This window comes from Lineus longissimus, chromosome 12 (assembly GCF_910592395.1).
Source record: "Lineus longissimus chromosome 12, tnLinLong1.2, whole genome shotgun sequence".
Classification (NCBI taxonomy): domain Eukaryota; kingdom Metazoa; phylum Nemertea; class Pilidiophora; order Heteronemertea; family Lineidae; genus Lineus; species Lineus longissimus.
Genome location: NC_088319.1, coordinates 6464745 through 6572327, shown reverse-complemented (window position 1 = coordinate 6572327; position 107583 = coordinate 6464745). Strand labels below are relative to the sequence as shown.

The following is a 107583-nucleotide window of genomic DNA, read 5'->3' as shown; positions in this document are numbered from 1 at the left end:
TTACATGCTGTGTTTTTGTCTCCCTTGACTAACATAACCTGCAATATGAAGGACATCCAGATTTGATGTTCTAGTATATCTAGCGGATGGTTTATCAGGTAAAATGCGGGGCTTGGTTAAAAAATGATTTTATAGCGATATCTTGGAATAAATTTGAACTTTGGCTTTCAGTAAACAATTGTAAATGCCAAGATAGATTTTTAATGTCAGTATACTGAGTAGCGCTAATGTCAGTTTTGAACAACCAAGCCTGCTACTGGAAAGTGGGACTCTCTCCTGATACTATCCTGCACTTGGGCCTGACATGTAGTACCGTAAATGAGGTGTTACTAGTATTGGTCCCTCCCTAGTAGTGGTTAGTAGTGGTTTGGCTATTGTCTGCAAAATAGCCTTTTTGCTATGTATCATTATATTAGCCTGTAAATAAATCACCCATTTGTAAAAAAAAAGTGTCCCTGCTTCTCAGGTGGCAGCACTGGGTACAAGTGTAGCATGTGGAAAGTTGTGATCTCTCCTAAGGGACTGGACAGTACCGTAACTCAGTTCATGAAAAACTTCTCCATTCCAGTACATGTATATGTACAATTTAGCCAATGCTAGAGCAACTCCAGGAGAACATTTCACCGCCAACCAAGGAGCTAAAAACTTCCAATAGCAGTACTCTGACGGTGCAGCCAACTGCAGGGTTGTCCTCATCAAACAGTAATTACAGTAGGAACTGCACCTTTGGTCAATTGGCTCCTTAGCAATGGAAGGTGTTACTAGTATGTGAAATGAGCACTTCTGCAAGGTTCTCAGGAACAGGATGATCCCTGCATGGGTTGATAAAGATGTATTAGTAGGTCATACCACATGCCCTTCAGGTGCCTTAGCCATGGGGGGGGGGTCCAACCCTTATAACATGCTCTGGCAGCATGACACAGGCTAATGAATGGGTCAACATTAGCATCCTCACCAACAGGGGGGTTTCTTTAGGTTTTCGGACTGTAAGAAGGCCTACATGTAGCTTATTCAATTACGTTGCCATCAGGTAGGCCAAGGCCGAAATGTTATTTGAAATTCAAATCAGCATTTCAGGACCTATGGGGCCCAATTCCCCAAAGGGCTTTCATCAAGGGCAAATTTGTAGTGACGAGCTTGTTCTTTTTTTGGGGGAAAAATGCAAGTGGAGTAATTTACCGGTAGGCCTACTTAAAATAGGTTAGTAGGCCTAGGCATGGGGGGGGGGGGGTGATCATGGTGGTTGACAGTAACTACTAATCCTCATGGCCAGCACCAAGCATAAATTATGTGTTCATTATGCATTCATTTTTAGCTCACCTCTTAGCAGAGGTGAGCTTATCCCATACCGTGGCGTCCGTCGTCCGTCGTCGTCGTCGTCGTCGTCGTCGTCGTCGTCGTCGTCGTCGTCGTCGTCGTCCGTCGTCCGTTAGCAGGGCACGTTTCGTAACTGTTAGAGCTATTGAGTTGAAACTTGGTACACATGTACCCTTATGTAATGACACCTGGGAGACCAAGTTTCGGTCCGATTCGTTTCATGGTTTGGCCACCAGGGGGCCAAACGTTAAAAGTGAAAATATGCAATATCTCCCTTAATAGTAGTCGGGAAATTTTGAAAAAAATATGGTAGGTTCTTCTAGCAAAGGTGCATCATATATCCTCCGGGTTTTTGATTTGACCTCCTTTTCAAGGTCACGGAGGTCAAATGGTGTAAATTGGCCGTTAGGATGTAACGATGGCACGTTTCTAAACTGCAATGACTATTGATACCAAATTTGGTACACATTTACCCCTTAGTCAGGTGATCTCAGGGACCGAAGTTTGGTCCAATATGATTCACCACTTGACCACCAGGGGGCAAAATCCAAAAACCTTAAAAATGTGATTATTCCTTAACTTCTTGCCCGATTGCCACCAATTTGATATCATGGGTACATCTAACCACCATACAGTATATGTCACACAGGTTTTTAATTTGACCTTCTTGTCAAGGTCACAGAGGTCAAATGGCGTAAATTCGCCGTCAGGCCGTAACTATGGCACGTTTCTTAACTGCAATGACTATTGATCACAAATTAAGTACACATGTACCCCTTGGTCAGGTGATCTCAGGTACCGAAGTTTTGTGCGATCTGATTTGCCGTTTGGCCTCCAGGGAGGGGGCCAAATCCTAAATTCTTCAAAATGCCATTATTCCTAGTAATGACTTGCCCGATTGGCACCAATTTTATATCATAGGTACATCTAATTTTAACAACCATTCAATGTGTCACCCGGGTTTTCTTTGATTTGACCTACTTTTCAAGGTCACAGAGGTCGAATGTACTGTAAATTGGCCATTTTGGGGAAATTGTAATTGCTTGGACCTACATCAAACCTAACACTACATGACACAAGACCATGCTCTTTATCCATCTTTCCTCCACATGAGGTGAGCACAATGGCCCTGGCCATTTCATATAATTCATCAAGTGTACACAAGGTGGCAGCACTAACCAATGAGTGTCATTTTGGTGGAAAATAGCACTTTTTCCTTGGTTTATCCTGGGAAAACAGTAAAAGCGGCCGGAAATTTTATTTCTGATTTTGAAAGTAGGTATCATTACCTTTATCATGTGCAAGCCACAGCATTCAAAGACCTGCAGTGTTGGGAGATATGAGCGTCGATAGAGAGCTCTTCCTAAGCACTGCCCCTAGGTATGCATAATTACTAGGCCTAGCGCGACCAAAGTATGAAGTGTTACTCAATGACCTGTTGCAGAATGGAAGATCTCATCAAATACTTCCATCATACAAAGGGGGAAAATCCAGCTATTTTTTTTAGTCTCTGCAGGAGTGCCCAACATTGACCCAAAAATACACAAAAAATAGGGGGAAAAAAGCTAAAACAAGCCCCCTAACTAGGCCTGCCCCTAACTCGGTTGCTAGTGATTTTTGAGAGTCATCAATTGCTGTGTAATGATGTCTTAGTGGAAGGATCTTGCATACCTAATCTCGTTAAAAACGGTTGACCCCCACCTTGCCACCCTCTGCATGGTGGTATCATGGACTGACACTTAACTCATTGACACGTTTCTATTATGACTGGATTTTATTCACCAAAAAATATGATTATTCAATTTCATTTTGTCCTGAAGTCCTCAATGAAAAATCAACACAATTCTTTTTATACTCATGCATCAGAATCTGAATATTGTACAAGTGGTTGGCCTTGGTCTTCTTGTCTGCCCGAGCAAGACGGCGTCGGTTTGGCATCAGCGGAGGCAGGCGGCAATGTTGGTTTAGAGTCGGGCCTACAAATAATGATCGAAATGCAGTTATGCGATCATGATAGCATTTACAACACCGCTTTCAATGAAGCACATGTTTATAGATATCGCCCAATGTCGCCACGTGTAACCTGAATTTAAATCAAGGTGATTCATTTACGTTTCTTAATAAAAAATTATATACTCATAGTTTGAAGCACCAACGATTGAATTTATTTCACCCACCTGTTGAACTTCTTGAGTTTTATACCATTCACCATGGTCTTCAGTTCCTTGCTGGTGGTACAATTCTGCAAACGATAAACGGCTCTTTCAGGCTTGGCTTCTATAATCTTGTATGGCCCTGTCCATGGGTGGTCCATTTTTCCTCCCTTTCTGTCATCCTTCTTGTCATTTTTCTTCCAGACTAAGTCGCCTACTTCGAATGGCTGAAACAAAGAAAATGATATGTGTACATGAATGTTTATGTACTAGACGATGTTCACATTTAGCACAATATTATATCTACGTGTCTGAAAAGATTTATTTAGGAAGATTCTGATGAAAACGGATTTTGCTCTACATCCGTGTGATAAACAATGACGTCAGTAATATTTCCAGGTTTCAAACCATACCACTGCTCAAAGATGCGAAGTGTAAACACAGTAAATCGAAAAGAAGCACAAATTCTTTTGGTCGCAGGGATAAGTGATGTCCATTTTGCTTACCTTTCCGACATTGTGGCGCTTGTCAAAATGAAGCTTTTGTTTGGTCTGTGCGTTTTTTATGTTCTTGAGTGCGTCGGGTCCACATGCACTTCTGAACTGTATCAGATTTCGGGATCTGGCCTGGATGTCCTCAGTCGTAGGATCGGATTGTGTCACAGGAGTATGCGTCTGATATTCCTCAATGAGTCTTGCTTCCCTAAAAAGTAGAAAGGTAATCAAACATCGATCTCGGCAACTGACAACGCCTAAGGGTTCCATGAATGATGCAGCGGACGTCGGGGTCCGACATTCATTCAGGATGTTACGTTAGTAAAGTAGTACGAAGTACGAAATACAATGTATATGAGGACTGCCAGCAATTCTGGAAATAACACTAGTACACAAGTCATGTTTAATCCCATACTCTCCGTTGCTGCAATGAATTTCTGGAAGGTTTGACATGTCTCGTTGCTAAATCTGTAACATTTCCAGTATAGCAGGATGAAATAATCGTAAAGTGCCGAAAAAAATTTCAAAAGAATGTTTGTTCCTTACCTTCCATGCAATAGATAAAATGGCGTATATTTCGTCGTGGTATGTATGGTCGTTCGGTAGGCGAACACGCAGCTTTGCAAGTACGTATCCCAGTCATTCTGATTTTCGGTGCAGAATTTGATGAGTTGGTTACAAAGAGTTTGGTTGTACGTCTCTGTCTGCCCGTTCGTTTGTGGATGGTAGGGCGAAGTCACCCGATGAGTGGCATGCATCGCTTTAATGAGTTCATCCAATACCTTGTTGCAGAATTCTCTGCCTTGGTCAGAAATAATGACCTGTGGACATCCGTGTCTGGAAAGTGACGTTAACAGATTAGAAATGAGAGTAGGGTTCACCGCCAGTCGTGGTAACTTTTCCGCTTAGGACATGCATGTTGGCGAAAATTGCAACATACAGAGAAGGTGCTACCACGTAGAGTTGGCAGCTGACATAATGAATCTCAGTAACGGCTACTACTGAAGTTCCCATCACCAAATACGACTTGGAATATAGGATATTTTAAATTAACTTTATTAAAATCATCCTACATCAGGTTTTTTTTCACCAGCAAAACATACATTACTCACCTACACATTACCAACAAGTACATTACTTTTGCAACCTCTTCAGCGGTCTTGCTCTTTAGTGGCGCCGCCTCAGGCCACTTTGTGAAATAATCTGTGATAGTACAGATATACTTGCTTCCCTCGGTTGTAGGTGGCATCGGCCCAACCAGATCGATCCCAATCTGAAAATAAATTAGTTAAAAATCCAGGCTAGACTTTATGTTTCGATGGATCTAGAGTATAAATGTGACCTCTAGGACTGTAAAAACGGAGGCAAGAGAAATCCTTTAAGTAATGGGTGTGACCGAGGCTGACTCACCCTGATTTCGATTTGGTCACCGTCCCCCTGAGGTCTGTCTCATGATAGAACGTTAGGGACAGACGGGAACCTAAGAAGTACCTAATTCAACGTACCATGCTTGTTAACTTTGATGCTATTGGTTACACGAGCATTACCACCAGGGCTGCGCTGCTGTGATGAATACATACGTAAGGTCGTTCTTCTGATTGGTGGTCACCAAAGCACATTAGGAACGCCCACCTATACAATAGCTTTTTGACAACGTGCATTGGTTAACTGTCATTGAAGGGAAATCGATGTTACCGACGTTACCGAATAGGCCTTGTTATAGACAAGCGGTCAATTATTGCTAAAAGCCTGGTTGGCTCGTATTAACCAAATTGAGTGTCTTTTTATTATCTGAGCAGTTACTATGCAAAAGAAACCGGTCCATTGTTGGACTGTGGCTGAGTAACAGTAACAAGTTATGACTATGATATGGGTCTAGTTTTAGCGCGGTTTTTAGTACAGTGTTGTCGAAGTGAACGAACAGTCATGTGTGATAGAGTGCTTGTTGGCATGGAGGAGATGGCCCTACTCCGGGAAGGGTACCAGCGACATAGAAATAATTATGTTCGCATTCTAGGCCACATCCGACAAAATGTCAACCGTTTGCCGGAACGCACAAGGGCATTATCCGCTAGGCGAACTGCAAAACAACTCAGACGAAGGATAAGAGAAGTTATTGCAAGAGAAATTGCTGAGTTAGTACATGTATCGTATAACTCCCTCCACAAACGCACCCACACCCCACACAACAGTAGCACAGTAACAAAGGGGCCACTTCCATATACCGATTATTCAAGGGGAGCACAACTCATTCCACGATTGTCGATAATGACCTGAGTGCTGATACAATATTTGTGGACATGGCCACTGTAGAACAGGTGCGGGGGATCCTCAGTCTCTGGGATCTCGATTGCGTGTACCGTTTCATCTATCGCCCCAACAGCATCTGGAATAGTATCCCAGTTGCCCCGCAGTTGTTCCCACTCTTCATCGGTCGGCCATGTTATACCGTCTTGAAAATAAGTCCACAAAACATCTGTCATAAAATAAAGTTCCCTGCAAACAGATTGCTTGCTGATTTCAAACATTGCACTCATCGCAACAATGTCCGGATATTTCTTGATCCAATAGGAAAAAAGTAGTAAACGGTTCTCCACCGACAGCAAATGATCTCGGTACCGTCCTGGCCTGTTTTCCAGAAGGGGCGTAATGTCCTCTACGAGGTGCTGGAAAGAGGCCACTGTCTCACCTGATAGATACCAAAAGTCCATCTGGTGGTTTCTAATCCTGGTAAACCGTCGTTACCACCGTATGGACCATTTGGTTGATTAGTGAGAACTTCATCAAGTCTTGGAGGCAACGGAGGCGGACGCACTTCTAAATTATGAAATGCTGGTGTAAGCAAAACTGGTGGCGGTGGTATGGGCGGCGGAGCAGCGAACAAAAACATCCTAATTCTCTCCATGGTTAAAGTAGCGTGAGGCCAAGCGACTGCTGGCCAACACAAACCATGGAAATTAAATGTTATCAATAATCAATTCAATTTCGGACAAAGGAATGATATTTTATTGACCATTTTCAATGCGTGTCTAATCATGTCACCACTGGGATAAGGCTAGACGCATAATAAAGGAAAATCACATGAACCTTCCCAAATGGGCGGTCTATTGCCATTGAATCAATTATCCAGTGCAAAGTGCCGGCCTCCATTCAGAACTTGGAACGCAAACGTACTCCACGTGACATGTGAAGGTCTATTAGATTAATCCTACTACGCGTCCATGGACGTTGATTTTGGTTCCCGTCCGTCCCTAACGTTCTGTTATGAGACAGATCTCCTAGGCCGCACAACCCCCCCGTCAGAAAAGTTATTTGTATTTATTTTTTAAAGGACACGCTTGTCTGAAACAATGACTTATTGGGTAAGGGTTAATTAAGGAACCTTTCCTATTGGAAAAAAAACACGACCTGATGGTTTTTCATTTCGGAACAGCGGGCCTTCGGACTAGCGGCGTGTAGCCCTAGTCGATTTTTTTCATTTTAGAACGTAGTCGGTCTAACCTCTTTTTACTTGACGACGTGAAGGCGACAGTACTGCAATACAAACACACACACACCTGGTACCATGGTTCTGCAACGACGACAGGAACAGGATTGAGTGGTGAGTACCAGATCAGATCGAAATTCGGTGTCCGAGGTCACATGACGTAGGGAGTCATGTGTACCAAATTTCAAGTTCATAGCTTTATCGGTTAAGAAACGTGCCATAGTTACACTCAAACGGTCAATTTACGCCATTTGACCTCTGTGACCTTGAAAAGCAGGTCAAATCAAAACTCATATGATATGTGATGTATCCTTGCTAGGAGAACCTACCATAGAAATGTTATTTGAAAACGAATCACTAATAAGCGAGATATCACACTTTCTAGGTTTTCCCTTTTGGCCCCCTGGTGGCCAAGTCAAGAATCAGACCGGACTGAAATTCAGGGTAAGAGGTCAGCTGACCTAGGGGGTCTTTTGTACAAAGTCTCAAGTTCATAGCCTTAGGGGTTAACAAACGTGCCACAGTTACGCTCAAGTGGCCAAATTTTTGGTTTTGGCCCCCTGGTGGCTCCGGGGCTCCATACGCCTTAGATCTACTTGGGGGCCGGGAAAGGATGAGAATTTGGCCCCAACTTGAAGGGAAGCGGGGAGTTCTTCCACCGCCACGCCATCGCCATTTTTCTCCAGCTGACGTCATTGACGACACGGTTATGTTAATTCGCCTCTGCTGTGCATGCAACCAACTTGTTCCTGGGTACACAGCAGTCTGTGTACATGGCCACTTCGTAAAAGTTAACACAGGACCCTACATGTATAACATGACACACTGCTTGTTGCTGTGGTGGAAGTTTCGGGGCAGATTTCAAAGGTCAATAGAAATAGTATCTATTGCATGTTGATATTTTGCAGAAAAAGCATGATAGCTCAAAACCAAGATAAGATATCAACATGAAAACACCCCAGAAAGTCTTAGTTGTTGCTGTACTACAACACTCGTGATTTTTTGGTTGAATGGTGGATTACATAATGAAGACAATAACTCATTTCATTGTGATTAGAATGTTCACAAGATTTGTGAAAACCTTGTCCAAACCACATCGAAATCGGTCTGGTATTTCGAGAGATATCACAAGTCATATGTGTTGATATTAATATGAGCCAGACTGTACCATATTCTCTGTGTAAACAGGGCAATTAACCCCTCACACCAAGCTAATTGGCTGTAAATAAAATTGATTGCCCATGGCCAATGTGATCATTGAGGTGTGGTAATTAAATGATACTAGAACAGATTTAGCAGTGTCCTTATATGGTAATGTGTATTGGTAGTGTTGTCTGGTGGAATTTAGCAAAACTAACAACAATGGGAGACACCCATGAACTACAGAATGTGGCAAAATCTCTGAATTTGGGGGGGGGGGCGATGTTCATTTTTAGGCTCGCTTATATATTTTTGGTGGCAGCTCCTGAACCTCTACTGGGCATTTCTCCGCTAGGAGGCTGCGGATGGGGCTTTGAGGGGTGTGTGTGTGCTGGAAATGAGGTTAATTTGGTAATTTTTTCCCCTTTTGATTTGGTATCCTTTGGTCTGGAGAAGTTATTGCAAAATACCTACCTCTGTCGAATAATTTTCTCTGTTTGTCTGGAGAGTTCGGGAGGGGGGGGGGGGGGGCCTGTTCGTCTGGCAGTGGAAGTGTAATGAAACATGGACATTCTAAAAGCTCTCTATTCCTTTTGTGCGGTCTTCAAGCATTGATTCTAAAAGCCCTTGGTCACAGGAGATCATTATGTTTAATGGAAAACACGTTAAACCTTGTTTTGGCTGCAGCGGTCCTTGATATCACAACCGAGGACCGCTTGGGAGGTATAAAATTCTGAATAAGTAGACAAATCTTTTTCACTGTCAAGCCAATATTTTAATGCCAAATAACCCCTCAAAACCCATGCCAAGTACAATATCATTTGTAATGTTCCAAGATATTGGAATCGGTGAAGTTTGAGCTAGAGGACCCATTTGAGGACTCAGGAAGGGTAAATGCTGATACAAAAATCAGAAGAGGAAGGCATCGCTGACATATATCGTAGTGTATTGTCACGTACAAAATGTCACTAGGCTGGCCGGGCGAAATTTGTGTTTGATCCCATTTATCACCTAAATAATTACCACAACCATTCATTACAAGCCTGCATGAGACAATTATCCCCTAGCTTGTCGGAATTATCCAAATAAAAAAGTGCTCAGACTGAGAATCGGCCCTTGCTGGCGTCATCTCCACAGGTCACCCATCCTGAGGAAAGCAGGTGTTAATGTACGCTTCTCCGGCCCTGCAAACAACCCCCCCCCCCCCCCGAGACATTTGCCCTCATTTGGTGAAGTAGCCAGTGCAGAAGTAAATGTGCCGAATCAGAGCGTCGCTTGCATTTGAGTCTTGGAATTTCAAAAACAATATCCAAATTTGCCTTCATTCTCCGGCGCAGTGGATAGTAGTGATAGTAGTCCTACACTATGCTTGAATGTTATCGCTGCTTTGGAGAATGACTCGCATTTGATCAAGCTGACAACTAGAGAGCAGTGTCTCCTTCGAGGTGCGCACTGCAACCTCGATTCTAAGAGATCTCAGTGCGGTTTTCATTCATACAAATCCTAGAAGTACAGTACTAGAACCGAGGTTGATAGTTTAATCTCGGTGCTGACTTGAAGGTGATGTACGCCTGTACTTCACCAAATGAGGGCGAATGTCTCAGGGGTTTGTGTGCAGGGCCGGAGAAGCGAACATTAACCCCTGATTTCCTCAGGATGCAGGTAACCTGGCGCCGGAGTTCTGCACACCAGACTGTAGTATTCTTTGACAAAAGCGGGACAAATGCATGTTCTAATTAAAACGTTCTGTTCCTTTAATTTTGAAAGCTTTTATCATAGAAATTCATACCTTGCTGGAGGTCCTTGGTTATATCATCAAGACCGCTTGGGTAGACTTCTGATTACATCCAAAACCCTCAGCTCTGCTTCGATTTTGCTCTGCATTTTTGGTCTCCCCAAGCAGTCCTGATTATACCACCAAGGACATCCAGCTCAGTAATCATTCCTTCAATGAAGTCAACTAGAATATGACCTATACAGTTGAAATAATGTACATCTACAATCGTAATTGTCTTTACAGCATAAGACAGCCGTGACCAGGCACGGCAAAACCAAGCGCATGTCACTTAGAAGATGAGCCAAAATGACACCAGGAGACAATTGAAGAAATTGATGTACTCAGGTTTCACTAAAGACAGACAACAGTGAAATGAACAACCAGTCCGTTTCAACCCACCCAGCGCAGAGCAAAATTTGCCCGGTTTCGCTGCGACAGGTATTACTTGGATTAGATAGCATCAACACTTTAATGTACCCTCTTCTCACATTTATGCGGTCAGTGGAAACGGAGCACATTTTTGCCTAAATGCAGTGGTCCATAGAATACCTTTATTTTTTTCACAGATGAGGGCCATCAGTAGATATTGCAAGTAAATGCTCTCATATATGGGTCAGTCCCCCATCATTTCAGCAGGGCTTTCATAGGCTGCAATTGACAGCTTTAGCACTCTCATACACGTCAAGAAATCATCCAGTTGCCCGATGTCGCATTCACCACAACATCCTTGCTTGAATCAGGAAAATATCTTTTCCGGTAAAATTTTTTCCAGTAAAAATAAGTGATTTTACAGAATCTCTCATTTTGGATCTCTTTAGAATAAAATCGTATGCATTCATACTTAAACAATACACCAAGCTATAATTACAAACAAATGCTGCTTGATAAACATTCAAAGGAATACCAAGGAGGATACCGCGGTGACGTCACGGCTTTTCCAAGATGGCGCTGCATATTGTAAACAAACTCGATCCACGGCCAAGGGAAAATCAAGTCATCAAAAAAGTTAGATTTTTCGCATCAAATCAGAGTTATTAGTACTTTTCTGCTATGAAATAAGTCTTCAGACAATAAGCTATCATTTGAATAATGAAAAGTGCTGTTTTGATGGGGGAAAATAGGGTTTTTTAAACCAAATAGCCGGCACCGATCTTCCAAAATTAGCGATGGTTTCAAAACAGTCTCCCAGATATGGGGCAATCTCTTCATTATCATAATGGGATTTGGAGGCATGTTTACAGATTTTACAAGTTCGAGACCTGTATTACCTAAAACTCGCATAGATCCCCATAGATCCCCTCTATTTGTCGAGTTAGCGCCCCTGTAAGATCATGCATTTTCGGACACTAGAACAAAATCTTCCTGCGGATATCGCGGTTTCGGTGATGATTTAAGGAGAAATTGACTGTTCTTAGAGTTGTATGGGACAAAAATGAGTTCATACTTCATGAATACATGAATTTATTATGATATGGGCGGGCTTTTAAGTCAAAACAATAACAAACTCAACTGCATCTCTACTGTATATTGCGTAGTGCATTGCCTAGTGTATTTCGTAGTGTATTTTAGCGGAGACATTATTTCCGCACTTTGGCCACGCCAAACGTCTTTTTTATTCGTGGAAGTTAATCTGCTCTGTAAATTTTATTTTACACAGGAAGAATCCATACTAGGTATTGCAATATTTCATGTCTATTGGTGTTTTTGTGTACAGGAGCGCACCAGACAGGGAGACGTGGAGATGTGTTCAGTGCTGGTGCTGTCAGTAGACTGAATCTGATTGGCCATAGCGATCACTAATATGGGTCGGGATCACGTGATGTGACGTCACCGCGGTATCCTCCTTGGGAATACAATGTTATGCTGCCGGAGCGGATGATTATAATGTCTGTTGCATTTGCCAGAAAAAAGTAATATAAGTCCATGTGTATCCTGACCAAAACCCATGCCAAGTGTGGCATACAGGAAACTTAACAACAATTGTAAAAAAGAGCATTGATTAGACAACCAGCCAGCTCTATATTTAAAATTCCTTAAATAAGTTCTTACTAGTCCAGCCTGAGGATGGGAATTCTTCACCTTACCAGGTTTGGTTGTGCTTGAAAACCCAAGTTAAACATAAAGGCATCCAGATTTCCTACTTGATACTCTGTCACTGTGTTGTGATTAACAATCGGTATCAGATATGTCAGATGGTGTCATGTGTAACCAGGTTTACCTAGCACCAATACAAGTGTAATTTATGCTGCATTGGCCTAGTCCAGTGATTGTGTATCTGCTGGTGTTTTAGGGTTCAGCCAGATCTGCTTACATACATGTAGTATTAGTTGCGTTTTTGTATTAAAGTTGGCAGTGGTGATGTCCCTTGGTGTCGACTTGGTCACAACAAGGCAAAATGTGTGCCTGTTGCTGCAATTGCCAACCCTTGTATGGGGTCAGTCTTGCAAAAGCCCAGGAGCTCTATAGATAATGTTTGATCAATGAAGTAAAAAATAACGAATTCAAATTTAGGTCAACGTGACCAGAACATGGCAAAGGGAGACGTAGCTGTTACATCTTGGCTGTCTAAAAGGATGAGTTGTCTTTTAAAATCAGTCCATATTCTGGCAAAAAATCTGCAACAACAGAATTTCACTCACTATAATATTTTGACCTTGAAGTAGGCTACTGTAAACTGGGAAATATATGCAGCCAATACATTTTGAGGTTGGTGAAATGGCCACTTTGGTTTACCTTTAATTTAGCATTTTGACAACCCTGTAACAGTAATCTCAAATCGATGTTCTTTTCGCAATGACATATTGCCAAGTTTACAGTTCCGGTATACCCTTCCAGGCAAATTCATTCAGTAAACATTCCAATTCATTGCAATACACTTTTTAAAATCAGAAGCCCATATTGGCATTAAAAGAATCATTGTCCCATTTTTCCAAAATTGGCTGCTAATCTTGATTTTGCTTTTTTCTTTTTCGGGTGGGCTTCATGTGATTGGCTGGATTTATGATGAGCATCTTGTCTCGCTGTTCCTGACTGGCTTGCATTTTCTCTGCTTGTTTGTTTCACAGTCTCTGGTTGGCCAGCATTGTTACTTTTATTTTCTTTCATGTGATTTCCACCTGACCGTTGAGGACTAGACTTGGGTTTTGTAGTTTCCTCTGTATTATTTGCTCTCTTTGATTTTTGTGGTGTCTGCTTTCTCGTGACCTGAAAAGAATGAAAAGGTTATTAATAGGATATTGATAAAGTAAACTAGATTTGTAACAAACTAAGAAACAAACCTTGAAGTAAACCAAAGCTTTTCTAGGCACTCTACTGCTAGGGCAAGTGTCCTTGCATGCTTTGTAAGCCATGATGATCAACAGGGATGCATCAATGAAGTTCTTATAATCCATTCACTCAGTCATGTGTAAAACAATGATTTTCTGATATCACGTTTACATCATGGTGCATGACCACTGACATCTATCGGAGGCATCCAGTATATTGCTACCTGTAGGCAAAAAAAAACCGGTGTTCTGTTTCTGGTTTCATGGTCCACTGAAAATTGATGAGGTCATGCATTCTAGTTTTTTTCTGGGATATTTTTTATCACTTCTGTAGGTGTATGTGGAGATTTCCATGGGCCATCACTGTCACCAACCTTGCCACTACATACTGCTGCATAGAGCTCGAGAAGGCTCACACTGTCCTCTATCACAACAATACCAAACTGGATCCATGAGATATCACAACGGAAATGAGTCGAGTCATTGTTATTAAGCAGATTTTACACAAAAGATTCAATAGTAGGAATCAAGCCGCCATGATCAATGTCCACAGGGAAATTCTATAGGTGATTCAGTACGTAAAGTTCCAGATAATGCCACGCGGCGCTCAGGTGCGCGATATCGTCTCCTTGAAAGTATTGACGAAAAAAAAAGACTCACGGGGTTGGAACTGACGCGCGCGGAAACCAGAAACAGAACGCTTTTTTTGCCTTACCTGTAAAGGTACAAAGGGATTAGCTTTGTCAGGCGACTTTGCCAAATCTATATTTGCTGGTGGATGCAAACTAGCTTCTTGGTGTCGTTGCTGGTACGAGAGATCTCCCTGTGGTCGAGGCTGCATCATGGTTCCAGCTTGCCGCACTGGGCCAGCAGGACGCTGGAACAAAACAAAAGACATGATATCCAATTTTCCCTCCAACAAATTATTTCATAATTGCACTTTACCAACCCCATCATGTATCATTTAGAAAAGTATTTTGTGTGTGCATGAATCGTAAGACCTGTTGTGATTAATTTGCATGTAATTTCAGACTAGGGGTCAAAAAATAGTTCAGAAACATGTTAATACTGTCTCAAGATAATGACACACAAGCACGAATGAAGTTGCCGCGTTCATGTATAGAGGAGTTCCGAGATGTATCAGAAAATATTCACAGACGCTGTCTTGACAGAGGACTTACCTAAGTTGCATTTTTGAATGAATCTTAACAGACATTACTACCTGGCATGTTACGGTATAAATAGCATCACTATCAGTGCCATTAAAATAATGGCTGGTTTAATATGAAAACAGAAATTCAGTCACAAACTTTCTTTCCTGAGTAGTCATACATACCTGTCCTGGTTGGAAACCTGCCTGGTTTGCCATAAAGGCTGGCACCATATGTGGGGGATATCCTCCCTGGAAGAATGGTGGCATGCCATAAGCACCAGTGGCTGGATTGCCTTGGAAGAATGGGGGCATTCCATACTGTGGACCTAAAGAAAACAAGCCAGCGTCAGATATTGAAGGAACAAAGCAGTAATTCATCAACTTTTAAACACAAGACTCACACAGCATTGCCTTATCTGAAGACTTACAGAGTGACTACAATAAAACAGTCCTTGGATGCTATTGCTGCAATCCAAATGAACACCCAGACAACATGCTGTATGCTTTTGGATAAATATGTATAAACAACACATCAGGATCTTGGGGTCATCCCAAACAGCGTCCACCAGCGTCCACCAGGTTTTAAAGCAAGTTTAAAGCCATCAAAATAAAATCTAATGGCCATAAACGAAATAAGCTTTGGAATACTTTGGCATTACCCCATGCACAAGCACAGTTTCAGTTTCAGCACACTTTGGAACAGAGCAAAAATTCTTTCATTTTGAAAACTAAGATTTGTGCGAATATTTTTCTGAGGATTATTGCCATGATGACTTTGAGAGGCTCTGACACTCGTCTTTGTGGCGAAAATTGGTGTTTTTATGGTGTATTATGCTTAATGATTGCCGTGCTAGTGCATGTAGCGGTAAAGATGAACTATGGTAATGAACAGGGATGCCAATGAGCTAAGGCAAAAAGTCTGAATTCTTTTGGGTGAAAATCTTCAAAAATGCTTATTTTTGGTTCAATTTTGTAAATTAAAAGACCCACAGAAAGCTGAGAAAGAGATCTTCCCATACCAGGTATCAATTTTCGCATTAAGTAAGAAATCCATTACAAATCGGAAATTTGACATCCCTGAATAAAGTGGTTACCATGGCAACTTGAGCTGGCAGTTATGGATTTACAGGTGGGCGACAGCTAATGTAACGAGGATTACAGGATAGACTAATGAACAAGCTTTTTTATGAATACTTTCGTTCTAAAATAGAGATGGAATGCTCAAAATCAGTTTTCCCTGTGATTTTTGAAAAATCTTGGGACCTATAGTACAGTAGAACCTCTCTATAAAGGACACCCTCGGGACTTACAAGTGCTGTCCCTAATAGAGAGGTGTCCTGATTAGAGAGGTCAAATTGAATGGAAACATTCACTTTGGGACCAAAACTAGTGCCCTTAATAGAGAGGGTGTCCTCTATAGAGAGGTGTATATAGATTCATGCACTTGATTGGGAACAATGTTTACGAAGATGTTGCGTCAAGTCACGTTACAGAAATGTAAAACTGTCAGAGCGGCATCGTGACGTGACGCTGGCCAACAGTATGTAAACATTGTTCCCAATCAAGTGCATGAATCTATAGAAGAACATAATAGAGGTGATGGAAATATATATAATCAGACACCACAGATTTGCTCAACGCCTAAGAAAAATGACAATGATAATAGTTTTTTCTTCCCATTTAATCAGAGGTCACAATGAGCTTATCTGGGCCTATCATTCAAGAAACAGGAAAGTCAATGTATCTTTTCACAGTCATCGAAAATGGACTCTTCAACAATGAAATGGCCAGGGCCATTGTGCTCACCTCATGTGGAGGAAAGATGGACAAAGAGCATGGTCTTGTGTCATGTAGTGTTAGGTTTGATGTAGGTCTAAGCAATTACAATTTCCCCAAAATTGTCAATTTACAGTACATTCGACCTCTGTGACCTTGAAAAGTAGGTCAAATCAAAGAAGACCCGGGTGACACATTGAATGGTTGTTAGAATTAGATGTACCTATGATATAAAATTGGTGCCAATTGGTACCAAATTTGGTATCAATAGTCATTGCAGTTTAGAAACGTGCCATCGTTACATCCTAACGGCTAATTTACACCATTTGACCTCTGTGACCTTGAAAAGGAGGTCAAATCAAAAACCCGGAGGATATATGATGCACCTTTGCTAGAAGTACCTACCATATTTTTTTCAAAATTTCCCGACTACTATTAAGGGAGATATTGCATATTTTCACTTTTAACGTTTGTCCCCCTGGTGGCCAAACCATGAAACGAATCGGACCGAAACTTGGTCTCCCAGGTGTCATTACATAAGGGTACATGTGTACCAAGTTTCAACTCAATAGCTCTAACAGTTACGAAACGTGCCCTGCTAACGGACGACGGACGACGACGACGACGACGACGACGGACGCCACGGTATGGGATAAGCTCACCTCTGCTAAGAGGTGAGCTAAAAACTTGCATGACGGGATACAAAAATGGTAAGGATTAAGGAATTGATACCGAACTGGCGGTGTTGGTTGTCTCACCCAAACTGCGAGGGTGGAACTAAAGAGTAGACCAAAACTGAGGTGTAGACGAGGTTTTGGCCAACATTTTAGCTTCACCCGAACGGTTTGGGTGAGACAATCAATACCAACAGTGAGGTATCAATTTCTATTCTAAAATATCTCAAATTAAATATCGAATAATGTGGTTTTAAATGATTTTGAAATGCTTCCACATTTTGCACCAACAAAAGCGGTTTAGGTTGTCTCATCCAAACCTCTGTGGTGAAAACGAGGCTATTTACACTATCCATTATGAAAATGAAATATTCCCAATCAAGTGTTTTAGAATATGCAACTTGCGCTTGCATAGTACAAGGAGATAATGCTGATTTAACATAAATTACTGCCAGAAACATGATAATTCTAATTGTTTATCTGAGGTGACATTTATAAGAAAAATAAAATGTATCATGGTAAGATGTGGGTTTTATAAGTCATATTGAAAACCCGAGCACATTTTGAAAAATTGGTCATTTCAGGGCACCGAGTTATCAACGATATCCTTGGTGACCGCACTGTGATTTTCAAATCACAGTAGCGCTAATCTTAACAGCGCTAAAAAAGTGCTAATGATTTTCAAATCATAATGCAGTAAATTATTGGACTCAGTTTGGGAGCAACAGACTTAAGAGTTCAAACACTCACAACAGGGGAGTCTGCCATTGTCAAAAACAAGGTACAAAACACCTATGATCAGATTTGAAAGTCCTTGAAGTGTGCTGATGTCATCTGAATTACTCTGTTGGTCAGTGTCCTTAGAAAGTAAGGATAATGGGATAGAATACAGGTTAATACTTTCCGCTTGTGATAAAAGAACTTTTATCAATCAAGGTAGAGCAAGTCCACAACAACACGTAACAAATACAAATAGCAACACTTAAATCAAAATGTTTACCTCCATTTATCCAACTGGTGAAGCAGACTGTTGAAGGTGACAGAACAAAGGCAATGAACACATCAAAGAGTGAGTCAAATTATACAAGATGGTCACCACCAATTCACCATGCAACACCTAACACACACAGGAAACAGGTGGTAATCAGTGCACACACAGTGCAAGCTCCGATAGACTGAAATTGACCCAGTGATATTGGAAATAGGAAATAACTTCTAAATTGAGTGTGAAACAAAATGACGAGACACCACTTCCCCTCTTTCCCAAGATTCAAAATGGACTTTTTACGATTTCAAATCAAAGTGCGTAGTGCGGAATCATTTCTTATATTAACGTTAATGTACATGTACAAGGCCCAAAATGAGTGAATAATGATGAACACCATATCAGGTCAGGAGAAAATGTGCTCACCTTTTTGTGGCTGCCCTGGGTGAACTGGACGGAATGCTGAGTTAGCTGATCCTATTCCTCCAGGCACTGGGCCACAGGCCTGTCCATACATGGGGGCTCCCATGTTATAAGGGACAGGAGCTTGATGCATTCCACGCTGAAACAAGAAGCACATTGAGAGTCATTTTACAACAGACAACAGAGTGAACTATCTTTAGTAGAAGACCAAATCTAAAGGAGATTTACGCAGAAATGTGGCCAAGCAATATACAATGCTATCAGTGCACTTGATAACAAATGAAGGAAGTCTTTGATGTGGCTACAAGTATCACGCCCATCAGCATTTCATAAAACTCATTTAGCTCAATGTAAATCACTATCTGCTATTATAAATCCTAAATGTATGACACTCCACTGACCACTGTACATTACATTGAGTGCGCGTACAATCTAGCTCTTATCAATATGATATCTAATCAATTTTATATCAAATGCACCAGATTCAATGTGGTTTCAAGCATATTGTCTGAAAATCTGAAAATGATTTCGCAAGAATGATAATATAATTCTAATTCTAAGAAATATAACATTTTGTTCATCAAAATCGAGTAAGTACATGTAGAACTGCATATGTGGCTTTTTAAGGGAGGCCTACTAATAGCAAAGCAGTAGGAGTTAAAGGGTATGTGCGTCCCATTAAATTGCATTTACAGTAGAACCTCTCTATTAAGGACACCCTCGGGACTGACAAGTGCTGTCCTTTATAGAGAAGTGTCCTGATTAGAGAGGTCAAATTGAATGGAACACCCAATTTGGGACCAAAACTATTGTCCTTAATAGAGAGGGTGTCCTTAATAGAGAGGTGTCCGCTAAGGGAGGTTCTACTGTATATTCATATTTCTAATTTGTTGTTTTTTATTCCTATGAAATAGATATTGAAGTTTTTTTTTCAATTTAGGGTTCTGTCGCGTTATGGAGAACTTCTTTATTAAGTTTGAAATTAATGAAACGGCCAGGGGCCATTGTGCTCACCGTATACATCTTTTAGTAGGCAGGATCATGCTTAGTTTAGAGGTGAATCAGGTGAACACAATCAGGCATGAAGACTTTTTTTAGATGTGTATTGATGTCAAGTAATAAGACAGGGCAGTATATATAAGTTTATGATCCAACCAATAATTGTCTATGACATCAACAAGATCAATATCGTGTGATTGCTAAGAGTCCTTGCAATAAAAAATTCATCGAAAAAAAGTCATTAATAAGCAAGATATTGCACGTCCTACTTTTTCAGTTTTGACCCCCTGGTGGCCAAATCAAGAATCAGATGAGGCCAAAATTCGATGTCAGAGATTATCTGATGTAGGGGGTTACATGTACCAACTTTCAAGTCCATAGCTTCAGCAGTTAAGAAACGTGCCATAGTTACACTCTAATGGCCAATTTACGCCATTTGACCTCTGTGACCTAGAAAAGGAGGTCAAATCCAAAAATCGTAGGACATGTGGTGTATCCTTGCTAGAAGTCCCTGCCATAAAAATTTTATCGAAAACAATTCACTCAAATAAGCAAGATATTGCACTTCTTCCTTTTTCCATTATGGCCCCCTGGTGGCCGAATAAAGAATCAGATCAGGCCAAAATTCGGCATCAAAGGTTATCTGATGTAGGGGGTTATATGCACCAAGTTTCAAGTTCATAGCTTTACTGGTTAAGAAACGTGCCATAGTTTACACTCCAACGGCCAATTTACGCCATATGACCTCTGCGACCTTGAAAAGTAGGTCAAATTGAAAACCCGTAAGACATGTGATGTATTCTTCCTAAGAGTACCTACCATAAAAATTTTATCGAAAACAAGTCACTTAATATAAGCGAGATATCACACTTTTTAGATATCCACTTTTGGCCCCCTGGTGGCAAAGTTGAGAATCAGATCAAACTGAAATTCAGCACCAGAGGCTGTGTGATATAGGGGGTTATATGTACCAAGTTTCAAGTTCATAGCTTTAGTGGTTAAGAAACGTGCCATAGTTTACACTCTAACGGCCAATTTAAGCCATATGACCTCTGTGAACTTGAAAAGTAGGTCAAATTAAAAACCCGTATAATATAAGATGAATAGTTGCTATGAGTACCTACAACACAAGTTTCATCGAAAACAAGTCACTAATAAGCGAGATATCACACTTTTTAGATATCAACATTTGGCCCCCTGGTGGCCAAGTTGAGAATCAGATTGGACCGAAATTCAGTGTCAGAGGTCACCTGACCTAGGGGGTGCTGTGTACAAAGTTTTAAGTTCATAGCCCTAGCGGTTAAGAAACGTGCCACTGTTTTTTAAATAGGATACGACGACGGACGACGGACGAGGACGACGGACGATGGACACTGCGGTATTACATAAGACTCCCCTACGGTGAGCCAAAAATCAAGAAAATGTAAGATACAAGTCAGAAAAGACAAAAGGGAAAAGATAAAAAATAATAAAATAAAAAAATATTTTTGGCCGTCCCTGACCGGGGTTTGAACTCACAACCTTTGGATTGCCACAACACGAAAAACACAAAACATGCAATTTCGGCCATATCTGTGTCTGCGTTGTGACCTCTGTGACCTCGACAAGTAGGTCAAATTAAAAACCCATATGATATATGATGTATCCTTGCTATGAGTACCTACCACAAAAGTTTTATCGAAAACAAGTCATCAATCAGCGAATAATCACACTTTTTAGATATCCACATTCGGCCCCCTGGTGGCCAAGTTGAGAATCAGATCAGACCGAAATTCAGCACCAGAGGTTATCTGGTATAGGGGGTTATATGTACTAAGTTTCAAGTTCATAGCTGTGGAGGTTGAAAAACGTGCCATAGTTACACTGAAACAGCCAATTTACGCCATTTGACCTCTGTGACCTTGAAAAGTAGATCAAATTAAAAACCCGTATGATATATGATGTATCCTTGCTATGAGTACCTACCACAAAAATTTCATTCCAAACAAGTCATTAATAAGCGAGATATCACACTTTTTAGATATCTACATTCAGCCCCCTGGTGGCCAAATTAAGAATCAGATCGGACCGAAATTTAGTGTCACAGGTCATCTGACCAAGGGAGTCCTGTGTACAAAGTTACAAGTTCATAGGCTTAGCGGTTAAGAAACGTGCCACTGTTTTTGAAACAGGATACGACGACGACGACGGACGACGACGACGACAGACGACGACGGACGACGGACACTGCGGTATTGTAAAGACTCCCCTACGGTGAGCCAAAAAAACAAGGGTGAGGGTATTTTAAATGGCTGATGACATAATGAAGAATTCACAATACTACCATGATTTAAGGAATTGAACCCGAGGCTTCGGACCTTGGTTGAGTTACCAAGACACTCTCGGGTGGAGCTAAAATACCGTCCAAACCCGAGCCGATAGTTCAATTTCTATTCTAAAATACCTCAAACTTAAAAAGATAGGCCACGAAAATAACTTGAATATGTGTGAATTTGAGAAATTCCATCCATCGCCGGCCCGGAGCGCCGGTAGCGCCGTTGTTTACATTATGTTACGGCAACGTTACAGAAAATGAGACATGTACATTTTGTACAACGCGCATAGGAAGTCCGCATCGGCTCGCTCAAGTGATGCTAAAATCCGCGCAAATGGGCTATTTGGAGCGTTTTTCTCGGCAAATATGTATAGTGCTCATTAAAAAACTGAGGGTGGTTGATGCTTCCTTGGCTGATTTGTGTTTGAAGCAGTGTTTTGAGAGCCTCAAACTTCTGAAGTGAGCTGAAATTCCGTACGGGGTGACGTGTGCATGGTTTCCACATTTTAGTGCAACCCGAGGGAACTTTGGTAGAGCATCTTGGTTGCGTGTCCAAAACACTCCACTCTCAGAACGAGGCTTATGCATTTTCCATTTAAAAGTTGACTTTACGGTACCAAGGTATTTTAGAATACCCGACATCGACAAGAGGCTAAAGAACACGATGCGTCATTTGAATTTAGTACATTAGTGTCTGGGATATTGTAAGAAATAGGTGCTGATTTTAAGAGCTGGACTGTACTAAGCGCCCCGCAAAAATTGACAGTAAATTCAACTGCAGTCGAGATTAAAAACTGTTCACTCACAAGATGAAGCATGGCCTGTGAAGAGACACTCTCAGCAGCCCGCTCCCGGGACTTGGCATACGATCCCTGGAACTTCATGCCATTGCTAAACGTGATTAACGCCGCGTAGTGTGTCATCTGAAACAAAATGATCAGAGCAGGCATAATCAAAAATTGTTCTTCGTGACACAGTTTCAGGAAGTACATTGTACCATCAGTAACTTTTCCCCTATCTAGTTGGTGGCAGTCATGCAGCATAGCTGTAGAACTGAGTTTCCGCATAGATTTATAAGGGTAACATCAGTCAGTCAACAAAATGGCCAGTATGCATGATGTCACTATCAGTATCTACCCAACATACCAGTAAAAAACCTATCGTGAATTACTGCACAGGCATGCCTCTGATCGAAATAAACCAAGGATGAACAACCAATTTTTTAAAATTCAGTTGTTATCTCAAACAATAATCCTTTACATCTGACACAGATAAATGTGACAAGACTCTAATGAAACCTACCGTTCCCTGCAGCAGTGGGAAGTAGTCGAACTTCGGAGGAGGCATCCGCTTAGACTTGCACCATTCCTCCACCTCAGTCACAGAGGACACCTTCTGTTGTTTGTTCTGCCTTCCAAGTGGTTGTGCCATGCCTGCCTGTTGTACTGGTTGACCTTGCAACGCTGCTCCAGGGTTAACCAACTCACCAGGATGAACTCCAGCGGGCACTGCCGTTGGCGCCGGCAACAATGGTGCAGAAACCACACTGGGTGCTGGCTGTGGTGCAGATAATGACGAAGTTGTCACCAACTCTGATATTGCTGGCGCATTATTCGCAGAGGTTTTACGCTTTGCTTCACAGAAGAATTCATCCACAGACACTTTCCGCCCGTAATTCTTCGTCTCGGAGGGTTTGTCGAGGTTTGCTGCAGCATCTATCTTCAACATCTGACACAGGGCCGTCGTAGCTTCTTTGGCATCCTGGAAGAAGCATTAAAAATAGATGTTGTCACTGAGAAGAGCGTGATGTAAATCCTGTATTCTGTCCTCACTCCAAGGCGTACCACATATCTATCAGTGCAAATTTCAGCATGCAACTTTATAAACTCAGTATTCTAAAATACCTGGATTTAGAACGAACCACACTTTACAGTGAAAATGCACTATGCGCAAACAAAGCCTCGTTTTGAATTCAGCGGTTATGGTTTAGGCAACCATAACCGCTTAGGTTAGTGCAAAATGTGGAAGCTTTCAAAAAACACTAAAACCACATTTTTTGTTGTTTAATTTAAGATATTTTATTGATACCTCACTGTCGGTATTGATTATCTCACCAAAACTGCTTGGGTGGAGGTGAAATGTTGGCCAAAACCTCAGCTCTGCCTCTGTTTTGGTCTACATTTGAGCTCCACCCTCGCAGTTTGGGTGAGACAACCAATTCCTCCAGTTCGGTTTCAATTCCTTAAACCTAAAAGTGGCAACTATTCACAGCACTCGTCTAACAGTGCCAAAGTCGGCTTAGAAAATACTAAAGACTGACACAATATGGCAGCTGGAATGACAATGATATCACAGTCGAAACCAGAGAATACGCTTTATCAACAGACAAATATGACCAGTCATGCAAGGATCCTCGTGTCCTTTGGTCTTCTGAAATTGACATGATGATCAATCCCAGGTTCAATATCAGGCACAATTCTTGTCACATCCTTAGAGCTATAGCCCACAGATCAATCAGTGTTAGTCTCTGCTCACCCTGTATGGTGCAGCTTGATTTACAGGCACCTGCCATCGACCTGTGCTGGCATGTGGCTGAAGAGAGTGTTTGCTCCCAGCCTAAACACAGAGCATTTACACGCACAAGTCAATACATCAAAATGTGCAATATCTGGCCAAGTCTTACTTGTCTTCAGCTGATTTTACACATACTAACAAAGTGAATTAAGTAATCATCATTTAGAACATGCACAGATTCACTGATTGTACAAAACTATTTTTAGAGATGACATGGATCAACAAGGTTAATCAAGAGTGGCATAGTCGAATTGGCCGGTGTATAGGAAGAAATAGCTTGATCTGGCGGCTTACTGGACTTTGCGCAACGAAACGAAACGAGCATAATGGGGGAGCGACCATTATGTTTTACCCCGGTACTCTAGCCTGAAAATTTGTTCAGACCTCGATCGAAGAAGGTACGACAAACAATTAATTAATCAAACCCTTATGAGGTTCATTCATTTGAAGTAGAGAGGGTAACGTACATTGTATACACAAATCAAACACACACGCAGTGCTTGCATGCATTGCAGAGAACGACTTTTGAGTGATGACCCACACCTACCCAGGCCAGGCAGCTGAGACACATGTCTTGTTGGATATGCCTACCGATTTTTACTAAATAAAAGCATAACTTCATCACACTTTTCGGGGTTGAAAATGTTCTCACGTAAATTACCAAAATTACATGCCAAATTCGCACATGACCTGTTATTTCTCAAAGCTTGGAAGCTCAACTGTCTGAATGTAATGTATGCGCGTAATGTATACGCTGAGCAAGCGAATAGTTGTGATCGTCGGTTTTTGATACGAATCGTTTCCTGTATGGCCGTTACAAGCCGTTGTCTGAATATGATGTGAACCTGTTTACCGTTCAATGCTGCTCCCTGTGACACTGTACCCGCAAATGTTCAATGAAAAAAATGCTTGATAATGACATACATGGCTTGTTCGCATCATAAACATAGTGGTACCCGGGTAAACTGTCTTTGCGTTTGGCCTAATTTTACAACGATTACTCTCCATGTAACCACGATCTAGGATGGACAGACTGTGTATTATGAATAGGAAAAGTCACCTCGGGACCGTTGCGTAGAATACTTTTTTGGCGAAATATTGCGCAAAGTCCAGTAAGCCTGATCTAGCTACCAAACCACCTTCCCACTGTCATTGAGGATTCTTGACAGAGTGCTGACAACATACCTTTGACTGTTCATCTGCTGAGAAGTCACCACTCCTTGCGCTATCGAGCCGGGCCCTCGACCCAGGTACCTCCAGCCCAGAACTACCAGCACTCTCCTGACGTGTCCGAATTGCAGTCACCTTGAACTCACCCCCCCGCTGCTGTTTGTCGGATATCTCCAGCGACTGTAGCATTGCTGAAAACTCATCTACAATTTTCTTCCCATCACTCGGTGAGACTCCCTTCTTTTCATAATTCTTTCCATCAAGATTTGTATTCTTATTCATGTTCATGTCTGGTTGGATATTTGTTGGTAAAGCTTTAGCTGCTGTTTGCAAAGATGCTCCTTTGAATTCCTGTTCGGTCTGTAGCTCAACTTCACCTTTGCCTTGTCTTTTCGGACCTTTACCCTGGCTCTGACCTTGAGATTTTGAAGTATTTGCCTGCAGTTGTTCCCAAATATTCCTTTCTTCCTGCGGGTCACGCTCCTCTTGCTGTGGTCTCTGCTGCTTTTCCTGCCATGCATTTTGACGTGGACCGCCTCGATTTGCACTATTAGTATAATTGTCCCGAGACCCACTCCCTGAATGTCCAAAACCAGCTTTCTTATTCCATGCCCCCTGGTCCAGTCCCTCCCGTTCCTGATTTTGAGACCAGCTCCCTTGGTGTCCACCAGCACCCTTCCTATTCCATGATTCATCTCGGCCATTCTGACCCCTTCCCTGGTAACCCCCACTCCAGTTACCCTGATCTCTACCCTCCCAATCATTTTGCCCTCTGCCCTGGTAACCTCTGCTACTATTGTTATAATAATCACGAGAAGGTCCTGCTCCTCTATCAGCACCATTGTATTCTCGATCCTGTCCCCAGGCCCTACGTGGACTTCCATACTGCTGTTTTGGTTGCTGCTGCCGTTGATCATTGGACGACTTGGCTGACAATGGCGGAGGTAACTTTGTGCCGGATTCTTTCCGTTGGCCATGCGTCAGGTTGATGAGCGCACATGGGGGTAGGCGGTAACACTTGTGACCCTTCGCTCGAATATTGATCCCACCTCGGAAGCTCTCGTCAAATATCACCTCATAGATCACATCTTGTTCCCGTTCACCTGAAACAACAGTGTAACCCGTTCAGTGCTGATATATATCAGATATAAAACAACAAATGCCATCTTTCTGTGGTTGGAACATGACTTGCATGACGTAATGGCCGAAAGCATTAAGAATTGCAACAGAGCCATGTGACAACTGGTGGAATAGTGGAATTCCACCAGATGTCACAAAATCAGATATTTTCTGACTCCGTCCCCCTTGATGTCATGCCCGTCATTTAAAGACTTGCAGCAAACTTGTTAAATTGACGTGTATACAACACAATGCCAATAATAGAAAGTATAGATGGCTGTCAAAAGGATATGAGTAACAGGCCTTGCAAAAAGGTTGAGACAGTACTTGTAGCTGCTCCTTGAAACCCCAAGAATATTTTACCACAGTCAAAGGACACCCTAGAAGATTTCTTATTGTACTTCATTAGTGTTGCACAAGTGCCAATATGCAATATGCAATATTATCATTTATATCGGACACTGACAGAGGGGAGGCATCCTTGTAAATAGAGCAAAGGCCAGTATCGCATGAGGAAAACTGATGAAACACAACAGTACGTGTGAAACCTTTAACAAAACGTACACTGCTAGGTTTTTAACCACATCTATTTGAATTTTCAGACGTACATCTATATGATGCTTCAAACAATAAATGGTAGGTACTGTACCTGCAATGATCCCTATCACAGTTCCCCTCACACCCAATGGCACTGAGTACCCTAGCCGAACATTCACCACACGATCAAACAAGGCATACTCTGCTGTCTTTTCAGGGACCAATGTGCCTTGGTTCTTAAGTGGCTGAAAACAATAAAGCAGTGATTGAAGCAAAACCATCATTGAGAATCCTGTTCGGTATTAAGGTATTTCGGCCAACGACTCTCAATAATACTGGAACAATCAGTAAAATTCAACAGTTTGATTCAATAACTTAAAATGTATCTATAGCAAGAATATAAGAATATAACATTACGCAGATGACATCATTCTGCATGGTCATTATTCATCAAGTTTATTCAGAGTAAAATTGAATGAATATCAGACTGCATGCACATGACATCTCCAAGTTAATGTAAGTCACTTTAGTTGTTTGGAGTTAGAATAGCTGAAGAGAACACTTGTGCTTCTGGAGAAAGAAATCTTAACTGCTGAACATTTATGTGAAACGAGAAATGCGGGCCAGTCCAATGGACCAGGAGGATACAATATCTTAATTGAGGACACAGTCACGAGAATGACAGTTTTCAACATTTGCTGTTGAACGAAGAATTATCTGATCTGAACATCAATGATGATATTAACTGGTCTATAGGGCAAAGGGAACAGTGTCAACGTCATAGGTATGTCGCCAGCTCTCTGGTTAAGAACCTGAGACTACAAATCCCTCACTTCCAAGATGGTGTATGCTCAACTCAACATACCCCATGCTGAAGCTCAGGCCAACATTCAGCACTATCAACCGAGCTTATGCCCTGAATAAACCCACAAGCTTCCAGCGGGATTGCTGGCTGTTCACTGATTTCACAACACCCCCACTGTTTGATGATAAATGTGAACTATTCATGTCTCAAAACAGCTTTTCAAATGGATACTAACTGCATTCTACAGTTACTCAATAAGTCATATTCCATTTATTCCTTACATATGTACTTTAATCAGCTCTTATAAAGTTCTTTTGTGGTATTTATCAACGTTTTTCTCCAATCGCAGGGGAGGATGATTGCTCCTTAGAAGATTGTGAATTGGATCGTGTCATAGCAAGAAATTCCACACATTCGTCGCATACATTTGAAATTTCAGCCAATAAGAGTGTGTTTTAGATGCGATGAATGTTTACAATAGTCAGACTGAGTTGCTTGGAAAGATGTAAGAGCCGTTTTGATTGGGCGGAGTAGATTTGTCTGCCTCGTCCCGCAAAAAACCATTGGTTTATTCCAGGGTCAGTAACAGGTGCGATTGAAGGAGGATACGACTGACTCTGGATTCTCGATGATGATCATACTCTGAATAATAGATGAGGCCTGACTTGCACTCGCACGTGTTTCCTCTTCTTGGCGTCAGCCTCCTTGATCTTCTCAACTTCTTCTTCAATCATTGCCACAGCAGGTTCTTCCAGGAGTTCACAACCATGGTGCATTCGTGGAACATCAGCACATGGCACTTTCTTCAGGTATTCATCGACTTCTCGGAGAGAGGAGCTAAACAGAAGAAAGGGTTCAAGACCAACATAATGTCAGTGTTTTCAGTAACACACAGGCAATGACATCATATCTTTAATTGACGTCGAGCCGTTAACATTGTCACCGGTCTCCTTCCTGGTCTTACCTCAAATGTGCGGGAACATGGGCCTGAAAGACGGTCACTATATTCCAATTATCTTGGAACTTCTAATAAGTGATGGTAAAATAAAAAAAAAATTTACACAAAAACAGAAGAAACTTACTCGCTATCTCCAAATATGTCTGATTCATAATACATGTCATTTGAGTTTGAGCCAGATCCAATGAGGTCGAATAAGCCAGGGAACTTTTCAATGTATTCTGCCAGTACATCTACCGTCTTGTTTGAATACAGCCAGCCATCACCAACCAATTTTGTGTAACTTGGCACCTAGAAAAATAGAGTTCAAGTTCTATCTCTTTTATATAGCACCTTTCCAAGGACTCAGGCCCCAACATTTCGAGGTAAATTCACCAGCGGGTTACTTTGTGGTGCACGCACCAAATCAATCCATGCATATTTCACAATTTTTTTGCTTTCCATAGTATAAACCAGCAGTGCACTTTTCACTTTTGTTGAAAGACCCAACAACACAGTTTTTCAAACTTAATTAAATAAAATTTCCTTTCCCAGGACAGGCAAGCTCGGCAGACTGGAAAGCCTGATAAGATGCTAGGTAATGTGGGGAATTGATTCTCCAGGGTGGGTAGGGGTTAAAGTATTTATACCTCTTCCATTTTCTTTTTTGACTTCAGGTTCAAGCCTACGTTGACCTTTTCCTCGCGACCTTCGTTATCCTTGGAGCCCTTCACGATAAAGATGCAACCCGTTATTCTCGACACCAGGTGGCCACTGATTCCGATTTTTTGGGCGACGCTATACCCAGGCATCCACTGGAGCATGTGTTGCTGTAAAAAGTACAAGTTTATCTGTTATTTCTATTACATAATAATAGCTACTAACTTTAGGCCAAAAAAGTTAATTTCATGTTTCTGGCTTCATGGTCAATTGAAAATGGATGCGGTCATGCAGGGTTTTTATTCTGTGATAATTTTTTTTACTTTAAGTAAGCTAATTTGGCGATATACAATCTACTAACACAGATGTAGAAACAGCATAGTTTCAGAAAAAATTGATGAAATACTCGAGTGGCGTGTGGCCAAACAATGCTGAATAATGTATACAAATCAATGCACGTCTGGAGGGAAATTCCAACGATGAGTTATGCGTACAATATGGTAGTTCAAATAAACGCCACGTAGCGCTCAGGTGCTGGATATCATCTACTGGCTACTGAATGGGAAAATAAAAAGATATTGACGCGCGGGGGTTGGAATTGACGCGGGCGGAAACCAGAAACATAACATTAACTTTTTTTGGCCTTAGGAAGAACACTATAAGGGAATCTTAGCAACTTCATGCCACGATTTAGCACCTTTACGAAAGGCACTGATATAAATGACAATTATTTCTTTATATTATTTTATTTCACAGCTGAACCAGGAACAACTTTATCGCAAAAAACATGTTTGTGGCCAGACATCATAGATCTACATTGACCGCAAACTCTCTTCCAGCTGGTTATCGGAAGTCTCATTGATTCATCATAGGAACAACATTATCGCCATCTTGATGCTCAAATGAAACTTAAGCTTATGTTGTTTGATATCATATTTTGTGGAGCAAATCCAACTTCAGAAACTATTGGGGGAGGGGTGTAATATTCGTATACAAAATAAATACTAATTTTTACTTTGAATTTTGTTCTGGATTAATTACTGCTAGATTCAACAACAGAAAAGGTTGTGGAAAGCAATTACAAGAGCAGAGTGTATTTTCCAATGATTTCATGAAAGGTTAATTGGTAAATATTCTCATCGACAAACAAGTTGAGGAGTCAAATACCAATAGAGACAAGAGGCTGTACCTACCCTATATTTAGTGCTAATATGGTTCATGTTCGGTTCATGCAACACAGAAAGTTCAACTCTGATGCGTCCACTCTGAGCTGGGTCTATCTCGAGCACCTCTCCCATGCAGCCATAGTGAGGTTGACCGAGCATGAACACATCTCCATGGGTTGGGAACAGGTCGTGAATTGACTCGAAAACGTGGAACGTTGGATCATGTGATGCAATATCCTTGAAGAAAAAGTGGACGATATTATTGGCCTTTGATAAAACATGACAACCACAATAGTGGTAATATTCCAATTATGCAAGAAAAATAATTTATTTAAGGCAGGCATTTCATTTTAAGTCATTAAGGCCCTTCATAGGGTCTTTTTTTCAGTTATTTGGCCCTAGAAACTACAGGATGGAAAAACGTTTTAATTCACTTAACGGTAACAAGTTTCTTGACAAAAAAAAGGTTTTCAGGTTCCAGCTCAAGTTACTCCTGTGAGAATAGAATTGTTCATTTCGAGTCTGATTTCATACAATATGACATTTTCGGAGACCAAGAGGCTTTTTTTGGGTGACTTCCTGTATAAACACACAGAAATACATAGAAATACTACCCAGGCCAATGTACCTTGACTGTGGCTTGATAAACATATGGTAGTGCTGTATTTGCCCACTGTTTCTCCAGTGTAATCTTGCCATGTGCGCCACAGATGTACTTCCTGCCCATAATCGGCCAGGCATTGACCAGGATCTTTGTTTCACCAATGACCACACCTAAACGGTTGAAGTACCTGAAGAGTTTAAGGCGTTAAAATCAGTGAGCGTCAAGCATTATGCACCATTTTTCTTCGCTAAAAAAGGAATTGATATGTATTTGCCTCAGTTTGTCGATGATTTCATGAAGTGGCCAATCAGCAAATTTTTCATTTTGATAAAACTTCATTCAAAGATTCCGTATAGTCTGAATGACTCTGTGCATTACATATGAAAGAGTATAATGACATGAAAAGCATGAATAGAGGGTAAATCGTTATAGAATTGACACTGGCTTTGAATATCACTATGATAATTGGTGTGTAAATAGACATGGCTAGCACAACTCAGATGGCGCTTGTCTCAATTTCAGAAAAAATGACGATTGGCCACTTTGTGGAATCATCGTCGGATTGAAGAACCTACTGTTGAACAAATAAAAACTGTCACAAAATGTTCCAAAAAATGGGATAAGCAACAGCTATTTTGTCAAGAAAAGAGGTTTATATATATTTCAAAGTTCTGGGCCAGACCCAGATGGTTGCGTGATATTGTAATAGTGAATGTTAAAATGAACATTCTCAGCTTAAGGAATTTATACTGCACTGGCAAGACTCTGTACGCAAATCGTGACAGGGTTGGTGGAGCTAAATTACAAGTCAAAACTGCTTTGGCTGAAGGCTTGGCCCGGAATTTGAGCTCCACCCAATGGTCTCAATATAAGTACAGAAACCCAACAGTGCAGTGTGAATTTTAATTCCATCCACCTAAATCTAAACGAGTTGTCTGCACTTAACATACTGAAACTTGTCTTTGACCGTGCCTTTGTTCCATCAAATCCAACACAGCACTTGTATCTCGATCGCACACTCCACATTTCAATGGTAAAAGTATCAAGACGATAGTGCAAGAACAAAGCGTTGTAAAAAACGCTTGCAAATAGAGGGGACATTTCGGTCAAGGTGTGTTAGAATAATGGACCAGCGAAGTCTAGGAGAACGTATAATTTTTATCAGTCCAATCATTTTCTTAAAATTATCTTGGGTTATTCTCATGAGGTGCATACATGTAAGGTAGAATGGGGTATTTGTAGCCCCAGTTTATATGTAGCCCCTGCATTATTGTTAGATGCATGGGGATATCAATCAATATCATAGGCAGGGGCTACAATTTAACCGAGGCTACAATTACCCCATTCTACACTATATACTCTCTCCACCGCCACAATATTTGAATGGATCAAGGAAATAATGTACATGTATATCACACCATACAATGAACAACAAAAGAGGAACATATTTTACAACAGTGCAGTGCCAGCCTCCATTACTTGATAAAAGTTGCCTGTACGTGCCATCGGTGTTATTATGAAACATACTGCCAGTTGGATTTATTAATAGCGGCGTTCCCCAGGGGTCAATCCTTGGTCCTCTTTTATTCCTCCTTTATATCAACGATGTCAGTGATGTTGTGCTGAATAGTATTCTGTACCTTTATGCTGACGATTGCTCCTTATTTTGTCCTAACTCTGCCGTGGCTCACGATCTGATACAAAGTGACTTGAATCGTCTAGCACTATGGTCTATCACATGGAAACTCAATTTCAAAGCGGTGAAAAGTAAAGAAGTAATTTTTTCGTCCTCCCGTCGGCCAGCTGGCAACCACACACATCTCACTCTGAATAACGAACTCATCAGCAGAGGTTCCTCTCACAAGCACCTTGGAATGATCTTAGATGAAAATCTCAACTTCAATGAGCATCTCACTAAACTTATAGTCAAATGCAATCACATGCTCAACCCAATGAAAGCTCTCACAACCACTGTCCAATCATGTCATCTCGAAAAGATGTTTGTATCATTTATCCTCCCTCACCTAGAATTCGGATCTATGCTCTTTGATACTTCAAGCCAAAATCTACTCTCGCAACTTGATAATATTCACTACAGAGCGGCACTCATTGTCAGCGGCTGTATCCATGGAACCAACACACAGAAAGTCCTTAAATGTCTTGACTGGTGTCCTCTCGCCACCAGACGGAAAGAAAAAAAGTTAGCTCTCATGTACGATCTTCATCACAATGCTCTTCCTAATTATGTAGAACAGTTATTTACTGCCTACCGTAATCCTGCACCAGTTCGGAGACTTAGAAATACTAGCCAATTCCGCTTACCTCACAACATGTCTAAAAGACTTCGTAAATCAACGGTACCTGGTGTAATCAAAGCCTGGGATTCAGTTCCTCTTGGCATCAGACAATCATTCACAAGGAATTCTTTTAAATACAGTCTTAAGAGTCACCTTAGTGGTCGTAAAAATCTCCTGGTTTCAACTAAGCTGGATCTATGCCGATCAAATGAAGTTTCTTTAAATAGAACCAGAGCTGACTTGGTCTTCAACAGCCATTTCTTTTCCCACAATTTTACTACCGTCACAAATCCCTCATGCAAGTGTGGATATCACGTACAGACGACTATGTAGGCACCTTCTTCTGCAATGCCCTCTATTCCTGGCTAAACGCCGTGCGTTCTTTGATGACTTTGGACAGCTGCCCTACTTCAATTCTCAACTATTCAACTCTCTTAGATGGTGCGAGAAGCTAGACATGTTACTTTACCGCCACGGCCTATATCCTCTTTCCACAAATAAGCTGATTATAACTAGGTCTTCAAATTTTATTAATGAAATCATAAACTTCCTTAAAAATTAATCAATGTTGACATCTCTAGCTTCTCACCAATACTTTCTCTATTCTTTTCTTAATATTTCATAACATTTCTTAATTTTTCTCCCCATGCAGGCATACTTTGATTTTTATGTTTACGTTGCCATTACTGTATATATCTGTACTGTTAAATTTTGTTTTTATGCCCAGGGCTAATAATGCATTGCGTCAGCCCTGGGCTTGTATCTTTCTGTAACCTGTAAATACTTTAGTTAATAAATCAAAATTATGTCTAAAAAAAATTAAACATACTTCTCCTTGATGGCCTTGACCTGTGTATGCCACTGCATGTGTTCATCTTCCTGAAGATCTCCCATCTCAATACTACTCCTCTTTTTCCCGCCTTTTGACTTTGACTTGGGCTCACATGTTTCAACACTGATGTATCTGAAAAACACATATAAGTTAGGCGACACTGAACCATTTATGAGGCCATTTTTTCTTTTATGTTCTTGGTCATCCAGGGTCCGATTGTTAGAAAGCATGTTAGCTCATAACATCATGCTGTCATGTTGTTACATGTGCATTGATGTACATGAAACAACATGTCAACATGATGTTATGAGCTAACATGCTTTCTAACAACTGGGCCCAGAGGATTAATGAGTGATACTTAAACATCTTGTTAACTCCACCTTCCCTTTGGGGACTAACATATTCCTTTCGTCAGTAGAATGTTTCAGTGATCATAAGATCACAACACATTTTTAACTTGAACATACAAGAGTGATATGTATTTTTTTGAAGGCTGTGAAAATTAAATGATTCAGGGGCTGATTGATTGCTTAGATTCTGGTATCTTCATGTGCCTGTGATGCCCCAATTTGAGTAATGGCGGCCAGTGTAAGTAGTCAGGATTGATAAATCTAGTTACGGGGCGGTGCACGAGTCTACATAAAGTCCAGAGTCATAAATGTCACAAATAAAACAATCCCCTGCAGAATCAGACGGGTCAATTCATCAATAAACATTGTATTTTTTAACGCAGATGTCATTTTGGGCACAAACCAAACAAACCATGCCAGTGCCAGTGGTGATGTAAAGGTGCATCTGAAAGGCATGTGACTTACTTGACTGAATCAGTGGAGATGCTCTCAACTTTGGCTTCATACAGATGAGGCCACTCAACAAATATTGTCTGTCCGATGAGCTCCTTGGCTATCTTTCCTACATCCTGAAATCCACAAATAGAACGTGTGATAATCAGTATTTTAGACAGTATTCCTCAGAGCAGCGCTTTCAAACATCGAGTCAGTAGTGCTGTTGTTATATGAAATGTGACCCTGTATTAAAGGGCGACCAGCCCTGAGAGGAGGAATTTTGATGATCAACTCCTGATGAACATAGCAGTGCATATAACTATAGTCCAATCATAAATGTGCTGTCTGCATCATTTGGGGCTCTGGAGGGCAAACTACAGGTACGATTTGTGTGAATTTGGATGTTTATTGATCCCTGCCTCAAAACTGAACATGATTTTAGGGGCGTATTATTCTCAGTGCAGAAATAAGTCAGATTTCAAGTTCAATAGTCATATACTTTGTTTCTGGATATTTCTCATTCATTCTTGGCACATCATGAGAAGATGGACAAAAAATCGTAACCTGAATGTTTCATCGAGATTGGGGAGAAATAAACTGTACAGAGCTGAAAATTTCCAAATTCAATGCACTAGGTCTATGTGCACACAAAAGAAATCATTATGTTACCATGGTAACTAAAATGAAAAAAAAGGTGTTTGGTTTTTAGACAAAGACCAATAAAAACCAAGCTTAAAAGAAATCAAACAAATAGTTTGCCCTCCATAGCCCAAAAAAATGCCGACATACATGCAACATTAACAAATGGACTAAACATCATGTTGAAAAGGTCTTACCAGTTCTCCCTGCTCATGTTGTATGGTGACCATCATGTTCTCACCACGGCTATTCATCTGGAAGACTTTCACACCAGTCTTCTTCAGTTGGGCCTGGAACGGACAGTGGCACATATTCGATATTTGTTGTAAGAGCAGAAACTTACATGCAACTTAAAGAGTAAGTAGAAAGCCTTTAAAATCGTTCGAAATACAGTTTACCCGTGAGACATTAACTCGATATATCACAACTGACCAAATTTCAGTGCCGAAATATTGCCACATGACCTATATCGGGGATTTAAATCGGCCGTTCAAGAGGCAAATATTTGGCACCAAAAACAGACGTCGGCCATGTTTCGGAAAATGACATCATACCATGTCAAACAAAAGAAAACGTCTCTGGGTTGGGCTATTGCGAAATTCTCAAACATTCGGTAGAATCAAGTCCACAATGATTTTACATTTACCACCCAATGTGGAATTTGGCACAGGTGGGCCAGTTCAATCAAGGAGAGAAGAGCCAGGACTATGACTTTCACAACCCACACCAGTTTACAAAGCTGGGTCCTCCCCATTTCACATTTGCACCAAGCCATGTGGCTGGCTCTTAATATCATGCCTCTGCCTCAATAAACACAGAATGACTATAGTACCAATGATTAAAAGCAATTTCTACTTTGACCTCATCTCGTAAAGAATTGACATCACTTACCGAATGCGGTAAATGCTTCATCGTTGGAAATCCGGGAAAGTAAACATCCAGTTTCACACCCGGACAGAGCCCCTTCTGTAACTTGTGCCTTGGTACCACAAAATCTTTATGGTCAAATTCTGTGATTTTCGCGTGATTGACGATGATGTCTGGAAATGAGCCAGGCATTGAGGAGGGATACCGTTGTTGCGGCTCAGGTGTGTATTCGTACATACGACACGGACCATGGCGGTTTCGTTTTCTCTCGTCATCAGTGAGTTGCTGTTCAACAGACCTCATGGCTGCAAGAAGTCGGCCCTGGAGAAAAGAATAAAAAATACAAGATTTGACAATTCTTTTGTGGTCCAAATAAGGCTACAAGATTGGTTGGAGCGGGTTTCCTGCTGTAGTAGAATCAGACCCTTAGAGTCAGGTTTCTTTTCAGGTTGTGACCTGATGAATACCACATCCTAGGCAAGAACAGAGCCTGATGAGATGCTCAATAGGAAGCTGTAGCGTATTCTTATCTGCTTTCAGTGTGGAACAATACCTACAATCATTGACACACAATGTACTATATGGTGGTGTGTTTTGCACTGACGAGAAGTTGTTTATTTTGCTCTTATTTTTGTATAATGTACATTTATGTTGCATGACGACGGAGGCTTCTGGAGGCAAGCTAAAGACAGAAATTACGGCGGGATTTTTTCTCTAACTTTTCTTATTTTCCCCATATGCGCCTGCTTTTGCCGCAGCAGGTAGCAGGTTCCATATTCATATTCACATCCTTACCTCATCAATAAATGGTATCAGAACAACTGCCTCCCAGTCCTGCTGTTTGCCGTTCAAGTCTGTCTCAAACTTTTGTGGGTAGAAATCTATCACAGGTGAATTGTCATTCAGCATCAAGCCCTGAACGGAACAATAATATCAGTCATTAGTTTCTTTCATGGCATTTTACATACCTACACTCGCTGATCAGTTCAGAGGCAGGTTTTAAAAATAGACAACTTGTTTTATGAAAAAGAGGTGTTGCTAGCTTTTTGGTCTGGGGAGGGGGGGTCAAAATCTCACTCTTTAAATTTTTTGACCCAAATCACATTTTTGGGTGACGTCTGGGGGGAGGGGGGCATTTCCTGCCTCCCCTCACCCCTAGCTTAGCCCCTGGTCAAACGTTTAATTATGATAATAGAGCTTGGGCCAAGTAGATAAGAATATTGAGTTGAGAGGCGAGATGATCCCTGTCTGTCACAGAGTGATGAACTGTCCTTCACAAGAGGAATTAGTCAAATGTGGACACCGAAACATGACCCAAAGGACACTGATGAGTTTTATACTTTGACATGTTTGATAATCTGCCTTACCAACTGGACCAACCCGGCCGTGGCAAAGCTTTCAAACTTTGCATCAACTTGGGCCTGAATTAAGGTCTCTGATGTAGAGACAGTGGGTCAGGTCAAGTCTTGTGGTTGGGAAAGTGTTGGTGTTGTAGTTTTGGTGTAGCAGTGTTGGTGTAACAGTTTTGAATGACATCGCTTGTGTCGGACGTTTGAGATGTTGAAATCCTGGGGATTCCCTCCTCAGACATCAGTGTTACACTGGTGTAACCAAACACTGAGCAGGGTGGTCAAGTGTTTGTGTAGTGATGGTGTTACCTTGGGTACAGTGGTACAGCAACACTCAACACTTTCAAACCCCAAGACTTAACCGAACCCAGTGCAGGGTAAAAGCTGCCATTGCCATGCGTTAGGGGGTTAAAAGGTGATTTGGGTGCAAAAACCCAACCTGGGAAATTCTGGCGCAGCTTGGCCGTTTTCTCGTTCTCCCTGTTTCCCAAACAAGCTGCTTACATGTAGAGAATAGAAGTTCGAAAGATCCGTCAGCCCAGTTAACTCATTTAACTTACTACATAGGCCTTTGGCAGAAGTTTTTTACTGGCCGCTGGTAGTACAGCCATTAGCTGCTGAAATGGCAGGAAGGGAGTCGCTATGTCAAATGTGATGTCCATGTCCTTGAAGTTCTTGACGTCACTGATGTAGGGTGCATAATGATAAGGGTAGAACCTGCAAGAGATGACCAAGAGACTCTGCATCGAAAATAGGGACAACAAATACACGTATTCAGAATTGAATTACAATTCACATTCAAACAGTTACAGTCAGATTGAACTGAATTGAATAAAGAAGAATCGATGAGCAGGGCAAGAAACGGGAAGAAATCTATAGTACTATGGCACACAAAGAAGTGTCAGTAGGGACAACTGAAAGCTCTACTGAATTGTATTAAAACTTATTTTTGCCGGCATCAGCCTGCCCCTCTTCATTCCGTGTGAAATGCTTAATATCCAAGGATATGAGGGCTGCCAATGGTTTGTCAGCTGATCATGCTTCATTTGATGTTTGAAATCAGAAGCATGTGCAAGGCCAACATTGTAAAGTCATCAAAGGTGGTGTAAGTGTTCGGTGTCAGTGTTGGGGTCTGTATCTACCCAGAGCCCCAAACACCATGCCAGGTGTTTGTGGACGGTGTTGACCTGAAGCCCAAGTATGCACTCGTGTACACCTGCGTTAACACTGGCTCTGATCCATGCGCCGACGAGGCTGCTTTTGTTTCTTGACTTTGCGAAATTACTCAAGTAGGATCTCTCTATTTGACGACAGAACCAGCTTTGTCACTGAAAACTCCTGGTGCTATAACCCCTAGTGGTAGGGTGTTAAGGCCTATAAAATGTGAGTTTTAAAAATTTTCATTGAAACAAACACAAGCTTGAGTTCAGCTCAACACCTGGTGTTGAGAATGGTGTTGGTGTTGGTGTTGAATATGGTGTCAGGTTGACACCCAACACCGACTTTGAAGTGGGGTTACACCAACACCAGGTGTAAATGCCAACACCGCTGCTCGATTTCAAACTTGGTGCAGAAATGAGTGTTAGTGTTGGTGTTATCACCTGGTGTTGACACCAACTTTAAAATCACCCAATAAAGATTGTGGTAAATGGTACAGTAGTTAATCAATTATTCTCCACAACCACATAATCCATCAGTCAGGGTTTATGGCCTTCACTGACTGTTTTTGAAGTCAACTGTTGGCCAGACATTGTCAACCATTTGGCCAAACAATCATTTGAGAAATGGCAAGTAATAATCCATATCAAGCAACGTATGTCTTACCAGCTCCAAGAAGGGACACCATCATAGTAGTAGAGTAATATCCATTGAATAGCTCTAACATAACCATGGGCCTGGTCCTCCAGCACATCAGGAGTAACATGTTCAAACCTCATTTTATCCATGTAGTAGTTACGCTTATGCTGACGGAACTCCATATCGAACATATCCTCAGAATCTGAGTCGGACGATTCAATGCCACCATCACTGTACTCATCCTCTTCATCATTGCCGTTCACACCTGGAGTCAAAAACACATAAGAAATTGTTTCGAAGTCACATATAGGCCACATAAAAAAATTGCTTGAGTTTCTATGCCCCATTCCACTACATTCTGCAAAGCAGACATAATATTCATTTCAAGCATATTCTCTCTGCCCGGATTAGCCTCCATGTTGGAAAGTCACTGTACATAAATTGAACTGAAAATGGCAGTGACTAAAGATTCATACTTACTTTGAGGACAAAATTATAAAACTTATGGATGCCGTCTAAAATAAAACAGCTTCCATCAAAATGTTTGATTGAACTATTCTGACCGTGTCTCAAAGTTTCACATCAAGTTATGCACTGAATGTCTTGTAATAATGAAATGAGCAGATCCTGCACATTGAATTGAAATTTACATTTATATACCGCAAAATCCAAATTTTGCTCTGATGCGGTGTTTCAAAATATCGTCTAAACAGATGGTTTTTTAGCCCGCACCTGAAAATAGCAACAGTCTTAGCCTTTTTAATCTCAATGCTGAGCTCATTCCAAAGTCTGGCTGCCTGTACAAGGAAGCTCCTGCCACCGTACATCTCCAGGCGATACCTGGGGTTCCTTAGGAGAGACATTTGTCTTTGTCAGGGATCGCCCGGAGTCACAGGATGGGAGGACCTCGGATATGTATGCAGGGGCAAGTCCGTTTCTTGCTTTGTATATGAAGAGCATTGTCTTGAACTCTATACGTTCACGAATTGGTAGTCAATGTAGACTTCTCAGCACGGGGGTAATATGCTCATGTTTACGCGTCCCTGTGATTATTCGCGCTGCGTGATTCTGAACCTTTTGTAGCTTATCAAGTACATTTTCATCGGCACCAACGAGCAGGGATTCAGAGCACATTCAGAGATATTGGTGGCAAATTCAAGCAGGGACGGAATGACATCAGATATAATTTGAGTTCCGGTCATGCGCAAGGAGGATGCTTCCACTAGTGCATTGCAGGACTTTATACTGGAAAGTGCATTCATCAGCAACATATTAGTAAAGATTTTTTTTGCATGAGTGACTAGCTTACTAGCTTCTTTAACCAATAGGAATTTAGTCCTGTCCTTTCGATGTATGAGGCACAACCTATAAATGAAGCAATCAAGGGTATCCTCTCTGGTCTTTTTATGTTGACTCTCCTAATGTCACAGTGCTGTAGTCTGCAAGACCATGCCACACCTAAAATATCTATTCAAGAAATTATTTGTCAAGCTTGAAGTCAGGTAAAACATACCTGGTGGCATATCAAATTCTCCCCCAAGTTTTTCCAACACTCCAAAGTCATTGGTCAGTGATAAACCATTGGCTCCCTTAGCTTTGCCTTTCTGGGCTGGACCTGGCTTGGTGTTGCTGAATGTCTTCCTCCCCGTTTTCGCTTGGAAATACTTGAGATCAGCATATTCATCGTTAAATTTCTCCAAATCAAACTGAAAGAGTCAAACGAGTCTACTTAGAGTGATTGATAAAAGGTGAAGATAAACTTTGCTGTTTATACTCGGATATCCACAGCAGTTAGCAATCAGGCAAGGATCCCCATTTTGCAAGTTGTCGCTAATTAGGGGTGTTTCGCCCTTCACACCTGCAGAATCAAGAGCGCCCCTGATGTCCGAGTTGCATCTCCTGTCACTCAATTTACTAGCAGTGTATTTTCTGAAAATAGGTTTACGTAGAAAAGCACACATCTGGGCATTTCCTTGCTGATTTTATCAATGAACTACCAATTTGCTCTGTGCACTTGACAAACGGTAAGATTTAGTAAAATGCTTTTACTTGTGTATATTTACACCGTGGTATTTCCAAGGCAGAGGCGAATTGGGGAATTTCAAGGGGGTCGACAACTCCGAGAACAACTTGGGGACAACTTAAAAAAAACCCAGGTAACCTTGCCTGACTGGTTCCTGTCATCAGCCAACTACCCACCTACTACTGCCTCCTGAAATGTTCAAGGAGAACTCAAACAGCTGTTCATGCGACACACTTGATTGTTTCCCACCAGCACCTATTTATAGTTATACTCCTGGGTAGAGAGAAGCAAGTAACTGAACTTCCAGTGGTATTGCCTCCTTAGCCTCCACCCATATACCACTGAAGAAATACCTGACATTTTTCTGTATATCGCGCGCCTCAGTCTGATATGGTGAACACAATTTTCGATCACACAGACTTAAGTTTCCATGACAACTGTGCTGCTAATACGAAATGGATTTCAAAACAACTTCACAGGGTTTGTTGCCCTTTTAATTTTCTCTAGACACTTTGTAAGCTTCAACGCAAAGTACAGTGGAGCCTCTGTTAGCGGACACCTCTCTATTAAGGACAACCTCTCTATTAAGGACACTAGTTTTGGTCCCAAATTGATTATTTCCATTCAATTTGACCTCTCTAATCAGGGCACCTCTCTATTAAGGGCAGCACTTGTCAGTCCAATTGGTGTCCTTAATAGAGAGGTACTACTGTATATTGTTTTTGAATGAGACACACAAAAATGCTACACTTGCCGAGATATCAGACCTCCTGCATGAGCGACAGTGATGGTTAGTGGGATCACGGTGACTTGTTGTTTGTACAGCGATGCCATTTATGAGTGAGTAATAGCCGATCAACTTTAAGTTGAAATAGATTGCATACAAATACATGCTGTATTCATCGTCAAGGTTTTGACGCGCATTGTCTGGAAGCTGAGCAAAGTCAATACATTGCAGGGATCAAAGTACACTTTATTTACCATGCCGCATTGTTCGATCTTTTGTCATCATCGTAGTTGCATTTTTCAAACCCAAGTCGCAAATATTTTTCGGTATAATTTTGAGCCATTTTTTTCGCGCCTTTTTCACCAATCATCATCAACCTCATCATGCATGGCCTATCTTATGCTCCTCGCGAGATTGGAATAGTCTTCTACTAGAGTTGAAAAGTGCCAGTGGAAGCTTGCCATGGGAATCAAAACCACCACTCGCTATGGCCGCAAATGCTAACCATGGCCTATAGCCATGTACTGGTCTTGGCAGCGACCTGTGCGCGATATATAATGATTAAGTTTCACCTCATCGACAATGTGACCTCGTTTCCCGTTTGTTACAATCCAGTGCCAGTGCCGATGCTTTATTGATCGATATTGGGGGAACAAGGGTTGAGTGGCGGGAATATCCAGACCAATGAAATGACCAGAAATGGCAGTCAATGAATTTGCGTTGCATGCTGGACTACTACGAAGGGTATGGGCGCATAAATTATCATTTATCAGCACAATCTATCGTGGCCGCGCTGTCATGACATTTATCTGTCGAATAAAGTAATTTTCGGGTCGTATATGCGACCGTTTGGTTGTGAACTTTGATCGCTGAATTGAGGGTGAAGATTGGCTCATACAACACTATATTGGTATGTGGTTCTACTCGGATTCAAACCCAAAAGCTTCAGCTGATGAACCTGGTGGCCTGAACATAAGTGGGGAGCCCTCTTGATACCCTAATACATTTAAACAGATGGAAGTGTCCAACAGAATTTCTAATATCCGTACAAAATTCAGGGTCTTCATTCAGGTTCTTTTTTTCTTAAATTGTTCAATATCCGAACAGGCTTGGCTATGAAAAGAGCATTTATGATATTTTCTGTCTCAATCAAGCAGTATCACGGTATATTTTATCTGGTCTTTTAAACGTCTGTTGCTGGAAATGTCCTGAATCTCACCTTTGCGAGTTCCCCAAGAAACTTTTCAAATCTTGGTAAATTTAACTTCCCACCATCATTGATATACCCTGGAGAGAAAATAAGGAAATAGATGAAGTGCAAAGAATGAAACAAGCACATTTGATGAAGTATACTGTGATCCAAGCGACAATGGAGGGCAGTACTGTATTTGGTAGATACATGTAAATAATATATAACCCAAAATGCATGCAATAGGTTCAGGTTGGGTCCAAAATGGGAAACATACCATGTTTAATAGAGAGACTCGAAGTCTACGACATCTAAAGCTGGGTTTAATGCTGGACCGTTTAAAATAAATGTATGTTTGCCAACCCTAATTGTGGTTACGAGAAAGGGTCAGGCCAATAGGGGCATACTGATTTTCCTCACTTCCTGGGCAAATTGGTTGAGTGGGAAAATCTTGATATTTACAACACAGGCCAATTCGAAGGAATTCTCAGATGGATTTTGATGAACAGAAACGTTTAGGCTGGGTCGGGTCACAGCAAATACAGTAGAACCTCCCTCAGCGGACACCTCTGCCAGGCGGACACCTCTACATAACGGACACGTCCGGCCAGTCCCGATTTTTTCTAAGTCATTTCCAATAACAAAAACCTCTGTACGGCGGACACCTCTCTATTCCGAATTGCGGACAGGGCGATAGCCAATTTTTGGTCCAATTCTCTCCCAATTACGGACAGTAGGCAAAAACAATGGCTTCCCGCTTGCGCTTGGAGAGTCAAGTAGGCCCGACAGGTGTGATATTCACGCAATTAATCAACGTAATTACCCCATGGCATTGTGTTTTTGTATCCTAATTAAGCCGCGGCATTGGCATTGTGTTTTTGTATCCTAATTAAGCCGTGGCATTTGTTTACCCATCTTTTCAACTAATCACATAGGCCTTTTGTGTCTACGGACACTCATAAATCCACGCGGTTTTGTCAGTGTTGCGGCGAATATGCGTTAGTAGAGAAATTAGAAAAAAATAATTATTTATCAAAGGTGGCTGATGGACAGAAATTATGGTGTTTTTTCACACATTATGACATGTCGAGGAGATTTTGCAATAAAAGGGGCACCTTTTACTAGAGAGATTATTCACGCTCTGAGTTCCAAAGTAGCTCACGTCATTCAACGCAACATCACAAGCAAATACCGATCAGCCAACAGGTTTAAAGTTTCTACGCTAGATGTCGACACAGAGAAAACCAAGACCTGCAAGGCGGGAACTTCAAATCCACCTATCGGACGATTTGGCATAACCTCTCTATTGCGGACACCTCTCTATTGCGGACACCTGGGCCCAGTCCCATGGGTGTCCGCAATAGAGAGGTTGTACTGTATACACATTTTGGCGGGATGACCTTGGTACCATCGGACATTGAGGTAACATCAGAGATGTTCTTTTAAACAACATACAAATTGTCGCAACAAGGTAAACACAGCTATGAATATGTAATGAATTGGCACTCACCATCTAGAGTTGGCAGTATATCCATGTATGTCTTCCACAGCAGCGGCAGTGCGTCATTCTTTATGTGCATGTGCGGCAGATGAGGAATGAAATCATTGCCGACCAGGAAACCCAATAGCACCCAATCATCAATGATCTTCTCCATGTCGAAGGCAAATGGAAGTTTATTCTGAAAATTTAAGAGGAGACGTTTGGGAATCCAAGAACGAAGAGGAAACAATGGTAGAAAATATCTGGAGATCCTTGGGAGGCACTTTTCCTACAACCTTGAGGGCTGCCAACTGTTGGGTGAAAGGAGTTATTTTCATTCAATCATCTCACATCTGGATAGTCAATCATCTAGAGGTGGAATGAACTATCGTCGTTAATTACGAAAGACAAGACTGTGGCTCATTCATTCCAAGGATCATCGAGCAATGGTGGGGTAGTGGCTCGGGTCTCTGACTAGCGGTCATAAGTTCCTTGGTTCAGTCCCCACTGAAAGCTTGAGACTCTCGGCAGGTCATGAAAATGGCTGGTCAGTTTGAGTGGGATATTCTTGGTTGCAACTTTTAAGTACCCGACCTTTCGGTAAATCTTTGAACTAGAGGCCTGTTGGCCTGGGAGCTTCGCTGGGTTAGTGGTGGAGTTGTATTAGGAGTAATGCAGTGTGCTGGTGACATTTCCAATAGAGCCAGAACAGGCAGGTAAGTTGTGGGCATTGGTTGGAGTATGTGCATCTTTTGCCATGATAGCAACTGGTTATGTATATGATCAGGGTGATGAGTGGTTTGTGGAGATGTCTTGGATGACTATGTCTACCGCAAGAGGGAGAGGCCGTCGAGGCGTTTATCTTTCATACTCGCCAAATGTCGACAAATAACGCTAAATACAAATACGACAACACATTACTTACATCTGTAAACTAATAATAAACAAACTACCTGGCTGTCAAAAACATATTCCTCCAATTTATTGCTGATATTTGTTTCTCTCCAGTTTATGCATGTTAGGCCTTACGCCATTTTCACAGCAAATCATATGACCAATTCACAAATCTCCGCCTCGGGAATTCCCGGTGGCAGCATTGAGATGACCATCAAAATGTGGTCCGCATATTTATCATCGTCAAAATTATGCCCACCACATCCACATTACAGAAAGTATCATTGTTAATACGCATTTACAATCCCCAGATAGAGTATATTATATTACAATGACAACTCCAGCTCGATTAGCTCTTGACAACAGTCTATAATAGATGACCTGATTCATGACGTCATATCGCTGGGGAACCCCCATCTCAACATAAAATCTATCACGTGACATTAATACGCCCGTTGGCGATTTACATTTTCATAAATTACCGATTCAAAAACGCGTCAAAAAACACTTTTTCGTGAATTTCCCGTGGCTTATCTGCAACTTTGACGGAAGCTACCATAACATAGCTAAGTCATGTGAAGTGGCTAGACACTGACACGCTTCGTATCGTAAATATTCGCCTTCAAACTCTTGAATCGAGTGACCATTTGGCGGCCATTTGTTTGTTTTGTTTAAGTCATTTTTCCACTACTGCGCATGCGCATACTACAAACATGTGCTTTCATACTACAAATAGCTCGACAGAGGGCGCGGGACCCAGCCTATAGTCCAGGAACTACTTGTACGCTCGTATAATTACTTCAGCACTTGCTGCGTTGTTCGATGCGATGGTCCCTTTACCAAGGTATTCATCCGCCCTGTACATCTATGCATTAGTACAGTGTACAACGATCAATATTTTACGGATATCTAAAAGTAGTTTGGCAATAACTGGTTTTATAGAAGGAAAGTCGGTATGATGAGCTACGCCGGCATAAACTACCGGCTTGCTAAAAACTTACCTTTACCGGTGAGAACTCAAATGCTAGGTACTCTCTCATTAATGATAAATGCAAGAGGTGGAACGTTGTTTCCTCGACTGTTGTCATTCTGAAAGACAGAACCCGGCTAAGATTAGAATTTTCCACTTATTATTGATTGGGAATGTTTATGGAAGTTTCACCAAATGCATTCTCAAACAATAGCATGAATAAGGTTTACTGTGGTTTAAAACTAAGAGGGCTTGTTATGCATCCAAAACAATCAACTGACCCAAGCCTGTGAACTGAAAATCACAAAACTAATGTAAATTGCATTTGCGATTGGTAAAATCCAGCAATGACACAAACCTTTTTTGTGATTTCTTGCCACCAAATCTCACTTCTTCTCTAAGCAGTGAGAAATGTGGCTCATGTGATGTGAGTCCCAGCATGATGAGATCAGCATCTAAGCCATACAAACAGTGCCTTGTGTTTGGATCATAGTCTGGTTTACTTTTTTCTGATCGGATGAAGTCCATGATCTTGTGTTCTCCTTCACCAGGAGTCTGAAATGAATCATGAACAAAATAGAGGTTCTTCATGGACTTTAGAGTTATTGTCAACGACATCAAGCAGATACTGTGCCTCTATCTATCTATCTATCTATCTATGTATCACATTTATATAGCGCCCTTATCAGTCCTATATTGGGCTGTTCAAAGGCGCTTAACAAAAACAGAGTCTCTATAAGAAGTATATAGTCTTTGACAACAATAAACAATTCTAATGTTCGTAATGTTGTTGAAAAAGGTGGGTCTTCAGGAGTGTCTTAAAAGTTGTGATGGAGTCCGCATTTCGAATATTACTAGGGAGGTCATTCCAGAGTGCTGCTGCGGCACACTGGAATGTACGCTCGCCAAATCTAAGAATCCACCAAGTTGAACATAAGAAAAGGATTTGATGGCCACCATCTTATTTCAAAACAAAGCTAATCTTACAGTCACACAGCCTGCTGCAGCAAAAAGGACGCTCAGATGCCTGGAAATTTCCATCAAAAATGTAGAAGGACATATTTGGGTACAGTAGCCCTATTTAGAACAGCCATTATACAGGAAATACCAATTACCTGTAAATAACCATAAAATTATTGCCTGGGAAAAACTACCGAATTTCAAAGCATCTGAGGGATTGTTATTCTTGTTTCTGTACTTGGCAAGTATCTCAGAACATTTTCGGCTTTTGTGAGGTCAATAATTGATACAATCAAACATACATGGCATTTTGCAATAAATAGTCTTCAACCTTACCTCATGACCTGACAACAAAATTCTTGTGCCCTGCCACATTGGATCTGTTGACAACTTGTTCACAATAAAATACTTGAGTTGTTCCTGAAGGTTGACCATGAATGGAGTTCCTGGAGTAATACAGTTGGAATCGAATCTCTCCTCTGACGGTAACACCTCACCCTTCTGTTCTGCTCGTTTGATCAGCTCTTCTGCTTCCCGAGCAGATCTGCATAATTAGACAGTAAAAAGATCAGAAGTGCATGGCTTTTCATTACTGTAGCCAAGGTAAGTAGCTAAAATGACCCAGAAACCGCTTACTCTGAGCTGATTATAGGTGACATGTGGCTACCATGGGCAATCCCCGCAAAAAAATGCACTGGTCCATTGAGACCGCCATTTATCATGTGACATCACGAAATGGTCTGACATGGTTGCTGGAGGGTCGTTTTTGAAAGTGCCAGACCATCGAAGTCGTTTTTGGATTTTACATCGTATTACTTCAGCTTTTGCATCTCTTTTTGGCACCACTGACTTTTGCTCCTTGAACAGCTAATTCAAATCCCAAATGTATTTTATGTGGCAATATTTCAGCACAGAAATTTGGTCAATTGTGATTTCACACTGCCACATTGTATTGGACAGTTAATGTAATTACAAAGGAGCAGGTATACTTCACTCAGATATCTAGTTGGTAAAACAGCCAGCCTCATCTTCAACAAGCTAAACTGAGAGGTAAGGTAAATGACTTAGATTGTTTATATGTGATCCGTCACAGCAAAACCAGGCGCATGTCGCTCTGAGCTTGGCAGGTTGAGACGGACTGTTTGTTCATTTCTCTATTGTCTGCCTTTTGTGAAATATGAGCACATCAATTTCTCCCATTATCTTCTGGTGTCATTTAGGCTCATCTTCTGTGCGACATGCGCCTGGTTTTGGTGTGACGAGTCACATATTGCTATTACTTCATTTTACCACTAATTTCACGTCATGCCATCGTCTCTGACGAAATTGCACTGGAATGACTAGTAGTCATTTGCTGCAGTGCAGATACAGAGCAACCTTTCTCAGAGGTGACATGAGATTGGACCTCAGGAGCAAATATGTAATTGTGGATAATGGGCAATCGCAAGGAGTTCTGCCCCATGAACATAGAATTGTTTTTAACCTAGGATACATGATACATGAACTCCAGGCATTTCAACTTTCTACTAGAACTGGCACAAGACACTTTCTTGACATTTGAATAGCACTAAACACACCTGAATCGCCGCCCTCTCTGCTGGTTCATCTTTGCCCTTGGCGCTACACCATCTATAGCCATGAAGAACACTTTCTTAGGTTTGATCATGCGGAACAGCACCTACAATAGAAATAACATTCTTTTCCGAATTATGTTTGTATGTTTGTTTAGTAATTGAAGTACATTAGAACCTCTCTATTAAGGACACCCTTGGGACTGGGAAGTGCTGTCCTTAATAGAGAGGTGTCCTGATTGGAGAGGTCAAACTGAATGGAAACAACCAATTAGGGATCAAAACTAGTGTCCTTAATAGAGAGGTTGTCCTTAATAGAGAGGTGTCCGGTAAGGGAGGTTCCACTGTATTTGAAGCCAAAATTTGTCAACAGAATTCGTTTGCATGTAGAACTTTCGACTCAACACTGTTAGAGTACAACTTTACAATACTCTTAGTTTATAATCCAGTCTCTCAAATCAACTGTAAAGTGACTGATAATAAATCAATAAAAATCATTATCATCAATAACCTCCTGATCTTTGTGGCTCTTTATACCTCTCATGAATAACAGTGACACTTTATACGAACTGCCTCAAATGCCTCATCATCAATGAGATGCCTCACCACACTCACCTCAAGATAATGGAAAATATCTTCAAATATCTTCTGCTCTGTGATCCTAAAATGTGGATTGTCATCTTCTGGATGCGAACACATATGGACTACGCCATTCATGTCCAAGTAGAGATTGTCAAAATCAGGAATCTGCCAAAGATGAATAAACATACATTCACATAAGAAGAGAAGTAAAATGAGATAGGAAAAATTTAGGAGTTATCAAGGAATTGTATAAACTTCTGTCTCCCAATCAAGTGTACACTGGCAGATCATGTGACATGTCATAAGGCCCCATAAAATAGCAAGAAGACGTTGCATTGCGCAAGAAACCTGTCAAAATGCCATTCGTGTTCATTCCATTACCTGTTGCTGTTCAGAAAAAAATTAAAATCAAAATTAAACTAGACTGAGAAATTTGCTTACCAGCAAATTTGATGGGCCCCAGTATTGTGGAGGAAGCAGTGGTACCTGATGATGGTATCCATATGCGTAGAGAGGGAGGGGGTTATGGCGAGAGCTGAGAAATTACTATGTCCGGAAATAGATCAACCGACAATCGAAAGTATATAATTTTTACGAAGGTTTCTCACCCAGGCAAAAAAGATTCCTTCACTTTTTTTCATTTTTAGCTCACCTCTTAGCAGAGGTGAGCTTATCCCATACCGTGGCGTCTGTCGTCCGTCGTCGTCGTCGTCGTCGTCCGTTAGCAGGGCACGTTTCGTAACTGTTAGAGCTATTGAGTTGAAACTTGGTACACATGTACCCTTATGTAATGACACCTTGGAGACCAAGTTTCGGTCCGATTTGTTTCATAGTTTGGCCACCAGGGGGCCAAACGTTAAAAGTGAAAACATGCAATATCTCCCTTAATAATAGTCGGGAAATTTTGAAAAAAATATGGTAGGTACTTCTAGCAAAGGTGCATCATATATCCTCCGGGTTTTTGATTTGACCTCCTTTTCAAGGTCACAGAGGTCAAATGGTGTAAATTGGCCGTTAGGATGTAACGATGGCACGTTTCTAAACTGCAATGACTATTGATACCAAATTTGGTACACATTTACCCCTTAGTCAGGTGATCTCAGGGACCGAAGTTTGGTCCAATATGATTCACCACTTGACCACCAGGGGGCAAAATCCAAAAACCTTAAAAATGTGATTATTCCTTAACTTCTTGCCCGATTGCCACCAAATTGATATCATGGGTACATCTAACCACCATACAGTATATGTCACACAGGTTTTTAATTTGACCTTCTTGTCAAGGTCACAGAGGTCAAATGGCGTAAATTCGCCGTCAGGCCGTAACTATGGCACGTTTCTTAACTGCAATGACTATTGATCACAAATTAAGTACACATGTACCCCTTGGTCAGGTGATCTTAGGTACCGAAGTTTGGTGCGATCTGATTTGCCGTTTGGCCTCCAGGGAGGGGGCCAAATCCTAAATTCTATAAAATGCCATTAATATTCCTAGTAATGACTTGCCCGATTGGCACCAATTTTATATCATAGGTACATCTAATTCTAACAACCATTCAATGAGTCACCCGGGTCTTCTTTGATTTGACCTACTGTATGTACTGTATGTACTGTAAATTGGCCATTTTGGGGAAATTGTAATTGCTTGGACCTACATCAAACCTAACACTACATGACACAATACCATGCTCTTTATCCATCTTTCCACCACATGAGGTGAGCACAATGGCCCTGGCCATTTCATTATAGTTACTTCGCCGGTTGGTCGGTGTTCTAGCCAACATCTTTCGGTATTAGCCTACGGCTGGCAGACAGCACGATTGATCAAAACCCACCCCGTACCCAATGCAGCCAGTGCCTGGGCCCTGCCCCTGGCAGTGGCCAGAACCTAGAGGTCCGATGTCAATGGGCATGTACTAGGCCTATACTATAGAAATGCACTAACGTTAGAAACCCCAAAACACTACTCCGTTACAAGCGTCAGGCAACCAAACACATTGATATAAGGACTACTAGTATAGGACTACAGGGAGTCTCATACGCCCTAGTGAGTCGATCGGGAACCAATCTATCAGTGGTCTGCCCGTGGCTTCAAATGAGCATGCGTAAACCGAGTAAGCCGAGTTATAAGCCGAGTTAACTGTTTTATAATGCCAACACTCGGATTGAACTCGGGTTTAAGTGATGTCATCGAATCGAACTCGTGTTACGTGACATCACCAGAATCGCTTAGGAGATTTTCAAACAAATCAGAAAATCGGAGCATGAAAACGCTTCAAAGTCATCGAAATGATCCAAATTTTGAAAAGTCTTTTGCGACGTACACTAGATGGGATTATGTTTGGTGGTATGTTTGGGGTGATAGATTTTTGGTTTATTTAGCTGTTTTGGAGAACACTCGCAATAATGTTTGTAAAATGTGAACAGAAAGAAAGAAAGAAAGAAACCAGAACATGAGTGATACTGACATCAATATGGTCACCAGTCTGTGAGTCTGTGAGTGCCCATAAAGACATTGTTCCTTTCAAACGTTCCTTGAAACATTTCCTCTTTTCTGAAGCCTTCATGAGCAGTGATGCAGCGCTTTGAGCGATCCTAATGGATCGGATACTGCGCTATACAAGACTCGTTATATATATATATAAAAACCGGCTGTTATAAAACGCGGATTCCGCGGAAAAATCTAACTTGGCTACAGGGTGGCTACCTGAACCGCAGGTGAGAGTTTTTCATATTAGTAGTGTGCATTGTTGTGGGCATGAAGTACTCCTGGTGACAAGGTCTTTGGGAATCCCTGTTATATGGTGCGCTGTATGCGCCGTAAATCACAAGCACCTTGTAGTTTGAAATAAACTTATACTCTAGACGGGCCGCGAAGTAAGTTTTTGTGATTGCTTAAAATAGACTCCAATGTGCAGTCGCATATGGTTGGTTAGGTTCGAGCTGCAAGGAGATTGTCCTAAAACATTTTCGTAGACCAAAATTCAGTTCGTCATCGACTTATATTTGAAGGAGGCATATACCGTAACGTACATCAATCCGGGCATCAATCACACTTGAAAGCAGCCTCGTAATGTGTTCCGTTAGGGAAGGAACCACGGTGGTGTCGAAGATAACATGCAAAGTTTATCAACACCAAGAAAAAAAGAGGGAAGTGTCGATCGGAATGGCATGAATGGCGCTCCAGAGGATTAAAATCTGACCGATGAAATGTGCAGATAACTGGTAGTTCTTGCCTCCGATTTATGATTTCTGTTGTTATTTGTATAATATAATTATCATTAAATATCATGCGCGTATTTACTGGCGGCTTTGTGATTTTTCCGAGGATTTCTGCGGAATCCACGTTTTATAACAGCCGCATAAAAACGCCCTCCCGCATCACTTTCTTTGGAAAAAAGGATGATAAACTAAGAAATTTTTATTGGGCTTAAAAGATAAAGAGGCAATGCCATGTCATGAATGTCAATAGATGAATATCTGCTGACGTCACAGTGAATTTGTTAACATCATGTGCACGTACTCTCGTATCTCTTCATTCAACATGGTTTTCATTAAGAAAAGTTGCGAAAAACCGTCCTCCACTCCAGTTGAGATTTCTCTCGAGAACATTAAAATTATGATTTTACCGATGATGTACTGCTGTTTTTGTGACAAAATCGTATCCCAGTTTTGTTGTAAAATATTATCCAAGTCACGAGATAGGCGGGAAAAACTCCTCGTATCCAAAGTTGACCCCAAAGTGAAACCAAGAACGATCGTGCGACGTTGATATTCTATGTCGCACCATCATGACCATCCCCTCTGTTAAGATACGAATATGCGTGCGCAGCCAACTTTAATGCCTTCAGAATGACATCGTTTTTGTAAACAAAGAAGATATCTTGCAAAGGACAGACTGTAGTGTATCACTGTATCAATGTGTGTGACTATGGGCGGTTATATCCGCAATTAATGGAGGTTGCAATTTTTATATGGACGTTACCAATTTTATAAGGAGGTTGCAAATTTGGGTGGTTAAATTGAAGACGTTAGAATTTATGACATTAACAAATTTAAGACGTTAGTAATTATATCCCACCGGCGTCACTTTGCTGATCATTGATAATACCACGAAATACTCCGTGAATTTCAGCAAGAAAAGTCGAAATATTTTCTGTGGTTTCATTTCCAACACACAAATCAATACTGTCACGCACGACACTTTCTAATTGAAAATTGACAGCATCGTCAATTTCAGATTCATGTTCAATAGCAAATTTTATTTCACCAACGACTCTTTCAATTCTATCACCCAGAACCGAGAATGCATTCATGTTCTCCAAGCATGCAAGAACTACTCCCTTCATTTCCGACACGAGCGCCACCCAACGGCTTTTAAACATACGACTGAACACAACGTCTGTATTAAACCACGTCTGTATAAAACCACATCTGTTTAACAATACGACCCTAATTCACAACCTCCGTAAATCGCCTTGTCTATAATTACTTACGTCTTAAATTTGTTAATGTCATAAATTCTAACGTCTTTAATTTTACCACCCAAATTTGGGTTAAAATTTACAATCCCCGATCGGAAATGACGTAGTTTGATCGCATTTATTTTAAATCCATTGAACGGTGGTGCTTCATTCGTTAGTCAACCGATGACCTTTTTTTGGGCTGTGATCGGGGATTGTAAACTCGTTCCCAAATTTGCAACCTCCTTATAAAATTGGTAACGTCCATATAAAAATTGCAACCTCCATTTATTGCGGATATAACCGACCATAAAATAGTGTGACTGCCTGCATGCTGTGATGAGATGAATGAATGAGTTTCATTATATTTTTACCTGATGCTCTTTGACAACCTCGCTCAAACACGGATACCGCTCGCTGATCCAGCGGTAGAACTTAGGTACACCCATCTTTGAATTTTAGATACTTATGTGAACATTAGCAAACTGAAATTAGTGGTTACACAAATGAAAATAATGAGTTGTTTGTGAGGTAACAATTCGGAAAATTGTGCAAGTTGACCGGAAGTAACGGAAACAATCCGCATAACCGAAATAGTAGTTAACAAACCTTATGAGCAAAAATCTATATATGAAACAAAAACCATCCACAGCATTTTTTTGCGAATTTACTATATGCTTTTATATTAAAGAAAATATTTCTGGTAGTTATTATTATTTTTATTATTTTTCTCGCTACTGCCGTTCTGATTTCTTGGAACCATTACTTCCGGTTTTCTTTGCCATTTTTCAATCAAACTTACCACAATAAATATGGATATTCTGATGAAATTAGTGCCCGATCGGATAAAAAATCTGCCTACACATATGGTAAATAATAAGATACACATGAAATTCTCATAAGAATATATATATTCTATTTCATTTAAGCTGAAAAACCGAACCTTATGGTCATCATGGAAGGATGGTTGCCATTGATTGGCGTTGATTTGTCGTGTTGGCCAGACGTACATGACGATGACGTACGAATGATGACGAGGCTTTTGCTCTGCCATTACTGGCCGCTGCATGCTGTGGCCGTTTCATCGTTGTTTAGTTCAAAATGGACAGTCATTACAAGACGTTGTACGAGGGTAAACGCAATCTGCAATCAAGCCAACGCAAAACTTCATATCGATCATTGACATTGGGCCAGGCTGCTTCACCAAATGTCTGAAGTGAGGGCGAATGTCTCGAGGGGGGGGGGTGTCTTTGTGTGCAGGGCCGGAGAAGTGCAGTGAACATTAATTAACCCCTGATTTCCTCGGGATGCATTGACTGACAAGTCGGCTGGAGCATAACAAAGAAGTGCAGCCTGTTTTCCATATACAGCGTTCGTAGAAGCATGACCTCATTGGAAGGCTGCCTTGGGCTATAGGCTAGCCAATCACATCAATTCAAAGCCCACGATTCTGGGTGCCGCTCTTTGAGTAATATGTATAATTGATGCGTTCTCGCTTGTCGTGATGGGGGCGTGGTTATAGCCTCATTTGGACTATGAAACTGATGATCTCTCAGCCTCAGGCAATTCTGAAAGTTATAATATAATCTCGTTGGAAAATGCCTCAGATTCAGAAGACATCTCAGGCCATCTAACTTTCAATATTTTCTGGGGGATGACCACCAGCCATCCCCCCCCCCTCCTCCCGCTATGCAATGATACGCCGCAGAACTTGCATTCTATAAAAATGTTTTGTACCGTCCGACAACCTCCTCTTCCACTTCCAGTTGGAAATCCTGAAAGTTGGGACCCCCTGAATTTATGTATTGTTTAAATTCAAAATCATGTATACTAGTTTGTACACTTAAGTTATATCAAGAATTCACAAAAACTTTATTTATTCTTGGTTATATTTACTAGCATATACCCATGGAGCGGGCAAAGTTGAAATGTAATATACATTAGTTAAATGGGCACGATGATTGAACTACATTAAATTTCTAACGTTACTGAAGTTTTATTAAAGGTTAAACACGCAATGAACTGCATTTAGGGACTTATTGCTGCTATCTACACGTACATGCAACCCCCAATAGATTGATTGGAGTACGCTATTTTACACAATGCATTGAGACCAGTGACAGCAGGTCCTGTTCCAAATAAGGCCCTCACATATTAGGCATATCACCTACCCACTCCCGTACCCAATGCCACTGTCGGATCAAAGCCAGGTGCATGGAGAGATGCAGAACACAATTCAAACTGACAACATCAGTCAGTAAAGAATAAATCAAAGAGCAAGCGCCGGCCACTGTACATATTTTGTCCATCCTGGCATAACTGTTTCTCGAATAAAACTAAAATAGAATAGGCTAATCATTAATCTCCCTGCTAATACCCTGCACCATGGACCAGGTTGTGTAGCACTACATACGTGCTGGAAGCTAATACTGATGTGGCAGGGAGAATATGCGTGAAGTTTGTGTATGCTTTTGAGAATGAGCGGAGCTCTCCAGTCGACGTGCTCTCTGAAAAGTTGTTATTTATTCTAAAACCACCAAGATATTCGACGTATGACACCCTCAGTAACACTCTTACTTATGATCCACACCTACGAAACCAAAAGTTGCAAGAATTCGATGCATTTTCGAGGCCCAATTTTGAAACAAAAATCGCCTCCTATTTAGCGGCCACAACGCGCATTATAGTATAGATATATGAAAAAGAAAGCTAATAAACTAAAGAATTCAGATGTGCAAAATTTTGGTGGGGTCAACCTCCTGGACATCGATGTCAGATTTCCCATCATCTAGAAGTCCTAAATCATCGTCAGAGTCATCGATTTCGTGAATGATTTGATCCAATCGTCAAAATTCATTGATTGCTTTAGAAAGATGCAAGTGGCGACCTTGCTGCATCGAAACAGAAGGTCCGCCATTCGGGGATTCCCCTTGTGTTTCCCCCAGTGATTCCCTCACACCAAGAAAGAATAGGAACCCGCATGTTTTATTCCATTATTTGATTAGCCCAGTGCTTTTGCTTTAAGATTATATGAATACGATGATGTAGCCGGGGATTCCCAAGTGGGGTATTCCAGCCGTTTTGAAGGGCATCATCGATATGGCGTCTCATAAGTCGTACTTCCACCTATCAAATCCCCGTGTCTTTTGCGCTTACACCTATGAATTGCCGTGTCTAAATAGACCCGTGTGTCAAATCCCCGTGTCTATCAGCCCCATCGAGCTCGATGGGGCTAATCGGGGGCTAATTTAGACCCGTGTTCAACACGGGTTTTTTGATAGGTGGAATCTGAATAGACACGGTAATTGCAAGTTCTACGATCCGGCGACAGATGGCGCGGTGTAGTTGCCTCGGTATTGCGCCCCCTCCAATGGGAAAGAAACACAGGAGAGCACCCTACCTACAGCGCACCTGTCGCCGGGACTATTAACCATTATCTAACACAACTGATAGGTGTAAGTGCGCCGCGGGTTTTTTGACACACGGCGAAGACACGGATCTTGAAAAAACACGGGGTTTTTATGATAGGTGGAACTACAACTATAGCCAGGTGGTACGACTGATCACGCACGAAGAGGCACCATTTCGCCACACTTCAAACTACTACTGTTGGGGGGATTTCTGAATTTATGGAGGTTTCTCGCATGAATTTATTTTCTCGGGCATGTGACCTTCCTCAGCGTCACTCGGGCATTGAAAAACCTGTTTTTGTTTTGTGTTAATTTTTGGCTAGCTCCGTAGGGGAGCCTATCTATCTATCTATGTATCACATCTATATAGCGCCCTTATCAGTCCTATATTGGGCCGTTCAAAGGCGCTTAACAAAAAACAGTCTCTATAAGAAGTGTCCGTCCATCGTCTGTATCCTGTTTCAAAAACAGTGGAACATTTGTTAACCAATAGAACTATGATCTCTTGAAACTTTGTAGTACACAGGACCCCCCCCCCCCATGTCAGGTGGCCCCTGACACCAAATTTTGGTCCAGAAGTGTGATATCTCTCTTATGAAATTTTTATGGTAGGTTCACTACCTTTGTGCCCATGCACCTGGAACAGGCCTTGTGACTTGCATTTCCCTACATTGTTTTTCCAGGACTTCGAAGGACAGAAGAAGGCAGAAAGGTTATTTCAATTCATCATTGTCCTATTTGCTGTAAGTATGCTGTTTTCTCCCATACCTGGGTTGCCCAATTATCTGAGGCTTTTGGTCTAGTCCAACGTTTTGGTGATGGCGCAGCGTTCGCATACATGTACGTGTTTCAAAACCAATCGCAATCACTTCATTGCCAAACTCGTACAATGTATGCATATTTCACCCTTGTTTTATGATCCAAAAGATGACTCGTCCTGAGTTCTTTGGGAGTTCGCCGTTGATAATGCCATGAGACCCAACATCGCCATGTTTAGGTGTGTTGGTTACAAGCAATTATGCTTAAATGGTTCGAAAAATTTGCCACTTTATGGCGAAAGGCATAAAATCCCTTCTGCAGGATATTTTAGCAAATACCACTCTTTTTAGTGGTTGATTCTGGTGAAGAAATCTCAATAGACAGGATAAAATTATATCTGATGATGACAGCCCTTTCTGTTGTTATTTTCCAAGTTAACCCTCATTCGTTTTGAGTCCACAGTTGCATTACCGTATATGTTTGTATTTCAAATTGTTTCATCTTCTTGATGAAATCTGACTACCTTTTTCAGGTGGTTGGCCTAGTGTGGGGTTACATGTGTCAGCAGTTCTCACAGACAGTTTACATTCTTGGTGCTGGATTTCTACTCTCATGTCTGGTACGTATCTTTACTTGATGTCAGTTCGCCTCACCTTTTTGGGTAATGTGGCTTCATCTTCAATAGATGATCTTAATCTTAATTGATCAAAAGATGATCTTAATTTTGATGGGATAAGGCAAACCTTGTTCCTAGTGCTATCAAGTATGTTTTGAGACAATTTTTAAATGAAATCAACCGCATTGTGTCAGGAAGGAGCGGAGAAGATGAGTTTAAGAGTGAGGAAAGGTGCATGGTGCAAAATTGGTTGTTCAGGACTTTTTGGCTTACCTGTGGAGGGCTCTAGGAAAATTCGTCCCCGGAAAACTCGTCCCCTAGGCAAATTCGTCCCCGGAAAATTCGTCCCCGAGGAAAATTCGTCCCCGGATAATTTGTCCCCGAGGATAATTCATCCCTGGAAAATTCGTCCCCGAGGAAAATTTCGTCCCCGGAAAATATGTCCCCTAGGATAGTTCGTCCCTTGGAAATTCGTCCTCAAAGATAATTTGTCCCTGGAAAATTAAACAAAAGTTGAAAGTTTCTGACATTACTTTCTAGTAATATACTTACTACTTTCGACTTTTCTCCTTTATTATATCTCTCTTTACTACCCTACTAGCTAGTTACCTACTCCACTCTTTTCATAGTAGGTAGAGGTAGGCAGGCAAAATAATTTTATTTTTCAAATAAGTATTTTTACTGGTCAGAATGAAAGAAAAGCTCTAAATTCTTCAATAAAATATTTCGCCTGCCTACTTCTACCTACTATAAAAATAGTGGGGTAGGTAACTAGCTAGTATGGTAGTAAAGAGAGATGTTACACTGAATGAGAAAAATCAAAAGTAGTAGTTATTACTACAGTCCATTCGACAAGACTTATGAGTCTTAGGAATTAAAGTCAGAAACTTTCAACTTTGTAAAATTTTCTGGGGACGAATTATCCTCGGGGACAAATTTTCCGGGGACGAATTATCCTCGGGGACGAATTTTCCTTGGGGACGAATTATCCGGGAACGAATTTGCGGGGACGAATTTTCCGGGGACAATTTTCCTGTAACCCCTGTGGAGAGCTCATATTTAATACAGAGGCCTCCACCATCGTCATTGTCTGCCGTTCGTTGTCATTGTTGTCCATTAGCTGAGCACGTTTCGTAACTGCTGGGGCTAGATGGCTGAAACGTACATGTAGCATAATGGCAGCTTTCGGCACTATGCCCAATTCATTTTTTTTTTGCAACTTGACCTACTTTCTGGTCTCCAGTCAGGTATCTTGAAAATTCATTTCTTGCCAACTGGTTGTATTTTGAGGGACGAAATTTTTATATTGAGTGTATGTAAGAATACATGTATATCACATGATATCAGGACAATTGCCCCCCGACAATTGCCCGCTAGAATATGGCCCCCGGACCACTCACCGGGACGCAGGTGCAGTATGACGTGCCAATGCCCTGTTTAGATTTAATCCCGGCGAGAACGCTGTATGGTATTTGCAATTGTAGTTGACAACCTCATGCTCAGCCCCAACACAAATCACCCTTGTTCGGTTGATGGGAGAGCACATTTCTCGCCCGTCATCCGTCAACAATGACAGCACGTTTGCTCGCTGTTGAGTCTAGAAAGTTGAAACTTGGCGTGAGGATGTCTTATGACAACATGACTTGACACACAAAAAATAATCGCCATTTGACCTACTTTGATGGGCTCCAGACGGCCATCTTTGAAAACCTTATTTTGTCAATATCTCATGAACGCTGATAGCTAGAAATGAATTTTTACTGTCAGTGTAAATACTTCTGATGAGACTACATGACATAATATACGGGTTTTTCATTTGACCTACTTTTGATGGTCACAGAATGTCAAACTCTAAAATTTCAGCGAATGTATAGCACGTTTCCTCATAAATTGTCCAAGACTCTTCAAATTTTATATGTAGACACCTATTGGGCATGTCTGTACATATCATATTATCAACAAAAACTCAGGTCAATGTGACCTACTTTTTAGTTGTAAGTAGGTCAGGTCATAAAACTCAATGTCGGTCATATATATCAAGAAACCTTCACTGTGTTATCCTCAAATGTGCATCATTGATTGATTTGATGATAAAGCTTAACATAGTGCTTATAGAATTTTGACCTTGACCTAGTTTCCAAGGTCAGAAGGGTAAAATTCTAAAATTTCACTGAAGGTGGTATGTTTCACTATTTGTTACAGATGCTTAAAACTTTATATATAAACACTTATTGGGCACCTGTACAAGTTAACCCAATTTAGATCAATCGTGACCTAAGTTTGACCTAGTAATCAAGTTTCCAGAGGTCAAACTCTAGAAGTGCCATTGATAGTGCCATATTTTGTCAACTTGTTGCCATTTACAACTGCTCATGCCGTTATGGACTAGGTGTCCTCCTTTGAAATAGTTTTTTTTACCATTTTGAAGCCAGTGGTTTAAGCTAGAGTTACACAACATATTCAGTATCTTATAAGTCTTCATCAAATTGGTTTTAACTTGACCTCATTTTCAAGGTCACAGAGGTCAAACCCTAAAATTTCTCCAAAGATGGCATTTTTCTTCATACCTTTTTACTAGACTCTTCAAATTTGATGAGTAGACACCTATTGAGGCATCTCTACACTTTGTGACCTCCTTTAACCTCTTGTATACTGCGCTGCGTCGACCATGTCTGTACCGGAGCGTTTTTTGTAAATATTTCAGAATTTATGGTATCAATATTTCAAAATACTGTAGTACCTATGTCTTTGGTGATAAACCCCACAAACTATACATTTTGACAGAGCTATTGATTGGTATTGGTTGCAAGTGCATATGAAATCTGTAAATTAGTGATCAATAACCAATATCGATTGATTGGCGTTGTGATTTTTTCAAGGAAGTTCATAAATAACAAAATTGCTAATTATCGCTCTCTCAACAGATGATCAATACCTCACCGGTTACTGATCGCTAATTGATCGAAAACTGATCGATATTGATCAGTGTTGGACAAATTTCTGATCAGAAAATAACCGGTTTCCACCAGATTTGACTTTATAAAGTTCTACATGTCTGTGAACATCACTGACACCTAGAAGTTCAGTTACATCAATTGCTGAGACTAAATTACTGTTTGATCTATTATCGATAAGTGATTGATCACTTATTAATTAGTGATCGATTTGTTATTGATGATGGTTTTGGTCAATTTCTTCTGGCCAATGCCTCCTCCACTCAAAATTTGACCCATGATGAACTCATCTCTCCAGTCTCACAATGCAAAAGAAATCAGCATAAAAATAGATGTATTCAACGCTTTCCAACGCTAATGTCGTTTCATGCATTCACCAAGTGTTGTTCACTTGTTTAAACACTTCCTGGATTTTCCGCCAAACTCTGTTGTGTCACCTCTTGCTACTTTCTCGGTACGATGTTCGTTTATTGTTGCTAAGTGTTGTTTCAGTTGGCTAACTTGGTTTTATCATTGCATTTGCCTTTCAGCTGACGTTGCCTCCATGGCCCATGTACAGAGTGAACCCAATTCAGTGGCAGAAACCTCGCGAGGAGAAGGAGGAGACAGAAGCAACACCAATACCAGAAAAATCAGGCCAGAAAAATAAGAAGAAGAAGTAGGGAACTTCGTAAAGTCACATCCAATGTGTAAAAATGCTTTTATTTGAGGATATATTGGTTTTGAGGAATGGAGTGCCTGGCTTATTTGAACTGTTGTGTTGGGTTTGGGGGTTTATCAGTTCTGTGACCTGTCCTGTACTCCCTTGAATGTGCAGATCGAGTGTCTTAAAATTTCACTTCTTATAGTTGCATTGTACAGTGAGGGCTGTCTAAAAATAGATTTTTCCTCCAGTTTTTGCCAGGTGGATTAAAAACGTGCTGAATGGATTGTTCTTTAAGCTGACGGGTCAAATATACATTCCCGATTAAGACCAACGCCCAGCTCTCGGGAATGTTTGTGATGTGCATTTGTCTCTTCTTTTCTACTGAATTACCCCCAGGGCACGAATCGAAATGGTATTTTGGTAATGCAAAGATAAATTGAATCAACTCTTTGCTAGCCAACATATCACTCTAATTTCTTCGGTTTATCATCAGGAAAATTTATCTCAGGACACTCTCACTTGATGTGCACCCTACAGTTTCTGCAGAGAATGCCTTGATGCTTTTGATTCATGCACTGGGGGTAATGAGTATATTCAGGAGAAGATCCAAATGCACATGAACATTCCCGAGAGCTCGGCTTCAGCCTTACTCGGGAATGTATATATATTTGACCTGTCAGCTTTAAATATCACATATTTTCATGGAAAGAAAACCATGCCAAACTGAGGTCAGTTCTTTTTGAGATAGGCCTGACTGGTGTACGTGTAGGAACTAATTACAATACAAGAGCTGTGAATTATCCAACAATAAAAGTTATTATAAAGTGAAGGAAGCAGAGCGAAATGGTGTGCCTTTTGTGTTCAGGACAGATTCATAGCTGGTCTTTCAACTTCATTAACTACATGATGCGGAAAGAAATATCTAATTGAAAGACTGACAAATTCTAATGTGGATGTTCAGTTTCTCATTCATGTTCAGTGGCATTCCTGTAGGGTGTGCTTATAAGTCAACTCTGCACACATGAACATTCCTTGGGCTAACGGCTGTAAAAAATAGGCTTGTTAATTTTAATCATGTTGAATAACGAATTTGAAAAAAGTTTGTCTGTTTCTTGATGTTGAAAAATAGCAGCAAATGGATTTTATGTGGTAAAGTCCCTGTAAGAAATAGCCAGCGACAGTCCGAATCACAATTGACCTCTTTCAGGGTTCGCGTCAGTGACGCGCAACATACGTGCGAGTTATGCGCCAAGTTGCGAGTCAATGACGCATCGGTGATCTCTCTATGTTTCGTGTAAATTACCCGCGACCTACACTTGACTTACGCATGACCTACGTGCCGGGTAGTGCCAATGACGCAAATTTAGAGATGACAGATGTGATTTGGACGGTATTTATCCACATTGACATCAATTAAATGACATCCTTTTTGAAAGTCACCTCATTAAACCAACAGTAAAACTCAAAGTAAACAGGTTAAGGATGTAATCAACAGAGGGCATGTTCAAGCATGTTCTAAAATGTTGATTTCAAATGCATTGCAATGTAACGGGGTACCATTTTCTTCAACTATATTTTGTGTAATATTTATTTGTATGTTGTCATCAGTTTTTGTGAAAGGGTCGGGGGAACTGGTAATAAAATTTGTGAAGGATATTTTTAGTTTGCTCCTGTCTGTATCCTTTGACGTTTGAGAATGGTCCAAGGCACTTGGTAAATAAAGCCTTCTCAGGAATGTCTGGATTTTTTTATTTTCTATAAAATTGAAATTGTCTTTTATGACATGGACTCTAAGGCCCATAATGGATGTTTATCAGCTGATCAGGCTAGACATGGCTATATCTGTTAATCAGCGTATAATACAGGTTTGTCCACATTTGGATAAACTCCCTCAATGATCACAAGGGCAATGATCAGCGGATTATATGTCCGTGTCTAACTCAATGACTAGACCCTGATTTATGCTATCTGGTTGACGAAGAAGCATGTAATCCTTATACGTAACAAGTTGAACAAAAGACCCATGTGAAGGGGAGTAAGACAGGTGCGCAAAATAATTCTACACTGCCATTTGCCTTCCAAAATGCCTAAGAAACGGGCAAATAACTTGACTCTTGAGCAACCCATGGGTGTCATTGAGTGCGTCAAAGGAAGGAAGAATGTCATAGAAGACAAACGCACGGATACGACAGCAAATTTAAAGAAGCAGGCCGCTTGGGATGCTATTGCTAAGGAGATGGCGGCTACTTTCCCCTAAAGCGCGAAGTCATCGATGAAAGATTTGAAAGATCTGTGGCCATGCATGAAAACAAAAGCCAAGGCTACTGCTCGGGATGTCAAGATTGACACACTCAACGCTTTCCAAGAGAGAAATGACCAACTGATCACCTGTTAAACAAGCCCTTTCAGACGTTCAAAATTTCTTTTGTCAATCTTGTACAGGCGTTGATGTTTAGGTGTATGAATAATCATGGGAGAGACTAATCACCCTTTATGAAAAGCTGTCTAATTTGTGTGCCTGATATCACGTTTAGTCACTGTTTTAGCAAGATGATCGTGTCTAACTGAAAAACATCCTTTATGAATAAGGGTATTAGTCAATTTGTGAACTCCATCATACAGTGTACCAACTCGAGCGTCATAAATCCAGGTCATATTTGACGGCAGTCGATCACACTCAATCGCAGAGCACGAGGCATAAGATCAGAACTTCAATTACCTATTTTTTTTCTATATTTGTTATATGGCCACTTTATATAGAACCTGTAGGACTTGGACGGATAAACTTGGGTGGGGACCGCGAGGAAGGTTGGTGCTGAGAAATGAATATTGCGCGCCGAACTCAAGTTGCATTTCGGTCTCACAGCATATTTGGCAGCTTTCGGCTCACTGTAGGGGAGTCTATACAATACCGCAGTGTCTGTCATGGTCGTAGTCCGCTGTCTGTATCCTGTTTCAAAAACAGTGGCACATTTCTTAACTGATAGAATTATGAACTTGAAACTTTATGCACAGGACCCCCTAGGTCAGGTAACCTACGACACTGAACTTTGGTCCGATCTGATTCTTGACTTGGCCACCAGAGGGCCAAAAGTGGAAACCTAAAAAGTGTGATATCGCTCTTATAAATGACTCGTTTCGATAAAATTTTTATGGAAAGTTCTCCTAGCAAGGATACATAACATACAGGTTTTTGATTTGACCTACTTTTCAAGGTCACAGAGGTCAAACGGCGTAAATTGGCCATTTGAGTGTAACCATGGCATGTTTCTGAACCGCTAAAGCTATGAATGTGAAATTCGGTACACATAACTCCCTACGTCATATAACCTCCGACACCCAATTTTGGTCCAATCTGATTCTCGCCTTGGCCACCAGGGGGCCAAAACTTAAAAAAAGGTAAAAAGTGCAATATCTCGCTTATTAGTGACTTGTTTTCGATGATGTTTTTATGGTAGGTACTCCGAGCAAGGATACATCACATGACGTTTGATTTGACCTACTTTTCAAGGTCACAGAGGTCAATTGGCGTAAATTGGCCATTTGAGTGTAATTATGGCACGTTTCTTAACCAACTATGAACTAGAAATTTGATACACATGATCCCCAATTTCAACAAATAACCTCCGATGCCAAAATTTGTGATCCTCGACTTGGCCACTAAGGGGCAAAACTGAAAAGGTAAAAAGTGCAATATCTTGCTTATCAGTGACATGTTTTCGATAATATTTTTATGGTAGGTGCATGTACTCCAATCAAAGATACATCACGTCGTATAATTTTTTAATATGACCTACTTTTCGAGGTCAGAGGTCACATTACACTGTACATGCAATAATCCTCACAACTTATGCAGATATGGTAAAGTGCAATTTGTGCCCTAAATTAGGCATAGGACTACAAAAACACTGTTTTCTCTATTTATTCAGGTCGGCTACACCGGTACAAACCTATTAACAGATGTGTTAAAGTTATCATCTAGAAATACTTACCATGAATTCCACGTCGAGTGCCATAGAACAGGAATTATTCGCCATTGAACCGGCCTGAGTTTTCAAATTTGTTATTGTCGTCTGCTAGCGCTGTGGTAACCATAGTGGACAGTGACTTGCCGACACTGTCCGAATCCCAACACTGTGTAGCGTCTTTAAAATTTTGAGATTTTACAATGTATAAAAATGTTCAAATCATCTTTTCAATCCCTTCCACACACATGTACACAAAATCAACCTCACATTTGTAAATGCCCTCCCTGGGCCCCATGTTGGGCGCATACTTAAAAAACAGCCCCAGGGGTCCATTGTTGAAGATGGTCAGCTTGTGATGACATCTGCGCTGACATGTCTGAGATTTGTCAACTGTTCAGCTGTACATGCACAGTCCTTCCTGAAAGTAAATGTCCACAGGGTTTTTTTAAATATCACAGAGATGGAAGATAATTGGTTTTCAGCAGAGAATGGTATCTAGTTGGTCATGTATCTGATGTACTTGGACCCAGCTTATCCTGTCTCTTCATTTAATATGTAACAGGCAATTTTAATGTCCAAAAAGTTTGTTTTTTTATTTTATTTTATTTTCGATCCTTTTTCACAATGTATGAGTGAACTATGATGCAACAAAGGTTTTTTTTTGCTTTCATTACTAGAAAATTCCTGCTAAATTCTTTCATTTTGAAGATAAGTTTTAGCTCGCTACAGGTGATTGTTTTTTTCAGGCAGCTGGTGACCTTTGAGAACACCCCTCATAGTCAGCGATGCAGTCAGTCAGGGTCTTTATGGCCAACTCAGCTCATACAGGAAGGATTGGGAGGTCTTAATCAAAGGTCATGGAAGAGATTGAAAAAATAAGATAAAAATCCTAAGCAAAAATGTGCATTTGTCATTACTATCGAATACACTCTATGGAATTGTAAGTGCCAAAAAATGATGGTCATAAAGCACAGTTCAGGAGCTCATTTGAATTTTTGTAAAGGCACATGAAATAAAAAAAGTGATCTTTGGACCTTTTTTGGAATGTTTGTTACATAATGAAGGGATGGCATTAGGTGCCTCCAAATGTAACAGACATATGACCAACTGAATATACCATACTCTGCTGAAAACCACATTCAAATATCTTATTTTATCTCTGTGATATTTTTAAAAAATGGTGGACATTTACTTTATTGAAGAACTGTACCTCAAGCAAAAGAAAGTAATGGATTCATTGATTTCAGTAGCATTTTTTTATTATCATGCTTCACAACAAGGAATACAACTTCGCCTGTCAAATTCCACAATCTTGAATAAATAAAAATAGTCGTGAAAAAATGATACCAGATCATCTCTTGGTAACCGGGTGTTGCTTTGCATGCCCAGGACAGCACTAAAGATTCATTCTGGTATTTGAGCGGCTACATGGAAACAATCATCAGTTCCTTGCTACATTCCATGATAGTGACCATGATTATTATCGCAGTTATTCGAGCACCTTGGGTATAAACATATAAACAAAATTAATCACATTCTTTGCATGCGTAACTTATGCCGTGGTCACACTGGGGTTTTAACACGAATTGAATTCGAATTAAAACGTTGATACGTATTGGGGCGTTACACTCAATTCGGTTCATACCGATCTCAATCCGCTTTAACCAACACGGTTCTTAAACCGAATTGAATGCGAATCAGCTAATCCGAATCACGAAACCGTATTGAGATTTCAAGTGTGACGCGCTTGATACGAATTAAGAATTTCGATCGCACTGCGCATGCGCCCGGCGCACTTCCTCTTCCGTTAATTCTCCGCGCCAAACTTCTATCAATTCAGTCATTGTCGTGTCAAAATGAACATGATGAAGTTTTGTCTCTGGTTATTCTGGCGTTGTTCAAAGCGTCTGCGGCGAACCCTGCCCAAATGATGCAACCTTCGCATCCTACGATGTTGCCTCTGTGCGGTGAACTGCAAATGCATCAACAAAATTCTCACGAATTGAAGACAAAAACGATTATAATACGCGATCCCTGTTTTCAGAGACAAGACCACAATTGATTTTTTAAGCCTTTTAGCAGTTAAATTGTCAATGTTTAACCGCGACACATCAAATACTGCGTGGGGTTGTGAATCTGAAATTTTGATATGACATTCCGGACAGTCGGGCAAGTAAATGGTGAAAAATAAACTGGTAGTTGACCACGGAAATTTTTTTTATAATCGACAAATTAGACAGACATTGATATTTCCACTCTTTTCAGCCAACTGGCAGAAAAATCTCAAAACACGCCCCCTATTACCAAATTAGCAAAATTTGAAATTAATTTTTTCATCAAATAATTTCTTTATTATGTATACTTGCCACAACAAATATTTTTTCAATACCTCTCCAAATATGTACTTGAGAGTTAAAAACATGCAATCGTCTAATTGATAGGCCTCGACCATCTTCGAAAGCATGGAAAGTGACCTTTGACCGCGGGAACTAGTGCTCCGAACTAGTTAACTGATGTATTTATAGATGGCGCGTCGTTAGTACGCATTGAGTGTGGCGCGTTTTAAACCGATTTGAATGCGTATTCGGGCCAGTGTGACGCGACCGTTCTGAAACTGGATTAACCAATTTGTATTCCGGAGAGCGCTCTACGGAATTCGGTTTCAATTCGCATCCAGTGTGAACACACCATTACATATGTGAATAGTTATGGTACATACAGACACTTTGACAACCAAATCATTGACTTCTCTTCATGCAGTCCTAATGAGTTATCAACACCGACTAGTGTTTGTAATTACACAATATTCTGTAGAGGTAGTACCGAAAAATGGCAAATGGCGAGTAGTGTTAATTTGTTCAAAAAACACCTTAGTGTACATTATTTTTCTCTGAACTTTCTCGAACAATCGTAGAAGTATATGTATATTATGTGAGTTTCAAAATGATTTGAGAAACCTGATCTCGGGATGATTCAATATGGATTCCTCCACCACGCCGCCGGTGGGGGACCCGGTTACTACTGGCAGTTCTACTATGACTGGATTGAAACCAAATGGTTTGTAACCTTAAAGGGACTCTGTAGACTGCTGCTAATTAGGCAAGATAAAGTTTTACAAAGTCGCCAGAAAGGGTTTCTCGCATATCCCATTATGTCGAAATTATTCACGCTTGTACAAGGAATATATTTGTGCTGAATCCAACATGACCCAGAGCCCGGTGTACATTAGTCACATGAAGATGGCCAATTTAACCCCCCCTGCTTCTGCCTATAGTCCCCCCCCCCAAGTATGTGGCTTGTTTTGATCACATCAGTCACATTAGCTGCACAGATAACACGGCGAGGTACTGATGTTTTCTTCGGTGGCTCTAGGCCTACTATTGCAGACGCGTGAAATGCACAGCAGATTTTGATAAACCTTACAACCCAAAAAGTCAAAGATTCGAACCCAAGACCACTACACTAGCTCACCATTGAAGCCAAGAAATCAAAGATTCAAACCCACGACCACTGCACTACCCCACCATTGATAACAGGTTATTGTTATCATGTTCATCATTCATGTTATCATTTCACAATATCCTCCAGTATTCTCCATTTGTCATCCGCCATTCACCATTTAGTGCAACCTTTCAGTACTACCCATTCTGTAGTAAGTTGTCCAAAATGGTCCTTGCAGTGCTGAGGTTTTTTCGGGCTCGTCTGGTCCACTTTGTCCACTTTGTGCACTTGCTAAACTTGGTTACTGGCTACTGCCGAGTCTTCAACATTTCTCTTGACAGGCTGGCTGCTTTTCCCCACTGAAAAGGACAGATTTAATCTCATCAATTTGAATTTCCATTGAAATGTCAACACTGATTTACTTGTTGGCATTCAAGGAGAGGTTGTGGTATGAAATTCCTGATCCTGACCGAAACTTCCAGTGGGGGTTACTGCCTGGGTATCTGAGTAACAACAGAGGGTGATTTTTGGATGATCGTGGTTTGGGGTTACTGCCTGGGTATCTGAGTAACAACAGAGGGTGATTTTTGGATGATCATGGTTTGGGGTACTGCCTGGGTAACTGAGTAACAACAGAGGGTGATTTTTGGAGGATCGTGGTTTCGGGTTACTGCCTGGGTATCTGAGTAACAACAGAGGGTGATTTTTGGATGATCGTGGTTTGGGGTTACTGCCTGGGTATCTGAGTAACAACAGAGGGTGATTTTTGGATGATCGTGGTTTGGGGTTACTGCCTGGGTAACTGAGTAACAACAGAGGGTGATTTTTGGATGATCGTGGTTTGGGGTTACTGCCTGGGTATCTGAGTAACAACAGAGGGTGATTTTTGGATGATCGTGGTTTGGGGTTACTGCCTGGTTATCTGAGTAACAACAGAGGGTGATTTTTGGATGATCGTGGTTTGGGGTTACTGCCTGGGTAACTGAGTAACAACAGAAGGTGATTTTTGGATGATCGTGGTTTGGGGTTACTGCCTGGGTATCTGAGTAACAACAGAGGGTGATTTTTGGATGATCGTGGTTTGGGGTTACTGCCTGGTTATCTGAGTACCAACAGAGGGTGATTTTTGAATGATCGTGGTTTGGGGATCATCCTGACTTTCATGGTTTTATAAGTGAATCTCTTGGGGGAAGAAATTTGCTCTGAAATCGCACTACAATCCTCTTAAAAATGACCTTGTCAATTTATTTTTTAAAGTCCACAAATCCTCACAATCCTGATGTTCGAGCGCTTCAAATTTACTACAGATATCTCATTTGACTTAAAGTGCCAAACTTCAGATGTTACTTCTTAAAATTCATCAAACTGTCAGTAGCTGGTTTCTGAATCAATCTGAAATTGAGTTAGCCGCGGACTGACAGTGATCCCAGTTTGCCTGGAGGCTGGGGCAATGACGTCACATGTCAAATTGATGGGCTGATCTGAGTATCTGAAAACGCTGGAAAGGGAATCTCTGAGAGAGAAAAACCCTCCGGGACTGACAAGTTTTAAAAAGCAAAGCTAACATATTAATCTATGTTTGATATGATAATGACAGTGAGTGTCACGCACAAAGATGTTGAAGGTGCAGTTTTTGAGTTCATATGACAATTGTAATGATAATAATTCTTAAAAAACGTGGTACTTGTCATCGGAGCAAGTCTGTAAGTGCGACTAAAAAAATAATCATGATGAACCCAGACCATGCGATTGTAATGCCTCAGGAACAGTATCTGAAGCATTTGTCAGGTTCGATATTTTTGAAGCGAATGACACAGGAGTCTTACCAGATGGAATATTTGAATTCCTTCAACAAGTACTATCTGTCATTGTATAACACACGGCGCAAAATTTACTTGGTAGATTCCTTCGTGTCAGTTCACGTTTAAGTGCACCTGACCTGTTGCGTACAGCACTGTTGGTTGTGAAATGCAAAATTAGGAGAAAACAACACAACAACTTCTGCTTCCCAATATAACCGACCACACCATCCACACGCCCTAACCTGTCACACGTGCCACCACCAGTCATTTTGGGTGAATCCCTTTGACAAGAGTACATACAGACAAACTCAATTAAACCTATACAGGGTGGTTCAGAAAAAACGCAACTGGATACTTTCAGTACCAAGGGGTTAAAACCATTCATACCAGTGAATGGGGAATCTTTCTAGAAGAAGAATGATACCAAGTTCGACCGATTTTGTTCAGTAGTTTTTGTTGTAGAGACGTTTTTGTGAAGCAAGGTTGGAGTCCTTTGGCCAGGTTCCATGCAGAAAAACAGAACGCTTCTCGTTGTAGGTTATAGACATCTCGGTGGTGTTCTGAGGTCTGGCCATGCTAACACGACCTTTACTCAGTTACAAATGGTCACTAGGAATTTTATTGACAATATCTCATATCAGTATTATACCTTACATTTAATCAACCTACTCACTATTAAGTTCAATTTTACCGGCACAGTTCGATTTTTCCTATGCGTGAATTATGCCTGTCTGTGCTTCACAAAATAGGCTCTAAAACAAAAACTACTGAACCAAATCGGGCGATCTTGGTATGTCCCGGGTTCCACTTCTCATGGTGCAACTCTATAGTCTGGTGAGTTAAAAACCATTAAAATATATTAAAATAGATTTAATAGCATTGTTACATTATCACAATTGTTATGTCAGTCAATGTTAATTTTGATGAATTTAGACAGGAACTTGGGAGTCGGGAATTTGAGCTGCTCTACTGTACTCTCAGCTAAGTGTTTGTTTGTGCTGAATGATCTAGGTTTAGGAAGCAGTCGTTCAGGTTGTATATACTCTGTTTCCTCACGTATACCGTCTTCCTATACCGCTCCGCCTCGGTCACGCCATGAATAAAGCCCAAACACGGTTGTCTGGTAATACAATCCATTCAATTAATTTAAAATCCCATCGACTAATGGTAGTGGACTGCAAGTAGTGGGTGTCTCTGGTCATAGGTCTGTGCCATGACCTGAGCCAATCAGTCCAATCCACTAGGCCTAATCTTTGTATTAGGTATGCAAGGTATTCATCCCTTCGGGCCTCTTAAATATGGCGCCCAAAGACGGTACACGTGAGGAGAGTATGTACTTTTTTCACAGAGGGGGGGGGAGAGGAGATCACTGGGGTCAATTTGATGTTCCTTCCTCTTGATGTTAGTTAAGAAAGACAGGATAGCTAGCCTTCACATTTAAAAAGGTCTCTGTTGATTACAAATATATTTCCTTTTTTTTTTAAGTTACAGAGTCCAGCTCAAAACTTAAGATTTTCCTAAAACATGAGGGTTCCGAGCCCTTTGCCCTGTGGATGCTAGTCATTATTGTTATTACATACTGTAAACCGCTGAACATTTGCAGGCATTATATTCTCATGCATTTCACAAAGGTTCATGTTAATTCGCAAGATAGGTTGTGAAGACGTTTTATTTGATTGGAAGAACCAAAGAAAATTTTCGTAATCCGCCAAAAGAAAAATAGCGAAAATTAAGAGGTGTGAAAATTTGGTGCTTTACAGTACAACAAGTGCACACTTTTAGTTAGCATTACAGATATATCACACTGAAGTTGAAACTACCTTGTCTTTTAATCATAACCTTTAGCCTTGAAGCTTGAATATGTCACAGTTTCTTCTCTTTTAATCGACCCTCCTTCCTTAAATACTAGACATAAGAAGTGGAAAATCATAAAAAATGGAGAGAGATGTGTGGCGTAGTATGGCTGCTTTATGATGTAATGGTAAACTAGCATCAGACTTTACCGTGAAGAATGTGACAACCCTACGAGACGACTTAACATGTAGGCCTATCCAATAAAGCCATTTGTTAATGGCAATATAGCAAGTTGTTGTTCTCATCAAAACATGTGTTATTCAATGTGCCTTTAAAGAATTTTACTACTATACTTACTTTTTTCTTTCAAACCTTTTCCATAATTTCTATAGACTAGTATCATGAGGATGACAACAGCAATGCGTATTATCAGGGCTATTGCGGCACATGTGTAGGTGACTGCTGTGAGAGCTTGACTTTCATGGGGAGTTTGTGTCGGCGATTGCTCTGGTGGAGGAAGGACTTCCTGAAATGAACCAATACAACTGTCATGTCATAATGTGATATAAACGACCAGCAAAGCAATATTGGCCTTGATCGGGTTAGGGCAAGGTTATTATCTAGTATATCGAGGAAACCTTGGACTTGGTTATGAACCTTTATGCTGCTTCAAAAACATGTCCATGTAATATCCACCCCACACTATAACAGACCATGCAGATACTTGACTAGCCGGTTACGATTCATCGATCCAATCCCTACGATTACCACCTTCCAATTTATTGCTGAACTAGCCAATCCAGACAGAATTCGCACTTGAAGACATGCCTCCATTCATGAATGAGGCTATGCAGTATTATAATAGTGGATTGGGGCATGGCCAACTGACTGGTCGTTTAAAACCGAAAATAAAGTATCTATGTTACACCTCAGTTGTAATGCAGTGCATACATACATGTCACGTTTTATTTGGCTGTTGCGATTGTGTCGCAACTATAACAGGACTGATCGCCATCTTTGATAAATTTGTATATATGTCGAGTTGATTAACAGATCAATGTACGGTAACAGCTTGGGTTAGTACAAAATATTACAATCAAAATCACACTCCAGTTTGGTATCAATTTGACAGTGTCCTCATAGTTTTTGACGATTTTAACCGCACAGATTCTGTGTCCTTCATTTGGCAAAAATGTCACAATCAGTCCTGAAAAGTACAAAGTTAAAAAGTACCGGTACTCAGATAATTGATTCTAGCATGTTTTTCTTAATAAGTTTTTGTGGGTGTTGTGTCTGCAACTGTGTGTGAAATTATATTTTCTTGTTGCTGTTTGTGCCTTTACTGCAGTGAAAGGCCATACATCACTTTCGCACACCACCATAATTGTGACACATACCTGCACTATTTTATAGATGACATATGCTGGTTCCATCCACCCTGTCAACCAGAATATCCACGTTGCTATTTTGTTTTCAAATCTCATCTAAAGACAAAGAGAACAGAAATGCAAGGAATTTTGTTCTGATCGCTACGAGCATATCAAGGTGCATTCTGAGGAAATCAGGGGTTAATGATTGCTTCTCCGGCCCTGCCCACAAACCCATAATTTCAAGCATTCATTTGTTTGTGTACAGGGCCGGAGAAGTGAACATTAACCCCTGATTTCCTCAGGATGACCAGGGTGTTAACGCTCTAAGGATGTGATTGCCCGATTTTACAGCTTTTATGGTTGATACCAACCCAAAAAATATCTGCAGGCAGGGAGACTAAATGCTAATGGGTCCTGTGTGACCAGCTATCATTGTGATAATTAAGAGCTTGGCTTATGATGAACTTTTGCAGCTGTTGCCTGCGACGTAGCCAACATGACATTTGATTGCGATTTAACCAACTGGCGGCTGCTTATGTTGTTGAGGCTTTATCGCATGTACCTGCCTACTGATTTGCCCACACATTACCCATATACGACCCATCAATTTTGCAGGCTGGGGAGGGGCCTTTGGAAGAATTGGGACATGAGATAACAAAAGGACACAACTCTGCATTTTAAAATCCAGCTTTTATCTATTTCATAGGTAATCTGGATCGATAATCTAAAGCTTTGAGCTGTTGCAACACCTATTTTGAAGTTCAATAGAAGATGCACCATAGAATATCATACTTACACACCAGAATCCTAATATCAACCAGAGGACAGTGACTGGAATACCCACAGCAAGAGTGATAGTCTCCAGTTGTCCAATGATGCGACCATTTCGTAAGACTAAAACTATCATACTCATCTGAAATGAAAATTTCCTTGAAAAAATTAGTCACTTTGTGTCATGGTAAAATTGGGTTATGGTAAAGCATGACAGTGCCAATGCATTTCACAATGGTGTACTGTTACGATGGCCTGAGTGGTGTAATGATCACCAACACAATGATGTATTATTACTTTAACTGGGTGGTGTTATGACTTCCCACTGTACACAGTCATGGACTGTTACTTTAACTGCCATGGGTGGTGTTACGACTTCCCACTGTACACAGTCATGGACTGTTACTTTAACTGCCATGGGTGGTGTTACGACTTCCCACTGTACACAGTCATGGACTGTTACTTTAACTGCCATGGGTGGTGTTACGACTTCCCACTGTACACAGTCATGGACTGTTACTTTAACTGGGTGGTGTTACGACTTCCCACTGTACACAGTGATGGACTGTTACTTGAACTGGGTGGTGTTACGACTTCCCACTGTACACAGTCATGGACTGATACTTTAACTGGGTGGTGTTACGACTTCCCACTATACACAGTAATGGACTGTTACTTTAACTGGGTGGTGTTACGACTTCCCACTGTACACAGTCATGGACTGTTACTTTAACTGGGTGGTGTTACGACTTCCCACTGTACACAGTCATGGACTGTTACTTTAACTGGGTGGTGTTACGACTTCCCACTGTACACAGTGATGGACTGTTACTTGAACTGGGTGGTGTTACGACTTCCCACTGTACACAGTCATGGACTGTTTTATTGGCCTTGGATTACACAATGTAGCTGTCCACAGGACATGCAAGCCACTAGCTGGGCATGCAATGGATACTGTCACAAGTAGAAATATTTTCTGGAATACTTGCCGCAATTTGAAAATCCAGCTTGATGATGCTTGAGGTGAAGAACATAATTTTACAGCAGGACTGTAATTCCGCACTTGCACCAACCGTACGGAATATCAAGTTTCCTGATTCATTATAGTCCCTTGTGATGATGCAGCCAACGATGACCAGGAATGGAGCAAAGACAATCGCAAAGATGAATCGGATCTGAAAGTTAGGTAAAGAAAACACATCATTTCTCTCCGGGGATACAGTGATCCCCCTCCCAAACGGCATAGCAGTCCACATTTATGAAGAAAGGTATTCTGGAAAAAATGTGCCTAAGTATATAATGATACTCAACAAATTGGGACTATTAACTTTTTATTGCTAATACCTTTCATGAGATACAGACCTGATTCTGTGCTTTCTTTGCTTGTGTTTTAATTTGTTGGATTTGTATTGCTTACCTACATGTTTCACTTAAAATTACATCGGAGTCACCCAAAATAATTTTATATTGCTTTTTGTAAAGAAAAATTGGCTTCCAAGAAAATGCATATTTAAGGGGAAACTAAAGTGACTTTGCCACAAGAATCTACGGGTGCTGCATTTCAGGACCTTCGGCTTGACCTATCCCAAAATAAGGTAGAGGAAAAAAACGCGGCCAAAGATTCCTTTGACATCTTTAGAGCGGGCCTTTGCTCCAGCGAGTTCGTTCTATCAACGTTATTTTACACCCCATGAGTCCACATCATTTTCGTTTAAACAGTTAACCTGTATATACTTGGTTATGTCTTACAAGTTTGACTGTGTCATGCCATCCTTCTGTGTCGGCAAAGTTGACTATGACGTACACCACCACGATGGTGGTGGCAATGACGAAGATGGCTAATTCATACGGTCTCTCTCTGAAGATGCCATCGAAGATATAATAGAAGCAAACAGCTGTAAAAAATAATACAAAATATATGGCAAAGTTAGGCCAGTACTTCAAATAGAGTTGATTCCTCCCAGTAAGAACACACCGTGTTGATATTGATGCGGCTACTGTTGATTTGGCATCGGTCCATATGTGGCGTTCCAATTCTTCCGCAGGGAACACTGTCAAACCTTCCAGAAGTCGGGACAGTCACTCAATGATACAATGACTGTTCAAGCCAAGATTTTTGTCTAATTGCCAGGAATAAATGTAACGAAAGAGGCTGGGACACGCTTTTTAATTTCAAAACCAGCCCGTTTTTTTTTTCGTTTAATTGAAGTTCTGAGTTCATTCATTCGTCATTCGTTATTCGTCAATTGCCAATTGTCGTTTTTATGTGTACAAGGTATCTTTAAAAAAATATATTTTGTCATATTTCTTCTTGATGTTTCAGATACCACTCTGTCTGGATGGATCTACATGTATCACCAGACCACAGTCCGGTACTTACCGGTGTTCACAATGATGAGAATTGCAAACGTGAAATCATCGCCTGTATAACCAATCACCTTGATAACAGTTAGTACGAAGCAGGCTATCAAGCCCAAGACAGAGAATATTACGAAGACGATTTCTAGACACGTCAAGTCATTGAGGCGCCGTGTCTGAAAAGACAGAGGCGAAAATGAAATGTTAATCTAATTTAATTTTTTATTTATAAGATTTATTGAGCACCATATTACAAGAAAACATAAGATAAACAACCGAATAATGAACACAAAAATTAAAACAGACAAAGCAAGGAACACAATGATGGCAATAGCTAGGGGTAATAATGTGAAGCGCTTTGAGCGACTGAAACCAGTTGGATTTAGCGCTATATAAGTCTAATGTTGTGACTGGACAAATTCTATGGATGACACATCTGGGAAAGCACAGGACTTAATCTTACACATTTGAAACAGTCAGTTCAGTAAATATATGCCTTCATAACATAACTGACTAAGACAGCATGAAAAGGGAAGACAAATTGGGTGTTAAGTTGTTATTGGAACATTTTGCCTAAAAAGGAAAGACAAAGAATGGGGTTAGGCTTATTAGCTAGATATGCTGTCGTTTAGGCATCACTTCTGAAAAGGGAAGACTTGGGTGTGGAAGCTGTGTTTTTGTGTGACATCTGTCGGAAAAGTATGACAGGGGATGGGATTACGTGACATGTTGTTCCTAGGGCATCCTTTCTCTATTTGGGATGCAGAGATTGGGATTATTGGACATGTTGTCGTCATTGTGTCATCCTTCCATAAAAAGGAAAGACTACAGAGGATGGAAGAGCTGCACAGGTTGTTAATATGAGGCATCGGATCTGTAAAGGGAAGACTGAGAGTTGGATAACGGGACTTGTTATTTTTGAGTCATCATGTCTGTAGTGAAAAGGAAGCACCATGGAAAGGACTATAGGCCATTCGTTTTGGGCTCTGGAGTGCGAACTAATGATTGGATTTCTTTGCAGATTGTTTTTTACGAAGTGGCTATGTATATGCTGTGTACCCAGGAACAAGTTGGCTGCATGCACAGCAGAGGCAAATTAACATAACCGCGTCATCAATGACGTCAGCTGAAGAAAAAATGGCGGTGGCGGTGGAAGAACTCCCCGCTTCCCTTCAAGTTGGGGCCAAATTCTCATCCTTTCCCGCCTTCCAAACAGCTCTCTTTCGGTATCGGGAGCAACACAACGTTTCCTTTGAAATACGGCACTCTAGAACCATCGACAAACAAGAAAGAGTCTTAAAAACTGATGGGAAAATTCCACATCGGAGGCGGGGCTTTATAATGAGCTTTATAATGAATACTAATATAAAACGCTGTGAACATAAAACTACTGTCCCTTGCATACACAGCATGCTGTGTACATATCCTCTTCCTTTTTTTACCTGGGGTTCAAACCAAACGGTTGTTTTTAAATTGTATTATACATGGCAATGAAAGAAATTTTTCTTTGCATATATTTGTGTGTACATTGAAATAGTCCATTGAATGTAGACATTATCATGTGTCGTTATTATTTGTTCGTGCCCATCTTCTCACGTGCCAAGTATGAATGAGAAATGCCCAGAAACAAAATACGGCCTAATCCAGGTATCCCCCAAAATAACCATTATGGGCTATACTGAGTTTTAAAACATTCTGCTCTGACAATCCTAAAATACACTAAACATTCTGTTGGTTTCTATGCTCAGATCAATAAAAACCAAACTTCAAAGAAATCCGACCAAGAGTTCGCGCTCCTTAATATGCATGACAGAAAATGAAATTAAAAGAAATGTTGTCATTATCGTACTAAAAGTATCTAGTCTAAAAAAGGGAAAACGAGGATGGACATGTTGTTATTGAGGTACCTTAGCCAACTATGACAGGATACGATTTTGATACTGGACATGTTCTCATTAAGATGATCTAGCCAGTCAACTTTTTCTCCGTCTAGTTGAATCTCAGCCATTGCATCACCATACCCCAAGTCCATTGGTTTTCGGTAATCACAACTCCCTGGTCTCAAGGAGAGTCACACGATCGGCAATAATTATTGGGGATTCATAACAGATTCTTCTAGGTTGGGGTTCAAAAATGTTGACACAGTCAGCACTTGTGACAAGCGGCGATCATTAGAACTAATGCTTTCTGCACACCATTTACATGCAGGTTTTCAGTAATTCCCTCCGACCGCCAAATACATACTCTTTTCAAAAATTGATTACATGTTTACAAATGTATGGTCGGTCGGTTAGTCGGTGGTAGGCCCAGAATGTAGAGAGGTCACAAGATATTTCCAAGTTTTACAAAAAAAGGCCGCCAGTCGGCCAGGCCATCTTGAATGAAAAAACAGCTATTATCGAACTTGACCTTGATATTCATCGCATACACGTGCACACCAAGTATGAAATGTCTAGGTGAACTCGTTTAGAATATAGAGAGGTCACAAGGCATTACCAAGTTTTACAACACAATGGCGGCCAGTCGGCCATCTTCAATGCGAAATCGGCCATTATTGAACATGACCTTGATATTCACCCCATACACCTGCACACCAAATATGAACTGTCAAGGTGAACTCGTTCAGAATATAGAGAGGTCACAATGCATTATCAAGTTTTACAACAAAATGGCCTCCAGTCGGCCAACTTGAATGCGAAATCAGCCATTATCGAACTTTGCCTTGATATTCACCCCATACATGTGCACACCAAATATGAAATGTCTAGGTGAACTCGTTCAGAATGTAGAGAGGTCACAAGGCAATTCTAAGTTTTACAACAAAAAGGCCGCTAGTCGGCCATCTTGAGTGCGAAATCAGCCATTATCAAACTTGGTCTTGATATTCACCAAATACACATGCACACCAAATATGAAATGTCTAGGTGAACTCGTTCAGAATGTAGAGAGGTTACAAGGCATTTCCAAGTTTTACAACAAAATGGCCACTTGTCGGCCATCTTGAATGCAAAATCAGCCATTATCGAACTTGACCTTGATATTTACACCATACACGTGCACACTAAATATGAAATGTATAGGTGAACTCGTTTAGAATGTAGAGAGGTCACAAGGCATTTGCAAGTTTTTTCCGAATGTGCGGATATAAGAAATGCTGTTACTGACGGTCGACGCGTGATATTTTCAGATTAGTTTTGCAAGTTTTCTCTTTTATCCGATGGATATATTTGAAAAATTATTTTTGTACAATACAGGCACCAGTGCGCTCCAGATGCCTACGATCGCCTATTTAGAAATATTTTGGAAAAAAATTTGCAATATTGTAAGTTGGGGCCTTTTGGGGCATTAATTTGTTTATACGAATTAAACGGAAAAACATATTTTTAGAGAAACGGATCGTTGGCACCTTCACGCACTATGCCTTAATATGTGTACTGTAGCTACATAAAACACCCACTATTTTCCCCAAGAACAAAACCTCGAAGCTGTTTTTGACACAAACACAATTTATTCACAATAACAGGAACAAGCCAGGTAAACATAAACATATTATAAGTGTCAACACCACCAGAGCTCATTGAATGCTAGGAGAAGTTCGCTCCGTCTGTAACTGAAGACACATCCGCCAGTAGAAACACAGTCATGTTCATGTAGAGATGACGTCACGAAAAAGAACAGGATGAGTGCAAGTCCGGTAACGGAAGTGAGTGACAAAGAGAAGTCACGGTTTACGAAGGCCTTGAATGACAAACAGGAAGTACACATCCAACAGGAAGTACATATATCTAACAGGAAGTACGACAACACGTACACGTACACGTAAACGTAAAGTGCCCCTCCTTGCGGCCGCCACAGAGACTTGTTTTAAACAACTTTACGAAATAGCTGTATCACATGTGCACGAGTCTATGTCGGTCTGTGCCAATACATAGTTTGAAATATCCCTCGAGACACACAGCCCGACACACAGTTAGAAAAGCATTCTTGGAAAGAATTAATCACAAACGTCGAACCTTGGAGTAAATTGTCCAAGAAGGAGAAACAGGAGCAAACGTTCTTCTGGTCTCCACACCACAGAGCTCTGCACACGAATGGCCGAGTGTAGAAAACTATGCCAAAAATACTGTGGTTTCACTTTTATAACACAGTGACCTTGACTGGTCTGAAGTATAAATTCTCCCAACTGATCAGTTTTCATAGGCATTACAACATGTGTAATCACATCAGGGCAATGAAATGAATGCCAGCAGAGGTACACATTGACCCATTATTGAATAGTCCTCATAGTGAATCCATTTCAATCAGCATGACCCTTCTTTCTTCATTACTCTGAAACCTTATTACCAAAGGCAAAGGCTATTTTGGAATGCGTTTCATACCGCGGACATGTTTATTTCCACATCTTTTCAACTTTTGCTGATGTCCCCTCATAACCTTATTTGATTGTTTTAAACATGTTAAATGTCCAGTTATTCCAACATTAATCAGTCGTAATACTGGTGGTTTTTATCAACGTGTGCATGAAGCGGAACGTCTTGTGAAGTTAACCTAAAAAAACGTCTGATATGTAGGCTTTATGATTACATAATCAAACAAGAGGCCCAAGGGCCTGGCGCTCAGCTGAAATGGATAAGTGAAGGCAAGGGCCAAGTGTGTGTCGGTACCGTTATTATGAGGCAACGTGAAGCTATAACGTCTAGCACGCAGAGGTGCTGATGCGAAAGACCTTCTTGCTATATCAGTGCATGCTGAAGTACTGAGTTGACGTCACCCTGGTATTATGACGTAAAGTCATTTCTATTGCCGTTGCAGTAGTGGGGTGTGTGATGACGTCAAGGAGTTGTGTGGTGACGTCAAAGAGTGGAGTCCTTGTCTTCATGCAGCGTAGGTGGAACTAATAACATGCACATGGACACAAGGTACATAATTATTACAGTGTATTTTGTGAGGTGGGGCCTGGTGCTTTACAATGGTCAAATGAACCGACTGTTGTCTGGACATTGATGAAGTGGATGCAGCCAAATGTTTGGGACGGTCTTTTTTGTATGTGAAGAAAAGAAGATAAAGAGTTGGTTAACAGAATGAACTTTATTGGTGCGGCAGATATTTGATGCCTTTCGGCAGATATTTGAAGCGCCTTGCGGCAGATATTTGTTGCCTTGCGGCAGATATTTGATAACGCTCTCCGGGAATGGGAAGCAGTAAAACGAGTAAGCACACCTTACTCTGAATGTGGGAACAGCAAGTGCTTTCCTGGACTTGAAATGTGCCAACGACTCCTCTTCCAATAACCAACAACAGTTGATCTGTAAAATGAAATGGCCAGGGCCATTGTGCTCACCTCATGTGGAGGAAAGATGGATAAAGAGCATGGTATTGTGTCATGTAGTGTTAGGTTTGATGTAGGTCCAAGCAATTACAATTTCCCCAAAATGACCAATTTACAGTACATTCGACCTCTGTGACCTTGAAAAGTAGGTCAAATCAAAGAAGACCCGGGTGACACATTGAATGGTTGTTAGAATTAGATGTACCTATGATATAAAATTGGTGCCAATCGGGCAAGTAATACTAGGAATAATGGCATTTTGAAGAATTTAGGATTTGCCCCCCTCCCTGGAGGCCAAACGGCAAATCAGATCGCACCAAACTTCGGTACCTGAGACCACCTGACCAAGGGGTACATGTGTACTTAATTTGTGATCAATAGTCGCTGCAGTTAAGAAACGTGCCATAGTTACGGCCTGACGGCCAATTTACGCCATTTGACCTCTGTGACCTTGACAAGAAGGTCAAATTAAAAACCTGTGTGACATATACTGTATGGTGGTTAGATGTACCCTTGATATCAAATTGGTGGCAATCGGGCAAGAAGTTAAGGAATAATCACATTTTTAAGGTTTTTGGATTTTGCCCCCTGGTGGTCAAGTGGTGAATCATATTGGACCAAACTTCGGTCCCTGAGATTACCTGACTAAGGGGTAAATGTGTACCAAATTTGGGATCAATAGTCATTGCAGTTTAGAAACGTGCCATCGTTACATCCTAACGGCCAATTTACACCATTTGACCTCTGTGACCTTGAAAAGGAGGGCAAATCAAAAACCCGGAGGATATATGATGCACCTTTGCTAGAAGTACCTACCATATTTTTTTCAAAATTTCCCGACTACTATTAAGGGAGATATTGCATATTTTCACTTTTAACGTTTGGCCCCCTGGTGGCCAAACCATGAAACGAATCGGACCGAAACTTGGTCTCCAAGGTGTCATTACATAAGGGTACATGTGTACCAAGTTTCAACTCAATAGCTCTAACAGTTACGAAACGTGCCCTGCTAACGGACGACGGACAACGACGACGACGACGACGACGACGACGACGGACGACGGACGCCACGGTATGGGATAAGCTCACCTCTGCTAAGAGGTGAGCTAAAAAGAGAAGAGAAATTAACACTGACTGAATAAAAAAGGGTGACATAGACGGGGAAATGTACACCACCGGATACAGTCTGTGCTTGATCAGGCATCGGTCAGATGATATCCTGAACAAGGCATCTATGGAAGCAAATCCAGAAAGAGACTTAACCTTCGAAGGGCACACTTATTACTCAGTGAAAAGTCAGTCCTGTGGGCTGTTTTCCAATTCAAAATAAAAGTGTAACCTCTTTAAATTAGTCTCACAGACTGAACCATAACATTCAACAGCCAACCGTGCCCACATGATGTGAGCCGAGAGCTGGGCTTAAAGATGAGCGAGTGGTGTACTACATTTTGAAAATTGTCTATCGTCTACGACATGTGACAGAACAGGATCTAGTGGACTTAATGATGAGGTACTATCAAATAAGGTGTCCATCAAATGAATCATGAGGGCCTGTTGAGTTATACTCTAAGCCTGTCCTTTGGGCTAGGCTATGGTTTTTGTCTTTTTTACAGCTACAGTACAGCCATGCACAGCGCAGTGTACAGACAGTACAGGATTGCAAACCAAAAACATGAGCATTGCTGCGTAACGAAACTGCAGTGGGATTCATACTACGATGTCATAATGTGACTTTCAAAATAATTGTAAACAAACGTAAATGGCGAAATTTGTTGCAAAATTGCCATCCACAACAACTCAGGGACCGTAGCCAAAATGGCCGACGGCGAATTCTCCGGTCGCTAGCGCAGTCCATAAACAAGCATCAATTTTACCAACTTTGGGCGCAAGCTTGGTCATCAAAGTTACAGAACTGTTAGAAATACATCCAAACAACATATATATACAGTTAAAAGTGCATAAAAATCCCGTTTCAACCTCCGGGCGCTACCTTTTTTTCTCCGCCAGACGCCGGGCCCTACCGGTCGTTATTTAGTGCGACCGCCACCAGAGTGTTTATCACGATCTTTCGCCGTTTTAATTGCGCGTTTAGGCAGATTAATCAATTATTACATGCATGCATTATATATCACCGAAATGATAATTGCGTAGGCTATTTGAAACTAAGTTCAGATATTATTTTTGATCTTTGAATTGAATTTAGGCGAGTGATTTTTGACACCCGGTCGACATATCAGGACTTGCAAAATTCACGCGAGATCGCTTGCTTCATCGACACGTTTGAAAACCGAATTTCACAAATTCTACAAATATTTATCACATACCATATGTATCACCACAAAGGTAACTCTCTAGACTATTTGAAACCAAGTTCAGATACTTATTTTCACAAAAATTCGAAGCTATGCAAGCGATTTTTCAGTGGTAGAGATCGACGGAAACAAATTTCTCGCTCTAAAATGACATGAGACGAGCACCAACTTTCGCTAATTTGTGCACAAAATTTCCGCAATATTATAAAAAACTATCGATAAATCTGAATTATATAGACTCTTTTCAGTACCTAAACAAATTTCAGGTACATGGTCATGTTGATTAAAAGAGTATCAACCGATTGAACATGAGAAAGTTCACTCATCTTCATTGAAGCAGCGACTACCGCCATTTTTAAATGGTGGCATCTCTTCTATCGATCGGTCAATCAGCGGCACTGCTTGCAAAAAGTTGAGCCACCGCCAAATTTGAAATCGCCAAAATTCAGTCAATGTGCCTGCAGCGCCAACTGACGGTGAAAACTATATCAATTCCATTAAAAGTAAAAAATGAAAAAATATTAAAAAATATTCAGCCACATTTGAAAACAATATTTGCTCTGTGGACCGAGGTAAAAAGGGAAAGAAATCTAAACGCGAAATGACCTCATTCTCTTAATACAGGTCGGATCGCGCTGATTTTTCGTGTTTTGAGTTCACCTTGGGCAACTCCTAATTTAGCACCGTCAACGAAGTGGCTAGGCCTTCCAAATCAGAAATGTCCAATTTTGTCCACAGATGGGTCCCTAGATGGATGGATGGATGGATGGATTGCAGGACGGACACCATTTGAACAGCTATTCTACTAGCTCCGCTGACTTTGTCAGCTGAGCTAAAAATTCAAACAAGATAAAAGCAGGTGCATTGGCACCACATGTTCCTCAGAACTCATCTAACACAGAACACTAAACATGTTGAAAATCGCTGCCTTATCCTTGCTGATCCTGGTGACAGCCATGCATCAAGGTGAAGACGATGAAGCTGATATAGCCGCAAATGGTATGCCCGACAACAATGATGAAGAAAATGCATTTGCAGACCAACGTGTTCCCCGTCGACGCCAGAGTTATTCCATTGCGGAAAAGGTCCGTCGCCTGCTGGACTTCCATGGGTTACATCAACAGGGGAGGGTTCTTGATGCGGCAGAGTATGCACGAAATAATCACATCCCATACCAGACGTTCCGCACTTGGTTGAATAATGAGGAATGGATTATTGAGCAGGACGACCAGAACCGGGGTCAACGCAGAAGAGTGAGAGAGGGCCATGGTGGTTTGTGGCGGACAGTTGAAAACCGCGTCCTAGGACGAGTTCAGAACACGAGAGGAAGAGGATTGCCTGTCTCGCTTGCTGATATCCATGATTATGGCATCGAAGAATTCGATTACTATTGGGCAGAACTCCCTGAAAATGAACGAAATCAACTGGAAGCTTCAAGAGCGGAAAGAGCACATTTCCATGCATCAAATGGGTGGGTTAACAATTTCAAAAAACGCAAAGGATTATCCCATCGAAAACGGACAAAGAACTCGACGACGATACCAGACGATGCTCCGCAACGTGTACAGGAATTCATTGGTCGTGTGCGAAATTCAGTCAGAGAATTCAATGTGCAACAAATGGTTAACATGAATCAGACATTCGTACAGTTAGACTTTCCCCCTCTCTACACTTACAGTGCCAGGGGTGCACGGCAGATCGATGTGAAAACATCTTTGGGCAACCACAAGCTTGGCTGTTCAGTGTCCCTAGCAATCGGTAGCAATGGGGAAAAACTTCCAGCGCATGTGACCTTTCGGGAGCCTGGATTTGTCCGACAAATTAGAGTATTGCATGAAAACAATGAACTACCAGAAAATGCTGTTTTTTCCAGTTCTCGCACTGGTTGGGTGAACAATGAAGTGTTAATAGACTGGCAAGATCGTGTGCTATTTCCAAATGTCGGGGATCTACAGGATGCTATTGGTTCCAAAATGTTGATTGTGAACAGATTTCGTGCACACCTAAGTGAAGCATTCAGTATCCCAGTGATTAACCATGGCCTCCTATTAGACTACATCCCAGCAGGCTGCACTTCCCTGGTGCAGCCATTAGATTTAGTAGTCATGAGGCCGTTTAAGACGCTGGTCAGAAAATATTGGAAACAGTGGAAAGTCTTAAACACTGATGATGATGGTGTATCCCAACGGATTTCATTGTTAATTTTTTTGCAGATCATAAGCCGTGCCTGGGATGAGGTAGACCCTCATTCAGCAGAACATGCATTTGCTGTAGCAGGACTCACGGGTGAACAACAAGTTGTAGGCCTAAATGATTTTGTTCAAGTAGAGGGAGAAGAGTCAAATGATGACGATCTAGAGTTTTTTGACGAGCCACCTGCTACGGATGATGAATTTGAATTTGAGTAATTGATTGGTTTTTATTTCTCATTTTTCCGGGAGCAAACGGAGGAATGTTTGACCTTGTAAGTAATTTTTTCAGAAGTACAGTATATGTAATAAAATACAGAACCAAACGAAAATAGAGTTCTACTTGGCCTATGTTCATGTTCGTAGACGGAAAAGTGTCCTATTGCCATATTTCAATGACCTAAAACCAATTTGTCTGGTGTGATAATGATTTAAGAATGAATGAATACCGTGCACGGTCATCTGAATGCCTCAGTTATCCATTATAAGAGGGCCTATGCAATACATGAAAAGAATTACCGCTACAAGTTGGGAGAATTTATACTTCAGATCAGTGAAGGTCGCTATGTTATAAAAGTGAAACAACAGTATGAAACTATGCGCTTACATAAGTAAGTAAATGCATAGGCCTAAAATAAACCGTGTTTGTAAACAAGTCTCACTAGCGTCCACAAAGGCTAGCAGCATACAGGCTGTAACAAAATAAACCATCTTGGGTCGGTTCTAAATGACCCAAAACCGAACAATATGAGAGTTAACCTCTGAAACGGATATGTGGCATCCCTCTTCGAAGCCGAGATTAAAAACTAAACTTCAAAGAAATCCAACCAGTAGTTCTCACTCCAGAGAGCCCCAAACGATTTACGTATGGACTATAAGGGCCGTTTAGACGCTTTCCAAAAAGACCGCATTCCGATCCGATCCGATCGAACCCCATTCCAGACCGGATGTGGTCTCATTTTAATGTATCCGTTTAGACGCTAACAGCAATGAGGACTGATGTGGACTAATTTCTTTTGGTTCCACCAATAATCCGCAGGATGTCGCGGTGGCGACAACGATTTAGCGCCACAATGCGGGTTATAATGGTACTAGGAAAGCTCGTTCTTATGGTAGCTGCTGTCTAGCTTCCGCTGAATGGATTGATCGCTCCAAATATGTATGAGATCGAAAACAACCGTGTCCGTGAGCTTATCCTTCACCATATTGGAATAATGAAAATAAGCCAAGAGAAAATACTATAAAACTGACAATCAAAACGACATTAATTCCCGCGAAAATACACGTGTTTATAATGAAAGGAAGTATTGCCGAAGTACCATTTCCAATACGCATGCGTGTAGGTAAAAAAATTAGTCCAGATGAGACCGCATTAGACGACCAAATTTGATCCGGATGCATCCGGATGCATCCGGATTAGCCCCGATGGAACCAGCAAAAGAGGTGGACCACTTGAAGACCCGATGGGACCACATGAGACCCGATCGGTTTGCGTTTACACCAGGGAAATTTAGACTGCATTCGGATTCGATCGGATCCCATCGGGCCTTTTTTCTGTCGTCTAAACGGCCCTATAGTATCAGACACAGGGGGACACCCTGAACTAAGAGACAAGAGCCAATACTCTATCTAAGAGCCAAGTGCCGCCAGGAAAGCCACGAGCAAAGGAAAAATATAGGCAATTGAATTTAATTATTATCTTTGGGAGCCCGAGGCCCACCGTTACGCCGTCTGTACAATACGGTGTACATTGTGCACTGTTTTTGACACAGGATTGGACGACGGACGACGGACACAGCGGTGTTGTTGTCAAAAACAGTGGCACGTTTCTTAACCGCTGGGGCTATGAACTTGAAACTTTGTACAAAGGACCCCCCCCCCCCCTCCCAGGTCAGGTCACCTTTGACAATGAATTTCGGTCCGATCTGAATCTTAACTTGGCCACCAGGGGGCCAAAAGTGGAAACCTAAAAAGTGTAATATCTCTCTTATGAGTGACTCGTTTTCGATAAGATTTTTATGGTAGGTTCTCCTAGTAAGGATACATCATATATCGTACACGTTTTTTTATTTCACCTAATTTTCAAGGTCACAGAGGTCAAATGGTGTGAACTGGCCGTTTGTGTGTAACTATGGCACGTTTCTTAACCACTAAAGCTATGCGTACTTAAAAAAAACTTCAAGCGGAGCGTGGGTTACATACATGTTACAAAGAGTGAAACTTGCTTATTTGATGATCGTGGATCCTGACGTTGCAGTGATGCACCTGATTCCCTGTGACCCTATAAGGGCTACGCTGGCGAACCCCGGCCCCTGGAAATTCCAGCCCCCGGATCGTAGGTAAGGGTCCGGAGGAGGGTCCAAAGTTGGTTCCCAACGGGCGACTATGTGGGCAAACGACTCATTCCGTTGCTACACAGAGTTACAGAAACGAGAATAGGAACTAATGGAACATGTACGAGGCAGCAATCTTGTGAGTATTTATTTATGACGGATGACACCGAAAGCCGGTAGAAAGGCGTCACCCTGAAAAGGACGTTGCTAGTCGTAAGAACCTGAAAGTAGCAACATGGAACGTCTATGGGCACTGCTTCAACCAGGAGAGCTGAAGGAGCTGTATGCTGAAGCTATTTTTGTTCGACTTTTGATGGCATAAAACATCATGTTGCTCTAGTGAAGTAAATGCAATTTTACAGTGATGGATCTTTGAGACAACAGAAAAAGGAATATTGGATTAGATAAGTTTCCACTCAGTGATTATGAACTTAAACGTGGAATACTTTCAGGAATGTTGTAACTGATAAACACACGGTAAAATATAATCGTAAAATGTACTAAAACATGTACTAAACATATAGAATGATGAGCGGTTACTCTACTACCTAAGAGCTGAAACAAAATTTAAGAAGCATCAAACACGTTTAGAAAAATAGTTTTCTGATGGATCAGAAGAAGAACAAACATACTGCAATAAAATGCCGCTCAATCCTTTAAAGACTGAATTCCTCTCAACCTTCTTTTTAGGAGAGTAGTTGAGAACAATGGAGTAGTGATAACCATAGAAGACCAAAGTGGAAGAACCCCATAACTAGGACATGTGTCAATAGAATCCCTACCAACGTTTCATAACAGTCCCTATCATCGTTAACAAAACTTCATAGAAATATCCAAAAGCAAAAAATGTTCTTAAGATACAAAACAAAACCCTGATTACATATTAAAACACCCTCATGATGAAAGGTCAATAAAACTGTCCTCAAGACAAAAATGCACTCAACTTTAAAAATGGATAGAACTTCTTCAATTGCCCTCGAGGTGAAAACTGGATCAAGAAAATATACCTCGAATACACGAAAACTGATCCAGGATGCAGAAAGTACACAAGAAGGTATTTTGTCATGACAGCGATTTTTTCATTGAGGGCTTTTTTGTTTTGAAGACTTTTTGTCTTGATCCACTTTCAAATCTTGAGAACACTTTTATCTTGAGGACTTGTTCTAGTTTGAACTGATTTTTATCTCGAGAGTGTTCTCTTTAAATGTTTAAAGTTGTGGATTTTTTCTATCTTGAGTGCACTTTTAGGCTTGGAGATATTTCTTGGTTTTCGATGTTATACATGTATATGAAGTGTTGGTAGGAATTTTGAAAGGGTAGTTTCGAGTTTATTCTGCTTCAGCATTCCATTGAAACCACCTCACCTTCACACTGCATCTGCAGTTCCTGCTAGTCCTCACCCTGGTAGACGGTAATAAAGGCACTGGAAAAAAGGGTACGGAAAAAAGGCACTAGGTAAAAAAGACACTGGAAGAAAAGGCACTAGGTAAAAAAGGCACATCAAGTATGTTTGGTAGATGTCAATAGCCCCTCCTGTGACAAACTAACTATTGTATTTTGTAGAAATAGGTTATTGGTGAGGGAACCCTGAATCTAATTTGATTAAACTACTGGACCAAATCGGATGATCTTTGTATCATTTTTTATAAGGATTCCCTGCATGCCTATCCAAGCTAGTTTTTCTGGTCGGAGAGTACTGAAGATAGGTTGTTCCGTTTTTTTGGACCACCCAGCATTCTGTTGATGTAGAAAAAAACTACACATTGAAATGCACATAGGCATTTTTATTTTCATTTTTTATCTGTGTAGTAGAGATTTCTCAGAGATTTCCCATACATTTTTTCTGGTGCCAATTTTCCATTGCCTTTTTTTCCAGTGCCTTTTTTATCCAGTGCCTTTTTTCCTGGTGCCTTTTTTTCCAGTGCTATTTTTACCTAGTGCCTTTCTTTCCCAGTGCCTTTTTTCCTAGTGCCTTTTTCACCTAGTGCCTTTTTTTCCAGTGCCTTTTTTACCTAGTGCCTTTTTTTCCGTTCCTTTTTTTCCAGTGCCTTTTTTTCCAGTGCCTTTATTACCTACATTCCCTCACCCTACACCATTACCAGTACAGGGTCAACCTCTGTCAATGAGGCTGGGTTAATTCAACTTGGCCTTATCTCTTTCAGTTAATTCCAGTAGACCTAAACGCCACGTTAACGCCAGCGTTAGTGACAAAACTTGTTTTGAATAACAAGCGGACCCTGTTCTATCCGAGTTGGTCAGCCTTGATCTCGTGCCATCTGATTTACCAGAGAATATCCCACTCTAATCGGCCAATCCTTGACACGGTGATAAGCCTATCATATACATGTATGGGCATACCCTCTATAAAGGCATGCAGTATAGTAGTCGTGCTCTAATTGCTTTGAATGTGTAGTAGGCCTGCATGCATGTACACTCCGGACGAAATGGCCTGGCCTTGTCCCTCCTCCATAACACTGCGTTTAGTGGCGGGCTTTCTCGACAACGCAATTTACATTCTGCGAGTTCCTTTGTTGAAGATTATGTAGCTAACCATAACCAAGCCATTAACCACATTCGTTGACAATTTACAGCTATTGTATGGGGTCCTGCATTCCTAGGACGTCCATTCTTTTTACACCGGTATCGGAAGACCGCTGACAGGCTAGAAGGGTCGCTGCTGTTGGAAATACATTGTACATTTAATCAATTAATTTTAGCTGGTACAAGTTGGTTGTATTCTGAGTTGGCTATGAAACATGAGATGATGTCGAACAAAGATGTTTACATTTACATGTGATCGGTATATAATCATTCACATGTAAGTCCACTAACCATAAAATGCACTCCGTATATTCGTACCAGAAAACCATAGGAGAAAAGACGTTGGAATAGTATGTATTAATGCAAGAGACACTAATAATCATGATAATTGCGATATTCTTGTCAGAAAATGCTGACACTGTTTCAATACAGCAACGTCCATCACCTTGCCGCCACAATTACCGCCATTTGGGGCAGTCCATGAGACAATATGAATAGATGACGAAAATAGCAAATGAAAATAAAGATTGTTTTCTGAATCGGTGAATAATTTTAGTGGCCCCTAGTAGGTCAATGGAACTACAATGTACATAAAACAGTCAACAAGCGGCAGACATGTAGGCGTATTACATGACCGACCTCATGACCTAAACACGATGTGTACAGATAACGCCACACTAACATGGATCCATATTTTAAAACATCTGGGTTGAGAATGAACAGCACTTTATAGTGTAAATGCAATATGCACCAACGAAGCCTCGTTTTTGAATTCAGCGGTTATAGTTTAGGCAACCTTAACTGCTTGGGTTGGTCCAAAATATGGAAGCAGTAAAAAGCATTTATAACCACATTATTCGTTATTCAATTAGAGATGTTTTAGAATAGAAATTGTTCGCCTCGGTTTCGGTCAACATTTTAGTTCCACCCTCGCGGTTATGGTGAGGCAACCAATACCTCCAGTTCGGTATCAATTCCTTAATAGAATGACAGACAAGGCACTTGATGTGATTTTTAGACACATTTTATTAAAATGAGCGGTAACGAAGTCAGTCAAGAGCAAATTTCGTCCACTTTTAACCCCTCAGATGATCGTTTTATCAACTAATCAAAGCTGGATCCCCACAACGCGCTGGACATCGCGCGACCTTCTCGTCTGCAACAACAGTGTACATTGTATAGTGTCACCCACGCGATGTGTTTCCCGTCCGCCCTGCGTATGAGATTCGGACAGTGTCAGCAAGTCACTGTCCACTATGGTTACCGATTGAAAACTCAGGGCCGATAATTCCTGTTCTGTGGCACTCGACGTGGATTTCTTGGTGATAACTTTAACGCATCTGTTTAGATAGGTTTGTAACGGTGTAGCTGACCTGAATAAATAGAGAAAACAGTGGTCTAATTCAGGGTACACACTTGCGCTTATTTCTACCATAGGCCCTGTCTGCATAAGTTGTGAAGATTATAGCATGTGCTGTGTTTTGCAGCATGTTCACCAGAATTGGCAGATATCATAAGCACTTGGCTTAAAGTGTTCTATAAAGTGATTTAAAATGCAATATAAAACGGCAGACTGTCCGCTATGGTTACTTTTTATGCACCTCCATGACTGTTCGCTATGGTTCTACACTTGTACATGACAGTGACACAGGTAACCATAGCGGACAATCTGTTGTATATTTTTGCATTTTAAGCCACTTTTTAGAACACTTTGGGCCAAGTGCTTGTTATCATGTCTTCCTATTCTGATGTATATGCTACACAACACAGCACATGCAATAATCTTCACAACTTAGGCAGATATGGGAGAAATATGCGAATTTTGTGCCCTGGATAAGGTATAGGTCTATAGAAATACTGCCTTTTCTACTTATTCAAGACAACTACATCAATATAAACCTACTAACAGATGTCTTTAAGTTATCATCTAGAAATGTCTTCCAGCAGTGCCATAGAACAGGAACTATCCACTTTTGAATCTGCCGTAGTTTTCAAATTTGTTATTGTCTGCTAGCGGTGGTTAACCATAGTGGACAGCGACTTGCTGACACTCTCCGAATCCCCACTGTTTTTATAGAGACAACTGGAGAGACCTTACATGGCTTTTCAATCAGGGTCACTAATACTGGAGGGAGGGGGTGCCTTACTAAACGGCACGGATTCCGCGGAGGCCTGCCTACCTTGCCAAGTAATGCTGTGTCCTTCGTCGCCTCCCTTGGTCGGAGGTCAAGATCGGAGATCCTTGGGTCAACCCCTTGGTTGTTAGCCATTCTAAGCCCCGGTTCTAATCGTCCCTATTCCTAACCGAAGAAACTGGCTCTCCGTCATTTATCGATCTCGGGCTAGAATCGATTTTCGCTTCCGATATATTAGATTATGCATGTCGGCCAAACAAAACGCGGAAGTGAATGGGCCTAACAATTTGAATTAGTAGTGACATCTGTTGTCATTTGATTGAGACTACTATAAAATCGTCACCAGTCCATCAAACTTGCAGTGGGGCGTGTTACGCTCCAACTCTATAAGAGTGCCAACTCTGATGGACATGATTCCAACTTTAATATGCCAACTCCAATGGAGATAGATAAGTACTCAGCCGCAAGATGTCTCTACCCGGTGAACGGTTTGTTCCAACTCTAATATGCCAACTATACGAGAGTTTGCAATCAGTCTGAATGATTTAAAAACGCCCAAGTAAGGCAGGATGATCGTTCGTCTTCTTATCCGCAAGGACGCAAAGATCTACCATGGTCCATTCAGCTGACTTCCTGAACATCCTGAAGATATTGGGCACAAAAAGAGCAACAATTGGATTGTAGCCATTGGTATTTTGGTGTTTAATGAATGCCGGTTGTAAAATGACGGCACAGGCATTTGACATGCCTCTGCGTCGGCTGTATGATTTTCATGTTGATTTTTTCAGTGTAGAAAAAGTACATGGTGTCCTCCAAAGATTGTTTGACCGCCCTGCATCAGGACTTGTCCCTGCTCATTCATGTTTATTGTTTGCTCATCATCTTTAGATATAGGTTATTGTGACAGATATTAGTAAGGATAAAACAATCGTAGATGAAGGATATCTCAGTTGACAATTGGCATTGAGATCCAAAGATCTTAGGTCCAACTACCCGTGACTAGTCAGATGATCGAGTCGTGGGGACACCCATTACCACTAATATTACCAAATGAGGCAGGTTTTGCATTTCTAAACCTTTTAGACAAAAAGAGGCCTAACTTTGGACAGAAATAAGTAATTAAGGTCTAATTGCACTTTAATTTGGCAAGCTAGCTTGTGGAAAAGGCACGACATCATTTTGTGTCTCAAGGAGTTGGCTAACAAATTAGACCCTTATTAGTCTTTTTCGAACAAAGCTATTGCCTAAAGTGTCTAGAAATGCAAAATTCGCCTCTTTTGGTGCTATGACTGACGTAAAATGAATCCGTACAAATACATTAAAAAGCAAGAAAACCTAGTATAAAAACATTAAGATCACTTACTACATATCTTCTAATAGATACAGATAGTACAATTACTGCCTACGATATATTTTCCTCAGAAAAATCTCTGGAATGATAGCCTTTGAACGAAATTAAAGGTTCTCATCAAAATTATCATAAAGTGTATAATCACGGTTCATGTCATGTTTAATTATATGTTTAGTTGACTATTTACTAAACAAAACTAGACCTTTGTTCACGGTAAAGTAAAGTGAAGCTACACATGTTACGGTTGTTATTAACTATATCAGATAGGAGCACTTCCACTCATCGAATTCTCTAGCTGATATTGAGTTCATTAGAAAAAAAAATCACCGTCTTCCGGAAAAGCTGTTGAAGGTCGAAATTTGGCAAGCCAAATGTTAAGAAGCTTGGCTTTGAAGCGTATTCGAGAATCCTCTGCTGTCATTTTCCCCTGGAATGCGTCAAAATCGTCCATCAGTTCTTCATTCAAAACGTAATGCCCATTGACCTTTTCCAGTGAGATTCCTCTCGTCTGTGCATCTCTGGCCCACAGCACGCTCGCACCCGTTATGCCAAAGAGCCAGTGATTTTCTGCGAAAGCATCCCATTCCGTTAAATTTTCACCCCTTTCCGCTCTTACAGCCTGTCTTATTTCATCATCATCCAAAGGCCATTCGGCATCCAGAGGTAAAGTATCTGATGGGTCATGGGGTTTTCCCATCGACACTGTTTGGGACTGCAAGTCTACGGAACCACGCACATTATCTGAGGTATTCTCGGTACTCTCAAGAACACTTTCGTTTGTAAATGCATCATTTGGGTCCAAGTGTGCAGCACCGATACTGGGACTGTCTGCCTGATGCTGGGCTTCTTCAAGGCTCTTGTAATGTAGTTCAAAGAGGTGTCCTAGTAGGAGTCTTGGGCACTGAGCGGTTTCAGCAGAAGGGTGGATGGTAACAGGACGATCAGATACGCTCGAAATTACCACAATTTGCATTTTCAACATCTCTGAAGCAGCGCGCAGAACTAAGTGGTCTCCCCATGTACCTTGGCGGCTCATTCGACTCAGGTACTCCTCCTAACTGTTGTCACCACTCACAAACGAGAATAATTCGGTGCCATCTGACATCCTTGGGTTGCGTCGTAAAAACTCTACGATGTTTAGTCTTAGCGTTCTCGGGTTAAAATCGTTTATGCCGACACGTTCCAACTGGTCGACGAGAGCTGCGAACATGCAGTTCCCATCGCCTTCAATTTCTCGTCCAACCTGGAGACCATGGTTGGTGATGGTTGCGAAGAATCGCTCATGCATGCTATTTCTTGACTGGTGTTCCAATCTTGAGCATTCAATTGCTTGGTTGAGTTCAATGAATTCCAACATTGCCTCCACAGATGAGAAAGACGCTGTATTCTTTAAATACTCCTCGAATAGATATTCCTCTGTTGTCTTTGCAGTTCTCGGTCGGCGTTTCGCTTCTTCTTCACGGGTCATAGACGTGATATCGCTCACCGAAAACCATCCTTCATTTTCGGCATCATCTAAGATGTATTTTACCCTGTAACAGTACTTTTGTTTCCGAGCCTTTGTAACGACCCCCTCGACTGCCTTTGGTGCCTTCACCTTCTTTCCACTTTTCCGCTGTTCTGTACCTTGAATCCGCACCAACACTTTATCCCCAACTGCGTATACACTTGGAAGTGATTTGCCAAGCTTTTTGTTCACCATCTTCTGTACGTATTTCTTCGAAGTCTTTCTGACCTCTTCTCTAATTTCGGCAGCTGCTTTGAAAGCTTGAACATCATCCAGGGTTGCACTGTTGCACTGCCCATCGAAGAAAATATCACATGAGGACGAGGAATATTCGAACCTACCACCTTCGTTTTTTTCGGAGCATTAAGTCGTGATTTCTCGCTCAGGTGTTCAACTATCTTGGAAGCTCAACACAGAAATTTCAACAGAACCTCTTTACTGATTTGTCACATGAAAAAGGAGCAAGCAAAAATAAACCCGCTGGACGAAGAATGACTGCATCCCGCATCTAGGAATTATCTATAAAGGATAATCACCCCCATTTATTTTTCGTCCTCCTCCTCATTTTCGGCTTCGTCCTCGGTTGTTGTTCCATCGTCTTTCTTATTCTTTTCTTTACTGCCAGGCAACCAAGGCGCCCGGGCGAAGTACGACTCAAAAGGACACTATTTATCTGAAAAAAGGTACACATGAAAAGTCGTCAGGCAATTTTCCATTGCTCTGTGGAACATGTACCTGACTTTTGTCTTCCCCAAAATATTTTCTGTCCCTCTGATCACAGACGAAAACTTTCATGTCCTACTAGGAATTCCTAGGGGTATTAATTCAGAGGGGGGGGGGGGGGGTTTCGGGAGGGGGCAAAATTTGATGGCGATCTCCTGGGGATCTCCAAGTACTGTAGTCTCCTCGGATCATAAACACCTTTAGATGTGTACTTACTCTTAAAAGCTTCGTGCGGGGAGTTGTTATCCAGTCTTGCGTAGGACGGCAATCCTTCAACCAAATAATGAAACTTGCCCGTTTGCACACATTGTGAAATGTCAAACGCGAGTTTCTCTTTTCACGTTCTTTGTACCCTTTCAACCTGAAAACAAAGAACATGATTATTATTGTCCGTTAAGATTTATTCACAAGCACGAATTTCATATCTGCGGGACCTATAATTTCATGGAGGAGTTCATGGGTTGCAGAAACAACAGGCGATAAATGTAAAGTGACGATTTGGATATAAATTTATTCACTGACAGTCGGACCTACCAGTGGAACTACATATGTCTCCAAGACCCTGAGTTAAATTCATTTTCCCGGGGGGGGGGGGGGGGGGGGGTCCTTGCTCAGATTCATTGAAACAAATTCTAATCTGTCCTACCGAACTTGCATTTTTTAAACATTTAAGCGCATTGAAACTAACCTTTCCTTGGGTCTGGGGATGATACGGCCGACCCTTGATGATTTTTACGTTTAACCTCTCTGCTAGTCTGCTAACCATCTTCTTGAGTTCTCCGCCGTTATCGCAATGGATTATTTTGGGTCAGCCGTGTTCCATCTTTTCTCCGCCGTTATCGCAATGGATTATTTTGGGTCAGCCGTGTTCCATCTTTTCAGCCACCCTAGGCGACCCTTTGTCGCAAAGTGGCCTCAGCCAAATATATCTTGAGAAGATGTCGAGCACTGAGAGAACGTAACAGTACTTCATGTCGTCTATTTCTACGGGCATGTTTAAGAAGTTCACAAGGTCCATTTGGATCCGGGCCATCACTGATTTTGCCAGAACAGGCCGAAGCGAAGCTTTGTTGGAGAAGAGAGGTTTTCGGCTCTGACTCTCTTTCATTTTTGCAAAATATCGACGCACAAGCTTTTCTCCCATCGCACAGTATTGCCTGGATATAACGGCGGATAGTTTCTTGGCAGCGAGTCCTTTATATTGTCACTGACCCAAGCATATCAATGTGGCCATTGAGGGTATCATCATCAACTCATTTTGTATAACTAAGTCAACGAACTTCTTAGAACAGACGCATGAGATTAATCAGTGAACCAATGCATGTACATACCGTATCGGAACCGGCCAACCCCAATTCACAATGACAAAAGATAACCGAAGAAAGAATAATATAAGGAATGATCGCAATATCTTGACTCGCACGTGTATCGAAACTGTATACAAAGTTCCGCTTTCAAAGTTGGCATCTTCGAGTTGGAACAAACCGTTCACCGGGTAGAGACATCTTGCGGCTGAGTACTTATCTATCTCCATTGGAGTTGGCATATTAAAGTTGGAATCATGTCCATCAGAGTTGGCACTATTATAGAGTTGGAGCGTAACAGGGCGGGCCTGCGCTGGTCTAAATTATCACGGGCTTCCGGCCGAGTTCATCGTCCGGAATCGGAGGGAGGAGTAGAGTTGTCTCGTGTATTATACCACGGTGGTCAACGCACACGATTTATCCGGTGCGTAGTAATAATCTATTACCTTCCGAATAAATCTAGTGTAGGCTAGGATTTTGATATACAGGGTGTCTCATAAAAAAAGGTAATCCTGGCGAAATGGGTTAATATTTTTAAACCATTCATTATACAGCTTTTGACGTTGCAGCACAGTAAATTAGAAGCTATGAGCTTTGTATTGATATGTGATGTCCATGCAGTCACGCATGACTGAGCACCATGGTTTTTAAAATGACAAGCAAAAACTGCCTCGTTTACCCACTGTTTAGATCTACAACAAATATCATGTTGGCTCTAGCATGAGTTTTATTATACATAAAGTGATGATGTCATACACAGATTGGTATTACACAGGTAGCATGGACAGCAAGGCATGAAAACCAGGAAGTGACAATCAGCTGATGCAATGTAAACAATGGCATTATCATAACACCCAGAGGTCACTGCACGCTCCTATGGTCACTTGCACTACCCCTGGTATCGTGTTGAGCTAAAACTTATTTGATAGGCCAACGAATAACGTTTGACATGCAAATAAGATGTAAATAATGTTTTGACACTTGAAATATTCATGGCATATTGAATCGGCAAATTGGGCGATTGATCAGTCTACATAACCATTTTACCTGATGCGATCACAAATCAATTGGCGGCATAATAGATCTTCATGGACACGGATAATATATGAGCTAATGCTGATAAAAAAATGAATTGCCTCTACAAGAAAATTGGGTCATTTAGTCGGGCCATGCGGGCACTCCGAGCAAAATAGAACTGAAGAAGCACGTGTTAAGTCAAGTCAACTCAAGTCAATTCCAGTCACTGGAGGACATTTTTGTTGGTGGAGGTGTACATGCAAGGACTATGTGTTTCATTCATTACACAGGGGATCAACTCTTGCAGTTGAAGCCTGGTGCGTACTGAATACAAACGTGGAGCAGATCCATGTAATCTATTGAATGTTTCAATGAAAAAGACTGGTTCAAACGTTGAAACCAAACTAACTTTTTCCAACTTGTTGATTAACACTCAATCTGTCAGAAACAAGACGCATGTCTTAGAGCTCATTGAGGAGAATGCATTGGACCTTGGATTCATCACAGAGACTTGGCTTTCGAGTGACCAACGTGACGACCCAATACTTGCAGAACTAACACCACAGGGTTATACTTTCTGCAATTTTCCGCGTCCAACCAATGCCGGGGGTGTTGCAGTTATCCACAGAAGTGATATCCAGGTCACAGCCGTCTGTTTCAGAAACTTTGAAATTCTTGAATGGGCTGAAATCACAAATTCGAACGCAACCAAAGTCGTATTGGTATATCGTCCTCCGCCAAGCAAGGCCAACAAATTCAAATTTGATGGTTTTTTGCGTTATTTTTCAGAGCTCCTGAACATGTATGCGATACCCTTATGTCATAATGGGTGACATCAATGTCAAAGTCAATCGTTTCAATGATCCCGAAACCATGAAGTATCTGCAGCTACTGTCCACCCATGGACTAATCCAACTTGTTAACGAGCCTACGCATGTTTCCGGAAACACACTTGATTACATAATATGCCAGTCACCTGTGAACCTTAAGCTGCTATTCACCGTGGATCCGTTAAAATGAATCTCGGACCATTTTTCAGTGTTCTTTCAACTACCATGCAGTGCAGATGCCTCTGCAAAGGAACCTTCTTTACGGCGAACTGTTCGCAAGTTCAAGAACATTAACACTGCTTCCATTGCTTCAGACATTCTGCATCAATTGCAGCTTCAGGATTTACACACAATGTCGGTGTATAACAACATCTTGTCTTCCCCTGCCAATAAACATGCGCCAGAAACCTCAGTTTGCATAAAAGGTACAAACAACAAGTCCTGGTACAACGACGAGGTCCATGCCGCTCGTAAAGTTCGGCGCCAGTTTGAGCGTCTTTTTAGGAAATCTGGCCTGGAGGTTTATCGGCAAATGTTTATCGACCAGAGCAAGGCTGTAGTTTCATTGATCTCTAGCGCAAAATCACGATATTTTTTTACTTTGCGACACTGAGGTTTTGAGTGCATTATTACCCCTTCTCATGGAATGTATTAACCAGTCCTTGTCAACTGGGATCGTCCCGGATTGTTTTAAGATTGCACTTGTGAGGCCTCTTCTGAAAAAAGTCAGGATTGGACTGCGAGACGCTGAAGAACTATCGCCCCATCTCAAACTTACCGTTTATTTCCAAAGTGCTTGAAAAGGTTGTTGCAGAACTGTTGGTACGTTACATGGAGATAAATTGTTTGGATGATCCACTTCAGTCGGCTTATAAGTCGGGGCACATCACCGAGACAGCTCTACTCAAGATAAAAGCAGATATTCGACACAATAGACCATGACATTCTGCTGTCACGATTAGAAACGCGGCTTGGCATATCCGGAGTAACTCTGGACTGGTTCCGGTCGTACCTGTCCCTTCGAAAGCAAACCGTCATTATCGATTGGAGTAGATCTCAGGCAAGAGTTTTTAAGTGTGGCGTCCCACAGGGCTCGGTGCTGGGGCCCCTCTTATTCTCCATTTACATTCAACCACTGGGTGAAATCATCAGCCGTCACATGTTACGCCACGGCTTTGCAGAAGATGTGCAACTCTGTAAGTTTTTTGATGTAACGCCCAAGTGTCTAAGTGATGCAATACATGCAGCTGAAGTGTGCACAAAGGAAGTTAGGGGGTGTATGGCGACCGATCAATTTCCGTTCTGGGCCCAAGACTTTGGAACGATCTGCCTGTGGATATGCGCTGTCTCACATCAACTGAACTTTTTAAGAAAAACTTAAAAACGCACCCTTTTAAAATACTCAATCTGATGCCATCTATTTTTTTATCAAATGTTCTACTATTTTAAATTTGTCACTGTTTTTAATAATTTAATAATTTGTTTCCTTCCTGCACATGTACAGTGCTTAGAAAATGTCTTTTTTACATTAATGTAGCACTCAAATAGAATAAATTATTATTATTATAAATTATTACGTGTTACAATACCCAATCGCGCGAGCACGTGGAAATATTATTTCAAAATCCCTTTTGATAATTTATTTCTGTATTTACGTTTACGGATTCTCGATATGTATACATCCTGAGATAACTGGTCAATTTTACAATCATTTGATCGGCTACAGACGGTTTTTGGTCAAGTTGAAACAGTGCTGACACGTAGTGTCCGAATAGACGGGTCATAGGTCAAACTTACTACGTCAACCCAGATTCTGGCGGTGACGAGTGATATGACGTACACGAGTATCCAGGGTCTAGTGGTGCAGCCATTTTTAATGCTAATCAAGTAGACGCCGGATGTAGAGGTTGAGGCAGAAATGAACTTGTTCCAAGTTTTGGAAACCCATGAAGTTGTCGTCACACATGGTTCATTGTCAATGGTTCATTAATTTGAGAGTGTTATGTCCTAACTGGGAGGGGTACTTTTAGGCGCTTGTGGTGGGCAAAGGATGGTGCCCCAGCCAGAGGGAGGGGAGGAAACATCTTCAAGTTCGATCTCCCGAACCAGTTGAGGCAGAGGACAGCCGGGTGTTCCACGGGGAAATATACCTATATGACGTCACCATAGTTCTTGGGATTTAGTTTTCCCCAGTTAAAGTAATGTTTTGCAGCTTGGTTACAAAAACTGCAATAACTTTGGCAATATAAGTATTAACTCAACCCGACAAAAAGCATTCTTTTCTGCAAGATCTACTCTACCCGAAATATATCAAGAGGTACTGTGTAGGATCTTGAATAAGTTTTTACAACATCAAATTGTGAACACTCTGCTGATTTTTACCCCTATTTTGGCGTTCATAAATGCCAATATTAGTCTAGAAAATAAATTTGGAACAACACGAAACAATTTTTTGATCCATCATAGCAACAGTCTCCATACTTTTGGGGTAAAATTATGTGAATAGAGGCAACTGGATTTTTTTCAAGCTCCAAATCAACTGTTTTTGCTGTATGACACTGTTTATTGGTTTCTATGGTAGCTGGTCAATACATAAGATTAAAGACATTTTACAAAAAAATCCTATCAATTTGAAGAGGAGATAGTATCCTTCATCACAAAAGTCGAATTACATCAATTGGTCATGTTATAAGAAATCTAAAATACTTTCAATAATTTATATCACTCTCATAAGTTTCATTAAAATTGACATATCAAAAAGTCGTTGTAGACTGTTCGCGATGGAAACGACGTTTTTTTGGCATAGTTATTTAGTTCGTCGGTCCCCATAATGGACCATCGTTTCCGTTTTTGCATTTTACAACTTCAAATGAGTGGGAAAAAAATTCTTCAAAAAACGAGATTTTCGCCATTTCTCGACCTGTGTGAATAACCCCTAAATGATAACTAACTTTCCTAATTTCAAAACTATGAATCCCATATTTTTATGTGTAATGGACGAGTACTGGTGCTTCACAGGGAAAAAAAGGACTACTAAGCATACTTTTTAAGAAAATACAAATAAGTACATTAAAAAAAACCTCTTAAATAAAAAAAAGCAAAAAACTTCGTTGTTGACTGTTGGGACCTTTAATATCAACATTTTTTATTGAAACTTTTTTCGGTTATAGCCCATAGCCCATAGCATGAAATGAGAGACCATCGTTGCCGATTTACTAATTTTCCCCCCGTTTAAGGTTAAAAAAATACACTGAGCAATAGGTATTTTTAAAACTGATTTCGGCTAAATAATTAAACAATATTTCAGCGAGAAGAAACACGGGCGAAATGTACACAACATGCACAATGGGGATATGATGGATCTATAAAGCGGTCTGCCTGAGCGCGAAGAGGATACACGGTAATACGTCATCAACATGGCGCCGCATTTATGTAGCAGACGATGATTTCAGGCCTGTATAGCCAGTTGCAAATGTGGCTCTAATATAACAGTGAATGAGTGTAAAAGATAAAATACGCTTTTGAATGTTTTTATTAATCACATGTTTACATATGAGTATGGAAAAATCGGTTTTTATTTGCATTGTGCTTTGCCTTTAAGGATTAGGTTAAGTGAACATATCCCTACTTCAGATTTTGTATTTTCATAAGTATCTTTGCGACATGATGGCTTTATTCAGCCAAATTGTCTGTGGAAAATGTTGTGTTTATAAGTTCACTCTGAAAAAATATTTGACAAATTTATTATTCAAATAGATAGCACAGGTATCACTTTATGAGTGTCCAAAAGATGAGTTAATTGTACGTCCTCCAACCGGTCGTATTGTGAATTAGTAAGGGGGTAGTTGAGGCAATAACAATGCGCTAATTAAGGTCGGCCTCACGATTAATCTCAATAAAATCCGCTTTATCCAATATATACCATTGTTTCAATATATTTTCATATTTGCATGAATATCTTAACGTACTGATGTAAAATGAAGTAATTGAGTTGCTGTTTCGATGAATTATTCACTTAAAACAAATAGTAAAAAATTATACATTTTTGAATTTTAGACTTGTTGTCGGAGCGCTCATAATCAATACAGAGTATCAGTCTTGAGATCGGGCACCAGCCTAGTACATGGAGGCTACCATATTGGCTCGAAGTAGGTCGGACCCTCAGACGCATTCTGATACGCTTGTAAAGTGAAGATGTGGCCCCCCTGGGAACTCTATTCCTAGGACTAACATTTCGTGGTCATCGCCAATCAATATTTCCTAAGATGTTAAAAGTGTTAGCTTTTTTATTTCAGCATACTGGCCCGAAATGGAAAAAATTTTGACCACCTGGTTCCTTGAGCGCCGAAGACTTGGTACCCCTGATTCCGGTGAGGATATCAAAGGGCAAGCTGGAAGAGAATTTCAGCAATGGTGGGCAGAGCTTCAGAACGAATAGAGACCCCTGCGACACCTTTTCCATGCATCTGCACATTGGCTTAGCAACTTTATGGAAAGGTGAGCTTTATTCCTCTGTTGCATGGATCGGCCTGAACGTACGGAATGGATTGTATTCGGTGAATTTTGATAATATGCAAATTCCATTTCTGGAAACAAATCAGCTATCAAAGGAAGTCCAAAGATTCAAGGGGATTACCTGACAACGCCCAGGCTTTGGTTGCCGACTACCGGGGAGAGTTTGCCGACCTCATCAGAGACGTTGATTTTGATGTCATCATGAACATGAATGAGACGTTCGTGTTGTTTGATATGGTGCCAAGATCAACAATGGAAGCGACTGGGTCTCAGAATGTTGGCATTAGATCACCCCAAGGCAATCCGAAACTTGGATGCATGGTGACTCTAGTAGTTACGACAGACGGACGAAAAGGACGAGCCGAGGTCAACTTCAGAGGCTTGGCACCAGATGGTGACGTCATTCGGCAGCTTCAGGCGGATGCTCCAGACAATGTGCGAGTGAGTATTGGCATAGAATACAAGTCCGTGGTTGTAGTACAGGATATGTACCTGACGTCATCAGTGTTGTCATTAACGGTTAGACATTCTAGTTAATGGTAGTGTTTTTAGGGAGATCAGAACTTCTATGACTAAAATTGTTGTAGGTTTGTCATGGATGCAACCAAAACATTGTGCGTGTCTGACTGTTCAGAAAAGTGATGTAAATGTTC

The 107583-nt window shown here is 41.1% G+C and overlaps 3 protein-coding genes across 5 annotated transcripts; 1 reads left to right on the top strand and 2 right to left on the bottom strand.

Moving 5' to 3' along the window:
- Positions 1–10813: 10813 nt before the first annotated feature.
- On the bottom strand, positions 10814–55511 carry LOC135496871 (5'-3' exoribonuclease 1-like). Of its 2 annotated transcripts, XM_064786435.1 has the most exons (30): positions 55330–55511; positions 50526–50657; positions 49917–50017; positions 48676–48883; positions 47738–47934; positions 47411–47498; positions 45546–45714; positions 44066–44133; positions 41610–41802; positions 40124–40361; positions 38860–39016; positions 37746–37865; positions 36975–37271; positions 36281–36373; positions 35475–35578; positions 34657–34791; positions 31555–31717; positions 30954–31163; positions 29751–29930; positions 29246–29412; positions 28805–29000; positions 27471–27603; positions 25718–26805; positions 23261–23719; positions 22765–22881; positions 18649–18784; positions 18238–18264; positions 14971–15113; positions 14350–14511; positions 10814–13572 (listed from the first exon to the last, which is right to left on the bottom strand). In XM_064786435.1, exons 1-30 carry the CDS (start codon positions 55402–55404, stop codon positions 13282–13284), a joined length of 5847 nt encoding a protein of 1948 aa, XP_064642505.1. In that variant the 5' UTR covers positions 55405–55511; the 3' UTR covers positions 10814–13281. The 2 variants fall into 2 exon arrangements, with proteins under 2 accessions (XP_064642505.1, XP_064642506.1); XM_064786436.1 differs by lacking the exon at positions 18238–18264.
- Positions 55512–55715: 204 nt separating this feature from the next.
- Positions 55716–64994, top strand: LOC135496874 (signal peptidase complex subunit 1-like). The gene is made up of 4 exons (XM_064786440.1): positions 55716–55824; positions 59049–59108; positions 59657–59743; positions 63225–64994. Exons 1-4 carry the CDS (start codon positions 55768–55770, stop codon positions 63354–63356), a joined length of 336 nt encoding a protein of 111 aa, XP_064642510.1. The 5' UTR covers positions 55716–55767; the 3' UTR covers positions 63357–64994.
- A 3350-nt stretch (positions 64995–68344) lies between these two features.
- LOC135496872 (uncharacterized) lies at positions 68345–95957 on the bottom strand. Of its 2 annotated transcripts, XM_064786437.1 has the most exons (9): positions 95729–95957; positions 78867–79020; positions 78236–78381; positions 77476–77661; positions 76512–76628; positions 75743–75829; positions 74703–74871; positions 74372–74456; positions 68345–71108 (listed from the first exon to the last, which is right to left on the bottom strand). In XM_064786437.1, exons 1-8 carry the CDS (start codon positions 95816–95818, stop codon positions 74380–74382), a joined length of 1026 nt encoding a protein of 341 aa, XP_064642507.1. In that variant the 5' UTR covers positions 95819–95957; the 3' UTR covers positions 68345–71108; positions 74372–74379. The 2 variants fall into 2 exon arrangements, with proteins under 2 accessions (XP_064642507.1, XP_064642509.1); XM_064786439.1 differs by lacking the exon at positions 74372–74456 and having other exon boundaries at positions 68347–71108.
- Positions 95958–107583: the final 11626 nt, after the last annotated feature.

Bases quoted from the DNA above. Each gene is read 5' to 3' on its own strand.
- LOC135496871 (XM_064786435.1), bottom strand. From the start codon at position 55,404: ATGGGTGTACCTAAGTTCTACCGCTGGATCAGCGAGCGGTATCCGTGT. The intron at 27,604-28,804 runs GTATGATCATCA...TATTGTTTTCAG, and splicing joins GGCCTCATCTATTATTCAGA to CCACTTAAGAACCAAGGCAC. The intron at 14,512-14,970 runs GTATGTATGACT...GTTTTGTTCCAG, and splicing joins CAGGTTTCCAACCAGGACAG to CGTCCTGCTGGCCCAGTGCG.
- LOC135496874 (XM_064786440.1), top strand. From the start codon at position 55,768: ATGGATATTCTGATGAAATTAGTGCCCGATCGGATAAAAAATCTGCCT. The intron at 55,825-59,048 runs GTAAATAATAAG...TTGTTTTTCCAG, and splicing joins AAAATCTGCCTACACATATG to GACTTCGAAGGACAGAAGAA. The intron at 59,109-59,656 runs GTAAGTATGCTG...TACCTTTTTCAG, and splicing joins TCATCATTGTCCTATTTGCT to GTGGTTGGCCTAGTGTGGGG.
- LOC135496872 (XM_064786437.1), bottom strand. From the start codon at position 95,818: ATGGCTAACAACCAAGGGGTTGACCCAAGGATCTCCGATCTTGACCTC. The intron at 78,382-78,866 runs GTAAGTACCGGA...TATTTTTTACAG, and splicing joins TCTCATCATTGTGAACACCG to CTGTTTGCTTCTATTATATC. The intron at 74,872-75,742 runs GTATGTGTCACA...GGTTCATTTCAG, and splicing joins TCATCTATAAAATAGTGCAG to GAAGTCCTTCCTCCACCAGA.